Source organism: Grampus griseus (genome assembly GCF_964374135.1).
Source record: "Grampus griseus genome assembly, chromosome: 5".
Classification (NCBI taxonomy): Eukaryota; Metazoa; Chordata; class Mammalia; order Artiodactyla; family Delphinidae; genus Grampus; species Grampus griseus.
Window position 1 is genome coordinate 43,525,882 of NC_138998.1, and position 144,179 is coordinate 43,670,060.

Sequence of the window (144,179 nt, forward strand, 5' to 3'; positions counted from 1 at the left end):
GGTCCTCAAACACCATAGGCTAGTTCTTATCTCAAGGCTTCAACACATGCTGTTCCAGGCTCCTCTCAGGTTATTGCATATTGCCTCCTTCCTGCTACTTATTAGCTCAAACGTCATGTTCTTGTGATAGTTCCTCCTATAAGGAACTAGGTTCAGATCTAGGTTCCTGAAGCAAGGATAGGAAATAGATACCATGCCATCTTCATGTTCTCTGTCTCTTCATTGCTCATTAGTTCTTTTTACCCAACGGTTAGAGAACAAAACAGATTTGTATCAAGATTCCTGGTACTACCATCTTGCCATTTCAGAGTAAAATAGGGTGTTTTACAACACAAAAAGGAGCAAAACAATGGACACAACTTAAATTTTGATTAAGAGAAAAATGATTAGAAATATTATAGTCACTAAATAGAATTTTAATGACTAAAAATAAACATTATCATATTGCAAATAAAAAGACAGCATAATAGGATGTTTCCAGTGCTGTGTATAAGATGTCAAGAGAAATATCTATCTATTATCTATCTATCCATCTATCTATCATCTACGTACAATATGATTAAAAGAAAAATACATTAAAAGTTAATTGTGGTTATCTCTCTGGCTAAGAGAATTATAGATGTTCTTCATTTTTATTGTCCTTTTGCTCACTTTCTATTATAATAAACAGGTGATACATTTAATATAAAAATGCTAGGCTCCCAAAATATATTTCAACTCAAAATAATTTATATATCTCTGTCAATCTATTTAATAAACTTGCCTGTATATGTATACTTACTTAAGTTAACTATTTCATTTTGCATTCCAGAATTTATTCAGACATATGAAGTTTAATTTTTGTATACATAACACTTTGGATTTTTTTCCTACTTAAACTCTAAAGATCTTTAGATATCACTAATCTTTGTCTTTTAATATGGATAACTATTACTCAATATTCATGTTATTTGCTTCGTATTCTTATGATAAATTCTCAAGAGGGGTATAACTACATCAAATATAAGTTTAGTGGCTCTTCATAAACAAGTCTCAATTGGACATTTCTCTTTACCACATGGCTTGGTGCCCCCTCCAATTTCAATTTCTACCCAGCTTTGACTTATCATCATGATGATTGACATCTTTGCAATCTCTTCTTTACCACAACATTGTTTTGAGTGAAAACTCTCTCTTGCCTGGAAAATTCTAAAAGTGTCATTTCTTATTTGAGATGTAGTAAATGGTGGCCCCAAATTGTCATAAATGTCCTATTTTATGTAGGCTATAAATTATATTTTATTGACATGCATAGAATTCCTTTATAAAAATGGTTTCCTAGCTGATATTTTAATGTTCTTGATTTTATCCTCTATTTTGCCACCATCTTCAATTTATCTTCATTTGTGAATTGACATGGAAATGCATTAATTATTTTTATATTGCTTTCTAATGACTATTCAAAATCTCCTCTTTTGTTTTTTTTTGCTTTATATTTTTTCTTTCTTTTTATATAACTCAATATTTAAGATAGGAGAGTTCTATACTTGGTTCTTTCTTGTGTGTCTTTTCAAAAAAAATTTTTGCTAAAATTATCAGATTACTGTCACATATTAATTTACTCTCTTACTTGATATTTATTGAATCTCCATGTGCCATTTGTTGTGTTAGTTTTGACCTCATTTTAGTCTACATTCACGATTTGTTTCTACTTTACTTTTATACATTTGATCTGAACCTCAAGATTTCCTTGGAATTTTCTCTTCAGTTTCTTCCAGAATTCTCAGTCTTATCTCTCCTCTAGTTAGCAAATAATTATCTAACTCTCTGTTAATCTTCTTTTTTGTTTTCTTCTGTATTTGGTATACATAAACCATAATCAATGTACCTGAGAGTATCATACTCCTTGTTCTTTCACTCTATTTGTAAATATTTATAAATATTAACATTTTAGGACCATCACAAACAAGATGGATTTTTTTCCTGAAAATAACTGTTTTAAATTTATAGAAAGTGAAGAAGAATAGAACTTGTAAATGTTTATTAATGAGTTTATGAATTATCATTTTCAAGATAAATTTAAAGTCCATTTCCTTGGTAAGTGTACTCAATGTTATAGTTCCTTTTTATCATAATTTAGGTTGCACTAGGTCTATTCAACACATTCCTTTCTCAGAAGGTTTGGCTGGTAGCATAGAACTGAAGATTTGGGGAAATAGGGATATAGAGATGAATAAAGCCAAACTCTCTATATTGATGACCAGTTTCTAACCTCCTCAGTAGTCTCCTGCATCTAGTTTCAATGTATACATACAATGGAGAAGTAAAAGTAATCTTGTACACTTGTGCAGACATTCCATACAGAAGTCTGCAAGGTTGAACTTTCTTCATAGTTCATCTGTAAGTGACTTCATTAACACACATGCTCACGTACAGTACACACACACTAGCTTTCTGAATATAAAACTGTGTACAACTTTACGTGACTACAAAACAGAATAGCTGGAATTGATTGTTCCTGAAAATACTATTACACTATATAAAATAAAAATACATTAAAAATCATGTACATTCTGTTTTCAAGAACAAATGGTCATATTTGTCAAAATATTTGGAATATTTTTTATTTCCAAAATTCCAAAGCATGTTTCAGTTTGCTGGAGTACCTAAGCAATGTGATTCAATGATGTTAAGAAATATTTTACTAGGTAACAAAATTAAATTAAAAGCATGATTTTATAAAATGTTGTTAATACTTTTAAAACAAATTATTTATCTTTACACTAATTAATTAATTATTTTGAACTCCTAATTTCAAAAAACTAAGAGTATTATAATGGGAAACTATACTAGTCCTTCCTGATGTGTCTTGGTACTGATGTGGAGATATGCTCCTTAGAAAAAGGAGTGAGGGAGAGGAGAGAGAAAAAAGAAAAAACAAAAATCCATGTTTAAATTATCCTGGAAACAAACACACGTTAGAGGTATAAGATAATGTATTCAAGCCTCTCAGAAATCTTAAATTATAAAAAATGTTTAATCATATAAAATCCATTTTCTTCCTTTGCTGAAAAGAGAAGCAGTATTGAGGAATATACACATCTGACCCATGCATATGACCCTTCATATGTATCATACTGTAACAGATATTCAAAGAATCAGAGTAAAATTATTGTGTACATTTCCCAGAGAATCATTTGAGTAATAGATGGGAGACCTTTTCTAGTGTTGAATGATAATGAAGAAAAGTAGATTTTAATTCAAAATGTTCTAATTGTTTGTCATGTTACTCTCAGATGAGAAGCTTTAGTTTTCTACCCATAAAAAAGGAAAGTAGTAAATGCTTTTACTAAAATATTCTTATGATAATTTGGAATATGATATACTGAATCACAATGTAATTGTAGCTAAATGAGAAATATAATTATAAGGTTATTCAAATTCAACTATGCAAATAATCTGTGTAATCTAGGAAATAAAACTAGGAATTTCAGAAAATGGGTTACCTTGCCTCCCCAAATTGGTACAACCCAAATATAGGGAGAATAAGTAAATTTAAGAAGGAGACTATACCAATACTCTACTAATCATATTCTTTGGGACAATAATTCTACTGTATGTTGAAAAGTGTTATTATGGAAAATAAGTCTGATGGGCATATAAGTTTGAAAATTGGTATGTAAACTCATTTATATAGGTTTCAATATTTTAGCAGTTCACTGGATATTTCATATGATAATGAACAAGATGCTCCTTCCTTGTACATCAAAAAAAAGTTTTTTACCTTTAGCAAATCCCTGCTAAGTTATCTGTCCGTCAACTCCCCCTCTATCCTCTGGAATTTTCTCCCATTTCCCTACTTCAGTATCTCAGTATCTCAGTTAATGATACCACCATCTTCCAGTTATCAAGCCACTCAAGAAAATTACATAGGCATCTGCTGAACCAGCTCTTTTCCACTGCTGCTATTCCTTTTGATGCTCTACTCCTGGCAATCAATTGACTTTCTGCTGCAATTCTTTACACTACTGAAATTCTCATTTCTGCAAAGTAAAATGTAGAGCAACTATGTCAAAATGGTTTATAAAATTTCAAAACAGCCATATATTAGTAATCTCAGAGCTAACAGATTCTATTCTCAAGAACAATAATAAATTTATCTGATAGTTTACAGTGCTAAAATTTAAATGCACCTTTTTGAGCTCTCTAGTAAGAAGAAAGTTGGCCACTGTCCCCATGGTGATTCAGATAAATCAGTTTGTGGAGACACAAGTTAGTACTGCCTTACTGAACTAGCCATGCATCAGAACTTGCCCAGCAGTCTTGCAAACTCAGGAGAATGATTTTTTTTTTTTTTTTTTTTTTTTTTTTTTTTTTTTTTTTGCGGTACGCAGGCCTCTCACTGTCGTGGCCTCTCCCGTTGCAGAGCACAGGTTCCGGACGCGCAGGCTCAGCGGCCATAGCTTATGGGCCCAGCCGCTCCGAGGCATGTGGGATCTTCCCAGACCGGGGCATGAACCCGTGACACCTGCATCGGCACACGGACTCTCAACCACTGCGCCACCAGGGAAGCCCTGGGAAAATGACTTTTATAAAGTCACCAAGAGTGGATTCATTTTTCTCAAGACTGAAAAGTCAAAGTTATAGCCTTCTTTAAATAATTCAAAAAAACCTCTTGAAATTCAAGCCAGAAATGCAAATATAAATATTTGAAATGGGATGCCATAAAACCTTTCATTTGCATTCTTGGTTTGGACAATTCATGAATGACTTGGAAAGTCTATGGCATGGTAATTTGCAACTTTGCAAGGAAACAAATTTCAATCATACACCTTCTAGAAGTCTTAAATGTGGAAGGGAGACATTCACCAGGGAAGTGAGCCTAATTTACTACACAGCATCAAAAATTCAATGTAGTTTTCCTCTTTTCCACTTGTGTCTTTTCCCTCTATAAACTTAATTCAGGGCTGAAGGTTGTTACCTAAAGTTTTCATTGTTAATTTGTATTACGAAATTTAGAAATTCGAATCCTGGGAATGGGCTTACAAATTTTTGTTTCCTATTAAAGATTAGAATTAAATAAATCTCCTTTGAAAATAACACACACACACACACACACACACACACACACACACACAAAACATGTGCTAGGAAACCTGTAGCTTTACGTTCAGCAGAGGTCAAAATCAAAGTTATAGGGAAAGTGATTTTGTTTTCTTGTCCTAGAAGTAAGAGAATAAAATCTTATCTTTTCTGACACCTTCCTAATGACAATCTGAGCAGAACATTATAAAATGACAGTTTTGAACAAAACTGTAGTGTAGTAACCCCTATACTTACAAGTCTATATATTTTTCCAAGATAGTACTAGTTATAAAATGCATAAGAACAAAAAGGAGAATACAAAAGCTACTGAAGTTGTTATGCTTTGACACTAACAATGAAAATGAGGTGTTCTATAAGAAACAGTTTTTGGTGTCTCTCTGTACATATAAATATTGAGATCTCTAGAATAGCGGTCATCAAATGTAAATAATGTCATTTCTGGATGGTGTGATTTTGGGTGATTTAAAATGTCTTCTCTTTGTATTTTTCTGCTTTGTTCTATTAAAAACAATTTCAATACACTGTATTTCCTTAAATAATAGACAATTGAAAATAACAAAAATCCTTTCTAATACCTTTAAGTATTATATAAGCATTCTAAATTATTTGCTTTATTGTGTGCTTTTATCATTCACTAAATACAATAGAAAGCCCAGGTTTCAAGTCAATTGAGTTTAATATACAACAGTTTTTGATTGTTGTGGGATTAGCGAGAAAATGCTCTTCATGAATTATCTCTTTTAACATCCCTTTTCGAGATAAAGCTGGACTTACAATGTAATCACAAGTCTTGCTTCACATTTTATATATTTGCATTCAGCTCTCATTTATTGATACACAAAACATATCTAATAAGAAGATACTTATTTAAATTTATTATTTGTGATAGTAATTATTAATAATAACATTGACTTTAATATATCGATCTCAAATTGTGTCTGCCATGTGTTATCTCATAGATGAATGTGTCTACATTTTATAGCTAAAGAAAGAAGAGCTAGAGAATTAAGCAACTTAGCAAATGAATACAACTAGTAAGTGATGCTATAATTAAGAGTTAAATCCATGACCACCTAAGTTTTACATGTATTATTATTTTAATATTTTCTTCTGAAATTAAAATAATTGTTAAACTATATTACAATCTTTCTGTGTATCAGACTTTCCTTAAATTATTTCCAAGGATCATTTTCTTTAATCCATACAAATATACAAGGTAGATACTATTATTATCCCTTTTCACAGATGAAAATAATTACATAATGTGCCCAAAGTCATACACTTAATAGTCTCAATAATATTTGTTGATATTCAGAACCATACCTATCTTTCTAAACTCTTACCACAAGGGCATTAGGCCTGTAAACATTTCCCAGACTTTCTTGCCAAAGTGGTTCTGTTATTTATTTCCTGTCTTGTGCCCCCTTTCCATCTTCAAAGCCAAAAATGGCCGCTCACACAACCCTAACACTGATTCTTTTCTGCCTCCCTCCTCCACTTATAAGGATCCTTGTGATTACGTTGGGACTACTCAAATAATCCAGGATAGTTTTCCCATCTCAAGGTTAGTTGATTAGAAAACTTAATTTCTTCTACAACATTAATTTTCCTTTGCTGTGTGGTTTAATATATTCATGGGTTCTGAGTATAAGGACATGAACATCTTTGCATTAGGCATTTTTCTGCTTACCACAATTGGGTATAAAAATAGACCAAAGATAAGATTTCAGCTCACTAAACTTTAAGTGGATGACTATCTGGTTACTGTGATCTTGTTTGAGCAAATATACCAAGTTCCCCAGCCCCCACAAAATATATTTGCTATGATAATTGTCGTGACGATAGCTGTGGCAGTGTTTTGTGGGAATTTCATTATTATAAACATAGAATGTAGGATGCACTTTCTAAAGTTTTCATTTCATAGCATTGTTTCTAGCAAGGAAAAATTTGTTTCTTTTAAGGAAAAGTCTATTTTAAAAGTTAACAGTATCTGAAGAGATAAAACACATTTCTGAATCCTATTTTAAACCAATTTACACCTATTAGAATGTGTTGAATTGAAAAAAGAAGCATCCATATTTTCACTGTGTCAAATGCAAATGTTTTCTGTATTTTGATGTTTCAGGGGTGAGAGTGCTCCTCGGGTCAGCTAAATTTTACCACATACGTGTCTAATTAAATGCAGAAACACATCAGTGCCAAGGTAAATAATACTGATTTCTGTTTCCTTATAAAATACATCATTTAAAATAGAAACAGGGGGGCTTCCCTGGTGGTGCAGTGGTTGAGAGTCTGCCTGCCGATGCAGGGAACACCGGTTCGTGCCCCGCTCCGGGAGGATCCCACATGCCGCAGAGCGGCTGGGACTGTGAGCCATGACTGCTGAGCCTGCGCGTCCAGAGTCTGTGCTCCGCAACAGGAGAGGCCACAGCAGTGAGAGGCCCACGTACCGCAAAAAAAAAAAAAAAAAAAAAAAAAAAAAAAAAAAAAAGAAAGAAAGAAACAGGGGATGTCCATGTAAAGTAATAACCATTCTATTGGAGGAAACACTTTCTTTTCTGCTACTCTTTATTCATGCAAGTGCATGTGAGTGTGTCAAACCAGAATACCTTGCAGCCGAATAGCTGAGATTCTAACCCCAGCTCTACCAATTTCATGCTGCCTGACCTTAATAGTCAGCTTCCTCATTTTAAAAATAGAGATAATTATATAAATATTGTGTTGTTAGGATAGTTAAGATCAGTTAATTTCTCCAAAAATATTTATAGAGTGTCTATTCATTGGCAGGTGCTTTTCTAGGAGTTAGGCACGAGGCAATGAGCAAATAAGACAAAGTCATGCTCTCAAAGAACTCACATTCTGGGGACGGGAGACAGGGAATACACCAATAAATATTATAGCATGTTTTATGGTAATAAGTGCTAAAGATGAACCATGGAAGGGGGATAAGGAGTGCAGGGGTGTGGTCAGGGAGACCTCATTGAGCAGACAACGATTGTCAAAGACCTAAAGGAAGTGAAGGAGCCAGATGTGCTATTACCTGGAGAACAAGGAGTGTCCAAAGAGAAGAGTATGTTCAATTTCTCAAGTGGGAAGAAGCATAGTGTTTCTAGGAACACAAAGAAGGTAACTATAATTGAAGCAGGGAGAGTGAAGGATAGTGTGATACAAGGTAAGTATGGAGAACTACACCATTATCAGGAAGGCTCATGTGAAGGCTTTATTTCCACCCCAAGAGTAAAGGGAAGCCATTGGTGGGTAAGCATGAGGATAACGTAATTGTATTCTTGTTTTTATTAAATATGTTGACTTCTGTAAAGGGGATAGATAGGGAGAGGGAAAGAATTGAGGAAATTGAGGAAGATAGAGTAATTAATAAGCTATTGTGGTATTCCAGATGAGTCATAACAATGACTTGTACTATGTTGGTAGCTGGAGAGATAAAGAGCAGAAAGAAGAATTTAGGACCTAGAATCGACAGAATTTGGTGACACATTAGTTCTGGGGTGTAAAGGAGAAATCACTGTCAAAAATGATCCCCCCCAAAATTTTGGCATGAACTACTGGGTGAATGGTGGGGTCATATTCTGAGGAGAGAAGGAGTGGATGAAGAGTTAGCTTGGCAATTAAAGTGGAGTTGAGAAGGTGGGCAAGATCATGAGTTCAGTTTTGAAAAGTTCACATTTGAGGTGCTTGTAGATGTCCAAGAAACTACTGAAAAGGAGGGAGTTGAATATGCAGATGTGAAACCCATGGTAGAAACCTGGCCTGGAGTTTAAGATTGCTGAAGCTTGAAGTAATAAATAGCTAGAAAAGCAGTGCTATGGGGGAATCAGACAAATTTCAGCTAAGGACAACAAAATGTGCTGAGGGAACATTTGGAGAAGTTGAAGAACTGGGCATTAACTGACTGTGAAGGCGGAATGGTTCAGAGAATGAGAAAGAGGTAGAGAAGTAAAGACCTGTGAAGGGAAAAGGATGTAGTGAGCCTTTGGGCAATGTGGAATACCTCTAAGGTTAATTTACATATTTCTGCTCTGAACCATTGCATGTTGATTTCAGAGACATCTTACTTCCAAATTCTTAAGATTTACATTACCATAACTTCTGTGTATTGATAATAACTTTCACACTTATACTACCACATCAGATGAAGTTTAAGAGTAAATGTATGATAAATGCTATTTAATCTTATTGTACTTCTAGATAATTATTTTTCCCAAATCATGTATTGTGACTTTTTTGAATATTACATCATATTCATATATTTCAAGTATGGATTTCACCTAAGTGAGCTATAATATTTTCCCAAACTTACTGCTGAGAAATGAAATACTAGTTGATAATAAGTTACAAAGTCCAAAGTGATAAAGGGACTGAAAGTAATATGTGTATTTTGTTACCAGTTAACCTATTTTATTGCAATCTCATTTTAAAGTAAAATGATGTGTGGTCACTACATACAGTTAATATTCATGTAAAAAATGAACCAACATTCATATTCATAGTAAACAGAAAGTTATATCAAAGAGTTTTAAAATATTTACTAAAATGACGTTAAGAGACATGAATAACATATATCATAGGAGAAAAAGCTTAGTCAGCTATGGCAGTAACACACATCAGGAACAAAATGTGAAAGACCTGGGTAATTAAGGAAATAATTATTTGATCAAATGGCTGATAATTTCAAGTCCTACATGATATGTCAAATTTAAAAAGGAACAAACTTATATCCAGCTATTCAGAGAATAGCTGAAATACCTAAGAATGTAATAAGGAGCTATAAAAAAAGACAAGAAGCAGAAGAAAAAGAATTATAAAAGAACGCACTTCAAATAATTTCTCCAACTTTAATTGAGCTTGGAATAGAAAATACAACAATTTCATTAAAAGAAAATATAAGGAGAAGAATATTTAAATTTTGAGAAAAGATAAAAAGATATGTTTTGGAAGATATAAAAATTAAGAACATATTAACAAACAACTGCAAACTATAGTACTCAGTTTATGTATGTATATTATACATGCTCTTAAGAGAGATTATGAGATGATTTGTTTATTGAGTAGTTTGTCATTATGGTCAAACTCTGGAATCTAAGAGTTGTATCTTGAAAAGTAAAACATATGGGTTAATAAAATAATATTTCATTTCCCCTAATATTATGCAAATTGTATTAATTTTGAAACATGCATTCATAAAAAATTGTAATGACAAAAGATAAAAGCACCACAATCTCCTCTGCAGTCTTTCAACTGCTCAAAAGATGTTTCAACATTTTCCACCTAGTTAAACCAGAAGCTCTCCCAGGGAGAGAGTCCTCTGTGTGCAGTGTGCAGCTGCTCTCACACCTTTGATGTAAGTAAAAATATTAACTTCAGATAGACTAAGTTAAATATATTTTGTTCTTTGCAGAGAGCTTGGTACCAGTTAGCTTGTCCCTCCCTTATTCTTGGATTTCTCCTCACCTAGAATGACTTTCTCAATCCATACAAAAAAAAAAAAAAAAAAGCCATTTTTTTTAACTTATTAAAAATCCTATGTACTTTTTTCTAATTTATCACCCACCAACCACTATTTCTATTTATGTCAAATACAGACTTGCCATTTGAATGATCTAATATGCAGAGGAAACTACATTAGATATGATTTAATTTCATGTTGCATATGGGGAACAAATTTAGAGGAAAACAGAAATGTGCATGATATCTACATAGTTCAGACTTAATTTCCACATCATTATCATTTTTACTTTTATTGTTTTATGTTGTTCTAATCTTTTCAATGTCAAATCATTTAAGGGAATTTTTAATATAGAGTACAGATTATTTTTTTAATAATGGAAACTTGTGTAATACATATATAATAAGACAATTTCTTTAAACATAAATCCCAGTGAAATTAACACTGGGAAGTCAATGAAGATTTTCATTACCAGCAATGAGGTAAGCAACTGAAAGGAGAAGCAGGGAGAAAAGAATATAAAACTCACAGATCTGGTAGCTTGTCTAGAAAGATGCTGCCATCAATTTGCCAGGCCACCCTCTCCTCCTCCCCTCCCCCTCCCCCTCCCCCCTCCCTCTCCCTCCTTCTCCTTCTCCTTCTTCTTCTTCCTTATTCAGCACATTTATTAACACCTACTACTGTGTGCAGAGTTAGGTATTGGTCATTGGAAAAAAGCCAGCAATCAATCCCTGTATTTTGTCATCAAAAGGTCATAATCTAGTTGGATGGTATAAATAGCCAATTTCCATTGCAAGGTAATGTAATACAGGAGATACTATGGAAACTTGAAGGAAGAGAGAACTAATTTTGCTTTGAGGAGTTAGAAAATCTGCCCATTAATTTGTCAGTGAAGCATAGCTATAATATGATAACAAGAGTTTGTTGAAAGAATAAGAAAGAAACAACATTCTAGGTAATGAGGTGGGGAAGAAACAAAATGAGGGTGGGAGATTAGGTTAAAATTAAACCTCTTTATCAAAAATAAGGTATATCTGTCTAAAATATTTAGTAGGACTTTACAGTTTTTATTCCCCATTCAGTTATAGCCTTTTATTTGCTAGTAAGAGTTTGGGATTTTATTTGAGGGGAATCATTAAAGAAAATAAAATGATAAGATTTGTATCTTTTTTTGTAGTATGTAGATTTTTTTTGTAGTATGTAGATTTTTTTTGTAGTATGTTATAACTGGGAAAGATTGTAGGAGATGAGAGTGGAAGCAATAATAAATATTTAAGAGCGTCTAAAAAGTGTTTCCAGGTTAGAAACAACGGTGACCTGAGCAAAAGTAGAGAGGAGATAATAGACTGAAGAGGGGCTTAAAATATAAAATATATGACTTTTAAAGATATGGGCTATTTTATTTTGTATTACTGCAAATTCTCCTTGATGTAGTCATCACCGAGTTACTCTTCTTAACCCTTAAATCAGATTTGTAACATTGATTTTGTGAATCACTAGGGAAGATTGTGAATACCATGTATTTTCTACATCATATATATAACTTTGTGAACTGAAATGTGGCCACTAATCACTATGTATGGATAATGAGGATAGCTAAAATTATGCAGCACATTCTACATCACACTATTAAATGTTGGAACTAGAATTCAAACTCAAATCTGTTTGATGCCCGACTTTAGCTTATTGGGTAGCCAAGTGCATAAGTCACATATACCAGAGCTAACATGGGTAATGTGAGAATGGGCTAGGGGACTTGGCCTGCTAAATCTCTCTTTTCGTTTATTTGAAGAAACCTCTACAGAAATGTTAGGGTTCTTTAGGGGACAACACTTCTAAACCTCTAGTCTATACTATTCTCTCTTTTTTTTTTTTTTTTTGCGGTACGCGGGCCTCTCACTGTCGTGGTCTCTCCCGCTGCGGAGCACAGGTTCTGGATGTGCAGGCTCAGCGGCCACGGCTCACGGGCCCAGCCGCTCCGCTGCATGTGGGATCTTCCCGGACCGGGGCACGAACCCGCGTCCCCTGCATCGGCAGGCGGACTGTCAACCACTGCGCCACCAAGGAAGCCCCATATTCTCTCTTTTAAAAAAAAAAAATTATTTATTTATTTTAGAGAAACAGATGTAGAAAACAAATGTATGGACACCAAGGGGGAAAAGTGGCGGGGGTGGTGGTGGTGGTGGGATGAATTGGGAGGTTGGGATTGACATGTATACACTAATATGTATAAAATAGATAACTCATAAGAGCCTGCTGTCTAAAACGATAAATAAAATAAAATTCAAAAATTAAACAAACAAATAAAATAAAAAAAATAAAACAGAAAAAATTTTGTTTTTTAATAGATCTTTATTGGAGTATAATTGCTTCACAATACTGTGTTAGTCCCTGTCGTACAACAAAGTGAATCAGCCACATGCACACATACATCTCTACATCCCCTCCCCGCCGTGAAACTCCCTCCCACCCTCCCCATCCCACCTCTCCAGGTCATCACAAAGCACCGAGCTGATCTCCTGTGCTATGCTGCTGCTTCACGCTAGCTATTTTACATTTGGTAGTGTACAAATGTTGATGCTGCTCTCACTTCGCCCCAGCTTCCCCCTCCCACCCCGTGTACTCAAGTCTACTCTCTATGTCTATATCTTTATTCCTGCCCTGACACTAGGTTCCTCAGTACAATTTTTTTTTTTTAGATTCCATATATATGTGTTAGCATACGGTATTTGTTTCTCTCTTTCTGACTTACTTCACTCTGTATGACAGACTCTAGGTCTATCCACCTCATTACAAATAGCTCAATTTCGTTTCTTTTTATGGCTGAGTAATATTTCATTGTATATATGTGCCACATCTTCTTTATCCATTCATCCGATGACGGGCACTTAGGTTGTTTCCATCTCCGGGCTATTGTAAATAGAGCTGCAATGAACATTGTGGTACATGACTCTTTTTGAATTATGGTTTTCTCAGAGTATATGCCCAGTAGTGGAATTGCTGGGTCATAGGATAGTTCTATTTTTAGTTTTTAAGGAACCTCCATTCTCTAGCATACTGTATCACTGGCAAGAACATAAATCTCATAAAGTTATTTTGGGTAGATAAAGAATCATAATTTAAGCATATTACATATTTAGTGTAATAGTTTTTAATTGCAGAATACTTTTTTTATGAAAGTGTAATTGTTGTGCAAAGTGATATTAGTTTCATTTTTACAACACAGTGATTCAATATTTTTATAGATTGCACTTCTTTTAGAGTTATTTAAATATTGGCTATATTCCCTGTGGTGTACAATATATCTTTGTTATCTTACCTATTTTATACATAGCCGTTTGTACCTCTTAATCCCCTAACCCTATCTTGCCCCTCCCCCTATCCCTACTCCCACTGGTAACCAGTAGTTTGTTCTGTGGTACCTATGAATCTGTTTCTGTTTTGTTATATTTATTTATTTATTTTTATTTTTTAGATTTCACATATAAGTGATAACATCCAGTATTTTTCTTTCTCTGTCTGACTTATTTCACTAAGCATAATACCCTCCAGGTCCATCCCTGTTGTTGCAAATGGCAAAATTTCATTCTTTTTTATGGCTGAGTAATATTTCATTGTAAATATATATACATCTTTTTTATTCAGTCATCTGTTGATAGACATTTGCCTAATACTCATTTTGAACTTTTTTTTTTTTTTTTTTTAGTATTGCTAATATAGGTTGGTTTTTTATGGAATGAGGGACTGATTGTCAGTTCATGCTAATCTTTTGTCTTCACCTGAAATTTCGTTCCAAATGCCAATATGATGTCTTATACATCTTTGTGTGTAGTTAATACTCAGTAAATATTGTTAATTGATTATTATAGTGCTTGCCATGGTTTGTCAGGTACAGACATAATTGTCTTTGGTCTAGTGTTTTTAGAATCCTTGGTGGAGCCTTATTTCTGATAGTGAGTTATTTTATCTGTCTGATTGTGTTCTGTTTGGCACATGGGTAAGTTTGGGGATAGAACAGATAGAATTTAAGATGGCTTTCATAATCATCACCTCCTGCTGTTCATGCCTTTGTGTAATTTCTTCCCCTTGAGTGTGAATAGAACCTTTCAATTCCTTTAATAAATAGAATATGACAAGTTTGATGAGATGTAACTCCCATGATTATGTTATGTTATACAATACTCTATCTCGGCAGTCCCCAAATTTTTGGCACCAGGGACTGGTTTCATGGAAGGCAATTTTTCCATGCACGGGGTGGAGGGGGTGGGGTGGGGATGGTTCAGGTGGTAATGAGAGCAATGGGGAGTGGCAGGGGGGAGCAGCAGATGAAGCTTCACTGGCTCTCCCGCCGCTCACCTCCTGCTGTGCGGTCCGATTCCTACCAATCTGTGGCTCGGATGTTGGGGACCCTTGCTCTATTTTGTTAGCAGACTCACTCCAGAGATTCTTCTTGCTGCCTTGACTAAGTGCCATGTTAAGGAAACATACATGGCAAGGAACTATGGGTGGCCTCTAGGAGGTGAGGGCAATGTCTAGAAGTTGAGTGCAACCTGTAGCTGACAACCACCAAGAAGGCAGGTCCTCAGTCCTTCTAATGCAAGGAAATAAAGACTACCAACAATCTAAGAAAGTTTGGAAGTAAATTCTTCCCCAGTGTAGTCTCAAGATGATAACATAACTCAGTCAACTCTTTTTTTTTTTTTTTTTTTTTTGGTGGTACGCGGGCCTCTCACTGTTGTGGCCTCTCCCATTGTGGAGCACAGGCTCTGGACGCACAGGCTCAGCGGCCATGGCTCACGGGCACAGCCGCTCTGTGGCATGTGGGATCCTCCCAGACCGGGGCACGAACCCGTGTCCCCTGCATCGGCGGGCGGACTCTCAACCAATGTGCCACCAGGGAAGCCCAACCCAGTCAACTCTTGATTTCAGCCATTGAGACCCTGAGCAGAGCAGCCTGCTAAGCCATGACCCACCTCATAAATCTTGGAAACTGTGAAATAATGAATCTGAGTTGTTTTAAGCTGCTAAATTTGTAATAATTTTTTAACACAGCAATAGGATACTATTATAGGGGAAGTTGTTTTGATACCCTGAAGTTCCCTAAGGTAAGTCAGTTCTTCCTTGCCTGGAAAAGGCAAGGAAAAATTAGTGGGTCTATTAAGATATTATAAAGAGAAATAGTGGTGGCATAGAACAAAGGCATAGACATCCTCAGGTTGTTTAGGAGACAAAGTATAGAAATGTTATTTTTATATGGATAGCTGCAAGTAACTTATCATTCCCTTTTAAAATGTATACCTAGAAGGCTTCACACTCATATATAAAGTATGACATTGAAAACAAAATAACAATTGCTTTAGTAATAATTACATTGAACCAGTTAGGTGTATATTGAAAGCTGATATGTTTTTAACTAATATTTCATTATGAGGACCAAAATTTCTTTTTGCAAAGTGACTTAGGTCTCATATAGGATATTGTCATTAGGAGAACTACCAGGATAGACACTATCTCCACTTCTTTGATACCATAGTCAAAATTGATGCCTTTGTGTTAATTATTTTTTAAATTAATTTATTTTTCTGGAGGTGGAAGGAATGGAGTACGACTAAAGCTGCAATTGATTAAAAAAAGCAAGTCACTCATATTAACTTAGAGAAGCAGGTGTTCGTTTGGTATTTTGTGGTTTGGAGAGTCTTTCTATTGTTCTTTGTTCTCAAAATGTTTATGGAGTGGTCTTTTTATTGTCTTGTTCCATTGTGGTTACAGATGAACTTGTCTGATGTAAGTGTTCTGTGAAAAATACTTATTTTCACAGAAAAACACCACAGCATAATCTTTAGGACCAAGTTAACTCTAAACTGACAGCAGTCAATGATTTTTTTTTTCTTTTTCATCAATAAGAAGTGAGTATGCTTGTACATACGTCTTTTTGCACATCTGTGAGAATATCTCAAGGTGGAACCCTGGGTCAAAGGGAAAATACAAACAACTTTATTGAATACGAATGACATTATTGCCCTCCAAAAATGGCTGCACTCATTTATAATCTCATCTGTAATGACTGGATTCCTTCTCAGCATCTGGTTTTTTAATTTATAATTTGCTTGTCAATTCCCCTTAATTGTTATAATATTTCTTGGAAGTAAACTTCATTATTATTACTATTGTCATTATCGTTATTGTTTTTCCTGGTCTTCGTATTCTGAGTTACCATAACAATATTCTAATTTTATTTATTTATTTATTTTTTAATCTTTTGACTCTCTTTACCCATTTCTCCCATTCCCCAGCCCTGCTTCTGGCAACTACCAATCTGTTCTCTATATCAATGAGTTTTTTGTTTGCTTTTTGTTTGTTTTTGTTTTGGATTCCACATATAAGAGATATCATATGGTATTGTCTTTCTCTTTCTGACTTATTTCCCTTAGCATAATGCTTTCAAACTCCATCCATGTTGTCAAAAATGGCAACATTTCATTATTTTTTATAGCTGAATAATATCCATTGTATATATGTATCACACCTTCTTTATCCATTCACCCATTGATGAACACTTAGGTTGTTTCCATATCTTGCCTATTGTAAATAGTGCTGCAATAAATATTGGTGACACATATATTTTTCTGAGTTAGTGTTTTCATTTTCTTCAGTCAAATCCCCAGAAATGGAATTGCTGGATCATATGGTAGTTTTATTTTTAATTTTTTGAGGAAACTCAAAACTGTTTTCTATAGTGGTGGCATCAATGTACATTGCCACCAACAGTCCTCAAGGGTTCCCTTTTATCCATAACCTCACCAACACTCGTTTCTTGTGTTTTTGATTATAGCCATCATTATCATTTTATTTTTCCCTGGTCCTTGTATTCTGAGTTATGAATTGTCTTAAATATTTCATTATAACAATATTCTAATTAGGAAAGAATTATATCAAGTTACAGATATTAGTTGATTAAGTAAATTCAAAGCAACCTAAGTGTTAAAAAAATATCAACGATTACTATTTTAGGCCATGACCTCATCCTCCAACCTTAATGAATGAGCTAAGATGATTTATTCAACTAACTAAATAGAATAGATAGTAATATTTTTTTCTCCTATCCATAAAGCAAAGTTAGAAGAAGAAATTTGGACTTTGTTATGGACTGAAGTTTGTGTCCCCCTATCCCAAATTCATATGTTGAATATCTAATCACCAGTGTGATGGTATTTGGAGATGTGCCTTTGGTACATACACAGTCATGCATGTGGAGCCCTCATTAATGGAATTAGTGTCAGAAGAAGTGACATCAGAGAGCTTGCATCCTTTCTCTTTGTTTTGTGCCATGTGAGGACACAAGGAGAATTTGGCGGTCCGTAAAGCAGAAAGAGGGACCTCACCAGCCACCAAATCTGCAGGTACCCTGATCTCAAACTTCCCAGGCTCCACAACTGTGAGAAATATATATTTATTGTTTAAGCCATTCATTCTATGGTAAATTGTTATAGCAACCCAAACCAACACAATTTTCTTTTGGAAAATTTTTTAAAATGTACACTGTATGTACTTATATACATTTTATTTCCTCTTTTCTAATTAAATGTACACACTAAGAAATAATTAAATCTGATGACAATTATTGGTACATAACTCAAATCTACTAAACACTGAAGAAAATATATAAAATTACATAAAACTTTTGCTTAATTTAAAAATCACCTATTTTAATTATATCTTAATTACACACACATATATATTTAGTAACTAGTATACAGTTTTAGCTGATACTTAGCAAGAGTAACTAGAAAAATTAAATTCTTCTAAATAGTTAAAACATTGAATCAAAGCCACATTAATATTATAAAATCAGTATTAATATTGTACACTGTGCAATAACTTTAGATAGATGTTATGAAAATCACATTTTACACAATATAAGAAATAAATGAAGAGGGTAAATAATTAGGGTGAATAAGTAAATAAGTATGGTGAAACTTAAATCCAGATGTTAATTTCTCTTTGACAGCTGGGACTGATGGTGATCTTCATGACCAGTTGATTTCTATTGGTTCATCTAGAGTAACATTATTCTGTCTTAGATCAATGTTTAATATCTAAAAAAAAATAAAATGGTAATTAATTGCTTAACCAGAACGGTTTTTTTAACAAAAACTGATTCCATAAATAAATGCTCTATTAGTAAACAGGTATAGCTTGTTTTTCTTTTCCATTTTGATTAATTTTTTTTCCAGAGAATTCACAACCATTTCAGTAATAGTCTCACCCAACCCACCCATTATACAGATGATGAAAATAAGTCTCAGAGGGGGAGAATGGTTGTCAAAATACAACTAAAAACTGAGACTATTAACCAATTATCTTATTTCTACTACTTTACTCTTTCTCCATGACTCCTAAATATGCAGTTATTCATAACTGCACTACATAGATCTCTATGCATTCCGCCCTCAAATATTATCCAGTCATCTAGAGACAAAACTTAGACTTTAGAAATATGTTTTCTTTTACATCAATCTTAAAGGGCTTTAACATGCTGAATTTATTGCCAATGATTTCATTGTGCATGTTACTTTCTTTCACTGGAGAGAATCTCTGTCAGACCATATAGAGACTAAGTATGGAGGTGACCAATTAAGCCACTGTACTCAAACAATCATCTGTAATCTTTTTATAATATGTCGATTTCATTAGGTTTTTCCATTGCTCCAATAGACTCACATGACTCTCAGTGCCTTAGCTCAGAAAGTTGAATTCAGTCATCAAATATGCAAGAGAAGAAGAAAACCAACATTTCTTTACTGCTAAACAAATACCAAACACTCACTGGGGAATTTATAAAATTTATTCTTCACTAAAGCACAGCGTCTTAGGATTTATTTCCCATGCTTCATAATAGAAGAGTTTGAAAGGTAAATAATTTTTTTTAGTATCTATTAGGTTTGAAACTGATCCATCTTACACCAAAACCTAACTTAGTTCCTTTATATCAAAAGTGAAAAACAAGCAGTACCTCACATAGATTTTAATACCTGTACAGATGGCAACTAGGCATAATTGCTGCTAGGAAAGTGTTTTAAAAATTGTATTGACACAGACTTACTAGAGAATGGACTTGAGGCTATGGGGAGGGGGAAGGGTAAACGGTGGCAAAGCGATAAAGAGGCATGGACACATATACACTACCAAACGTAAGGTAGATAGCTAGTGGGAAGCAGCCGCATAGCACAGGGAGATCAGCTCGGTGCTTTGTGACCGCCTGGAGGGGTGGGATAGGGAGGGTGGGAGGGAGGGAGACGCAATCGGGAAGAGATATGGGAACATATGTGTATGTGTAACTGATTCATTTTGTTGTGAAGCTGAAGCTGGCATACCATTGTGAAGCAATTATACTCCAATAAAGATGTTTAAAAAAAAAAATGTTCCCATTTCAGTTTTAGGAGAAAGAGAAAAAAAAAATTGTATTGATAGAGCAATTAAATGTCCTTTGCATATAATTTCTACACTCATAGAAAGCGCAACCAAAATAGAGAAAGAATTTGACTACTCCCTCCTTTTCCCATATATCTATAAAAACTCAGAAAACAGTAGATGCTTATAAATATTTGTTTTATTTAAATACACTTAGAAGGGACTACTCCTTTGTTAGTAAAGTTAATATCTTCTTTTGGAATCATTGAGATAATGAACCACGTAAAAATTCATTCTTAATATTTAAAATTCTTTGTGAATGTGTTTGAAAGCAGTGGAATGAACTTTTCTTTATAAGTGGTGTTTTTTATGCCAAGAATTTGGTCGAAATTATCTTGAAATAATACTTGATATGTTAAAATATCTTATTTGACCTTGTTCAGCTAACTGTATTTAGTTTACTTTTATAGTAAAAATTGTGAGCTTTATTTTTCACCATTGTTGTAGTAAATAAGAACAAGAAAAAATGTAAGGAAAACCAGTGTTCTTCAATCTCATTGAACATTGGGCTGTTCAGAAAAACTGATTTCTAATTATGATTGATAATCATTGACTATTTATTCCTGAGGAATTAATTTTCCTTTTTAAAGATTCCGTTTCTTAGTTTGCCATATAAGACCACTGGACTAAATCATTGATTCCCTTACTTTGGAATTTTATAAACAGGTGAAATTTAAAAGAAGAAAAATGGGGGTGAGGTGGTGGGTTATCAACTTTTATTTTACCATGGAGGGGCATTAAATATATAAAACTCTAATTTTCCAACCTTGATAGAATTTAAAGAAATAGAAGTATTTTAATGCCAAAGTAGTAATTAAGAAATAGTTGCATATTAAAGGTGAAATTCTGATTGCCTACAGAACAGCAATAACAATAGGATAGATGCTAAATTTCAACTGGAAGAAATGGCTTCTCAGGTGCTGTTCAACTCTTACATCTTGTACAATTTATGAAAACCTAAAATTATGCCCAAGATACAGTTACTATTTTTTTAAGTTGTAGTCAGACAAACAACTAGCTATTTTGTAAGTTAAATTCATCCAAAGTGTTTAGTTGATAAAAAGCTAGTTGTTTTTATTCAACTTTAAACACAAACAGGTATGTGTACACACAGTCAAAGTTTTAGCAGTGCAGATGTAGCCCTAAACTTGGATCAAAGACTTTAAACAGTTAGCTGGCTTCTAGAATATATGTTCTTTGAAATCTACTTTCACAGAATTTAAGACTAGAAGGAGTTTAAGAGGTTGTTTACTTGCATATTCTTACTTAACTGTAAGGAAAAAGAAGTCCTGAAATTATTTATTCAACATAAAAAGCTCGTTACTAGCAGCAAAGGGATTTTAACATAAGAATCCTGACTCCTTTGTGTAAATCATATGCTCACACAGCTCTATGTCAAATTATTCATAGATGCTAATAGACAGTTCTATTAATTTTGCAAGGATTTTCAAGTATATTTTATTTAAGATATATTAAATGTTCAAATGTGAACATTTTGGTTTTGAAAGGTATTAGCTTTTTTTTTTTTTTTTTGCAGTACACTGGCCTCTCACTCTTGTGGCCTCTCCCGTTGCGGAGCACAGGCTCCGGACGCGCAGGCTCAGTGGCCATGGCTCAGGGGCCCAGCCGCCCCGCAGCATGTGGGATCCTCCAGGACCGAGGCACGAACCCCTGTCCCCTGCATCAGCAGGCGGACTCTCAACCACCATGCCACCAGGGAAGCCCCAAGTATTAGGTTTTGAGGGATGAAAATGATTTAAAGATTTAATGCAAATTTAACTTTGCTTTGATTATATCAGAACAATTATAAAATAGATGCCCTTAGGTTGATTTATATGTTACCAAGGATGATAATATGGAAATAGATATGGATGTTTAATGAAAATAAATAAATAAGGAAGCAATAGTTGACCCATAATTATGTTTCTTTAGGGCTAAGAAATACAAGACATTCATGTAGACGTTTTGAATAGCTCCATTTAAAAAGGAAACGTCTTCTTACATCACTTACCTCCAGGTCTGGGTTTTCAAAGTTAACAGACTCTTTATTTCCATTATATATGAGATTAACCTCACTAACGGGAGTCTTTTCTTTCCCCCATATATGGATGTATCCAAGCCGCATTTCATTTTTGCTTATGTAACCATTTTTCAGTATAGTGCTTGTTAAGATGGTCTATAAAGACAAAGAAAAAGAAATTAAACCCTTCATCTAGCAAAAGCAATTAAATCTTTAAAAAGCATATATCTGTTAACCAAAATGTATCTCATAGTATAGCAAATTGTTTATTCATATATTTGAAAAGAGGTATGTTATATAATATATATAAAATATGTAAATATAAAATACAGCATAAAACTTCAAATATTATTTAACACAATTGCAAATAAATGATCTGTAGTGACTACATACCTTGTTTAAATTAAATTGTACAAAGAAATATAGGTCTCTTTCATAGGTGTCTATAGAGAAAAAAAAAAAAGAGTAATGTATTTATATTTCCAAAGAAGAGCAATAGTAAATACTAGTACTGTATATTTTGCTTTTCTTTCACAGTAAAAGGGTACCAAATACCATCAATGTATATTTAATCTTCTCTAAGTTTATATATCTTATTTGAACACAGTCCAAGGAGCACTGAAATATGAAGGATGAGTCACCAGAGAGGGTACTAGATGGATGGGTAAGTTGGTGTGTGCCTGTTTGTATGTAGGAGAGTAACACTAACGCAGTGGCACATGTAAAATCACCTTCACACAGCTCTGGGAGGGTGGAAGAAGTGTAAGAATAAAGAGAATTGGGTGTGAGAGTCGTGGACACCTACTGGCCACCTCAGTGACTGACAATAAAATAATATTATAAAGAAAAGAGAACATGATGGTAACTTATCCTAGTGTCATTTGAGAAAAATATTCAATTGTGAGAGATTATTTCAGGTCAACTGAAATCAAACTGATAAAACACAGGCTTTATACCCAGCTCTTTAAATAAGATGTAATCTTGCCAAATTTAAAATCAGTTTAAAAAATAATCTTAGAACTAAAATTTATTATTTAGTATTTGTTATTCTAAGTACTTTATCACAATGCTGTAAGAGATATGTATTATTATTACATGTATTAAAATACATGTATTAAAATACATGGCCAAAAGTGAAACAACTAATTATTATCAAGTCTAGACTTATGTCCAGTTTTCTCTGACTTATATGATTGTGTCATATGTAAAACCAAACAAACGTGTAAGACAAAAAGGCAAAGGTAGAGTCAAATGCATGACTAAAACAAGTATTAGGATAACACTGAAAAAGCAACAAATTTTAATTCTCTTTTCCACTTATGCATGCCAGGATTATATTCATTAATTCTCGGGAAAAAATTGCTTAATTTGAGACTAATTGTGCCTATATTAAAATTAAATGATATTCTGCCCCAAACTTTCTCTGTATATATTAATGTATACATCGCTTATTTAATATACATTTTGAGGCAAAATTTTTAGTCTTAATTTTAAATATATAATTATAGCTTAAGTTTTTAAGAGCAATTTTAAAAGTACAAATCAATGAGATAAAAGAAAACAAAAGTGAAGCTATTAAGAGGATATGAACGGTTTAGCTGTTTTGCTGTTTTCAATGAATAAGAGAAAGATAGCACATATGAACTTAGTCCAGAGTAGACATATGTCTATTTCACTAAAATGAGTAGGACAAATTAATATTTTACTAAGCTACAATTTCATTAGGTAGAACAGTCAAAATTTACTTAATGTATACACATTTCAAAATAAGTTTATTTTGCTTTATTTTTTTTTGAGAAAAAAATATGTCTACAAATAATAGTGATTGGGACAGAGTAAAGGGAGCAAGTAGGTGATTAAATAGTTAATTCCAGTAGGTGATTGTAAGTAAAGGAAAAAAACCTGTAAGTTAGTGATCACTCAAGAGAGTAGGTTTGCTTAACCACAAAATCAAGCAGGCTTGCTTAGCAACAAAACCATACAGCATAAGCATGAGACATGCCCCAAAACAATAAAACAATGGTGGAATGAGACCCACATCCTGCCCAGTGAGGTCAGTAAGTTAATGATTCCTAGGACATGCTTTTCTGACCACACTAAAACAAAAATATAAGGAAAAGGTGACATTATACTGAAACCTGAGATGATTTACCATATTTTAGTATATGTTACCGCCTTTTTGCTCATTTCCATTGTGCCATGACAGTCCCGGTTTGACCATGTAGGGACCAGAAAACTTCCCAGCCCCATGAAGGAAGCTTGACATCTATTCAAGAATGAGGAAGAAGGTGGTCTTCTCCCCCTCCCCATTTTTCCTTTGATTATAAAACTGTAGCCCACTAAGTTCTCTGTGTGGCACCCTCTTGCCTGCCTGCTTGTAAACCTCACAAGCATCCTATTCTAATGAATCATTTCTTATCTATCACTTTGCCTCTCGTTTAATACTTTCTGTGCTGAGACATAAAGAACTGGAGCTCCTTGGAGCCCACCAAGACGTATTTCTAAGATTTCAATAGTATTCCGTAAATTTTAAATGTACTTAAAAAAGGAAATCATTTAGATATCATCTAGTTTATCGAGTAGATTGGCAAGCTTGCTGTGAGAGAAGACTTCTTTGGAGATTCTGATCTAATAAATCCAGAGACTCCAAGCATTTGTTATGTATTGTTTTTGCTGTTCACTCAAGGAATTTCAGGGGATTAGTTGAGATCTTTATACTTAATTATAACAAATATACTGAGATTGTGAAATAGAACCAAAAAAGTAGATGTAATGGGCCAGAACAATTTTGTATGCTTTCATGAAGAGAACAGAGAGAAATATATGAATTATGTTCAGTTACTTTCCAGTGATAAAACAAAAAATCTGCCATGAAACTTCCATAGGGTAAAGGTTATACCAAGTTCTTTCATCTGCTATCTTAGTTTGATAGAAAGAGCTGGAAAAAAAAAATTCTAAGAGAAGCTTTGTCCCCATTACTGTTAAAACGGATTAACTAATTTGTTAGAGAGTAAGATTCAAATATCCCAAGACAAGCATGCAAATTATGTATAACTCAACTTTGCATCCCTGGGAAATTGTAGGCAAATTCAAAGTGCCTCTTGCCGGGCCCAGTGAGGCAGAAAGGTTGCAAACTTTTTAGAACCTCCCTTAATGTATTAATGAAGTTCAGGGCTCTGAAAACATATGATTTTAACTAATAGCAGTTGAGTTCTTCACCTTCTAAATCACAAAATACTAGGAAGAGGTAATTTTGTTTTTGAGTCTTGCTTATTATCATATGATTCTTATATCACTTTCTGATATGCTTTACTCACTAATAAATTCCTATTTATTATGTTTGCAGAATATTAACTATGATTTACCTGAAAAGATGAAAGATGTCTTTGCTATTAATGAAAAATCTCTCATCTATGGATAATTTATTTAAATTGCAGTGAACTGCCCTATAGCTCCACACAGATGTTAGTTTTTAAAACAAAGATTTGTGTCAAGAGAATGCTCAGAAGTCCCATCTAGCAGAGCTGGCACTACTAATGGCAGTCAGTAAACCTAATCCTCTAACAGTGTTTATTTAACAGCATAATAATGACCTGGGGGCATTTTACTCAAAGGCAGATTCCTGGGCCTCTCCCCAGATTAATGGAATTTAGATGGGTCCCAGAATATGCATTCTTTACAAACTATCCCAGGTAGCAGAACACGCACTGCTAAAAGTTTAGTAGTTCAGTCTGATTTTGAGGAGTAGCCATGGAGTAAACAAAGATTTAAGTTTAAATCTTTAAGCTTTTCATGTAAAAAACTGCTGAATATTAAAACAAAAACAAAACAAAAGCTATAGCCATAAAGCACAGAGAACAAGTTTGAGTTTTGTTTCTGAACTCTCATGTTTTAGAGGCATCCTTTGTGCATCAATATGTGCGCATGGGAACATGGATTTTCAGCTCAGTTGACCTCACACAAACTGAGTGCCTATTATGTGAACAGCACTGGGCTAACTTCTGGGACTACAAAGATGATCAATATATCAGCCCTGCCCACACAAAACTCTTAGCCATCTAGACACTGATCACAGGGATTAAATATATTTAGGATAAGAAGAAAGTCTTTAAATATGTAGAAGTCTATTTTTTAAGTTGATTCAACTATTTATTAAACTCTTTTAGCTTTGAATAATATTATTGGCTTTTTATTCAGCTTCCAAAGTACAATAATAGGTAACAAAAAAGTAATGTGAGATAATATGTATGTTACCAGTTATATTTATCTCCTAAATGGAATACTTACCTATAGTCTCTCCATCATCCCAAAAGAGAGATCCTTGTGCCATCTGATTATCATCTGCAGCAACAATGAGCTTCATGTAATTTTTTCGACTATAAGAAAGAAATACAATTTTACCAAGGTTTATAGGGTAGCACATTTCTTGTTATGATATGACATCCATGTAAGTGTCCAAAGGAACACAGACTGTTTTAGGCAAAGAAAATAAAAGGATTTTCCTTTTTTAATGAGTTAATGGAAATTATATAAACCATAAAATCCTTCATATTTAATAGAAAATATCATGCATTTCTTTTTTTTTTTTTTGCGGTACGTGGGCCTCCCACTGCTGCGGCTTCTCCTGTCGCAGAGCACAGGCTCCGGACGCGCAGGCCCAGCGGCCATGGCTCATGGGCCCAGCCGCTCCGCGGCATGTGGGATCTTCCCAGACCGGGGCACGAACCCGCGTCCCCTGCATCGGCAGGCGGACCCTCAACCACTGCGCCACCAGGGAAGCCCGTATCATGCATTTCTTTGACATCAAGGATTCACCTACTGTAACAAATCAGAAGTGGCCTCATTTATAATTAAAACCATATTAAGTTTATTGATATATTTATTTATTCTTCTCTCTGATAATACTGTCATTGACCATTAAACATAAAGCTGTTTCAATAGCATGTTTTAATCTCATATGACTTATGCTTTCCTCACATTTACATATATAAATCACTTGATTATCATTGGCAATTGTTAATAAGAATGTGAAGAGTAGCCAGAATTGCAAGTCTTTTCCTTGGATTGGACAGTACTTCCGAAGCTTGTGCCTACCATAGGCCTATCTATGAACTAAATATCTGCTTCCATGCTCAGTATGCAAACTTGGTTTGACAGCCTCATATTGCTATGGAAGGATTTCTCAGACAAATTATGCTTAGCTATCTGCCTTTTCCAATCACAAGTGTTGAAGGTTATACTGCTATGGAAGTCTTCTAAAATATCCAGAATATCTAGAGTTCAAATCTCCACAGCAACTTTATATTTTCCATGTACAGATATTGGCATGTCTTAACATGCATGTATATATGCATTTCAATTCATAGTCACTGAGGTAAAAGATAAGTAGATCTTATTAGAAATATTAAAATCTGATTTAACGCACAATTTCCTAACGTACTTAAAATAAGATTAAAAGAGTTTCACAAATTTCATTCTACCTTGTATATACAGTTGACCAATGAACAATGTGTATCCAAGTATCCACAGTTCCTCTGCATCCACAGATTCGACCGACCAAGGACTGAGCAGTACTGTACTATTTACTATTGAAAAATATCCATGTAAAAGTGGACCCATGTGATTCAAACTCATGCTGTTCAAAGGTCCACGGTATACCTAAACCCAATATCCTATTTACTTTACCCACTTACACACACACACACACACACACACACACACACACACACACACACACAGAGAACACCCAGAATGGCCTCTCTACTTGGCTCTCATAACATAAGGATTCCTCAAGGCACAACTTATGAATGGTCTCCTCCATGAAACTCTCATTTCTCAGGTATAATCATTTTTCTCCTCTTCAACTGACATCAGGGTAAAATATTGATAGAAATGGATCTGGGTAGCTCCAGAAGCTAGAAAGAGTCTACTCATGCCAACTGGGGCTGTCAGCATGTAGATCACCACAAGAGTGAGTACAGCCTGAGATGAGAAGAGGAACAGAACTGAGTCCTCTAGAATCTGAATGTTTAAGCCAGGAATTTAGTCAGGGGAAATAGACTCTATGACTGGTCTCAGAAATTTGCTCTTACATCAGTCACAGGAGACAGAATGGACCCATGATCCATGGAAATAGGACATGTTGTTGACTGTGAAGGAGAGAATATCACATAAGGGGTCTTAGCAGATGATCAGTTATAGATGATAATGGATAGAAAATCTGAGTTACCTTTCATTGTTAAATGGGACAAGGTTGCTACAAATAGGTCTGGTTCTTCTGCAGACAGCAGAGGACTTAAATAGCGTGAAGGAGTAGTGATCTTGTCAATGGATATCTACATTTCATAGACTAAAGTGGGTCTGGGTATGTGTCACAGGACTGATGGAGGTAGAAAAGGGGGAGCGGAAAAGATGGAAGGAAAGAGAAGCCCTCTGAGCCATGTTTGCTTAAAGCTCACAGAAAAGTTCACTTAAAAAACATATTTTCATAAAGTAAATAATATTTCTTTCCAAATAGACTCAGAAAAAATGATGAGGTCTCACGTGAGACTGGCATTTAAAATACAAGACATCCGTTTATCAATACCTTTGCATGTTTACACAGAGGACATTAAGTTTCCACTGGTATTTTGGTTGGGGAAACATTCTATCATGTTGGAGGACAATTTTCCATGAGTTTCTCAAGTTTCTACATATTTTGCATACAGGAGCAATGACAGTTTTTCTGCCTTCAAAGCAAAGAATGGATGCTTTTGCTTACAGCCTATTATAAAAGATTGAGTTTCCAAAGTGTTGCCTTCCTTAGCTGTGACATAAGCCTCCTGAGTGGGCAGTATCCACCTAGGCCACTTGATGTCACCCATATGAGACTTGGGGGACAGGGGCAACTGGAGCAAACATGAAGCTCATATTTCTTGCTATGCCAAGAGTAAGAAAGACCTTTGTCTCAGACCCAGAATCCATGAAACTGTGGCAGGCTAACCTGTAAGCTTGGAAGTAGGATAAAATCTCAGACCTTTCCCGGTTCTTGACAATTCTAGCATGCTCTCTCTCAAAATCTAATCTGAGTTCTGTGAACACTTCACTTACCTGTAAAATGTGTTTTGAGCAGCCTCTTGACAAGGTAGAATATAACCACCACGGACATGTAGATTTATTTCATATAAAGGAGCTGCAAATGTATGAAATTTTTCTCTGACACCAATATCTTTGCCCTGGAAATGACAGCGTTGGACAAAAGAACAAAACAATAAGAAGCAGAATCACCAGCAATATTGGTACTTGAGGGGGCACATTTATAGAATCAAATAATATACTTTTTAATTTAAAAAATAATAAAACCACAAACATTTATTCAGGAGCTCATGTTGTTAAAGCATGTACTTATTCCTTAGTTTATTGATAGCTTTGAAAGTAATTTACCATCGCTTGTTTTTGTGGTGCTCACATGAAGAAAATATATGGTTCTTGATGGGTCACAAAAGTTATTTTTGATTTGTCATATACATTATTCTTTAAAGGACTGTATTACTTTTAATGATCTTTCTGCATACCTAATAAAGGGCAATGACCTTTTTGTGTATACTGTATAATTTCCACGTTTATTTGGTAAAATAAATCAATGACTACATAAGAAACTATGGCAGAATAAATTAACTCTTTCACTGTTGGTTAATTTGATTCTGATATAATTAGCAAGAAATATCTTGCACTTTTTAAGTGGAAAGGAAAACAAGTACGTTGTTAATAAAAAGGCTATAACTAAGTTGTTACCCATTTCTGTTTAGTCAATCCCCCAGAATTCCTTAACTACTTACTGTATGGTAATCAAACCACCGAGCATTAGGGACATAGCCTTCTACAGTGTCAGCGTACTAGAATTTAAAGATATAGTCATTAAAAACATATAAACCATGGAAAAATTATCTTGTGAACAAAAATATGTTGTAGGACTTACAGCTTCCAATACAGGGGTAACCATAAATGCTGGACCCCACAGGAACTGTTTGAATATATCCCAGGTTGGCTTTTCATTAAAGAACCTGGACAAAATATTTACAAAATTAAATCAAAGAAATTTATCTCTTCTGAATACCATAAAATAATTATTAAAATCACATTTTGCAGTATGGACTTTTGTGGATTGAAATGAAAATCAAAACATAAAAAATCAAAAACAATTTTATCACTTGGAATTCAGTGTGCAGTGTACAATACTTCATAAGTAAATCTAGACCATGAATAAACCTTCCAACAAAGCACAGAGTTGCCATGGATGTGTAAGACCGAGTGAGAAATCTCCTTTGAAGAGAACTCACATAAATTCAAATATTAACTTTGTCTAGTAGAAGATCAACAAACCAGGAAGCAAGAATTATAAACACTCTGGAAGAAAAGTGTGAGACAAATGTGTTTTAAGAATCTTAATTTGGTAACTTTAAAAAGAGTTTGCACATCCTATGTAAATTAAGCTAACTGAATAGTGAATTTATAAATCCTTAAATGTTCTTCCATTTGTTAATATTTTTCTGAGTTTGAGATATAAATGGCTGAAAAAACAAAATCTGCTTTTTATAGTTTGAGAATTGCAACTATTAAATGTCCACATTTTTTCTTTAATTGAAATGGAAGTATACATTTTTAATTTTTGTTCTTTTGTTTGTGTTTTGTTTTACTCTAAACTGAGATTAATGCTAAATTGGACTGCTGGGTTCTTCCTCTATGTACTTCCTATGGGAACAAAAACCCAGAAGTTCTCAGCAGGACAAGAGTCTGCATAGTTAATAATAATGTTTCTGGCTGGGGATTCAGACCAGTGCTGATACTCCAGCTCTTCTGGAAAGTTAACAGGGAGAAGACAAAGAGGAAAATTCTAGAAATAAAAGAGGAAAGAGTTTAATAAAATGTTACCAGAAATAAAGAAGGGATTACGGTAATAAATTACTAGAGGATAATTTGAACCTAGGAAGTATTTTTTTTCCCTTTTTTTTGGAAAGTTGGATATTTTATTATTAGAACAGAAGGCATATTGATCTACTTATTCTTTTGGTAATTTTATCTTGGCTACTACTGTTTAATTTGAGTAAATATTCGCTGTTTATTTTTTACTGATTTATCAATGGTGAAATCTAACAAATCACCCCAATCAATTACTCTGGTAATATAGGGCACACAAGAAGCTAAGTATATCATGATTATTTCAAGGGTTTTTTTGTATTTATGGTTGAATGTGTGTGGGTTTTTTTTTGTAACATCCATAAGAAATTGCTTGTATTTGCCTTAAAAATAGAACAGGCTAAAATTTTTGCAACTATACTCCATAGAATAGAATTTCAATATTTGGTCATATATCAGTTTGAGCTTCAAGGAGTAAATCCAAAACAATTGTCACAGAGAATGGTAGAACTGTTCTAGGGTACCCAATTAGAACACCTCTAGGAGGAGTTGGATGGTCTTCTTAGTCAGGCATTTGTATATGGTGGATTTACTTAACTGCTGTAAACTTCAATTAAGTCAACCATAATTTAGAGATATTACTTATTTCCAAGACCTTTTGTAAACACTCAATGTAATAAGGTATGTAAATTCTCTCAAACAATACCTGGTATACAATAGTTATTCCTAAGAATTATTACTTTTTAAAAACTGATTGTGTTTCATTTTTAATGGCATATATTAGTCTGTTTATTAGTAGATTTATTTATGTAAATGCTTATTAACCCAAAATGTACACTTAAATAACAATGAAAAAGTTTTCAATTTAAAATGTTTTATATGGCAGTATAACTGATTACTAAGTAAATTAAATGAAAGCTATCTCTCTCTGTGATAGGAAAAAAAAATTGTGCTTACTCATGCAAAAGGGGTCTGATAACAGTGCCACCATGAGCATGAATTTCATGCATCTGTGTATAGAAATAGGGCAATAAAGTGTATCTAATATTTAGAATATTCCTTGACATTTCAGAAAAAGTTGCATTCCAGGAAGCAGGATGTTTTCTCTGAAACAAAGCAAAATGAAAGTGTCATAAGCTGTTGTCCTTGTTTAAATCATAATTTTCAAATACATATTTGAAGAATAAAAAATAAGGCATAATTTAATTCACTGTCATGTGCTACATCACAAAAACCTTATGGAATAGTTATTTCTATCTCATACAGTGGAAAGAGAAAGCATAACTAATATTTTAATAAGAAAATGCAAATTAAGTCCATGGCTTGATTTCATTTAGGTGAACATATGTAAAGAGCAGTTCACATTTGAATAGGTGACAAACACATTGTCAACTGTGGTGATGCTCAGTGTAGGGTGAAAAGTCTAGGAGAGAAACAGAATGCTATATATAAGTGCATTGAAATAAACAGACATGCAGAGCCCATCATGGTGACCCTGCACATTGTGTGTTCTCATGAGAAATGAATAAGTTATGGTACTAAAGAATTAATAGTATAGGAGGAAGAGGGGATCTAATTAATGTTGGATAAAAAAGAACATGCCCATGTCTGCTCTGGAATATACTCCCCAGGTAAAAAGACTAAAATTGACACTGGAAAGATAAAAGCTTCTAAAAAATGTTATTGCACTTAGTGGCTAAAAAAATAATAAGTAGAGTGATTAGTATTTTACATTCTAATTTATACCAAGGGAAAAAACAAGGCTGCTACATAACTCCAGGGGGCAACACTTGCAATGTTTTCTTGTTGTTATCAATAGGAGCAGAGCCCCTAAGAGTGGTATCATATCTATGAAGATTCCAACTTTTCTAGATTTAAGTAGTAAGAACGTTTGAATGATGACCCATTGCTATCACTGGTACATGTAGTGTTAGAATAGGCAAAACCTTGAAAGTGCAATGGTCCAAGAAATATTAAGCAATATATCAATATGATCCTACTGTTACTAGCTTCAAAGTCAAGTTAGAAAAGGCAAAGATCATATCTGTTGCATACTGACTTTGTTGATGTTATTTCAGTTTTAACATGATAAAACACAAGCATTTAATTCTAAACCATGCATTTCTAAATTCAATTATATTACCTCATAATTAAACTTAAGTTGAGTTCTGTAGATTTTTATTCAGAAGTACTTCGTCAGTCTTTCCCTCTCCCATTTCATCTTCTCAAAAGCTCCAGCCACATTCACATCTTGGAGTCTTTCACCTGTTCCCCAGAACTGGAATTCTCCCCCATATATATAAATTTGTTGCTTTCCTCAACTCAAGTCTCTGCTCTAATGCTAATGTCGCTTCATCCAAGAGGACCACCTTGAGAATCCCTTCTAAAACAGAACACCCACAAATCTCTATCATTTTAGCTTACTCTAGTTTTCCCTCATACGATTTATTTGTACCTGCTGTTTTATATATATATATATATACATATATATATATATATATATATAATTGTCTATTATCTGTTATCTCTATCATTCCTGCATTATATAAAGTATTAGGGCAGGGATTTTGTAAATATTAAATAATAGATTTTCAATGAATTCTTGTTGAATGAATCCCTGTTCAGGATTTTATTGATTCATGCCTTACTCTCCCAACAATACAGCTTTCTGAATTTCATTACTGACATAAAGTTTTCCTGCTAAAATATTCCTATGCCATCAAGTTGTCTCTATTGCCCAACTTTCAAATTTTTCCAAAATGTGGTCTCATACTGCCTTCTAACTTTGTATAGATTTTCATTTTTATTTTTCATTTTCTAATATAAATTCTCCCTTCTATTCTGACAAAAAATTTCTCAGGGTGACATGAAGAATTCAAAACTCATGATGAGCTCTACCATTCGGTTACTATGGCTAGAACCCATCCTTAAAAGACCAGCTCTGTCTACAATTCTTCCATGAGGTGCATTTTGATAATTTATCTTTCTTCTATATGTCTTCACTGAAAGTATAACAAAATTTAGCACTTACTTATATATTGCTTGCAATTGTTTATACTTTTTCATAATTTTTATTATTGTCTCCAAAAGTTCTTCCAGTTTAGTAAAGTATATAGTAAAGTAAACAGTGTCACCACTCAGAAATTAGTTTCCATGATTCTCTTTTCCTTTTATTTTTTTCTGTTTCTCAACTCATTTTTAAAACATTTGCTTTTTAAATCTGCCCATTTCGGGCATTGATTTTAAATGGCTTTTCTAATTATTTAGTTTGAAACTGATTTTTTTTTATCGTTCTGTCCAGGTTTGGAATAATTTCCAGAAGGAATTTTTTTTCTGGCTAATTCAAAATTATATAGAACAGCAGTAAGTATGCCAGCTAACCAAGTCCTGAAACCCAAAGTATAAAGAAAACCCAAGTCAGAAACTTCTCAGAGTGATGGGCTCAGATGCCGTCAGTAAATGTAAAGAGATTCAAAACATTCATCTGGAAATCAGCCAGGAAGGGTGAATTCTATTCAAAAACGTTTAAGGTTAGTGGGGCAAAGGAATGAGAGTAAATGCAGTAATTACATACTCCAGTAAATGCAGTGTTGTGATTTCTTGCATTTGGATAAAATGCTCCAAGTTGCATCCAGCGGGCACAGAGCTGATATTCCGAATTGTTGAAGAAACCACAGATATCTGCTCCAGTCTAAAATACAGTTATATTTAATTAATTTTAATAGTTTGTTTCTTAATATTAACAAGTGATGAAGATAAAAGGAATAGAGCTACTTACATATGACATTCCAAACAAACTAAATTCCATCATACCTAAAAAAATTAGGAAAAAAATTATAGAAGGCCACTATTTCATATATTTTGACATTTTTTTTTTCTATTTATGAAGATGTTCTATTTCTAATACTGACCTCTAATTCAATGAAACATTTTTCAGGTTATTGATATACTTTTCTTTCATTTCTTCCCATGAAATTTATGTATTTTTTTACTTTATAATGTTAATGACATTTATAAAAATAAGACACTCTAATAATGCCTCCTTGACACTTTCAAGATGACACATTTAGATCACAAAACTGTTACGAACACATTATAGTATGAGAAGAAAGCGTTAGTGATTCCTTTCTTAAAAAAATAAATTTATTTATTTATTTATTTTTTATTTATGGCTGCATTGGGTCTTCGTTGCTGCGTGCAGGCTTTCTCTAGCTGCGGCGAGCAGGGGCTACTGTTCCTTGTGGTGTGTGGGCTTCTCATTGCAATGGCTTCTCTTGTTGCGGAGCACGGGTTCTAGGCACTCGGGCTTCAGTAGTTTGAGGCTCGTGGGCTCTAGAGTGCAGGCTCAGTAGTTATGGAGCACAGGCTTAGTTGCTCCGTGTCATCTGGGATCTTCCCGGGCCAGGGCTCAAACCCGTGTCCCCTGCATTGGCAGACGGATTCTTAACCACTGCACCACCAGGGAAGTCTTCCTTGGTTTTATTTTTAAAATAAAATGCTGTCTTTGTAATTATTTAACCATAGGTCTCATTATATGAAACAAATTGAATTATCCTTATTAGCTAAAAATCTCCTGAGGAATGATCATTTTAATAAAATAGAAAGCATGTGAATTCCCAGCTCTTTTTTTTTTTTTTTTTTTTTTTTTTTGCGCAGCGCAGGCTCTGGACGCGCAGGTCGGCGGCCATGGCTCACGGGCCCAGCTGCTCCACAGCATGTGGGATCTTCCTGTACTGGGGCACGAACCCGTGCCCCCTGCATCGGCAGGCAGACTCTCAACCACTGTGCCACCAGGGAAGCCCCCTCCCAGCTCTTCTTTTAAAGGAATATTTCTAAACATTGATTGTTTTCCTTGAATCCTAATATAAATAGTAAAGAATTTTTATGTTTAGATATGAAACAGAAAAATATTCTCTTTAAAATAATATTTCATTTACTCTTTATCCAACTATTGTCAGAAAACTTCCAAAATTTGGTTTGAGATGTTTCATACTTTAGCATCTATGAGTGATTCTTATTCCCTAGAATCTAGAATTTCTAAGCATTTCTATTCTTAGCTCTATATGTTATCCTTCCCATATCTTGCCCTTTCATAAAAGGAAACTGAGACCAAAAGGGATGAAATTATTTTCTCAAAATAAACTAGATCCTGCTTTCTGGCCCATTGCCTTTTCATTATGCTGTTTGTCATAAAATATGATGCCAAAAGTACATTTCAGAGAAGGACTTACAAAGTACATGAACTAGCAAAAGTGAATACCTAATAGAAGATTTAAAAGAATAATGATAAAGATGGTGACTCTCACATACCAATGATAGATTTGTCCAAATTGTCCCATTTTGCATAGCTGTCTCCAAGCCAGTGTCCTACCCATCTTCCAGCCGTAGGATATGTAGAACGAGAAATAACAATTCCTCTTTTGCCAGTTGCCTTCTGCAATGAACTAATATAGATGGAGAGGATCTATGAGTTTTTATATGAGGTATTTTCTTTGGATATTTCTACTTAGGACCACTTCATTAAAGAAAAAAACTATCCGATTTATGGTGTCTATGCTGTCTCTTATTACGACTAGCTCTTTATAAGTGAATCTTTGCTCATTATACTATAAAATCCTTACAAGCATAAAGGACATCTTTTTTCCTTCCAACATTTTCCAGAGTGACATGTCTAAGTGGCCCTTTATTTATTGGTTCAGTGAATACAAGTCAACTATTGATATTATCAAATCAACTAATTATATTGAAAGTTTTTGAATGAACACATTTTATTCTACTTAAATGTGTTCTCTTATAAAGATTTAGGCTCCATTAATTGCTCCAACCCTTCTTATTTATAATTTGTCAACATTTAATCTTCATATTACTCTGCAGAGAATATTTGCTATAATACTCCCTGTTTTAGGGAGTATTCATATATATATATATTAATTGGAAAGAAAATGTTTATTTTTATATTACTTAAAATAATTTGTATATGAACAAGGACTAGAGAACTATATCAGGAGGAAATATTTCAAATACTTAATTAGGCAGATTTGTAACCCATTACCATGTTATAAACTGTATCTAATCATTTCCTTGTTAAAGATGGACCACAGTAATTGTACTGATTTGTTTATACATAAAGCTTCTTAAATGACACCTTGAGATTCTTGAGGTTAAGGACTGACTTAATCTTCTTTATATTCTTTACACCTAATACATATAATAGTAGCTTAAGAAACTTTTGAATTCATGAATATCTCAAAATTACAGGAAACTGAAAATATTTTAAACAGATATATGATGATATATTGAACCATCTGTTGATAATAGAAACAATATTGTATTTGCTAACTTAAAATTTCCTACTTGTATGTCTCTCTTAAAAAAATCATATAAGAAAACGATCTTCACTGCTTCATTTTTTATAACAAATATAAAGGATCTAGTCAATTGAGAATCAGTAATATATTTAACATTTGTCACACGTATTTGGAGACATTTAACAAGAAATGAATGTATATATAGGGAATGGAAGAACTGATGATCAGTTTAGGAATCTTCATGGAAACTTGTATCTTAAGTTTAGTTAATTGGTAAAGAAAATTCATTTTATTTAATTGATATAAAAATTATTTACAAGGATAGAGTTGTCCCAAATCTTTAATGTTTCCACACAGGAGAAATACATATTCTTGAAGGTTCTTTTCTTCTGCCTTATGTCTTACTTTTGCAAAAAGTCTTTACTGAGGCTTTAAGTTAATAACCAAATATATGCCTTTTTAGATTTCTGATTGAGAAGAATTCTGCATAAAATATTTTCATAACAATTTTCTCTTATGGGAAATGTAACCTCTTGCATTAGAAAAATCTCCTTTGTAACCCTTCACAGAATATTTCTTATTTGGTAAATCACTTGCCACCACTAAAACTATAATTTAAAATTACATAGCTATAAATATTTTGTAGACATTTCCATCATGCTCCAACTTTACAGATGGTTAATCACAATGAACTTAATTTAATTTTAAGAAACACTTTTCAACCATAATACAGTTTGTTCTCTGTTACAAGTTGATTTGGAAAATTTAGCTTATAAAAAGAATTTCAATATTGTGTTACAGAAACATTTTTATTATATGTTTATAATTGTCTACATGAGCAGTTTTTTAAAAGTATTAGAAAAGTTATAAAAATATCTTATGTTATTGGGAAAAAAAAGTCCTTCTAAAGGAAAACAATGATTTTTAGAAAACTGTACATGTAGATTACAAATGTGGGTTATGTGAAAGGAGAATATTGAACTGAAAAAAAATTAAATAGTTTAAAGCCCTAACAATAAATAAATATCTTTATTTTTGTCATGGTTTCTAAAGATAATAATTTCAAAATGATTAAGTTGACTACTGTTTTTAATTACTGATGAAATCAATTGGTAAATATACCCCCAATACTGCTGTCTCTGACTGGGTGATATTAAATTATTTTAGAATACTGACCGTAATGCTCAGAAAAGAGAAAGTTATACAGGATTGTTTCTCTCAATGTTTATTTAAAAAATCTCTTTGAAAACTAAAGACTTTTTTTGAATTATATTTTTAGAAAGCAAAAAATTTAGTATTATATATTTACTATCCATTAGAAATAGTAACTTGCCAGTTTCACAACTCAAAGAGACTCACCATTAGATCAGAAAATGTAATTTCAGTTTTAGAGTTGGATAACAAGTTTTTGTAAGTTGAAATACTTCCATTGTTTCTGAGTGTATAAGTAAAACTTAAATTTGAGATTTCTTTAGTGAGAAGAATGTGAAAGTCTAAACCATGGAAATGGTTTTATGGATTCAGATCTCAATCTTTTTTAAACATTGATACCAGCTATATCAATGTTCAACTCAGCCATATTAATCAGAAAGTAATATCTAAGAGACACGTATTCCATATTTTTTCAAGTTACTAACAGTTAATTAAGAGAAAGTTACAGCTATAACCAAGAAAACTTCCAAATTATATATGACCTGTATAGTGTTTTTCTTTTTTTAATCTATACCGGTCTTATTTTTTGTTAAAAAAATTGCAAGAAGAGGTCACTTCCTATAGTACACAATTCTCCCAAAAAAAAAAGCCCCTCTTATTTTTCAGGTTAGATTCACTAAACATCGAAAAGCAACATAATTTTCCAAGTTGCTAAATAACCCAGTCTCTAGGAATATCTGAGAAAAGAACTTATATTTATTAACATTTTTATTTCATTCTAAATTAAGATTACAAAAATCTTGGGCATTTACTTAAAAATTGTGTACTTAACACAACCTGAACTTCCAAAGGGAGTCAAAGATTTTGATTTTTCTATGTTCTTTCTAATGAAAAATATGTAGTACTCTCAAAAGTCATTCAAGGTATTGTTGAAGATGAAAGTACGGAATATATAGCTGTATAATCCTTGGATAATTATCTGAGATTTAAACACACAATTTGAAATTTTAAAAATATATTTCTCCCTATATCTGAAGCATAGGCTTTATTTCAGTACAATATTGAATTTTAAATAAGACAAAGATCAATTGAAGACTGAAAACTTTTTGTATGGGATTTATACATGAAACTTCTTCATTTGCCACTGATCTCCAAGGTTTTTTCTATGAAACTGTTTGCAGTCTTTCAATCTGATTATTTACCTCCTATTTCTGCATCCACTCATTCTGTTCTTTCCTTGTTTCAGTTGTTTGTTTCATGTTAAGTGAAGAGCACAATAACAAGAACTAGGTGAATGTCAAATGTGTGCGAATTTTGAAAACAGAAAATGAGTCACAGAAAGGAACAATAAAATGGTACAGTCTGAGTAACTTAAGAAATAAATTACACTCTTAATCCTTTCAGTTTTCTCAAATGATAAAAAGTCTTTACTCTCCATTATTTGCTTAAACATAATTTATTTATAGCATCCTTTTACATTTGTCAAGGTCTTAAATGTATAATGACTATATTTAATCTCTAAAATATCTGAAGGAGAGTTCAACAATTTTTTATCTCATATAACTGAAAAAAATAAATAGTAAGAAAGTATTTAAAAGATATAAAAAGTCTATAGCTATGCATAAATTGGGCTTTTTAACTCAACATTTAAAATTTATTAATCTGTTTAACTTAAACAACAAACGTGGTTAAATTTTACTGAAAAATTTTATGGACAGGAGCAAAATTAACATTATTAAAGGGATGTTCTTTGGAAGATTGTACTGATATCTTCTTCATAATGTTATTTAAGAGTTAAAAATGGGTCTTAAACATCTCTAAACACCTTTGTATATCAACTATTTAGAAATTTACCTACTTTTGCCTTGAATTTATTTATATAATTTTGATAGTTGTGGTGAGATAAAAATTGATTCACTTACATTTACTAAACATCCTACAGTGTGTCAGGAACCATGCTAGATTCTGTAATGTGCTCCAGAAGTTCAATTTACTGCCCTCTATGAAAAAAAATATTTTCTTCCAATTTTCCTTAAAGTACATACTTTCATCTCAAGATGCATAAGTTTTGCCAAAGAGTTCATCACTCACTTCTCAATATTTTTGTTATGTTTAATATCTATAGCTTTATGGTAAAGTGAGGTTAGCTGAGGATAATTGTGTTCCAATATTATGCTCCAGCAGGGTTAACTAAAGAAGCATTTGTCCCAATAAAAAGGTATTATTGAAGACCAGTTTGTTTACTCTTTTTTTTAATATTACAAAATACTTATTATGAATTTTTTCAAGTTGACATTGTTAGTGTTTCTCCAAAGTAGTTTCTCTTTATACACAACTTTGAATTACTGCATAATAGAATTTATAATCTTGAAGAGCCTCTATTTTGATGTTATTGTCAAACAACACAAAATTCTAGCACAAGACAAGGAAATTCATCCTCACCTCAGATCCTTATTTCCCAGGAACCAGCATTGTTTTATTTCCACTTAGCCAAATATATTTTAATTGATTATTATTCTTCTCTCCATGGAGATTTAAAATTCATTGGCATTGTCTAGTAACATACTGACACATTCATTAAATCCTAGAAGTGTGCCAACCATATCCTTGTCACAGATCGACAAAGAGCAAATCCATGATTCTTATCCAGAGATCCCAATTGTAGAAGCTATAATGCACTTATTATGGTTTAGGTGGCCATAGATATCCTAGAAATAGCTTATGACAAATTTCATTTACTTTCTTTGCCTTGGTGAAATGTAGTTTCCTTCCTTTACTCCCTAGCATATTTCTTTTTTTTCTTCAAGATCAGTTCAAATGATAACTTTTCTTTTGATGTCACTTCTATTTTCCTGATAGAGTTAGCTGAGCACTCTCCTTGTTTCTCATAACACTATTGTAGTATCTATCACATTACACAGATTTTGCTTTTTTGTCAGTTTACTCTTTTTTTTTTTAACATCTTTTTTGGAGTAAAATTGCTTTACAATGTTGTGTTAGTTTCCACTGTATAACAAAGTGAATCAGCTATATGCATACATATATCCCCATATCCCCTCCCCCTTGTGTCTCCTTCCCACCCTCTGTATCCCACCCCTTTAGGCAGTCACAAAGAACCAAGCTGATCTCCCTGTGCTATGCAGCTGCTTCCAACTAGCTATCTATTGTACATTTGGTAGTGCATATATGTCAATGCTACTCTCTCACTTTGTTCCAGCTTGCCCTTCCCTTTCCCTGTGTCCTCTAGTCCATTCTCTGCATCTTTATTCCTGTCCTGCTGACGTTCCTTAGTCTTTCTGTATGTTCTTAGTGCCCTTACATTGGGATTTGGTCAACAAATCTGTAGTCATTCATTCACGTAATAATATCTTAAATAATTCACATATTCTAGGTTGAAAAAGAATTTGGTGCTAGAAATAAGATAAGCATGCTTCACTAAGTGAGGAAATATTACCCATACCCTTTACTCCAAAATGCTTTTCATTCTTTTTCCAACTTCCGTCATATATTAGAACCATGGTTTTCAAACCTGGATACTCATTAGAACCACCTGGGGGATTTTTAAAAATTCAGATGCTTATGCTATAGTTCAGATTAATTAAATCAGCATTTATTAAAAAATCTTCAGTTTGAACTATATTTAAAATAGATAACCAACAAGGACCTGCTGTATAGCACAGGTAACTCTACTCAATATTCTGTAACAAGCTAAATGGAAAAAGAATATATATATGTATACATATAACTGAATCACTTTGCTCTACACCTGAAACTAACACAACATTGTAAATCAAATATACTCCAATATAAAATAAAAATTAAAAAAAATAATCTCCAGTTGATTACAGTGTGTAGTTAAGAACCAGTGATCTAGAGCTGCACTGTGTAATATAGTGACCACTAGCCATGTGGGGCTATTTAATTTACATTTATGAAAATTAAATAAAATTTTAAATTCTATTCCTGAGTCACACTAGCCACATTGCTCAACAACCATATATGGCTAGTGGCTACCATATTGGACAATAGAATTATAGAACATTTCTATCATTGCAGAACATTTTATTGCACAGTGATAATAAAGACTTGATACTCAAAGAATGGCCTGTATTCCATCATCATTAGCCTCATATAAGATTTTGTTTAATATGGATATTAACGTTTAAGAAGCTTAAGGTCATTGACATTTATTGTTATTTGCTAATAATGGATTTAAATAGTAGATTTAGTCAGATTTCATGTTTTAATTAGTGACATCAAACTATATATTATTTACTCAATTATTCATTAAAAATTATTCTTTGAGCACCGACTATTTGTTAGGCATTTTGCTACTATAAGCTGGGTGCATACTGGGGAACAAAATAAAATGGTTCAGGGTTCTTTTGGGAATTGGATAAAAATTTAAAACAAAGATACAGAGAGAGAGACAATTATTCTAAGTGCCATGAAGGACCAAGTAAGATAAGGTCAGCAGGGAAGGACTCAAAAGAGGTAACATTAAATTTAATATCTAAAAAATAAGAGTCAGAAACGATGATTATGAAGATTGCTTACTCATAAGTAAGTTTCGCTTGTGACCATCCATATAGATTGTGAACATCATAATGCAAAACGGATGATCCATCACTAAGAATCTGCTCAGTTTCCATACACATGGTTCTGAAATGTAATCCATCAGTTCTTTTTGTGAGTTCTGGGGAGAATTAATAAAAAAAAATTAATATGTTATAAAGTAACTTATATTGAAATATGTAAATTGTAACTATAAATTATTTTGGCAAAACATTAATCATTGTTTGAAAATATTACTGATTTTTCAACCATTTGTGCACTTTGTTTATGCTAATTATAAATGAAAAAATGGTCTGCAATGTGATTGCAATTACAGTTGTGACTGGAAAATATGTGCACAATTTTACTATATTCAATAATAAAAATGTTACTAATTAACATGAACTCATAAAAACCTGAAAAGTAAGTGTACTCCGAAAAGTCTACTATATTTTATGCATTTAGATGAGAAATACTGATTAAATAGATTAAAAAAAAAAATCCATTTGCTAACATAAAGCCCTGGCATATTTTCTCAGTTTCAGATGCAAATTTTCAGAGCTTTGCCATCACTTTAGATGTAACTGTTTATGCAGTTTACTGCCTACATAAGAGCATGAGGATGAATGTTGAAAGACCGTACTTTTCCCTCCTAGGTCAGGGACAACCAAAGAAGTGTTGTTAGCATTGTTTCACTTTTTTCCTAATAAAGAAAAACTTTTAAAAATCTTTATAAAAGATTTTAATTTTTTATCTTAAAGAATATTTAGAATTCTCACATCTGGGAAGATTCTTAAGAAAATCAAAGTAACAACTTCAAATTTAGAAATCTATTCATATAGATAAAACATGTTTCTTGAGTTTTCTTCTCGAAGTAATGTTAGATGATTTAGATGATATTGGTAACAGGTTGAGATGTGGTCCAGTGTGTAGATGGGTAGTGAGTACTGGAAATGTGCATCCTGTTCTCTATGTCATAAGGTATATAAACCTGATTAATAAATAATAATATCATGATAACAGCCAAGGCACAGCAGCAATATTGTACCTGGGAAATAAGGTGGATAATTTAGCTCTGTATTTCTGCATTGATTAGTAGTTGTTCCATTTACAAAGCTTGATGGTTCATTCATATCCTTAAAAAGAGAAAGAAAAGTAAACAAAAAACAAATTTAGGGCATATCTTCTTAAAAGAACTAATTCAGAGACCCAGTAAATTAAAGTAGGATATTTGAATAATAGTACTTTACTATTCTAAAAAGCAAAAGTATAAGGCATCTCAACAATACTAAAGCATTTAGTTTAGCTCAGTCTTTCTTAACATTTTACAATTCACATCTCCTTTTGAAAACCATAAAATGTCCTATTTTTCTCTGTAGATAAAATCTATATAAAAGTGAATTGTTTTCTATGTTTCTAGACATTAAATTATAATAGTGTATATTCCCCCATGTCTTTCCCTCCATTTCTGCCCTGGAGCCTTGTATCAATTTTTTTAAAACAATGGTTTGTGGTTTTTAAAACCACAAGATAATAGTTTCCAAATACAGAAAATTTCAAAGAGTATCTCTATTGAGTACACATTTCAGAATTTTAGTACCATATATAAACGGACCATCATATAAATATATAAATTAGTTGTCATTTAAAGGTGATTCCTCCATCATAAAAAGGTTATCTTTTCTGGATCAAGATATAATTATTGGGGATATATTTAATGGAATCCCTTATAGTACATAACTTTATATAATTAAAAAAAACTATCTTTATACAACTTTACATCCTCAAGGCTTGTACATAACAGCACCCCTATAAGTTTCTTTAATTAAAAAAGTAAGTAAATTAATGCATACGTATTGAAAAATCAGCAGAGTAGAAATGTCACCTCCAAAAATCTAGGTAATTATTATGTAAATAACTCCTGTATTAAATATTTACTTGTGATAAAGTAAATTCTTTTTATGTTATCTCAAAATTATATTAAAAATCTTATTGCCAGAATTTTAAAGTTAAAATTAGGATATTATTTAGAAGATGATTTTGCTACATCTGTAAGAGTTTATGACTTCTTATACCAAAGACTGACAGCCGAGTGTGAGACATATCTATATTGAATGAAAATAAAATAAATATTTATAAGCATTTATATATCATTATATAAAGAGACTATTTCGGTCTCTTGGTCAAGTTGAATATATTCAACTTTAATATTCAGGAAAAAGCAACTAAATACTTAAACTGAATTGTTAAAACTGAATTTTAACAGTCTTTTGCATAAGAAAGTTCTATGGAAAAAATGAGTGAGCTAATTTCATAAAGAATACTTTGTTAACATTATTAAAATCTAGTAAGAATTTTGCATAATCAATACACAATAAATAACTTAAAATATAAATTTCTTGAAGTTTACTTACAATCCACAAGCCATCAAACTTCATCTGGTTATTGTAGAAATCTATAATTTCCCTTGTCCACCACTCTGCTGTGGAGTTCCTGAAGAAATCTGGAAAAGCTACATGAGCTCTGGAACCCTGTAAAAACAAAATTTAGACCCACATATAGAAAGTCATAAGAGAGACCAGTCAGTCACACATTTATCTGTCAGATTCACAAGTGATAGTGAAGGCAGCTTGATCTCAACTTTAATGAATGTGTATGATTTTCCTCCAGCCACTCAAGCCTATGTGTGTCCTTAAATCTAAACTGAGTTTCTTATAGACAGCATATACAAAATTTACAAACTGTTAGCTAGACTAAGAAAAAAAGAGATGAGAATTACAGCTGATGTCACAGAAATAGAAAGGATCATAAGAGGCCATGATAAATAATTATACAACAGACTGGATAACCTAGAAGAAATGGACGCATTTCTAGTTTCAGACAACCTAACAATATCTGAGGAGTAGAAATGCAAACATCCTCAACCAAAATATTAGCAATCACATTCAACAGCACATTAAAAGGCTCATACACCATGAATAAGTGGGATTTTTCCCTGTGAGGCAAGGATTATTTAACATACAAAAATCAATCATTGTGATTCAGCACATCAACAGAATGAATGATAAAAATCACATGGTCAGGGCTTCCCTGGTGGCGCAGTGGTTGAGAGTCCGCCTGCCGATGCAGGGGACACGGGTTCGTGCCCCGGTCTGGGAAGATCCCACATGGCGCAGAGCGGCTAGGCCCGTCAGCCACGGCCGCTGAGCCTGCGCATCCGGAGCCTGTGCTCCGCAACGGGAGAGGCCACAACAGTGAGAGGCCCGTGTACCGCAAAAAAAAAAAAAAAAAAAAAAAAAAAAAAAAAAATCACACGGTCATACCAATAAGCAATGCAGAAACTCTATTTGATAAAATTCAACACTCTTTCATGATAAAAACTCTCAACAAACTAGGAATAGAAAGAAATTACCTCAACATGATAAAGGCTCTATAATAAATGCCCACAGCTAATATACTCATTTAGAAAAAAACTTTCAGAGTTTTAGTTCATATCAGAAACAAGGCAAGGATGCTCACTCTTGCCGCTTCTATTTAACATAGTCCTGGCAATCCTAGCCCAAATAACTAGATATGAATAAGGGGGGGAAAAAAAGCATCCTAATCAGAAAGGAAGAAGTGAAAGTGTCCCTGTTTATAGATGATGTAATCTTATATGTAGAAATCTCTAAAGAATACACACACACACACACACACGCACACACACACACAACTATTAGAACTAACAAATACATTCAGGAAAGTTGCAGGATACAAAATCAACATGCAAAAATCAGTTACATCTCTATAGACTAAAATAAACTGTTTGAAAGGAAATAATCTCATTTACAGTAGCAACAAACAACGACAAAATACTTAGGAATAAACTTGACTAAGGAGTTGAAATATTTGTACACTGAAAACTACAAAACATTACTGAAAGATATTGAAGAAGAAACAGAAAAATAGATAATCCATGCTCATGAACTGAAATAATTAATATTGTTAAAATGTCCATAGTATTGAAAGCAATCTGTAGATTCAATGCAACCCCTGTCAAAATCCCAATGGCATCTTTTACAGAAATATAAAAAACAATCCTACAATGTATTTGGAACCATAAAGTCCTTGAATAGGCAAAATAATCTTGAGTAAGTAGAACAAAGCTGAAGGCATCACATTTCCTGATTTCAAAATATATTCCAAAGCTACAGTAATTAAAAGTATGGTCTTGGCATAAAAATAAACACATAGGCCAATGGCACAGAATAAAGAGCCCAGAAATCAATCCACACGTGTATAGTCAACTGACCTTTGACAAGGGTGCCAAAAATATACAATGAGGAAAGTATAGTCTATTTAACGAATGGTGCTGGAAAAACTGGATATTCACATGTGGAAGAATGAAATCAGATCCTTATCTTATACCGTAGGCAAAAATCAAACCACAATGGACTAAAGACCTAAACGTAACACCTGAAACTGCGAAACTTCTAGGAAAAAACATAAGGGAAAAGCTTCATGACAATGGTCTTGGCAAAGATTTTATGGATATGATACCAAAAGCACAGGCAAAAAACCAAAAATAGACCAGTGAGACTACATCAAACTAAAAAGTTTTTGCACAGAATAAGAAACAATCAACAAAGTGAAAAGGTAACCTACAACCCAATAGAGAAAACACTATAACCCACTTAGAAAATGGGCAAAGATTTGAATAGACATTTCTCTAAAGTACACGTACAAATGGCCAACAGATAGATGAAAAGATGTTCAACATCACTAGTCATCAGGGAAATGCAAATCAAAACCACAGTGAGATGTCACGTCACACCTGTTGGGATGTCTATTATCCAAAAAACAGGGAAAACAAGTGTTGGTGAAGATGTGGAGAAACTGGATGCCTGTACACTGTTTGTGGGAATGAAAAATGGTGCAGCCACTGAGAAAAACAGTATTAAAATTCTTCCAAAAATTAAAAATAGAACTACCATATGATCCAGCACTCCCATTTGAGGACATTTATCCAAAAAGACCTAAAATCAGGATCTCGAAGAGGTATCTGAACTCCTATATTTATTGCTGCATTATTTACAAGAGTGAAGATATTGAAATAAATTAAATGTCCGTTGATGGATGAATTGATAAAGAAAATGTGGTATATACAATGGAATTCTATTCAGTCTTCAAAAAGAAGGAGATTCTCCAATACAGGGCAACATGAATAAACCTTAAGGACACTATGCTGAGTAAAATCATCCATTTATAGAAAGACAAATACTGCACAATTCCACTTATATGAGGTATCTAAAATAGTCAAACTCATAGAATCTGAGAGTTGAATGGTAGTTGCCAGGGTCTGGGGTTCCAGGGGTAATTGGGAGTTGCTATTCAATAGTCATAAAGTGTCAATTACACGAGCTGAATAAGTTCTAGTGATCTGCTGTACAACACTGTCCTTAGGGTGAAGGATGCTATATCTTAAACTTAAAATTTTAAGAGTATCATGTTAAGCATTCTTACTACAAAAAAAAATTAAATAAAAAAAAAAGAATTGTTCCTTGGATTAAATACAATAAAATGTAAAATTGCTTCATAGAGTGACTGAAACACGTTGGTATTTAAAAAAATAAATAAATCTGATTTAATATGGTCTGATATAGAGAATTAGAAAATAAGCCATCACATTTTTTTTTTTTTTTTTTTTTTTTTTGCAGTACGTGGGCCTCTCACTGTTGTGACCTCTCCCACTGCAGAGCACAGGCTCCAGACGTGCACGCTCAGCGGCCATGGCTCACGGGCCCAGCCGCTCTGCGGCATGTGGGATCCTCCCGGACCAGGGCACGAACCCGTGTCCCCTGCATCGGCAGGCGGACTCTCAACCACTGTGCCACCAGGGAAGCCCCAGCCATCAATTTTTTAAGGAAAGTATTAAAATTGAATTATTGGTCAAAGTCGTCATTAAATCCCAGTGCTGAATTTCTTTCAGTTAAATAGTTAATCAATATGAAACTTACATTAACAGCTTCATCTATTAGACTTTCATCTTTTGTTACATTTGGCAAATCTGGCCAAACCTACAAAGAGAGAAGAAATGGGAAACCGGTTCAAAATAAATTCAGTGTGGTATGACTGTTGTAAACAAAGTGTAATAGAGTTTTAGAAGCATATTACAGACTCAAGATCCCCAGATCAGTAATTCCTTCAATTATTTTTTTCAGTTTGTGTTCTGGTATATGTATCATTTGCAAACTATTCCCATTTTCCATATTAATCTCCTCTTTAGTAGGGCAAATAAGGAAAAGAATACCATCCTTTGTGGTCAGTAGTGATTTTGCAAGCAATGCATGTAACCAAAAGGTCTGGTCAAGAATTAATATGAAAAGCATATTCTAAATTTAATTTAATGTGGTATATTAAAACTCTTTCTATAATTACTCCAGGATTAAAATCTAAAAACGAAAAGTATATTTTTATATGAAAGGAATTGAAGATCTGAGTTGGATGATGCCATGCTGAGGCAAATATCTTCTTGGTTTTTGCAGTTAGTACTAAATCCTCCTCTTTCCCACACACCTACTCCAGCCCCTGCCCGCGCCTACCAACATTTTCTTCTACCGCAACCACAAACACAGAACAGAGCCCAAATTCAATCAGGCCAAAAGCTCTGGGATTTAAATCTATGTTGTAGAAATTAGAAAGTCCCATATAAAAATGTAAATAATCCACAGAGTTGTAATTACATACAAGGAATTAATTGCTGATAGAGAATAGTGCTTGAAAGGTAGAAATCTGAGAAAATGTATAGAATGAGAAAATATAAAATGAGGAAAAAGTAAGAAGAAAAAAAATCCCTTTCTGTAGTCAGTACTGTATACCTGTAATGTTTCTTAAAACATGATTTTTCACTGTTTATCACATAAGTTTTTCTATTTTACTTTTACCTTTTTATTCTGAAATATTTTCAGACTTATATAAACATCACAAACATTATACCTAGTGTTTTTCTATACACTTCACTGTTCTTCCCCTAATATTAACATATTTATAACCACTGTACAATTATCAAAACCAAGAAATTAACATTAGTAGAATATTATTAACTAATCTACAGTCCATGTTCGAATTTCACCACTTTTATCACTAACATTCTATTTTTGGTCCAAGATCCAAAAAGGCTCCCATATTTCATTTAATTACATCTCCCATTATGGGATTTTTTTCATTCTAGTTATGACTAGTGGATTTTTTCTTTACTCTTTATATATAAGCCAAATCAGGATGCTTTCTATAATGTGCTAATATACACAGGTTGGGATATTATTGCTTAAATGAAATACAATGAATTATATTCCCTGTTCAATTCAGGAATACTATAAGTATAGCTTTTACAAACATTGTTTCTTTTATCAATGAGATGTTTTTAAGAGAAGTACAAACATTTAAATGACCCATGTAGTATAGAATAGTGAATAACCATATTATTAATGTCAGTTTTATAATAAAACACAAGAGGTACCAAGAAATACAATAAAAGGCAATTTAAAGATGAAACAAATAGTATTTGGACATAGGACATATAAACTATTTCTTTGTTTCTAATAATTTGGATTGAACTCAAAGAGTATTATTTTATTTATTACCTATTAAGTCATTACATCTCTCCGTCTGAATATGTTTTTAACTGTGGCTTAATTAAATAGAAACTTTCCAATAGTATTTTTACACTTATTTTCTTTCAAGATATCAATTCAGTACCTTTGCCCAACAAATATCATTGGTGTTAGGCCATTTGACAAAGACATCTTTCTCTTGTCCTCTTTCAAAGGCAGGGTAAGGCTTCGTTTCATTTCCTGAAATTGCTGGATCCTAAAATTAAAATGAAATACAATCCAGGTAACTATGGTATAAAAGTATAGCCACTTGAGTAGCTGTAATAAAATGTTACAATTTTCCATTATTAGATTATCATTATATTGTATTCTTACATAGACTGACAAAGGGACTGATGGCATAAACTTTTTTGTTCTAGTTAGATTGTCTTCTAAATTCCCTAGAAGGAAAATTTAAGAACTTTTGAAAATGTATTAGCTATGATTTCAAGCAAGATTACAGGTGTTTTTTGCTTTGGTTTTATATATCCATGGGATTTCTGGCTACCTATCTTGCTTTCTGTAACATATTGATGAAATATTCTTCCCACTGAATCACTAACTTTTAAAAATAGATTTATTTATTTATTTATTTATGGCTGTGTTGGGTCTTCGTTGCTGCACACAGGCTTTCCCTACTTGTGGCAAGCGGGGGCTACTCTTTGTTGCGGTGCATGGGCTTCTCAGTGTGATGGCTTCTATTGTTGCGGAGCACAGGCTCTAGGCACGCGGGCTTCAGTAGTTGTGGCACATACGCTCAGTGTAGTTGTGGCTTGTGGGCTCTAGAGCACAGGCTCAGTAGTTGTGGCGCACAGGCTTAGTTGCTCCGTGGCATGCGGGGTCTTCCCGGATCAGGGCTCAAATCCGTGTCCCCTGCATTAGCAGGAGGATTCTTAACCACTGTGCCACCAGGGAAGCCGCTGAATCACTAATTTGAAGGAAAACTTTTAAACATGACAAGCATAAGAAGCAGTCCCAGAGAATAAGTTAAGAATTGTATAGGAATAGAAAATCCATCATCACTTTGTGATAGTTTCTGTAAATTGAGACCAGTCTGTAGCTTGGGTGATTACTAGAAAACAAACTGCCTTTGATTCCCAGCTTTATTTAGTCTTAAATCTCTAAGGATACACCTAAGAATGAAGGTAGCCTGTGGCAGCCATGTAAATGAAATGAAGTGTTAAAGGAAGAAAGATTTAGATTTGGGAGTACAATCCAAAATTATATACTTCATATTTTGAAACACCTTTTCCTTCCTCGTTCAGGAGAGAAATCTTAACAAAACTAAGATAATAAGGCTCAGATAGAATATAAAATATAAACACTGACCAGGACAATAATGTATCTCATCCCCTCACTTCTTATTTTGTCAACAAACTGAGGAAGGTCACGGAATTCTTCATCAATCGTAAAGTCTAGTTGCCTTTCCATGTAATCAATGTCTGTGTATTGAACATCCTGAAAGGTATAAGAATTTTAGTGGCGTAAGATTCAATAGAGGGAGTTTGTCACATTCTGTTATACTTATGAAAATAATAGCAATATGAAAGTTTCAATTCCTAAGAGAATGAATCAAGTAATGTAATGTTCAAGAAATAAAAGTAGCATGTATAGATGCAAAATATTCTAAGAGCAAGTTCGTGTTAGTGCTCTGTTTTGTTAACAGTTCATTAAATAGTAATTTTGATTTAGAAGTACAAATTCTTTCAAATCAGTATCTTTTGTTATATAATTTCCAAAGGAAATAGGAAGACACAGGAGTAAAGGACTTATGAGGTTATGAAATTATATTAAATGGCAATTTGGAATTTTGTACAATATATAGAAATAGGTATTGCTCTATTTCTGGAAACACAAAGCAAATATGGGATAATTTCAAATAATTCTAATATTGCCAAAGGGGAAGAAAGAATTATTAGTAAATCCATCAATAATTATAAAATTATTCTTTTATTATCCACCAAAGTCACTTTTGAAATAACAGCCCAAGCTTAAATAAGCAAAATATTGTTTACAAGTAGGTATTTACAAATATATTTAAAGAAATAAATGCTTTATGAAATCTTTAATTTAGGTCTAAATAACATTTTAAAACATTATTTTCTGTTAATAGACAATTTCTTCTTCTAGGTGTTATAAAAATATGGCTAGCATAGTAGACCTAATAATGAAAAAATCTCCTTTTTTAAAAGATTTTTTTCACTTGCGTATTGCTACATCATCAACCTAAACAACTAGTTTCCCTATAATAATGTATTCAGGAACCATATATTGGATTCTACTATAGGTACTGATGACTTATAAATAAGGTCCTTCTTACTCTTCTTAGAATGAGTTCTTATAGACAAAGCATTCTAGATTTCAATGTTTAGATGTTACCAGGAGGATCCCTGAGATTCCTTACTCTTCCTAAAAAGTAAAAATCACAGGAAGTGATTATTTCTGGATACTTAAGAATATTTAGTTTCCCAAACACTGAGGGAAGAAGATATTCTGCAAGCCCACTAATTCTGTATTCTAATATGACAACTATTGTCTATTCCATGGCAAAAATAATTGTTTCACCTCGAATTCTTTTTCTGTAATTTGTCACATTAGTTGATGAAATAGGTTCCTATGGACTCTTACTCTCATTTAATGAGAAGAGAAGAAATGTGTTTGACTACGTACGAGACCCAAAGCTTCTGAGAGAAAAGCAAGTGCACAGTGACTTGTTCAGTACAACACACAGTCATGGAACAGGTGAGAAAGAAGGAAAAGGAATGGTATTATCCCTTTATGTTATCCATCTGATAAAGACTACTAATAAAATCTCATATCCAATTCATTTGGTGCTACTAACAAGCACTGATTTTTGCCAAATGCTTAAAATAATTTTAAAGTATATGTGCTTATTTCATTCTGATTTTATAGATGACATATTTAACACCGTTTTAAAAATTGATATACATACATAGGGGATCTGAGCAGCCACCATGTCATTATATACTTCTTCAACTTGTGAAGTATTTCTGTACCCATAAAGACATAACTGGAATCCCAAAGCCCAATAAGGTGGCATGACTGGTTGGCCGATTACCTTTGAAAAAAAAATTATTTGTGAACAAAGAGAATGACTTTATATTATTAAAAAACTTTATATTTTTTTAAAATGTGCAATCATACTCTATGGTATTGCTTTGTTGCGACTTCTGGAGATGGGCCCAAAAACATATAAAAGTCCAAGATTCCTCCAGTTATGCGATATGTTAGAGCAGGAGTTGGTTGAAATGTAACATCTGGAAGTCCAAAATATGATTACATTTTAATCTGTTATTATTTTATTAAAGTCACATAAAATATGTTAAACTAAAAAAAATTGTTTTACCCATTGCATTGCTGTTAAGTAAGAGAACTCCATGAGCATGGCTCTCATCTTCCAGAGCCATGTAATAGGGATGAAATCCATAGGAATTAAGTTTATACTAAAATTAAAAAAAACACATAATATATATTTAAATAATAATAGAATGTGAATTTTGTAAATGTAATATTTAAATTCACTCTATGATTGAACCTAGGAATTTAAATGTTCCTTCATTGCACACACAAACTATGATTGAATTAAACACATTTTTTTTAGAAAATAATTTATTATTTGAAGCATTACTGCATTAGAGAATGTGAATGAATATACAAATGTGTAACACTCACAAATACTGCCACATTAACTTATGTAAAAAACCATTGGTTTTAGAATAGTTGGGTTTCTTTTCACAGGTTATGTGTCTTAATTTATTTATAAATTTGTACTTCTTTTTTAATAATAGAATGTTCTATAAATGATTAAACTGATCAAAGTACTCAAACTCCTTAAGTACTTAATGTGATAATATTTAAGTTTATATAATATTTTGATAACATTTTAAACAATAATATGTTGTTTATATACAAAGCATTTAATTTCATTTTCAGCTAGATCTTTTCATTTTTCAGAATAGAAAATCTATACTCAGGGTCATGAAATATCTTGTCAAGGTTACAAAGCTTACAAGTTGATGATCCCTAATCAAATTGATATCATTGACACACACTGAATCTCAGTAACTGATTAGTATGTGAAAGAAAATTTATATATTGAGAATCAAGGTTATATTAACCTAATAATGCCAATACTAATGTTGAAGGGTTTTTTTTGGTTTTTTTTTTTTTTGGCCCCACCACAGGGCATGTGGGATCTTACTTCCCAGACCAGGGACTGAACCCATGTCCTTTAGTAGGAGCGTGGAGTCTTAACCACTGGGCTGCCAGGGAAGTCCCTGAAGGATTTTAAAGAGGTAAATTTTGGAAGAACATATTCTTTCAAGTGGAATAAATGAAAAACAGCCTTTATAAGTCTGAACTATTGTGATACAAATAAAAGTTGTATGAGCACCTAACAATAAAAAGCAGTTATGACATTATACACATTTATAATCTCATACTGAATATATCCTTTAAGTTCACATCACATGTGAAAATGGAAATGAGCTAGTATTTTTATTAAAATGTATTTTCCATTATATGTTTAGAATAATTATAGTTTATATCAATCGTGCAATGTATTAAATAGTCATGAAATGTACACCATTAATAAGACAAAACATTGGAAAAGTGATATGAACATATAAAAACATTTTCTAAAACTGTAACTTGCAATATAACCTCATAAAAATGCACAACTGCAGCTTAGGGTAACAAAGGAAAAAGCATCAAATCTTTATCTAAGGAGTAGAAAAAAATTTCAAGGAGAAGCCAGTTATTTTCTAAAAGTTGAAAGTAAACATGTATTTGACAGGGAATTCTGAATCTGAATGTTCTTTCTATGCAGTTGAGAGGGTAAGGAATTGGGTCACAACCTCACTTCTCACTGTAGTCAATGATGTTATCCATTCGATCCTCTACTTTCACCTGTAATTTATGGTGACTTTTCATTTGTTTTTCAGAAAATCACTCTAGCAGCTCTTGGGATCTCTAGCCCCCTTTCATTGCTTCAATATTTAAGTACAGGCCTACAAAGAAGTGGCTGGGATCTGAATCATGGTCTTAGTTGCCACTTGGGGTGGTCAAATATTGGTACCTACACCAGGTGGTTGGTCTCTTGTGAACATTCCCCAAGTATGCCAGTTCAGATCTCGCTTAAATGCTGTGTGCTCCGTTTCCCCAAAACCATATATATATTCTGATGGTAGGCGTGTAGATATTTGAATGAACTGGTTGTTAAAAGCAAATCCAGGAAGGCGAGAATCCCAACTGAAAACAAAAGAAAACAATTTTATTCCTGTATACACATACAAATAGTATCACAAATAATAATGGTAATTCTTTCTTAGGTGTTATAAAAATCAATTGTATTTTTCTCTATAGGCCTATCATACCCAGATACAAATGGAAATAGATAATTTTTCCAATACATTTTTTTGGCTAAGTTAAGGAATATCTAAAATATGTTTCATATATTCATAATCATATTATGGCTACATGTTTGTCTTTAGACATATATTGCTTTTTAAAATAAAATTAATATAAAGTTATCAGTAATATATGACCTAGAAATAATATATGTCCTAGGAATTGAGAGTCCTTTATTGTCCCGTTCCCTTGAGATAATCAGTAAATTTTTACTACGTATAGAATAAAAAGAAATCAATATCAAAATAAACTATAAGGTATAATGGATATTTTAATTCTAAACTCTATTATTATTTCCAATCATTTTCTTCTTCTTTTGTTTTGTATTTATAAAACCATGTGTTTATGAAGAAATCCAGAAGAAATGTGTTACAGAGAATGTCATTTGCAAGAAGAAGATAAAAGAAGAAGAAGAGAAAGTTGGCAGAGAAAGGAAACATAAGTATTAAAAAGAATTTGAGACATATTCAAATTTTTATATTAATGATTTTGGAAAAGTATTTACTAAAGAATAATGCTTCCTGAAAAACAATAAATAATGCCTCTGCATCAGGAATTTTCTACAAAATCATTTTGCTTCTTATCCTTTGGAACAAAACTATTATCATAACAACAAAATTTTAAAACAATATAAACATAATTTTCTTCATTATTTGTATCCATACTGACAATACCTGAACACATCGTGACAGTATCTTGTAAAGGATAGCAGGGCAAGCTTAAATTACATAGAAGTATCTTTTAATACACTGTAGTTTGTAGAGCTTTTTACCAAAAAAAGGTAATATTTTAAAATTTATATTTATTCATTAGACATAAAAACATATCTATATGTGTATATCTTAATTTCCTTTCATCAATTCCTGACAAACATAGTATTAACTTTATCAGATTCCAGGACCAAAAAACTCCAATTTCAATAGTTCTAATAAAATATTTACATAACACATTTCCAACTACTTATTTTGACAACACTCATCGTGCTTTTCAATAGGAGTCTTGGTTCTCAACTTGATTAGAAGAGTGGGTCTGATATTTAATAATGAAATTCATCACATCCAAAGTGTAAATAAAATTTTACACCAACTGTTAATGATTTGCTGACTTTAGTTTTTAAATGTTAATATAAGCCAAATTATTTAATACATACACCTAAAACCACTTTTGGTGTGATGACATGCTAGCACAGTGAAAATACCCTTCATATCAAATAATTGAATCACTTACATAATTCTTCCTGTGCTTCTCCTTCGAATCTGGATGCCAAAAGGATTTTCCTTGATTTCAACATCATAAAGTCTATTTTCATAAGTACTTGTCGGTGTAGCTGGAATGTTTAATGGTACTGGAACTTCATATCTCTTATTTTGGGGGTCATAAATCTATTACAGAGAGATAATGAAAACAGATATGTTTAGTTCTTATTGCCAACATATTAGGTACATATAATTAACTAATTTAAATAATGGTTCAAACAAGAATATTTAGAATTCTTATCATAATTCCTAATTTTGTATCTATGGCCCATATATCTATATAGAATTCCATACACATATATAGATATGTAATGGACTCAAATTATGTACTGTATTTTACCTGTTTTAATGTTTTATAATTCATTTTTCCATACAATGAGAAATCTTCAGAAAGAGAACTTTAAAGCTAAATATTCATTTATATGCATACACAAAATTATTTATCACTTCATGGTTAGACAAAGTTGTTTCAATATTTTTGCCTTATATATGATCTTACAATGAATATTAATGCTAATTTATCTTCATTCATGTCTTTATTTCCTCAGTACATTACTTATAAGTGATAATATTAGGTCAGAGTATTCTAACATTTGTAGGATCCTTGATAAACTATTGGTAAACTGTTTTCCAGAATTAGTGTACTAATTAATATTCTCACTAAGAGGTGTACTCTAATACTGTTATATGTTAAACTAAAAAGCATTTATTTCTCAAACAGTCATTTATTTCCTTGCTGATGAGGATAAACCATTTTCTACACAATTATTCAAATTTAGCTTTCCGATTCTTTGTATTTGCCTTTAGTTCCTTTTATTTTTAATGAGTATAATTACTTTAATATTTTAGTCCAAATTTTATTTCTTCTTCTGTTAAATGTCTGCTTGTGAGGTCTTAATATTTTTCTTGATTGTATGAGTTGAAATTGCTTTCCATTTGTCATATATGAGTCCATACTATTTCTAATAGTTTTCTTAATGGATTCCCTTGGAGCTCTTAAGTAAAAAATAATTGCTAAGTGTAACTATTGAAAGAAATTATCTCTTTTGTATTTCTTATTGCATTGGCCAGAAAATTCAGATCACTGTTTAAAAAGAAATAATGGAAACAGTAAGCATCTTATTGTGTTTATTTTTTTCTGTTTTGTTTATTTTAATGGGACAACCAACATAGTCCAATTCTAAGTGATTTATCAATTTATCAAGAATTTAAATAACTAAAAAATCACGACCATATGTTTAATTATTCACAAAGCTAGCAAAAACAAAAAATTTTATTTACTGTTCATCTAGCTATGAGCTCTGTAGGAAAAAAAAGTTTTACTTTATAGAATTAAAATGTCATCAACCCAGTTAATAATCCTTAGTATTACATGAAAAATCCAAGCACCAAATCTATTTAAAATCTGTCTTGAGAGATGAATCATGCATTGAGATAGTTTATATTAAACATACCTTAAACTGCAGCATATCATCTTTATGATATTTCACCTCCACATGAAGAGTTGGGATGGGATCAGAAGGTAGCTTTATTCGAGCTTTTACAGTATTCAGCTGGAGGTCAGCTGTTATACCCACTGATGAGTAATGAGTTGACTGGACTAAGTAAGAGTTGTCTTCTTTAGGAAAGTAACACTCAGGTGCTTTGGATCCTAAAGGAGCCTAAAAACAAGACAAGTTCATTGTCAGAAATTGTAAGCATTGTAATATTAAAAAAAATAATAAGGTAGACATGTTAATCACATGTTGTATGATTTACAAATGTTATTGTTTAATACTAGAATGAAATTGCAGTCATAGCACAAAATATCTATTAGGCAACATGACACACCATGTACTAAAATGTTTAGAATATTTATATTTTGACTCTAAAGATAGACAGGTAGAGCAGAACAATCAAATGTCATAGTTTTTCAATTCAGAATATAGATGATTGTATTGTCTCTGAACATAATTAAGTATATTACTCATAACTTTTGATCCCAAGCTTGTTTTTACACTTCTTATTGATTACTGCCTTTTTTTGTGTGTAAAATGACTCTACAATAATCCTCAGAGTGGCATGAATATAAAGTTCTTTTCTTTTACTTATAATCAAAGTATATTGTTCTTTATTTCATGACTGGTCTTTCTATTGGTTAATTACATCCTTACCAGTATTATAATAGCAACTGCAGCCAAAGATCAGGGCTAATTGGTCTTTCTTATTAAATTAATATATTGTTGGAAGAAGCAATGTGCCCATCTATATTTCCCAGTCTCTTTTGAGGAAGTTGTATGTGACACCCCCCTGCCAAATCTCCTTAAAAGAAAAGGATATAAGCTGATTAAATTAGGATAGCCTTTGCTCTTCCACCTTCCAGGCCTGGAATGCTGCATACGTAATTGTATAATAAAACTTTGTGGATGAAAGACAAATGATAAATAGGGAACATTGACAACATTTAGATACCAGAATATTAGGCCTGGGATTTTTTCTGTAATAGAAAAATAAATCCTGTCTTGTTTAACCAAATCAGATTTTAGGTCTCTGATACTTTCAGCTTCAGGCAATCCTTAACTGATAGGAATACTTCAGTATTCATTCCAAAGGCATGGAATCGAGTGCCAATGGAACCAGGAAAATGATCAACTTTAGAAAGTCTGTATATGTCTGCTTCATAGCTATCTTTCTGCCCAGTATCACTTTCCCTTTATCATTTTATGTTTTCTCATTTATCTTTCTTGGTAGTTTATCAGCATTGTTATTTTTTGTAGTTAGGATGAAAATAATCTTGTGATTTAATTTATGGAAACTGTATAAATCCCATCTAAACCACCCCTTTTCATATAATCTCAATCCCTATGTCCCTCACTTGCTTTCTTACACTCAGTTGCAAAACAACAATGCTGGGAAAAAAACCTATCCTCTACATTCTCAGTGCCTACAACTGTGTGTCTGAATGGCTTGAAAAATGCACACAATCTTGTAGACTGCTCTCCCTTTATATAATCATAAAAGTTAGAGTGGGTCCAAAAGATCAATCATACTATATTTGCCTAGTTCACTATCACACTGCCCTGAAAAACATTTTCCTTTTTTCTCCCATCACAAAAACCCTCCCTATTCTCATCATCTCCTAATGATTTTCGTTAGTATTTTAGTATGGAAAGGAAAGCAATTGGGAGAAAAATCAGAACAAAACACCACAACTACCCACCCACCTCTTTACCTCCTGTTACAGAATATGTATGGTCTACACCTCTATCTAAGGTGAACCATTTCATTCGTGTACCCAATCCCACGCCTCCTTGCCAATGAAGACATTTCTCCTGCAATTCTCAATTCTCTGTCCTGCATCACTAATATTCTACTTATTATTGGTTATTCTCAATGGCATAAACCAATTTGATTTTTCCCATCTTAAAAGAAACTGTCACCTCACTCATTTCTCTAATTACTGCTCTATTTTTTTATGCTTTCCTTAGAGCAAAATATAAAAGGTTTGCCATATTCACTATCTCTAATTTGTCTCTTCATTCTTACTGGAATCTCATTCTCACTCTGACCAGGCTTTAACTCCCAGCACTCCATCAGTATTTCTCTTGTAATAGTTACCAAAGACTTCCATGCTGCCAAATCCATACTTCAGTTTCTAGTTCTTATTTTACTGATTTATAAGTATAATTTGCACAGTTGATAATCTTCTCTGTCTTGAAATGCCTTGTTCACTTGGCTGACAGGAAGCAACATTTTCTTTGTTTTCAACCTACTTCTTTTACAATTTGTTCTCAGTCTCTTTTCTGGTTCCTTATCACTTCCCTGAGTCTAAATGTTGGATGATTCAGGGTTTAGTTTTTGACTTTTCCCTTTTCTATTCAAGCTCATTCCTTTGATGATGTCCTCTCATCACATGATTTTAAACACTGTATATATGCTGACTCTAAATTTTAGATCTTACCAATGATATAAAATTTTCAGTTTCATTAGTTTACATCTCACAGTTGGAAAACTGCACTTGGATTTGTACTGAGTACCTCAACCTTAATTTGTCTAAATCTTAACTCTTTCCCTCCATGTTCGTTTCCGCACAGTTTTGTCAATCTTTGTTACTATCAACTTTCTTTTTTCCAGCTGTTTAAACCAAAAACTTGAAGTCATTTTTACTCTTCTCTCATATTCTATATCCAATCAAGGAACAACACATTTTGGCTTTATCTTAAAAATATGCAGAAAAGTCAAACACTTATTACTAATTCTACCATTACCACTGTGGCTCAATCTACCAATATTTTATTTTGATTACTGTAACAGCCTCTTTCCTGGTCTCCCTGCCTTATTCTTCTAACAGTCTGTTCTCAACACAGAAGCCATTATGGTCTTATTAAGATGGAAATTTAATTTTCTCATTCATCTTTTCAAAACTCTCCAGAAGTATTCTATCTCAGAGTAAAAATCTTAATCCTAAAAATGGTCTAAGTAATTGATCTACATTATTTGTTCCCATATGTCTATAATTTCATCTTCTGCTGTTCTTCCATTCACTCATTCTGTTTCAGACACGATGGCCTCCTTGCTGTTTGTGGACTATACCAGGTACATTCTTACTTCAGATGTACTTCAGGTTGATGTATTTTCTTTATGGAATATTATTCCTTCCTTTCTTTCTTTCAACTCTTTTAACAAATGCCACCTTCTCAAAGAAACCTTCTGTGTACAATCATTAAAGTAACACCACTGTCATTCTCCGTCCCCCTTCTCCTTTTCTGCTTTATTGTTCTCCATAATACTTATCTAACATAAAACATAATTTTTTAGGTTATCTATTTGTTTTCCCACACTAGAATATAAACTCTATCAGGGAAGAGGGTTTTGTTTATTTTCTTCGTCTAGAACAGTGCCTAGAACAAAGTAGTTCTCAAGAATTTGTTAAATGGATCAATGAATAAACAGGATGGTCTAAAGAAACATAAATTTTCTAAATCATCATATTTAATGGACTTCTAATGTTAAAGCTTCACTTGTTTGACTTAAAAATCTATAAGGTGTTGAATAGTAATAGTAATGGGAAAAATAAAGTTTTCACATTTTCTTATTAGAAGTTATTGGAGCTTTAGTACCCATCATTTATATTCATTTTTTTAACTTTTATATTGGAGTATAGTTGATTAACAAGGTTGTGTTAGTTTCAGTTGATAATGAGAGGAAGTGACCACGCACTGAATGCAATGGAGAATGGGTATGGATTTGAATGAAGAGTTGGAATTTAAAAAGAAGATTTTGGAGGCATATTGGAAAGATACTTCACTATTTGGCTTTTATTGATTTCATTATCATTTCTCCTCCTCACTTCTTTTCTTCAATTCTTCCATAAACTTTCCTAATGGTAAAGATTATGTTACTTCATCAAGCAATGGAGAGGAATGAGGGCCATTTCTCTGGTGGCAGAGATTCTATATATTCCCTCATATAAGTGCAGACATTTCTGGGAAGTTGCTGGCAGATGTGTCTAGACTCTTCTCAGTGTTATAACACATGCATTTAATTTATTGATTATATGAAATAATTTCTTTTTTTGCTGACAAAACCCAATGATGTAACCAAAAGTTCAGAATTTAAAAAATAAAATGAGTGTAGCAAGAGGGGACTTTTCCCATATCCCTTTCTGTAAAAATGTCTACTATCAATGACCATCATTGTTGTTGAAAATATTTTTCTTTTAATTAATTTATTTTATTTATTTATTTTTGGCTGCATTGGATCTTTGTTGCTGTGTCTGGGCTTTCTCTAGTTGCGGTGAGCGGGGGCTACTCTTCCTTGTGGTGCACAGGCCTCTAATTGTGGTGGCCTCTCGTTGAGAGAACAGGATCTAGGTGTGCAGGCCCCAGTAGTTGTGGCATGCAGACTCAGTAGTTGTGGCTCACAGACTCTAGAGCGCAGGATCAGCAGTTGTGGCACACGGGCCTAGCTACTCCACGGCACGTGGGATCTTCCGGGGCCAGAGCTTGAACCCGTGTGCCCTGCATTGGCAGGCGGATTCCTAACCACTGCACCACCAGGGAAGCCCTGTTCTTGAAAGTTTGACCAAAATTACTGGCAGAAATTGTCACCTCTTAGTGGAACAGATACAGCCCATCAATCAATTTCAGAAATTTTAATAACTTGAGACAATGCTTTTGAAACACTACTCCCTACTGGCATAATACCTTGCTCAATTAAGCTAGTCAGCCACAACTAACATCTAACAAAGTGCAACAAATAGAGTTCTAGTTTATTAAATAAAGTAATACTATCCAAAATGCCTGGAAAGCAACTTACACATCCATTTAGTCTGGCTTTTACTAAATTATGTCTTTGGAGAATTAAGATAAAGATAAATTATCTATTAGAAGTCCTAATTTCAAATTCCAAATGCTTCTCTAGATGAATTTAGTTTATATGCTGTAGAATTAAAATTATAATATATACAGTTTACTTTGAAATGTTTATGTGAAAGCCTTATCTTGAATAATTAAAATTCTTATTACCGTTTCCCATAAGCAGCCACGTTCTTCACAGCGTTGTTTAGTTGCAATGTCTGCATCTGGATAACAAGTAAACTTTTCAGCTTCCAAGAAAGTTTGATCCCATTGAACAGTAAAGTTTCTTCCAAGGTTAAACATGAGATTGTAAATTAGTAGATTCTTTGAAGAGAAAGAAAACATTAAAATATTTCTGACCACTGGACAATTTAAAAATACTTAACATTTTTAAAATGCAGCAACCCCACAGCAATTCTTCAAATCAAATCATTAATAATTTTAATATAATACTAAAAGAAAGAATAGAAAAGAAAAAACATGGCATGCCACTGAAATAGCTAGAATCTCAAGAGTTCTCAAAACTATGAGAAATTATAGAATACTAATAAAAAACATTATCTTTAAATCCAGATGTGTTCAATTCTCAGTTCTGATACTTAATGCTCATGAATCTGGGGAAATTATCTACTCTGTTTTATCTTCAATTTCCTCCTCCTGTAAAATGGAGATAATGAATAAATGATCTGTGAAATTTAAAACACCTGGCATTATGCTTGGGGCATACCAGGTATGAAATAAATAGTAGTCCCCTCAATGAAGAAAAAGGGAAGAAAATGTTGACCACTTTGATTGATTTGGAGGCTCCCAGAGTCAGAGGAGGGGAATATTATTTATTTATTTTCCTAATTTTATCCACTGCTTATAATATTTGAGGGACAAGTTAGAGAGGAGATAACATGGTATTATGCAAAAAGAAAAAAAAGTGAAAGGATAGTGTCCAAGAACAGGAGAATTAGAAAGATGTATCTATAAGTGTCTTTGTAAATCTTTACATTAGCATAAAAATAGAAACAGATATAAACTGGGATTGTAAAAACATATAATAAAACAATTTTGTATTATGCCCACTTGATAATCTTTGTTAGAGTCATAAAGTTCTCAATAAGCCTGTATTATTTATTGATTAGTTCTTATAGTCCTAGGAATATATACATTATAGTATACTTACTAATAAAAAATAATTAACCAATACATATCTTTATGGAAATTCCTAAGTGAAAAACTGGGCCAGAGGACTTAGAAGCTAGACAAAAATACTCTAAAAATTGTCCTACATCTCAATTTAGAATTTATGCTAACATTACTAATATTTAGGAATATAGGAATGGTAGAAAAGTAAATGCCAATAAATATCACTTCCATGTTTTAAATTATTTTTGTCTAACATTTTAAATAATTAATTTTTTACCTGAAGCAACATTATGATTAAATATGACATTTTACATATGAGGAAGCTGAGATAATGAGAGATTAATTTACTGTGTTTAAATGCACAGACTGCAGGGCTGCAATTTGAGCCCAATTCTATTACTCCTTTTCCCCCTCTAGTACACTTGTTAAACAAGGCAAGAACGAGGATAAGAAAGGGACTACTTGAAGGGGAGACTGTAAACAAAAATTTGAAAGAGAAGTACAAGATATATTGAGGACAAAGGGAGTTCATGAAAGAAGTAGAGAGAATTGAAGAAATGGATTCAATCATTACCTTAAGAAGTCTTAAATGAGAAGGTAAAACTTTTAGATTCTTTATCGTATGCAGTAGGTAAGAGTTCAGGATAGGAGAATGGTATCAAAAAATATATTAGAAAGGCATACATAAGTGATACACAAGATAAAATTAAATAGAGAGGGAGAAGTAGTATCAGTTCACCTTAAGGTTGATATCTCAACATAAATTGAGATAACCTAAAATGGAATATTGCCAGCAAAAGGAAAAGAAAAGAAAGATATGTAATGAAGAACAAAAAAAAATCACAAAACCAAGAGCCTGAATGGTTATATAATGTTAAATATGAGAGTATGTGATAACTAAAATATTTTAAGATTGTATTTACCTGGTTGGAAATATCATAAGTGAAATTGTAGTGAGCTCTCATTGGTTGATTATCTTCCATCACTGAAACTTCTGTAACAGTGTCTATCAACCCAAGGATTTTTATAGTCTCAAATGCTAAAGTGGTTCCTTCCTGGTATGACGAATGTGTGCATATAACATCTAATTTGTTCTGAAAAATGTATATAATATTATATATCAAGTAGAAGGTCATTGGATACAAATTAGAAATGAAAAGTGTATTTATACTGATTAAATCTTACAGTTCTAAAAATGTATAAACTATAGTTTTTACTAAATAAAAATAATTAACCAATACATACTTTAATGAAAATTGCTAAGTGAAAAACTTTAGACAAGAGAGCTTAGGAATTAGCCAAAATTCTAAGAAAATGTTCTACATCTCACATAATTTAGAATTTATTTATGCTGATAATACTAATAAATTAGTATTATTTAGTATTAAATTATAGCATTATTTGGTATTTAATAATATAGTATAATAAGAAAAGAACCAATCATCTATCCCTCCATTCCCAACAGCTCTTCACATCAAAGTACCCTATATAAATACACTTATTAGTAACTCTTTAAAATTGTCTTTTATACATGCTCTAAAATTATTTTCAGAGATAAATTATGCATGACGCAAATCATGTATATTCCTTCTCATTCTCTTCATTGGTGAAGAATAAATTATCTTTGGCAAAAAAGAATATATGAAGAAATCTAACTTCTACAAAAAGCATTGCTACTAATTATTCAAAATTTAATCTTGTGCATAGCTTTTTCATTTTCACCCCAAATCCATGACAGTCACTGCTGTGATTGGTATATTAAAACATTTTCAAATATGTTGAGATTATTTTCCCAGGACATAGTGCTTAAACCAGACATAGTGCTACAAGAAGTCTGAAGATTTCTGTGCATCAATTTCATCAACAGAAACTCATCTATTACATTGAAATATAAAAATTTAAGGTAATTCATATATAATTTAATAATTTAAATTGAACAATTTATTTTGTTTCTTTCCACTGATTTCTGGAGAGAAATGTAACATCATTCCAAAAGGCACAATCTAGACATTAACAAGGTATTATATTTAGCTATGTGTTCAAGGAGAATGCTTACATTAGAAACTGAAAATGTATATAAAATGTAGTTGCCATTTTGGATGGTATCTGAAATGGTGAAAAAAAAAGTTATCAGATCAAAATGTAATGTTAAATTCTGTTTTATTTTTACAGTTAGACAACACAGGGAATTTTTTTAAATAGATATTATTTATTAATGAAGCAAATTAAACAGATTATTCTTTTAAATTAAGGTTCTTAATTATCTTTAAATGAAACTATTTTGGTAGTTTATTTTCCCAGGAAGTAAAGGTAGTGAATGCATCTTTGCCCAGTTTGATTTTTCAAGGACTGCTAAAATAGTTCTGGAAATTCAGAGAGCACAAAACTTGTAGTAAAATATATATAATTATAACTATTTTTTGAATGATATTTTATCTCTTTTTAGTAAACTGTGGAACATTCAGTTTATTTTGGGAAGCCATGGCACACCACAATTTTGGTTCGCATCTTTCAGTGTGTTTTTTCATTATTTGAAGAATGAGTGAATGTGGAGACATTAAAGTTTCAAATAAACTTTAATGAGAAAAATTGAAGAAAGCAATTATTTTCTGCATGATATATGTAACAATGTAACATAACTTTTTATCAACATGTTTCTTTAACAGGGAACTAAAGATTATAACTAAAATAATTAGGAAGAAAGAGTGGAAAAAATAAAGGGAATACTAGGATTTATATACAATACTTTGAATAACATTAATTTACTTAAAATTTTAATCCTAGGAAATAAAAATAGAGTCAGAACCCAAACTGAAGGTCATTTTATTGTCTTGTGTTTGATTGATTATTCAGAAAATTTTGATTTTAACTTTTTAACACACTTCAGTATATAGATATCATATTAAATGTCTGATTAAATCATAACTCCATATTTTTAACCATTTTATATGAAGTAAATTATCAATATAATTTTTTGCAAGTAGAAAACAGGAATGAATTTGGAAATATTTATATAATCTGAGAAATGAGAATAACCTTAAAATCAGGTTCCACATGCTACCAATAGAGGTATTATCTCAACAACATTCTTTACCTGATGATTACAAAACAATTTACTTCTGCTGCAATCCTCTCTTACAGAATTTCTATGTAGTAAATGCTTTGAATCTATTCTCAGGGCAGAGCTCACCCTAGTGTGTTTGACTCTAAGGTATTTGAGAAAGAGGGAGAAGGCTGGTGTGCTGGCGTATAATGAGAAATGGAGAATGGTAGAGCACAGTGTGTGTGCATGAGTGTGTGTGCGTGTGTGTGTAAAATGTGCAGGACATAGTGAATGCCCTAGGTCTTGGTAAAGACTGTGGCTCTTAATTGAGTAAAATGGAGAATTGATACAGGGTTTTGAGCAGAAGTGTAATGATTTGAATCATCTTTTAAAGGGATCACTCTATCTGCTGGTTGGTAAATAGAATGTAAAAAAGGGGGATTGACAAGAGCTATTGACCTAAAGACCAGTTAGGGAGCTATTGCAGTAATTAAAATGAAAAGTAGTGATGATAATGGTGGAGTTTATGAGAGAAGCAAGATCAAGGTGGAACCAAGAGAAATTCCTAGGTTGTGACAGACAAGAGTGAACTCTAAAGTTTTTGGCATCTTGCAGAGATGAAATTACCATCAACTGACAAGGGGAAGACAATATATCTGGCGGAGCAGATATATTGTGGTAATCTACATATTCATAGGAGATAAGACTTAAAAAAGAACAGAATTTTTTTCATAGATTCCATATTTTCAAAATTGTAAGAGAGCACACCAATACATAGGCTATTTCTTGGAGTTAATTTAGAGATATTTGGATGTTTCATATACTATAGACAAAGGCATATAGGGCATTCTTTAATATATCTGAAAAGTAGTGAGCTATAATAGAAGGTAAACTATAATTTTTTATACGTACATATATAAAACACATACCTAAAAATATATATATATACTTTTTCAGATTCTTGTCCATTATAGTTCATTAAAAGATATTGAATATAGTTCCCTGTGCTATATATTAGGTCCTTGTTGTTTATCTATTTATATATACAGTATTGTGTATTTGTTAACCCCAAACTCCCAATTTATCCCTCCCCAGCTACATTAATTAACTAAAGCCTTAATATTGGTTTTCTTTTACAGTAATAAAACTTTAGTTTTAACCACTATAATCATATAAGATAGTTGAAAATAGGATGCAAGTTATACATCTGTGAATTTATTAACTATTTTAATTTTTATACAGTAATCTAATAAGATATTTATATTTGTCAAAGACTTTTTATGATAAACCAAAAGATAAAAATATTGTAATTAAATATATATAATTTAAATACCAATGTTAAATTTCATAAAGTAACCTAAAATCTTAAGATAGATATAAAACAGCAATTAAAAATTAAAACTTGTGATATTTTTGTTTAATTTTATAATAAAGGCAAAACTTCCCATCATTAAAATGAACATTTAAAAGCATATCACTTTGAAACTTACCTTTAGTTTCTCCATCATCCCAGAAAAAGTCTCCTTTTGCTTTGTTATCTTCATCTAAAGCAACTATAAGTCCTAGAGGGTTATTTCGGCTGTTAAGTAAGTTTGGGTGCATATATGATTAAAAATAAATGTATAGCGAAATATCTTATAAATAAATCCATTTCAACATAAGGGACTTGGAGGAGTTCTGCATTCACATGAGAACACTGATATTAATAAAATTCATGTCTATACTTATTAGTAATTTATCAATGAGAAAAATAATTCATATGCTTAGAAAATAAATGAAAGGAATAAATACAATACGAAGGGCTTCCCTGGTGGCACAGTGGTTAAGAATCTGCTTGCCAATGCAGAGGACACAGTTTCGAGGCCTGGTCTGGGAAGATCCCACATTCCGGGAGGCAACAAAGCCCGTGTACCACAAATACTGAGTCTGCTCTCTAGAGCCTGTGAGCCACACTACTGAGCCCACATGCCACAACTACTGAAGCATGTGTGCATACAGCCTGTGCTCCAAAACAAGAGAAGCCACTGCAATGAGAAGCCCATGCACCACAATGAAGAGTAGCCCCCACCCACGCTTGCTGCAACTAGAGAAAGCCCACGCACAGCAACTGAAGACCCAATGCAGCCAAAAATAAATTACTTAATTAAATTAATTTAAAAATGTACAATATGGAATTTCTTGGGGGCCAAGACACCATCAAAATTGAAACGGTATAAAAATATTTCAATTCAAACAACAAAATTAAATATATCTTATAATTGCTCAATTCAACATGTATTTGCCACATACACATTAACCCTAAATTGCAGTGTACCCAGGTTACAAAACAATGAAAAGCACTATAAAATAAAATTTTAAATGCTAAGTGGAATCTCTAATAGTCTTACAAATGAAGCTAATTCTATCATGTGAAATGAAACATGATGAATATTTTTTTAGTTATATATTGCTATAGGTTTTTAAACTTAAAATGAGGCTATACAGTCCAGGTAACTGCTCTATACATAATACATTCCTTCCAACATGCACTCATCCAAGTGTATGTTTCTCTTGTTCAATACAGCTCTAGAGTATAACCAATTATTTTGAGAACATCGTCACGAAACAGTTACAATATGAAAGTGATCAATTCTAGAAAACAAAAATAATTAAGTTACTAACACACATCCATTCACTTATTAATTTGTTCCTTCAACAAATATTTAGAGAAAATCAGGAGCCTATTCCATAATAGGCTGACACTACTATTGGTTTGGGGACTAAAGCAGTGAAAAGTCAAGTCTCTGCCTTCATGGAGTTTATAGTCTGGGGGAGTAGAAACACTACATATAAGAAAAAGTAAAAATATAATTCCAGATATTCTTAATGTTATGAAGAAAATACAGCAGAGTAAGGAATAGATATCTATTGGGGTGTTGTAGACTATGGGGAAATGCATAGATTCAATATGACACATTCTGTCCATGTACCCAGAATGAATGTTGCAAGATAAAGCACCAGAATTTTCAAGTTTCTGCTTTTTTTCTAAATAGTTCTCAAATTTATTCTTACTGAACAACTTAGTTTCTATCTTGTTCTTTACTTAACAAAAATATCTACCTCATTTATTAACTTAAAACGTTTTAGCTGAAAGAAAAACATTGTGACATTTACGTATTGAAAATCCAAATATGTAACAACTGACACTTTAATCAATTATATAACTTAATACTTCATTTTTTATTAAGAATCAGCAATTAACTTTAATTATACATATTCTTTAGAGAATGTCAGTACATTTTGGCATAGGAAATAAATTTCTAATCTATGCTTATTTTTTAAATCAAGAAGTTTGTAGTAATATATATAATTTGATTCTTCTTTTTATAACCATGATGGTTATATGTAGGAAGTCCTTACGTATATCAAATATCTTCTGGTGAAAAAGCTAAATATCAATATTTGATTCTTAATAAAAATGTGAAACATTAAAACTTGAATTATATTTCAGATTTCAGTTAATGCCTTTTCATTTTACCTTGCTGTTGTAGTTACAGCAGGTTGTTGAATGGGGATAATGTAACCTCCTCTAAGATGTAATCCTATTTTGTCTGCTGGAAGATACATATCAACACGTTGTCCTTTCCATGGTCTTTTTGCACCCTAATATTTGGAAGATAAAAATATTTTTTTCATTATTGTAAAGAATTTAAACCCCATTTTACAAGAATTACACATAGAAATAATTCTTACTATGAGAAATTCGTGTCATCTTAGTGAATATTAACATGTCATTTTCTAACTTTTAAAGAAAACTCTTTTTCAGTTTACTGATGAAAGCTGGGTAAAAATAAGTTTGGTTTCACAAAAAAAAATCAACATAGAGCAATCCATTTCCCTTCTACAATAATTAACAATATTCTTAATTAGCACTAATTTTTATTCTTTGTTTTGGTTTAAAGTTAACCATGCCTCTAGAAAGAATTTTTTAAAAATCATTTCTTATAAAAATAAAGGGTTTGGGCTTCCCTGGTGGTGCAGTGGTTGAGAGTCCGCCTGCCGATGCAGGGGACACAGGTTAGTGCCCTGGTCCGGGAAGATCCCACATGCCGCGGAGCGGCTGGGCCCGTGAGCCATGGCCGCTGAGCCTGCGCATCCGGAGCCTGTGCTCCGCAACGGGAGAGGCCACAACGGTGAGAGGCCCGCGTACCACAAAAAAATAAAAAAATAAAAATAAAGGGTCTGCTTAGCAAATATAAGTGCATTACAAAATACTTTCCTTTAAAATAAATATTCTCAGAAGGTCTTGGTCAATTAAAAAAAATAGGTCGTGTGTATGAATACTGCTACGCTGCCTTTTCAAGATTGAGATGAAAATCTTTCCCAAACATTACAATATACATTATAAAAACAAATGTTTAAGATTAGCTTAATACTCAGTTTTCTGGCCATAAGATGAATATGTAAAATAGGGAAATTATTAAAATAAGTTACTACTCCTTAAAATTACTCTTGACCTTTTATTTCCACAATTTAAAATGGATAACTCTACACTAAAGAATATAACTTCGTATTAATCACGTGCAACAAAATATATACTTTCTCACATGCAACAAAATATACACCCGCACAGACTTCCACATTATTAAAATTTGGAATTATTAATTTTTGTAATAATAACAGAACTACTGAAAAAAAGATATGCTGTGTGTTTGGAGTTGTTTCCATGTACAGATGTTGAACAATATGTACTTGTGATCTATTATTATATTAAGGTTACTTACAGTTTCAAAATCATACCAAGTCGCATTAGGGATGTATGCACTCACTGTATCTGCTCCCTAAAATAAACAAGATAATTTATATATAGATATATAGAGATATATATATATTACTTCAATATGTAATGGAAGAGAATCACATCAAATGTTAAGTTGGATTTTCATAGTGAAGCGAAAAGAAACTTCCTTTGTATTGTTATATTCCAATATTTTCTATATATAGTAATCAAAAGGCTATTTTACTAGCTTTAGATATTATAATGTAAAATATTCCTAAAGCAAAGATGAAATGAATTTAAGTGGCAACTAAAATAATGGATACATGCATTTGTATTTGTATTGCTATAATCTACATGGTAATTGTGAGTATGAACACATTCATTTCCGTATATTTCCACTTTTAAATAACAGATAAAAAACATATAACTCATTCAACTATTTTTCAGCATTTTCATATGATCCACTGGTTTTCAAGTTCACCTTTATTTACAATATAGCAAAATTTCAATGTCTATATCTACTTGAATGAGAATTCCTTGTTATACTATAAGATTTGATTTGATGTCATAAATAAATCTTTCCTTTTCAGAAGAATACTAATTTTATACAACTTTTTTCTCCCCAGTACATATTATATATTTGAACAGCATAAATCTACTTAATATATTTATAATTTTTCACAATTTCTTCTGCATTTAGAATTCAATTTAACACTTATCAGGTTGAAGCAGTCTATTGAGTAACATTTATTACCCAGATGTTTTGTAATTTAGTGTGGATTTGATTACACAAAGTTTCCATTAAAATATAAATTTATTAAAATTGTATCCTACCTGTTTCAAGACAGGGGTAATAAGTAATGAGGGGCCCCATAAGAATTGAGTGTCCTCAATCCAGCTATTAGTATCCTCATAAAACCTAAGAACAATGACAATATTTACAATACAAAGATAAAAAATAAGTTTATTCAAATTCTTCATTTGGTTTATGTTTTAAGTTTCTCCCTGGGAATAATTATTGTCTTTAATTTTACTTATTTGATATGTCATTTTGAATCTATAGTTATTACATCCTCATGGTTCATCTGACACTCAAAAAAAGAAGGTAGAAAGGAAGGGAGAGAGGGGAGAAAAGAGGGAGAGAGGGAGAGAGGAAATTCGTTCATTTGGGACTCAAAAAAATCCATCATATATGATAAGGCTCCTTTTTATCTGTAATAAACAACTATTCTGTTTAATTCATTTTTCTCCTGTAAGATAGGTCCATAAAGTACCAGAAATATTTCATATTCTACTTTCCTCCTTTTACACTTTTTTCTTTATAAACTCCCATTTTGACTTGGATTTGAAAGGATCTTTAGTCATTTCTTGAGGAAAGTCCCTGCCTTGGTCAAGAAGTACAAAGACAAGCACAATTCATTGTTTTGTAGCTATACTATACACTATCTATAATTAGTTGATTTTCACAATATATACATGATTATGTTTTCAGTATTCTATATTTAATATTGCTTATTGATATAATTTCTCAAATTATTCCACATATCTTTTTCCTTTTAAGTTCTATGCAGTTCTCACATTTCTAGATTAATCTTGTCCAATTCACCAAATTAATTATATTTATTACTATCATTCCACAGTTAATCAACTTATTTACATAAGTGTAAGAAAAAGCAGTAGAATCTACTTGACATCTTGATTTACCCCTATTAATTTTTCATATGTCTGAATATAATTTGAAAGACACTGAAATTCTTGAACACAGTACTCACTCATGAAGAACTGGCCTTGCTACTGTTTCTCCAAACATATGGGCTTTATAAAATAGAGTATAGAGGAAAGGTAACAAGGTATAGCGAATATTCAAATAGTGCCTTGATGAATTAACCAAAAGAGAATTCGGTCCAAAAAATGCTGGATCCTGATGCTGTGGCATAAATAGAGGAATTGAAATAAGAAAGTTAAAACATGAATGAAAATTAAAATAGAAGCATTAAATATATTTTTGAAAACCAAAATGTATACATTTTACCTTGTTTGTAAAAAGTTGAGATTACTCCTATTTCATTATCAAAGGATATGAATTTCTAACTTTTATGTTTTCATTTGGATATATATATATATATAAATTAAACTTTATTTTAAAGTGGACATTTCCCTTTTAAATATACATACTTAGAGAAGATGGAAACTATTTTAACAAAGCATTCTTCTCTTCTATTATTTGTGATAGATTGAATTATTGGTCCCAATTTTCATGCCTCCTTGTACCCTCAACTTTTGCTATGTGACTTTGCACCTACCTCTAGCAGTGGATTGTACTTCCCCACCACTTGGCTTTGTGCTCAGCTATATGACATACTCTGGCCAATGGAGTCTTACTACATGTGACACCTTCAAGTAAGGGCTGGAAATGTGCTTGCCTGAGGACTTGCTGCCTTGTGCCTTGCCATTGCTATTAGGACAATAAGCCCAAATGGCCTGCTAGCCAAGGGATACAGGGAACAGAGCTGCCTGGCCAGCCTATAGGCTTGCAACTTGAAGGACAGCCTCCTTGCTGAGCCCAAGCTAGATTAGCTGACTCTCTCAGCCAAGGTTTAATGATGTGAGCAAACCTGCTTAGATTTCCTGCTATGGGTAACAAAATTAACTGAGCGAACCAGCTACTGCTTCCCTAGATTCATCATCATATTTACCGCAAAGTCACATTTCCATTTGGCTGCTCCCAGGAAATCAATGAGCAAGGTGGGACTACTATTCAGGCCCATTCCAGGGAGATACAGGGGTCTCCCAGCGGTCAACTTTACCTTGAGGACTCCCTACTGGACTGTAATTTCCTTAGAACTGGGCTGTAGTATATAACTCTCCCTATCAAACCTTCTTTGCCTTCATCTTCACCTGGTTCAGACCCGAATTGTGATCTGAAGGCTCTCTCCACTTTCTCCTGCTTCCTCTCCTTTATCTACCACAAGTGCTTCACCAATAAATCTCTAACATCTCTAATTGTCTCTTGGCATCTGCTTTTTGGAGGACAGAGATAAACACAAATTATAATGTAATTCATATCAGGATCTCCCATGAACGCAAATTTCTTGAAGCATCACTTAGGTAGATTAGGAAGTGACGAATATCCAATTTATATCTTTTACTTCTGTACTATCACACTTCCTTCCAGGCTGAGCTCTGAGTAGTTGACCCTCTTCTCAAAGAGAATTAAGCCCCAGTGTGCGCACCGTGAATAATTTTTAACCAACATGTACTTAATTGACTTAATGCTTTCACCTAATTTCCTCATTCCCTTTGAGAAATATACCTATGAGAGCTCACTGCATACTGAATGCTCAGTTCAGATGCATGTTTTAAAAGCGTTAGTTTTATTTTTTCCCCACCTGTCATTACAGTTTTACCTATTACAGAAAGACTATGGCCTCAAACTGCTTTGCAAGTATCTTTAATTTCTTGTGTATCTTTAATGAAAGAAAAACTGGAAATCCTTAATAGTATATTATATTTTTATGAAAGTTACCTGAACTTATATTGTTAGAATGTAAGAATCCAGACTCAAAAAGCTTTGTCCTTAACTTAAAATATTGTGATTTAACACATGTGTATATGCTTTAGGCTTAAATAAAATATTTATGCTATGACTATGTCTCATGATTTCCTTATTTGATCATATTTATATATACAAAATATTTATAGACCTTGAGAAGAGGACTTCCAACTCTTCTTTATGAATTATACTACAAACTTTCAGACCAGATCTTCTATAGATATAAATTTAAGTTTAAAATTATGTTTTATTTTGAAACATGGAGAACAAGAGGCATTTACCTCATATCCATCAGCATTATGGTTTCTGGAAAATGGATAAAAAGCCCCAAGTTGCATCCACCTTCTGCAAAGCTCTTCTGTGGTCTCAGCCACAAATCCACAGATATCTGCTCCAACCTAAATAACATATATATCTATTATTTACAGTGTAAGGATTCTCAGATTTGCCCAGAGCATCACATTTTATGCCTCAGCTGATTAATTTGCACTAACAATCTTTTTGTTTTACTGTCTTCATATACTCTTCCTTGGCCAAGTTTATTTTCCATTTTTGCCACATTACTTGCCACTAATTGAATGTATAAAGCTAAAATTGTATTATTAAAATGTGTTGCTTCTTTTTTTTTTTTTTTTTTTTTTTTTGTGGTACGTGGGCCTCTCACTGTTGCGGCCTCTCCCGTTGCAGAGCACAGGCTCCGAACGCGCAGGCTCAGCGGCCATGGCTCACGGACCCAGCTGCTCCACGGCATGGGGGATCTTCCCGGACAAGGGCACGAACCTGTGTCCCCTGCATCGGCAGGCGGACTCTCAACCACTGCGCCACCAGGGAAGCCCAATGTGTTGCTTCTTAATTGAAAACTCACCACCTATGATTTGACTTTTCCTATTTATAATATATTACTGTAGGAGTAAAATAGTATTAAAAAAATTGCCAGATGTATGCTCATATATAATTGCATTCCTCATCATTCAAGGACCCTCCAGAGGGGGGAAAATAACAAAACAAAACAAAAAAAAAACTATTATCCTTAACTTACTATCAATATTTACTGTTTACAAGCATTTCTTTATTTTTCTAAATAGTATATATGTATCTATAAACAATATATAACATTGTTTTGCATTGCTTATTAACTTTGTATAGATGGCATGTTGTATGCATTACACTGTATTTCACTTTTTTCTGTGTTACTTTTGTGAGATTAAGTTATGTTAATATGGCTGTAGTTCTCTATTGTATGAGATCCCATCACTATAAAACATGCTTCTATGAAGTGTCTATATAGATTTCTTTGTGAATATGTAAAATGTAGTCTTATTCTGTAATATATATATGTATATATATATATATATATATATAGGATTATTTTCCTGATTTATTGGAAATGTACATTGTTTAATCAAAACTGGTTGTTACCATTTATAAGCACAGTCACAGTACATAAAAGCTGCCATTGCTCCATTTTCTTGCCAATTTCTGATATTTTCAGACTTTTAATTTTTATCACCTATATATATTAAATGTATCTTACCAAAGTTTTTACTTGCATTTCTCTGATTACTAGGAAAGTTGAGAATTTTTTTCATATTTTTATTGAATCCATATGGATTTCTCGCTGTATAGAATTGCTTGTATATATCCTTTGCTAATTTTTCTACTGTTTTTACCTTCTACAGATTTATAGTAGGTTCTTCAAATTAAATACTAATCATTTGTTGGTTATACGAATTGAAAATATAATTTTCCAGTAGTAGAAATGTTTTATTTCTAACTTTTTAAAACAGACTTTTGATGAACAGAAGTTTTCATTTTGTTGTAACCAAATTAATGTATCTTTATTATTTGTGCCTTCTGTGTTCTGTTTATGAAATTCTTCTCTTAACATAATGTCATAAAGTTACCCACTTATATTTTCTTCTAAGATGTTTAAAGTTTAATTTTCACACATCGATTGGGTATGAGGTGAGACAGAAAGCCATTTTACTTTATTTTTTAAATGGATAATCAATTGTCCATATGAATGGTTGATACTTTCCTCACTGATCTACAGTGATAGTGCTACCATTAAACAAATTTCCATTAATGTATGGGCCCATGTCCTATTTTGCAATATTAATCTATTTGAATATTCACAGTTAAGTATCATTGTGTTATTATTTTATCTGGTAAGGCAAATACTTGTGCTCTTTTCTACTTCTTTAAATTGTATTGTCTTCCATATGAAGTTTAGAATAATCTTTTATATTCTTCAAATTCCCTGTATAGTTTAAATTGGAATATCACTGAATTTGGATAATAGTTTGGGGAGAATGCATATTTCTAGTATATTGAGACTTCTTTTCCATGAAAACGGTATATCTTTAATTTACTAAGTTATTAAAATTTCTCTTAAAAAGTCCTACACTTAGTTTGAATATTTACTCCTGGTTATTGTGTATTAATTAGTTGCTATACTGTATAGTATAAGATGAAATACATCTTAACATTGCTTATTTTTTTCTTCTTTTTCTGCACAAAACTTGCCATGTATTGGTCTATTTTATTCAAACTTTCAGAGTCACCTTTGTACTTTGTTAACTTTTCTCTAGAAACATTGCTTTCATTGCATCCATTTCTTCTCTTATTTTCATTACCTACATCTTTAGGTTTATTCTGCTTTTCTTTTTCCATTTTCTTTATTTATGCCCTTCATTAATTAATATTCAACTCTTTGTTTATAATCTAAACATTTAAGGTCAAAATTTTTCTTCTAAATACCAATTTAGCTGGTATCCCACAGTTCTGATATGAAGTACAATTGTTAGCTTTCAGTTTTAAGGTTTTCCTCTCATTTCCATTCAGTTTATTTTGGTGAATCATTTGGTAATGTGTTTTTTTTTACTTTCCAAATTCAATATGCTATGTGTGTGTGTGTGTGTGTGTGTTAGTTTTTTTGGTGGTTTGCTTTTGGTTTTCATTTGGTTCAATGAATATGAAAGAATAAATGAACAACTATAATTTTCTAAATGTTTTACATTTATTTTGTTATGTAATGACACTCTTTAGTGTTGAATATGAACATTACATAGTTCTTGGTTTTGCTTGATATAGAGGCTTACCAAATTTCTTATGTTTAGAATTGCATATAGAAGTTTTCTCTGCTTTAAAAATTTGAAAATTTTCTGTCATTATTTTTTATCTTTTAAATAGAGGAAAGAGCTTTATTTTTTTAACCTAAACTGACAGTCTAGTATTTTAAATATATCTAGACTTTTGATATTTACTTTTATTACAATCCCAAATTTGGATTTTTCTCTACCATTTTCTCTGGTGCTTTATATTTATTATATAAGCTTTTCTATACTTTGTTTATACTGACATTTGTTTCATGAATTAGTTTGATTTGATTGAATTTTCTTCATTCTGTTTTTCTATTCTAATGGCTTGAGTGTTATAGACATCATCAACAATCTTATTTTCCTCATAAATTCCCTAGGAATAAAGACTTAAATTTTCTGTCACATACCTTCAATCATTTTACTGAAAATCATTGATGATAATACTACAAAATTAATTGTAATTACAGTGTTTATAAATAACATGGTATAACACCACTTACCAAAGGTATTCCAAACAAACCAAACTCCAGCATTCCTGTAATAGACCATTCCATTTGTTCCCAAGAAGCAGTATTGTCTCCTAACCAATGTGCAGCATAGCTTCCAGATCCAGCAAAAGTTGACCGGGAGAGAATAAAGCTTCTTTTATTTGGAAAAACTTTTTGTACAGCTCTAAAACAAAATCAAATTAATAAATAACATTTACTTTAAAATAATATTGATTTTATAAATTCTAAAATCTTAATTTCAATGCATGGATTACAGCTCCTAGAGCCAAGCCATAATATTTGCAACTATTTTATCAATATTTTATATTAATTTTGTATTTAGCTATAAATATTTACTTAGTTAAATGCATTCTGATCAAACACAGAGAAAACAAATCTTCTAGAAAAGACTTAAACTTTGAATAATATTCTTTACCAAATTAAGCATGTGTTTTTTTGTATCCACTCAATATTTGTTTTTGAAATGTATGATTTAAACCCATTGAAATCTCTTTGCACTACAAAATATTTTTACAACACAAAATACAGTAATCTGAATTTGAACACAATACACATTTTTGTGGTTCAATGATGTTAATTACACCTTAATATCTGCATTTTCAAATATTATCAAGCAATGTTGAAATAAAACTAATATATTTGACAGGCATTTTATTTTGTTCTTAGAAGTTCCTCATCCACCAATATTGGCATTATTGATCTCACCACTATTGGTACCTCAATGTTGTTGACAAATTTTTTCCATAATTGGAAAATAATCAGAAAAAAGATACAAAAGTTTAATTCAGTATCTAAAGTTATCGACTACCATAGTAAAAGTATAATAGTATTCTCATGTGCTTTTTTGATAATATTACTTATATATGAACTATAGTGCTCTTTTTTCTTTCTAGAATTTATTTACTTATACTCCATGACATATAATGCTCTGTTAAGTAAACAAACACTATGAAGATACTGTATAAAATTCTGATATCATGGTATGATCTGGGACCAAATATTGTTTTGAATTAAAATTTGAATACAGTTAATTATGAGAAAATTTTAAATTTATAGACACAGAATCTGGTTTTTATTAACTATAGCATTATAGATCCTTATACTATGCTTGGAAAAGAATAGGCAATCAATATATGATTGTCCCCTTCCTTTGTTTTGTATCATGCTCCTTTTTTATATACAAGCAACACATTCCATTAGAGAATTAATTTGTGAGATAATACATAGAAACCTATACATTAATCGAAACTCTTGTCATTTTTTTTGTTATTTATTTATTTTTAACATTTTTATTGGAGTATAATTGCTTTAAAGTGGTTAGTTTCTGCTGTATAACAAAGTGAATCAACTATACGTATACATATATCACCATATCACCTCCCTCTTGCCTGTCACTCATACCCCCCGATCCCACACCTCCAGCTGGTCACAAAGCACCAAGCTGATCTGCCTGTGCTGTGCATCTGCTTCCCACTAGCTATCTATTTTACATTTCATAATGTATATATGTCAATGCCACTCTCTCACTTCATCCCAGCTTACACTTCCCCCTCCCTGTGTCCTCGAGTCCATTCTCTACATCTGTGTCTTTATTCCTGTCCTGCCCTTAGGTTCTTTAGAACGATTTTTTTCTTCTTAGATTCCATATATATGTGTTAGAATACGGTATTTGTTTTTCTCTTTCTGACTTACTTCACTCTGTATGACAGACTCTAGGTCTACCTACCTCACTACAAATAACTCAAGTTCATTTCTTTTTATGGCTGAGTAATATTCCATTGTATATATGTGCCACATCTTATTTATCCATTCATCTGTCGATGGACACTCAGGTTGCTTCCATGTCCTGGCTATTGTACATAGAGCTGCAATGAACATTATGGTACATGACTCTTTTTGAATTCTAATTTTCTCAGGATATATGCAGAGTAGAGGGATTGCTGGGTCGTATGGTAGTTCTATTTCTAGTTTTTTAAGGAACCTCCATGCTGTTCTCCATAGTGGCTGTATAAATTTACATCCCCACCAACAGTGCAAGAGGGTTCCCTTTTCTCCACACCCTCTCCAGCATTTATTGTTTGTAGATTTTTTGATGATGGACATTCTGACTGGTGTAAGGTGATACCTCACTGTAGTTTTGATTTGCATTTCTCTAATGATTAGTGATGTTGAGCATCCTTTATGTGTTTGTTAGCAATCTGTGTATCTTTTTCGGGAGAAATGTCTATTTAGGTCTTCTGCCCATTTTTGGATCAGGTGGTTTGTTTTCTTAATATTGAGTTGCATGAGCTGCTTGTACACTTTGGAGATTAATCCTTTGTCAGTTGCTTCATTTGCAAATATTTTCTCCCATTCTGAGTGTTGTCTTTTGGTCTTGTTTATGGTTTCCTTTGCTGTGCAAAAGTTTTAAGTTTCATTACGTTCCACTTGTTTACATTTCCATTTCTCCAGGTGGGTCAAAAAGGATCTCGCTATGATTTACGTCACAGAGTCTTCTGCCTATGTTTTCCTCTAAGAGTTTTATAGTGTCTGACCTTACATTTAGGTCTTTAATCTATTTTGAGTTTACTTTTGTATATGGTGTTAGGGAGTGTTCTAATTTCATTCTTTTACCTGTAGGTCTCCAGTTTTCCCAGCACCACTTATTGAAGAGGCTGTCTTTTCTCCAACATATATTCTTGCCTCCTTTATCAAAAATAAGGTAACCAAATGCGCGTGGGTTTATCTCTGGGCTTTCCATCCTGTTCCATTGACCTATATTTCTGTTTTCGTGCCAGTACCATACTCTCTTGATTACTGTACCTTTGTAATATAGTCTGAAGTCCGGGAGCCTGATTCCTCCAGCTTCCTTTTTCTTTCTCAAGATTTCTTTGGCTCTTCAGGGTCTTTTGTTTTTCCATACAAATTGTGAAATTTTTTGTTGTAGTTCTTTGAAAAATCCCATTGGTAGTTTGATAAGAATTGTAGTGAATCCATAGATTGCCTTGGGTAGTATAGTCATTTTCACAATGTTGATTCTTCCAACCCAAGAACATGGTATATCTCTCCATCTGTTTGTATCATCTTTAGTATATTTCATCAGTGTCCTATAGTTTTCTGCATACAGGTCTTTTGTCTCCCTAGGTAGGTTTATTCCTAGATATTTTATTCTTTTTTTTGCAATGGTAAATGGGAGTGTTTTCTTAATTTCTCTTTAAGATTTTTCATCATTAATGTATAGAAATGCAAGAGATTTCTGTGCATTAATTTTGTATCCTGCTACTTTACTGAATTCATTGATTAGCTGTATTAGTTTTCTGGTAGCATCCTTAGCATTCTGTATGTATAATATCATGTCTTCTGCAAAGAGTGACCTTTACTTCTTCTTTTCTGATTTGGATTCCTTTTATTTCTTTTTCTTCTCTGTTTGCTGTAGGTAAAACTTCCAAAACTGTGTTGAATAATAGTGGTGAGAGTGGAAAACCTTGCCTTGTTCCTGATCTTAGAGGCAATGGTTTCAATTTTTCACCACTGAGAATGATGTTGGCTGTGGGTTTGTCATATATGGCCTTTATTATGTTGAGGTAGGTTCCCTCTATGCCTACTTTCTGGAGGGTTTTTATCATAAGTGGGTTTTGAATTTTGTCAAAAGTTTTTCTGCATCTATTGAGATGATCATATGGTTTTTCTCCTTCAATTTATCACATTGATTAATTTGCGTATATTGAAGAATCCTTGCTTTCCTGGGATAATCCCCACTTGATCATGGTGTATGATCCTTTTAATGTGTTCTTGGATTCTGTTTGCCAGTATTTTTTGAGGATTTTTGCATCTATGTTCATCAGTGATGTTGGTCTGTAGTTTTCTTTCTCCGTGACATCTTTGTCTACTTTTGGTTTCAGGGTGATGGTGGCCTAATAGAATGAGTTTGGGAGTGTTCCTCCCTCTGCTATATTTTGGAGGAGTTTGTGAAGGATAGGTGTTAGCACTTCTCTATAGTTTTTATGGAATTCGCCTGTGAAGCCATCTTGTTCTGGGCTTTTGTTTGTTGGAAGATTTTTAATCACAGTCTCAATTTCAGTGCTTGTGATTCATCTCTTTATATTTTTTATTTCTTCCTGGTTCAATCTTGAAGGTTGTGCTTTTCTAATAATTTGTCCATTTCTTCCAGGTTGTCCAGTTTATTGGCATATAGTTTCTTGTAGTAATCTCTCATGATCCTTCATATTTCTGCCGTGTCAGTGTTACTTCTCCTTTTTCATTTCTAATTCTATTGATTTGAGTTTTTTCCTTTTCTTGATGACTCTGGCTAAAGGTTTATCAATTTTGTTTATCTTGTCAAAGAACCACCTTTTAGTTCTATTGATCTTTGCTATCTTTCCTTATTTCTTTTTCATTTATTTCTGATCTAATCTTTATGATTTCTTTCCTTCTTCCAACTTTGTAGGGTTTTTTGTTGTTGTTGTTGTTCTTTCCCTAATTGCTTTAGGTGTAAGGTTAGACTGTTTATTTGAGATATTTCTTCTTTTTGGAGGTAGATTTCTCTTGCTATAAATTTCCCTGTTAGAACTGCTTTTGCTACATCCCATACGTTTTGGGTCATCATGTTTTCATTGTCATGTGTTTCTCGGTATTTTTTGATTTCTTCTTTGATTTCTTCAGTGATCTTTTGGATATTTAGTAGTGTATTGTTTCACTTCCATGTGTTTTTTTTGTTTTGTTTTGTTTTTTTGTTTTTACAGTTTTTGTTGTCTAATTGATATCTAATCTTGTAGCACTGTGGTCAGAAAAGATACTTAATATGATTTCAATTTTCTTAAATTGACCAAGGCTTGATCTCTGATCCAGGATATGATCTATCCTGGAGAATGTTCCATGAGTTCTTGAGAAGAAAGTGTATTCTGTTGTTTTTTGGATGGAATGTCCTATAAATATCGATTAAGTCCATGTTGTTTAATGTATCATTTAAAGCTTGTGTTTCCTTATTTATTTTCATTTTGGATGATCTGTCCATTGATGAAAACGGAGTTTTAAAGTCCCCAATTATGATTGTGTTACTGTCGATTTCCCTTTTCATGGCTGTTAGTATTTGCCTTATGTATAAAGGTGCTCCTATGTTGGGGGCATAAATATTTACAATTGTTATATCTTCTACTTGGATAGATCCCTTGACTATTATGTTGTTACCTTCTCTGCCCCTTGTAATAGTCTTTATTTTTATATCTATTTTGTCTGATATGAGAATTGCTACTCCAGATTTCTTTTGATTTCCTTTTGCATGGTATATCTTTTTCCATCCCCTCACTTTCAGTCTTTATGTGTCTGAACAGTGTCTCTTGTAGAAAGCATATATACAGGTCTTGTTTTTTGTATCCATTCAGCTGGTCTATGTCTTATGGGTGGAACATTTAATCCATTTACTTTTATGGTAGTTATTTATGTATATGTTGCTATTACCATTTTCTCAATTGTTTTGGTTTTGTTATTGTAAGTATTTTCCTTCTCTGTGTTTCCTGTCTAGAGAAGTGTCTTTAGCATTTTTTGTAAAGCTGGTTTAGTGGTACTGAATTCTCTTAAGTTTTGCTTCCCTGTAAATGTTTTAATTTCTCTGTCAAATCTGAATGAGATCCTTGCTGGATAGAGTAACCTTGGTTGTAGGTTTTTCCTTTTCATCACTTTAAATATGTCCTGCCACTCCCTTCTGGCTTTCATAGTTTCTGCTGAAAGATCAGCTGTTAACCTTATGGGGATTCCTTTGCAGGTTATTTGTTGTTTTTCCCTTGCTGCTTTTAGCATTTTTTCTTTTCTATTTAATTTTTGATAGCTTGATTATTATGTGTCTTGATGTATTTCTCCTTGGATATATACTGTATGGGACTCTCTGTGCTTCCTTGCACTTGATTGACTATTTCCTTTCCCATATTAGGGAAGTTTTCAACTATAATCTCTTCATATATTTTCTCAGTCCCGTTCTTTTTATCTTCTTCTTCTGAGGCTCCTATAATTCGAATGTTGGTGTGTTTAATGTTGTCCCAGAGGTCTCTGAGACTCTCTTCAATTATTTTCATTCGTTTTTCTTTATACTGTTCTGAGGTAGTTATTTCTACTATTTTATCTTCCAGGTCACTTATCCGTTCTTCTTCCTCAGTTATTCTGCTCTTCATTCCTTCCAGAGAATTTTTAATTTCATTTATTGTGTTGTTCATCATTGTTTGTTTGCTCTTCTGTTCTTCTAGGTCCTTGTTAAACTTTTTTCTTCTTTCTCCATTCTATTTCCAGGATTTTGGATCATCTTTACTATGATTACTCTTAATTCTTTTTCAGGTAGACTGCCTATTTCCTCTTCATTTGTTTGGTCTGGTGGGTTTTTGCCTTGCTCCTTCATCTGCTGTGTGTTTCTCTGTCTTCTCAATTTGCTTAACTTACTATGCTTGCAGTCTCCTTTTCGCAGGCTGCAGTTTCGTAGTTCCCATTTTTTTTGGTGTCTGCTTCCAGTGGCTAAGTTTGGTTCATTGGGTTGTGTATGCTTCCTGCTGGAGGGCACTAGTGCCTGTGTTCTGCTGCGTTAGGCTGGTACTTGTCTTTCTGGTGGGCAGTACCACGTCCAGTTGTGTGTTTGGGGGTGTCTGTGACCTTATTATGATTTTAGGCAGCCTCTCTGCTAATGGCTGGGGTTGTGTTCCTGTCTTGCTAGTTGTTTGGCATGGGTTGTCTAGCACTGAAACTTGCTGGCCATTGGGTGGAGCTTGGTCTTCGTTTTGAGATGGAGATCTCTGGGAGAGCTCTCACCATTTGATATTATGTGGGGCTGGGAGGTCTCTGGTGGTCCTGTGTCCTGAGCTCAGCTCTCTCACCTCAGAGGCTCAAGCCTGACAGCAGGCTGGAGCACCAAGACCCTGGTCTTCAACTTGCTGAGCGATGCTAGAGATTTTGGACTTGCCAGCCTCCATAACTGTGTGAGCCAAGTTCAGACACTGGATCAGCAGGCACCTTGATCTTGGATTTCCTGGTCTCAAGAACTTTTTCTTTTCCTTTGTGCTTAAGCCTAGTTTCACTTGTTCACAGGGGGCTCAATGCTGAGGCCTCACACCTGGCCCTTCAGACCAGAGTTCCTCCTATGAAACAACTGTGTTGACACCTCAGCTTAGGGTCCCATGTGCAGAAGCCTGAAACTCTTGTTTTTTAAAAATAAAGACTTGTTTTAGAAGCATCATTCTCTCAGGCCAATTGTGAATTTCATGCTTAGAGCACATATTCAGAGATACCAAACTGAATCAAAATTTGGAAGGAAAATTTCAATTTATGAATTAAAAAAGAATCAGTTTTATTCATATATCATGTAGTTCTTGATAACTAAGTTTCAAATTTATGAAGATTAGTAAAAGAGGCGATGCTTTTAATGTCCTAATTTTTCACCATGAAAATATTTTTTGTTGCTTTCCTACTCTTGTTATTTTCCACTATATGTAAATTACCAAATATGTTTCTAGGCAATAAATATTAAAGGGTTTTCTGAGTGAAATTGCACTTACTTCTCTGTGGCTATAGCCATACTGTATCCATAGAGGCTGTGAACATCATACTGTTTCCCCCAGTGTTGCACAGCATCCATGCAAATTGTTTTGGAATACAGGATTTTGTCAAGAATATCTTAGAAAAAAATATAAGAAATAAATTCTTAAGGAATATTTTGCCATTTTAAACTTTATAATCCTTATGTGATGTGCTATGTAATACCATATTTAGTTAAAAAGTAATGAATAACAACAATTTATGCTAAGTTCCAGTTGGGTCTTCACCCTTTTAACAATTACATTTGCACTTACAATTATGAATACCCTGTTTCGTAACTTCAGTAATAAATAAATCCATGGAGAAAATAGACTTTAATATGCATATATAAATATATATATTTATTATAAATCATATAACTATAGACCCATTTGAAAGCTTTATAATTTATTTAAATATAACCTAATTCCACACATGTAGACCTGTTACACAATAACAAATCATTTAAATCTCTGTTTTTCAGTTTTTATTGTGCTTTAATTTGCAGGCTTATATTGTACTGTGATAATTATTGTTATCTTTATTCAGATGTCCTTATAATAATCTACTCCCCTCAGAGCACTTCTTTTTCTTTGGTGAAATTTTTTTTACCGATTTTAATGATGAAAATGTGCTTTTTGGAACAAGTGAGATGTAACTATTCACATCAGGTACATCTAATAACTGCAGAGACTTAAAGCAAAGTGCTCAAGGAAAAATTCTGATCACTTAAATTATGATTTCAAACAAATTTTGTTTCTTTTCATTAATCATTTAATCATGGGCAGTTCATCAGAGGTAAAGACAAATCAATAATCTACACCAAAATTTAAAAACATGCTTCTTCTCTTAGACATAAATATTTTGGCCAGAAATAAAACAAAAAAGTAAACAAAATACCACAGTTATTTCAGGGTCTCAAAATTATATCAAAGTTTGTGATTTAGAAATATATGCTACAATTTAGCAGTAAATAAAGATAATTGTTCTCAATTAATGATAAGGAGATAGTTAAATGAAATTTACCAGGAGTAAAAGCTGGGTAATTCAGTTTGTTGTCACTGCATCCTTTCTTTGAACCATGAATAAAGCTGGAGACTTCATTCATGTCCTGAATGGATATAAGATAAAGAACAGAAGATTTTAAGTAATTCTAAATCATATAAGCAGAAACTCTCTACTTGTTTGTAAATATTTTATCTTAGAAGACATATATAAGCTACCAACCTACAAACAAACTTGCTTAACTGTTCTCACTACTTGATTCCAAAATACTTCCAGCATGAACAAGTCATTATAGCGAGAAAAGTAATATTATTTGTTTTTTCATAAATGTATATACCAGATAACAAAGGGTATCTTAGGTGGGATTAAAGGATTTTTACAACCAAAATGTATGTGATTTACCTAGTTTTAATTATACATATAAAGCATTAATTATATTACACTACATTAAAAGTATTAAGCAACTGTCTTTTCTAAATAGTTGTATCAGTCTTCTCACTGTGAGCCTATCATTGTACATATTTCCAGCACATTCATTTATTCAACATAGTTTATTAATTTCAGCTGGCATTTATCTATTTTCTATGATGTGCCTTGCTAGCAGCTAGACACAACACTTTTTGCCTAGCACACAGCTCCTACACTTTCATGAGAGAATGAAAGTGAAAAAAGTCAAAGAGCATTTTAGTATTCTAATGAAAATGGTTATGAGCTTATTGAATCCTTGGAAGAGTCTCAGGGAATCCTAGCACTCCTGGGCCACATTATGAGAACCAGTGACCTAAACATCTCTTGGAGTCAGAGTTGTGGGGTATTGTGTTTATGGATTTTCTTGCCTTGTAAACTGAGGCCCCCGTATTGTCTTGCTGTTTACTAGTTCTAGTCCATAACCAGTTAAGTAAAATCTTTGGACTAAAAAAGTTTATTCATATAAAATCATATATTACACTACACATGCTCAAGAAATGTGTATGTCTTTCTCCAACTCTGTTAATGGCACCAAAGAATTTTTGAGCCTTATTTCCCACATCTCTATAATATGTTCTCTCTGCTCTCACAAAGACATCACACTCATTCAAGTCCCTCGTTAATTTTGTTTTCCTCAGAAGTATATTCTCTTTATCACTCTTCCCTTCTCCCATCAAAATGATGCCCAGATGGAATTAATGTGAGAAATGAAGGCTGCTCAAGGGAGAAAAGAATAAATTTCTCATTGTGAAACAGATTTTTGTTTTCTTAATAGCCACAAAGGACAATTATGTAGTTATTCTAAAGTACATATTGGGGTTATTTTACTAAAATGACCTGATATATTATATTCAATTTTGTTGTCCTATGTTCAATAAAATTAATACAAAGAGATACTATAGTTGTACAGCCAATAATTTTAGATGAACCTAAGTATTTTTTCTTCATGAATCTACCAACTGAATTAAATTCAAAAACAGCTTCAACTACTGAAACTCATAAATGGAACTAAGTTGCATTATTTTAAGTTTTAAGAGTCTTTTTCTAAACCATTTTATTACCTCTTGTATATAATATTCACCAAGGAAGTGCAAGGGCAAAACATTTAACTCTAAAATTAATGTTATTTTATTTGAACTAAGTATTTGCAAACTTGAAATAAAATTCACAAGCTCTTATAGCACTCACTCAAAATAGGCTTTATTTTATGTAATTTAAGAATAAATAAAATAATTTAATAAATGTAATATAATAATAAAATAACTTAAAATAAAATTTAATCACTTTTACATGATTTTAACCATATTTAAAACAAATAAAGCATTTAATATTTGATTATTTTTTATTAAAATGTCTATTTGACAAGATTATATTATTAATACGTTAAACTTACTACTCATAATTTAATAGAATTTATTTGTATCTCTTTTAATGTATTTTGTATTTTTGCTTCTTTCAAAATTCTGAAAATATTTTTCTCTAACCTATTCAAGGATTTAAGTGACGTTATGTTTATTTAATGTCATGTGAAAGTGAATTTGATTAGTATTGTCAATATTACAGCCAGTAGATTCAAGCATTGTAAGTCATGAGACAAAGGACTCAGTGGATTGATAGTAATAAGTACTCCTACAGTATCATTAAAATCATCTCAAGTCTAGTAATGACCATTTCTAGGAATTGTCAATACCATTTTTAGGAATATTTCTTTCTATTGAAAACTGTATAAAAATCTGGTGGTATTTCATAACTTCACTTTTAAACTAAATCTAAATAAAAATAACCCTATTTTCAAAGAAATTTTTAAATAACTGATTTTTTTCCTAAGAATCCTATAAAATGTACAGATAATATATCCAATTAAGCCCCCAGTTATTTGGATATATGAATGTGTTTGGATATATCTTCTCAATGAATTTTAAGTTTCCCAAAACTATATGTTAAATTATTCGACTTCTTTATGGAAGAATTCTGCTTGTTAGATTTTAAAGAATAAAATCATAGTAACAACATGATCACAAAAATATGCTTACTTTTTCAGAAAAATGAAAATATTCTTTGAATTTTAAAAATACTAGTGTTCTTATTTTGAAATCACAGCATTAGTCTTAATTATACCAAATACAGTAGGCTCTTATTTTTCAAATATTAGGAGATTATCTTAAGAATGACACAAAAAAAGAGAATTCAACCATAATGTGTGTTTATAAGCAAAAATCTATTTTTCAATTACAATTAAGCTCATATCATTTCCCAAAATTACTGTAATATTTAAACTTAAAATTTAAAAGCATTAGCATTGAATCTAAATTAAAAATCTAGAAAATTAAAAAACTAAAAATTTGACATGAAAATAAAATTTCATCAGTTAAATAACGCTGCTTTACTATATATTCATTCTGTCAGAAAAAATAATCTGAAGAAAGAAAAAGAATTTGAGAAACAACCTAGCAGTAGGGTTTGACAATTATTCAGGTAAGAGCTAGAAGCAGAATATTCACTGCTTATACATAGCATATATTAATTCAGTGATATTTAGTGAGCTTTGAGATCATACTGGTTATCATAAGCATTAGTCAAAATGCTTCTGTATTAGTATCATAACTACTCTGTTTTTCTCAGATGCTCCTCTTCTTCCCATCCCCCCTTTCTTTGGAGATGAATCGTGTATTTCAGTCTTCAATGGATGTAGGAAATGAAGTATATTCTCTCTATATAGCACAATCAGATTCTTTTTCACTATCCCTAAATGTCATTTATACTTGTAACTCTGCTCTAATGGATTCAAATTTTTCCTATACAAGAAAAAGAAAGAAAGAAATGAAAGAAAAATAAAGGAAAGAATGTACTTTTAATTTAAATTAAATAATATAATTGAAATTGGAGCTAGAATTAAAAACAAAACACAAGAGCAGATTGCAATTTTTTTTGTTATTTCTACCAGCAGCTAGGTATCATCACTGCAATCTCACTGATTTTGTGTCAAATAACAAAGCCTCTCCATCTTCATTCTATTACCTTCATAGGAATTCTGACGGCTATGCTAACCTTCTACTCAACTCCACGTTTTCATGATGATGCAAAATAAACACTTGTAATTGATTGAATAAATAAATAAATAATTTAAATAATGACTGAATTAATAATGAGAACTTTAGGAAAGTAGAGATACTGTGATCTAAACAATCAAAAAATTTAACTATTCCCAGATATCCATTATCTCTCCTTCCAAAATTCCATACAGTTGTAATACCTTTGAAAAACATCCCTCATGTTCTCTCTGTGCTCAAGATTATTACATATTTTCTTCTGAAATATAGAATTCTGGGATCACCAAGTACTTTCATTCCCCAAATATTGTTACAGTTTCCTTAACAAAAGACACTAAATCATTGACTATCATCAGTATTATTCTACATTATAAACCTTATTTTATTTATTTATTTATTTTTTTGCGGTATGGATGCGCAGGCTCAGTGGCCATGGCTCAAGAGCCTAGCCGCTCCGCGGCATGTGGGATCTTCCTGGACCGGGGCACGAACCCGTGTCCCCTGAATCGGCAGGTGGACTCTCAACCACTGCGCCACCAGGGAAGCCCTAAATTATAAACCTATCAGCAGGCATCAATAGCTACAGATATAAAACTTCATCCAAAGAAACTTTTAACAATTAGTGTGTTGGGCTTCCCTGGTGGTGCAGTGGTTCAGAGTCTGCCTGACGATGCAAGGGACACGGGTTCGTGTCCTGGTCCAGGAAGATCCCACATGCCGCGGAGCAGCTGGGCCCATGAGCCATGGCTGCTGAGCCTGTGCGTCTGGAGCCTGTGCTCCAGAACGGGAGAGGCCACAACAGTGAGAGGCCTGCGTACCGCAAAAAAAAAAAAAAAAAAAAAAAAAAAAAATAGTGTTTTCCTTTAATAACTTTACCAGTAATCTAGGATATTATTTGTTGTTGTTGTTTACCTTGAGATAAAACACTTAATCTATTGCCAATTTTGATTTGTTCCACTTAATAACTTACTAAAAAGAAAGTTTCTAAAGGCTGAGAGCTTATTTAAGTTCATGTTGCTGCAATTGCTTGACTACTGCAGACTTTAGTAAAAGTTTTTGAAGTTGCACTACTATAGGCTAATCTCCAAATTTTGTTAACTCTTTTCAACATAAATTATTAGTCATAAAGGTACCACACCTTAGTGACAGAAATGAACTTTATCCTATAAAATATATTACTGGATAAGAAAAATCTCAATTTACAGTTTTTGGTTTGTATTCTTTTTCTGACCCATGAACATGACAGGTATGATATTTATACATTCTAGAAAAATATAAGAACATTATTTTTATGTTCAATATGTTATAAAATATTTTTGTCAACTTAATAATCATTTTTATGGAAAAATAATTCTGTGCTCATTGTCCAAAATCACAAGTCTAAAGTAACCACTTACAATCCAAAGTCCATCATAATTCACTTGTTGATGGAAAATACTGCATTCATTTGCCCACCATTCTATGCAGTTTGGATTAGTGAAATCAGGGTATACTGTTAATCCTGGCCATACCTGGAAGAATAGATCATTCACATATATACATAAATAAAAGGAAACATAAATAAATGAAAATTCAAAAATTAATGAAAAATCAAATTGAGTGAAGAAGAGTAAAAAATTATTGAAGTTATGACATTGTACTTCTTTATGTATATGTGATCCATGCACCATCTATATTTACAATAATCTCAGGTCTACTTTAAAGTTCATTTAAGGGAAAGTATTGATAGTTAAAACAAAGAGAGAGAGAGAACATGAAGAATTTAAGTTGGGAAAAATATAAGAATATGGGATGCAGCTGCTATTCTGACTTCACTAATTTAGTTTTTAGCATCTAGTGGGTTAAGTTAAAAAACAAACAAAAACTATAATATATTCATTGTCTGATAAAAGAAATTACATTAGTTAATTTCCAAAGACATTTGTTTCCAAGAAATTCAAGCAAAAGTATTCCTTGTGTATTTATTTTTATTTAACAAGTGTGAATATAACTTTTATTGTGTGCTGGGGACTGTTTCAAGTGCTTTTAGTTATTAATTCATTAAATCTTCATTAGAACTTTAGGAGATAGGTACTAATTTTATCATCACTTTACAGCTGAGGTAAGTAGTATAATTAAACCCATTTTACAGATGGGAGAAGTGATGAACAGAGATGTTTTTCAAGGTCACACCGCTATTAAGTGGTGCAGAAGGAATTCAAATCTAGGCAATCTCATATCTGATTCCATGCTATTAAACACTACATGTACTATGTTACCTCTTTATGATTTATGCTTCTTCAAATTATTTTACTTACTATTTAAAATAATGACATTCAACAAGAGGAATTCAATTTCAGATATATTGGGATAAATAATATTGTTTTATATCCAAATTATGCATATTGGCTATCTGATCTGTCCATATTCAATAGAACAGGTCATAACAAAATGTATTCTGTGAGATATTAATGGGCATTATGGGGAGGAATATTGTGTTTTGTTTCCTGATGCAGCTCATAATTATTTGAAGAAAACTTTCAGTAGTAATTTTAACTTTGATGAATGTGATGGTCAGGATATTCTTTATTATTGTAAATAATATAATAATAATATTATTATTATTGTAAATAATAAAATGTTTTTATAAATTGGTATTTTCTCCTGTTTTATTTCCTTTGATTAAATAACAGAAGTGGAATTATCAAGTCAATGTATCCAGAATTACGTTTTTTTTTGTTCCTTTGTTTTATTATTCAAGCAGAAAGTCACAAAAATTATAATCATCCTCATCAGTTCACTCAGTCCCATGTAATTAATTTTTTTATCTTGATCTTTTGTTCGCACTTTTATGAATTCATCAGGTTTCCATTAGAGTTCTGAAAATGCTTATTCATTCAGTTCAGCAGTATAGTCAGTTACCAGAAACCTGTACTTGTCAGAGTCTTATCCATGAATTCCTTGAAGATGAAACCCTTTCATAGGAACACTTTTGCAAAAGCAACAGAGTACACCCAGAACTATTTCTAAATGACAAAAGACTTAAAAATGACCACAGTTAAAAATTTGAAGAAAGTTCATAATAATGCAATTGACAAGGAAATTTAGTTATTTCTGACATATACATTTTAAGGTAATAACTAGAATTATGACTTATAACATTATACCAGAACATATAAGATTTTTAGGAATTTCATGTAATATCTGAAACATTTATATTAACATATTTCCATACAAATAAACCAAGGAAAGTTTAGTTCTTTTTTTAATTTAATTTTATTTATTTTTTTATACAGCAGGTTCTTATTAGTCGTCAATTTTATACACATCAGTGTATACATGTCAATACCAAGCGCTCAATTCAGCACACCACCATCCCCACACTCCTGCAGCTTTTCCCCCTTGGCATCCATACGTTTGTTCTCTACATCTGTGTCTCAACTTCTGCCCTGCAAACCAGTTCATCTGCACCATTTTTCTAGGTTCCACATACATGCGTTAATATACAATATTTGTTTTTCTCTTTCTGACTTACTTCACTCTGTCTGACAGTCTGTAGATCCAACCACGTCTCAACAAATGACTCAATTTCATTCCTTTTTATGGCTGAGTAATATTCCATTGTATATAGGTACCACATCTTCTTTATCCATTCATCTGTTGATGAGCATTGAGGTTGCTTCCATGACCTGGCTATTGTAAATAGTGCTGCAATGAACATTGGGGTGCATGTGTCTTTTTGAATTATGGTTTTCTCTGGGTATATGCCCAGTAGTGGGATTGCTGAATCATATGGTAATTCTATTTTTAGTTTTTTAAGGAACCTCCATACTGTTCTCCATAGTGGCTGTATCAATTTACATTCCCACCAAGAGTGCAAGAGGGTTCCATTTTCTCCACACCCTCTCCAGCATTTGTTGTTTGTGGATTTTCTGATGATGCCCATTCTAACTGGTGTGAGGTGATACCTCATTGTAGTTTTGATTTGCATTTCTCTAATAATTAGTGATGTTGAGCAGGTTTTCATGTGCTTCTTGGCCATCTGTATGTATTCTTTGGAGAAAAGTCCATTTAGGTCTTCTGCCCATTTTTGGATTGGGTTGTTTGTTTTTTTAATATTGAGCTGCATGAGCTGTTTATATATTTTGGAGATTAATCTTCTGTCTGTTGATTCATTTGCAAATATTTTCTCCCATTCTGAGGGTTGTCTTTTCATCTTGTTTATGGTTTCCTTTGCTGTGCAAAACTTTTAAGTTTAGTTTCCTTAGGTCCAATTTGTATATTTTTGTTTTTATTTCCATTACTCTAGGAGGTGGGTCAAAAAAGATCTTGCTGTGATTTATGTCAAAGAGTGTTCTTCCTATGTTTTCCTCTAAGAGTTTTATAGTGTCTGGTCTTACATTTAGGTCTCAAATCCATTTTGAGTTTATTTTTGTGTATGGTGTCAGGGACTGTTCTAATTTCATTCTTTTACTGTAGCTGTCTTTTATGTAGCTGTCCAGTTTTCCCAGCACCACTTATTGATATTGAAAAGACTATCTTTTCTCCATTGTATATCTTTGCCTCCTTGTCATAGATTAGTTGACCATAGGTGTGTGGGTTTATCTCTGGGCTTCCTATCTTGTTCCATTGATCTATGTTTCTGTTTTTGTGCCAGTATCATATTGTCTTGATTACTGTAGTTTTGCAGTGTAGTCTGAATTCACGGAGTCTGATTCCTCCAGCTCCGTTTTTTCCCTCAAGACCGCTCTGGCTATTCGGGGTCTTTTGTGTCTCCATACATATTTTAAGATTTTTTGTTCTAGTTCTGTAAAACATGCCATTGGTAATTTGATAGGGATTGCATTGAATCTGTAGATTGTTTTGGGTAGTATAGTTATTTTCAAAATATTGATTCTTCCAATCCAAGAACATGGTATATCTCTCCATCTGTTGGTATCATCTTTAATTTCTTTCATCAGTGTCTTATAGTTTTCTGCATACAGGTCTTTTGTCTCCCTAGGTAGCTTTATTCCTAGGTATTATTTTCCTTTTGTTGCAATGGTAAATGGGAGTGTTTCCTTAATTTCTCTTTCAGATTTTGCATGAATAGTGTAGAGGAATGCAAGAAATTTCTGTGTAATAATTTTGTATCCTGCAACTTTACCAAATTCATTGATAAGCTCTAGTAGTTTTATGGTGGCAATTTTAGGATTCTTTATGTATAATATCATGTCATCTGCAAACAGTGACAGTTTTACTTCTTTTCCAATTTTTATTCCTTTTATTTCTTTTTCTTCTCTGTTGCCATGGTAGGACTTCCAAAACCATGTTGAATAATAGTGGTGAGAGTGGGCAACCTTGTCTTGTTCCTGATCTTAGAGGAAATGCTTTCAGTTTTTCACCATTGAGAATAATATTTGCTGTGGGTTTGTCATATATTGCCTTTATTGTGTTGAGGTAGGTTCCCTCTATGATCACTTTCTGGAGAGTTTTTATCATAACTTGGTGTTGAGTTCTGTCAAAAGCTTCTTCTGCATCTATTGAGATGATCATATGGTTTTTATTCTTCAATTTGTTAATGTGGTGTATCACATTGATTGATTTGCGTATATTGAAGAATCCTTGCATCCCTAGGATAAATCCCACTTGATCATGGTGTATGATCCTTTTAATGTGTTGTTGGATTCAGTTTGCTAGTATTCTGTTGAGGATTTTTGTATCTATATTCATCAGTGATATTGGTCTGTAATTTTCTTTTTCTAGTATCTTTGTCTGGTTTTGGTATCAGGGTGATGGTAACCACATAGAATGAGTTTGGGAGAGTTCCTTCCTCCATAATTTTTTGGAAGAGTTTAGAAAGATGGGTGTTAGCTCTTCTCTAAATGTTTGATAGAATTCACCTGTGAAGCCATCTAGTCCTGGACTTTTGTTTGTTGGAAGATTTTTAATCACAGGTTCAATTTCATTACTTGTGATTGGTCTGTTGACATTTTTTATTTCTTCCTGGTTCAGTCTTAGAAGGTTATACCTTTCTAAGAACTTGTCCATTTCTTCCTGGTTGTCCATTTTGTTGGCATAGAGTTGCTTGTAGTGTTCTCTTAGTAAGCTTTGTATTTCTGCGGTGTCTGTTGTTACTTCACCTTTTTCATTTTATTGATTTGAGTCCCCTCCCTCTTTTTCTTGATGATTCTGGCTAATGGTTTATCAATTTTGTTTTTCTTCTCAAAGAACCAGCTTTTCATTTTATTGATCTTTGCTATTGTTTTCTTAGTTTCTCTTTCATTTATTTTTGTTCTGATCTTTATGATTTCTTTCCTTCTGCTAACTTTGGGTTTTGTTCGTTCTTTTTTCTCTAGTTCCTTTTGTGTAAGGTTAGATTGTTTATTTGAGATTTTTCTTGTTTCTTGAGGTAGGCTTGTATAGCTATAAACTTCCCTCTTTGAACTGCTTTTGCTGCATCTCATGGGTTTTGGATCATCGTGTTTTCATTGTCATTTGTCTCTAGGTATTTTTTGATTTCCTCTTTGATTTCTCCAGTAATCTCTTGCTTATTTAGTAACGTATTGTTTAGCCTCCATGTGTTTGTGTTTTTTACATTTTTTTCCCTGTAATTGATTTCAGGGAAATCAGCGTTGTGGTCAGAAAAGATCCTTAGTTTGATTTCAATTTTCTTAAATTTACTTAGGCTTGATTTGTGACCCAAGATGTGATCTATCCTGGAGAATGTTCCATGTGCCCTTGAGGAGAAAGTGTAATCTGCTGCTTTGTGATGGAATGTCCTATAAATATCAATTAAATCTATCTGGTCTATTGTGTCATTTAAAGCTTCTGTTTCCTTGTTTATTTTCGTTTTGGATGATCTGTCCATTCGTGTAAGTGAGGTGTTAAAGTCCCCCACTATTATTGTGTTACTGTCGATTTCTTGTTTTATAGCTGTTAGCAGTTGCCTTATTTATTGAGGTGCTCCTATGTTGGGTGCATATATATTTATAATTGTTGTATCTTCTTGGATTGATCCCTTGATCATTATGTAGTGTCCTTCCTTGTCTCTTGTAACATTCTTTATTTTAAAGTCTATTTTATCTGATATGAGTTTTTGATATGTCTTATAAAGTTGTCTCCAAAAGAATATTTGTTCTGGTTAAAAATTATGCCTTTTGGAGCTAGGCTGTTTCCTGACACTGCTCCTTATTAATTCTCTGACATGAGGAAAGTTACCTTACCTCTCTCAAATTCACTTTTTTCCACATGTAAAGTAATAATTTTAATCGTAGCTATCTTATGATTTCATTGTGAAGATGTACACTATAAATCTTATTACCCAGCATTTAAGTACTCAGTTTATACATACAATTATTTTACATCAAATGATCAGAATTTTACAATAATCCAAATAATTTATCATATTTTTTACCATTAGTTTTGTTTATGTCACTGAAAATTATCTTTCTACAAAAACTGTTTTAGAGATAATTGAAATATTTCCTCTAAAATTTCTCTATGCAGCTAAATATCAAATCCAGATTTGAAAGGAAATAAAATCACACACACACACACACAAACTCACACACACACACACACTCAGAAACACTTTGATGTTGCACAACAGAAAATCTGAGCAACACAAACTTAATGAATATCATGCTTTACCTCTCCAATAATTGCTGTAGTCCCATCTGACTCATTTACCCACACATTTTGTGCAGTTCCCCTTTCATAGGTTTCATATGCTGCTCCATTGGCACGTTTCTCTATGGAAATTGCAGGGTCCTAATAATTGAGAAAAGAAACTATAGAAAACCAATTAATTTACAAAAGTGTAAATAGTAAAAATTAATATATATAATCAGTTATTACCAAGATGATGACATATTTCTGCCCATGGTCATGCAAATCTTGAACAAATTCAGGGAGGCCATTAAATGCAACTTGATCATAAGTAAAGTCTTTCTTGTCTTCCATATAGTCAATATCAGTGATCTGTGTATCCTGAAAATTAGCAGAGTATATTTCAATAAACAGTACTGAAAGAAGCCTCTAATCACCTCAACCTTTAAGTCCAAAGAATTTATATTATAAATATAATGATTAAAAAGTAAATGAACTTAGGGCTTCCCTGGTGGAGCAGTGGTTGAGAGTCCGCCTGCCGATGCAGGGGACACGGGTTCATGCCCCGGTCTGGGAAGACCCCACATGCCGTGGAGCAGCTAGGCCCGTGAGCCATGGCCACTGAGCCTGCACGTCCGGAGCCTGTGCTCCACAACGGGAGAGGCCACAACAGTGAGAGGCCCGCGTACCGCAAAAAAAAAAAAAAAAAAATGTAAATGAACTTAGATATCTTTTATTTCACTAAAGACACAATGATATTGCTTATAAAACTAGTTTTTCTAATTCTAAAGTACAAAAGCATTAAATGATTATTCACATTTGTTTCAGTTATGATCACTGGGTATGTATTAGGTCAATATATATACATTTATATATATATGTATATGTACATATATGGGTTCTTTGTATAAAAAACAAAACTGCAAAAAAAAACTGCACATTACATAAAATACATTAAAATTTTATTACATTAAAAAGTATATAAGCTCTAAAAATAAAGTATATTTAAAAAACTGACTATAATTTTGTTCACACTTCAACATGTGTTCTAGTGTAGTATAACTCATAATCAGTTCTCAACATTCAGGTAGGCCTATACATTGCATATGGACATAATGTGTACTTTATCATTAAAAAAGCAGCTTAATAATTTATATTTATATCTACATCTATATGGTATATATGATAATCCTGACAATTTCCTACACTTATTATTATATGACAACATTTAACTTGAAATATATTCCCACAAACCCTTCATCCTACTTACAAATGGTATGCCAGCTTCCCGATTTCTTCGTACCACTTCTTTCACTACATCAAGTGACTTATAATTCCAGCGACTAAGTTGGAATCCAAGACTCCAATATGCTGGCATTGTTGGTCGTCCAATGAGCTTGAAGTAAATGGATATTTAATTAGTCTCAATAACAAATATTAGAAACAAATATTAATATGCTTCTTATTGTTACATCTCTAATATTGATTTGAGTTTAACTATATATTTTAAACAAAGATTTTGTGTCTGCATTCTAAATGTGTCCTGGATATTCTCTTAGAATTTTGTTATGAAACACTTAGCAAGTTTATGTTCTGTCACTCATCTTTTGTTAATTTTGTGTTAAAAAATCAGAAAGGTAGCACTTAAAAAAGTAGCATCTACAAAAGTATATTTTGCCCTGCGTGGAAAGTTAAAAAAGAATAAAATAATAGCATTAAAGAGATTTGAGAAAAAGAAAATTGTCCCACCACACTCCCACTTCTTGTACCAACAAAATGAATGAATGAATGAATGATCATCACATAAGAAAAAAATGATGTTTAAAAGTATACAATTTCTATTCCCTTGCATTTTGGCACTTATTTCTCTCTGAGTTTGCAAAAATATTAATAAAATATATTTCTACAAGGATCCCAGGCAGTTATTTCATAAGGTACTTATATTCCCATGTAGGACATTGGTTTCTTCCCTCCACCAAGGACCAAATGGGCCCTTCTCCTCCCACTCTCTGGTGGCCCAAGCAGGTTCACTGCAAACTCACAACAGAGCACCAGTGTCTCATCACAACAGAGCACAGGATTTTGCACATGGAAAGATGAGTGCAACTGATATTAAGTTTTTTCACCAAAAACTAAATATTAGGTTACATTAAGACAAATATCTTATTTGGCATGATGGGTTTTCTTTGGTTTAGGTATTTATATATATATGTTTATATATATGTATCTTTATGTAATATACATTTTTTTGGATCCATGATTTCTTCATCATATATGTCTAAAAAGTGCTACGGGCAAGATGGGAATAAAGACGCAGACCTACTAGGGAATGAACTTGAGGCTATGGGGAGGGGGAAGGGTAAGCTGGGACAAAGTGAGAGAGTGGCATGGACATATATACACTACCAAATGTAAAATAGATAGCTAGGGGGAAGCAACTGCATAGCACAGGGAGATCAGTTTGGTGCTTTGTGACCACCTAGAGAGGTGGGATAGTGAGGGTGGGAGGGAGGGAGACGCAAGAGGGAAGAGATATGGGGATATATGTGTATGTATAACTGATTCACTTTGTTATAAAGCAGAAACTAACACACTATTGTAAAGCAATTATACTCCAATAAAGATGTTAAAAAAAAAGTGCTATGTAAAAATAAAAAAAAATACTCAGGTTATTGTATTCTATTCAATTTAAGCATTAAATTAATTTTTAATAACTTGGTATCAAATAAAAATACCCCAAAACTCAGTATGTTTAAACTCTATTCATAAACACCTTATGTTCCATTGAACTTCTTTAAAGATTTGGACATGTGATTGAAATTTCTGTGTGTGTGTATGTATTATATGTATCACATAATTTATTTTCATAGAAGTGTATAAAACATATTTTATTATATATTATATTAATTTATGTACTATTCATCTTATACCTTATATGTATATATTATCTTTAAAATTTATGAAACGATCTAGTCATTCAAATGCATTATGTTTTAAATTTTGACATACTGGGACCACTAATGTATTAATTTATACAGAGAGGATAATTTGTTTTTCTTCAAAAAGAAGTAGTCTCTTTTGCTTCTCTCTACATAATTTGAGCCCCATTGAAATGCAGCAGTGATTAATAGTGCTATATTCTATACAAGTCATTTATCTTATTCATTAAATTCAAGCTTCTACAAGTCTGCCCATAAAATGATGTATGCAAGTGGACTGCTATATCACATGAATGCTGCATTCTCATGTCAAACATGACTCAAACTCAACTACTGCTGACCACAGACTTTACCCAGCATGTAATAGACAACTATCCCAACTAATACTTCACAAATAAAATATCAAATTCTTACAAAAATGTGCTGTCCCCTCTTTTGATGGTGTGATAACTGTATATAATAACCATGATTTCATATTATAGAGACTGTAAATCTTGTTGCCTTTCTGAAATTCACATTTATGAACAGCAATTTGGGAATTGCTAGACATTGTAAATTATTCAATTGTGTAAAACTCTACCTACACTTATTTCAGGTTTTTAGATTCTAACTAAAGTTTTTGATAGTAATTGCTTCTCTTTTGAGATCATTTTGAAAATGGGACTTATATGTCAAGAGATTTATCAATAAAACAAGATGTTATAAATAGGCACTATTCTTAAATCTTGTATCTATAAAAATGATTTTTCATAACACCAGAAATTATATACACTAACAGTCACAGGAGAACAATTTACATGGGAGAAACATCTAGAATTAGGCTCAAAATAAGCCTTGGATTCCTCAACTTTCTAAGGTCCATCTTGGGCTCAGGTACACTAAGATGCTATTTAACAGGTAAATGAGAGTTGTTTAGACATAACCTCAAGAAGTTAAGACTTCAGACTATGTTTCAATATCTGTCCTTCTAAGCCTGAGTGTCAGAGCCAATTTTCCTGGAATTTACCTATGGTACATTGACAGCAAGTTTCACTAGCCTTCCTCATAACTCACTTGCCTCTAAGATTCTTATCAAAGGGATGTATGACCTATATGTCCATTACGTATCCTCAGACTTGAAGATAAGATACTTCCTTTTGTTTTATCCCACCAAAGAAGGTCATGAATAAGTAAAGATTTAATATGCAACATCTCAAAGGAATCCAACTACTGAACTCACCTACCTAGAAGCAAGAAACAACTTGATATCTGAAATGTAGGCATCTAAATATACCTAGGTGTCTCACTGTATAAGAAAAACAAAAATAAAAACCACTTTCTCATATCTGAAAAATGGTACGGTTTAAAAATATATTTAGCTAAGAGGCCTCAAATATCTTAGCTAAAATCATTTTAATATGTAGACATGTTTGAAAGTATGGTAGAAAAAAATTTATAAAATAAACCTGAAACACACCTCTTGGTACTGTTGAACTACTTGTTCTGGAGTATCTCCTAGAAAAATGTAAAAGTCCAGAATGCCACCTGTAACTCTGTAAGTTACTATTGGAGTAGGCTGGATGAAAATCTCTACAAAACAAAAATTGGAGAAGCATATGTAAATAGTAAACATGTACATGTGATAAAATAATTGCAATGTCTATTTAAAGTACTTTGTATTAATCACATAGTTTTACAGTTTTTTTAAATGATTAAGATAAGGTATTGAAGATAAGAATATAGGAGAAAAGTGGAATGCCACCATACATGAGGTTTAAGATAGGATATTCCAGAGCTGCCTTTTACAGATGTTGGCAAAAGCTCCTCTAGAAACTGCTTAGCAGGGGATAGAGGATCCATCTTTTTACAACAAAAAGATTTCTTTTCAAAATTGCATTTCAATTAGTTATTTTAATTGAAGATTCTGTGAAAGATCATATTATCACATGTTGATTTCTAAGAAAAAAACTACATAGGTTTTTAATTTGTCTATATGCAAGACATAGTAATTGTCTGTATAACCATATGGTATACAGCTCTTGCTTGAATTTTTGTAGTTTTTACTATCACTGATTCACCTATCCAATTGAGGTATTGCATTATTCACAACATTAAAAAACAAAAGGTTCTACACTACTTGAATTATGATAAACTTAAAAAAAATCATTCTTCCTTCTTTTTATCCCCATATAGACCTGTCTCTTTTTTATCTGGAGTGACATATTAACTTATCTTAACAAATGAGGCTATGTGAATGGGAATATTCATTTGTATGGGTGTGTTCAGTGTTCCTCTGCAGGGAAAATGAAGTGCCCGAATATCACAATACAGCATACTTTCCCCCAGATAGAAGCACAGATATGCAAAAATCCATGTCTCACTAACCACAAAACATGCTTATAATAATTTCACCTTCTAAATCAGTAACAACAAAGTTTACTCTGGTATACAATACCTATGATTGGAATAAAGAAAGCAGTTAAAACATTTCAAGTCTCATTTAAATATATTATCAGATAAATTACTCTTACCCATTGCATTGCTGTTCATTAAGAAAACACCAAATGACTTTCCAGAAGTATCTTCAATGCACATGAAGAATGTTTGATGGCCATATAAATTATTATTATTCTATAAGGCATAAATTTATTTAAAATAAAAAGATTATACACTGACAATGGACTTTATGGATTCCAATTTATTCTTGTAATTTACTCTTCATATTTAACTTACTCCCATACTCCTATAACAATTTTCTCTATATAAGTACCATATGAAATATTGTAGCACAAAAAACATTGAACCTATTTTAATTATTAATACATTAAGATATAAATATATAACTATATATTATACTATTAATAGTTTACTTCCCTTTATGTTTTACTATGATTAAATGAGTTTTAATAAGATATTAATCAACTATACTTCAATTAAAAAAAAAGCTGTCTGTGATAGGGTAATAGCATGCTTATCCATTATGTCTCATGTGTGCCCAAGGTATTGCAGGGAATTCCAAAATGATGTCCACCCTCATAGAACTTTTGCAGTACAGTGGTTGAGAGCTGTTGAGTAGATGAAGTGGTGGAGGAAAATTGGAAATGAACTTAAAAAGTGAAAGAAGAAAGGCTTCTTGACTGATTGGGTATGGAAGTTCAAAGGAAAGATGTATGAAAATAGCTATGAGGTATTTATTAGCCTGGTGTTTATTATAGACAGTGATGCTGTAAACAAAGATTGGCAAAATTTATTAATATTTTTGTACAAAATGAGGGTCTTTAAAACAATAACTCACATTCATTTTGAGGAATGAAAGAGCATCAGCATTTTAAAAATCATTAACATTTGACTCAAAGCAATCATGAATGAATAAAAAAAGAGTTTTTTTAATGGCATGGTCTTTGTCCCAAAGAGTCACATATTCTAGAAGTACAGACAAATGTATATACAAATAATACACTGTGATGGTTATCATATTAAAATACGAATAAAGGGTTAGAAAGTAAAGATTAATTCTGCATGGAGGAGTTTGGGAAAAGTTATTATGAGGTGAAACCAACCGAACTATCAATGAATTGTATAAATGATAAAGAACTTCAAGGTTTAGCACGTACAAAGAGAACCAACCTCTTGTGAAAATATGTGAACTTAAGAAAGATGATCATATGTTATGGTAAAGGAAAAAGTGGGTATAGATGCAGGACATGATGTTCAATAGATAGGCAGACACTATATCATACGAAGCCATGTAGAACAAGGTGTTTGGAATTATTCTTGTGCAATAACTAACCCTGGATAGGTTTAAGTACAAGAGTGGAATGATAAAATATAAAAGTGAAAATCAAAAGAAAACATTCATAAATTGGAAATATCTTTTTAAATATTCATGAAATCAGTTGGTCACTTATTTATTTTAGGACTTTGATATCAATCCTCACCCCTAAAGTAAACAAGCTTCTGGAATGTGTATCACTGACATCAAATAAATGATGGTTTCAAATAGGCTAAAATTATCCTCAAATATACCTATTTTATCTATAACAAGAAAGAGAGTGGCTTACATCACCAGGAAGTTGATCCCGAGTAAAAATTGGCCATGTTTTCCAATATAAATCATGACGAAATCTCTTATGAATATGTTCCCCAATACCATAAATATATTCACTGGAAAGTCTGGCTGAGATCTGTAAATACTGGTCAGAGTATACCAGTGGACCAATGCTGGTGTCAAACCTGTAGTATGAAATAAATAAATAAATGAGTTAGAAACATATAAAATGTTCTACTAAATACAAGTCTATATTATCATCCAGAATATTTCATTTTAAATATGTCAGTCTTTAGCTGTGATCAATTCTTAGTAACACATGAATTTTATACCATAACCAGAACTTGTTAATTCCATCAACACAATTTGTTTCATCATCATCAATATGATTCTTCACATGCATTCTCTCCTTTTATCTTCACCAAAATCCTAAAGCATAACTACCATTATAAATTTCATTTCACAAACGACACAAATTGGACAAATTTATTCATGTTTTCAAGGTTAGGCAGCAGAGCCAAATTTCAGACATAGTTCTGCTTTGCTACAGAGACAGAGTTTTAAAATACAGTACTATACTGGTTTCTGCACCTCTAATATACATATTAAAATTAAGTTCAAAATTATTTTTCCAAAAATAGAAAGGTTACATGTTTTATGCATATCAAATATATACTATGAGAAATGTTAAACAGCATTTCTTTTCTGATTTAACATAAACTCAATCACAAGTTACTAAAATATATTTACAGAAAATAATTGCTGAGATTCAGTCTTGACAATTGTTTAGTTAACCTTTCTTGGAGATTCAAGAGCTATAATCTTGAAAGTTATTAAATTCTTTGCAACAAGTATCCCTCAAAATACATTTATAATGAAGGCATTCAGGTAATATTTAAATTAATATATGTATAGTAATTTAAATTTATTATATGTTAATATATACTCAATTTAATTTCATACATATATATGAAAAATCCTCTAATTGTACTATGGAAATTCATCACTCTCTGCTTAGTAACTATTTGACGCTACAAATTGACAACAGAATATGATAAATACTGGGGAAAAGACACAACAGGAGTTTTAAGTATGCAAAAATATAAACAAGGCTTAGATTGTATCAGTGATGCTCTTCACCTTCAACTTTGGTTGGCCCCATTTCTATACTTTCATTCATGTTCTTGTTCCTTTCTTCCATGAGAAATTAAAATCCCTTTAACATTATAATCTTTAAAACATGTACACCCACCCTCTTTTGGAAGGAAATTTAATCTTTCTGAAAATGCCCTAAAATTAAGACTTTCATAATTCTATGATAATATAATAAAAGTGATCAATTATTTAATCTTTTATTAATATAAAATAATTACTTACAAAAGTCTATCATTGCTTTTTCTATAAACTTTAATGCTAAATGGATTGTCTATAACCTTCACATCATACAATGTATCAGAAGCTGCAGTTCCACTAAATTCTTTTACAAACTGATGAGGAACTTCATATCTTCTATTATTTGGATCAGTAATCTGCAAAGATTTCGAAAAATTAGCATTATTTGATTCAAAACTGTTATTTAATTTTTCAATTCTGAACTAAGTATTAAATGCGAGTTCTAAACACGAAATAATAAATTTAATAATTTTATAGATGAGCTATTAATCTAGTCATAAACTTAACTTTAATATTGCTGAATGGATATGTACAGAATAAATTGTAAAAGAATTAATAGAATTACTTGGTCATAATGGTACTAAATCAAATAAAAATTTTTATTGACCAATATAAAAAAATGATAGTATTACTACATATTGATTCTTGAATACTGGGATTTTGTAATTTAGTTATCCTTGTTACATTTCAGTGATCACCTGCTTAAAACTCCTGCAAGAATTTTGAATTTTGTTTAAAATAAAATCTTAATTTTTGTGAAATTGTGGCTAAAAGGTAATGTACAAAGGATATAGTGTTTTCACTGCCAAATCCAAAAGACGATACTAATAAACTACTTGGTAAAATAATAGCAGAAATTAATTTCTTTACAATCATGACTACAGCACTCCCTCTTGTGAGAACACTGGAATCACAACTAATTAATGAATAGTCATCAGCAGGAAGACATTGGAACTCACCAAAAAAATACCTGACATCCAAAGACAAAGGAGAAGCCTCAGTGAGATGGAAAGAGGGGTACAATTACAATAAAAATCATATCCCATAAGCACTGGGTGGGTGACTCACAAACTGGAGAACAATTATACCACAGAAGTCTACCCACTAGAGTGAAGGTTCTGAGCCCCACATCAGGCTCCTGAGCCTAGGGGTCTGGCAATGTGATGAGGAATTCCCAGAGAATCAGACTTTGAAGGCTAGTGGGATTTGATTGCAGAACTTCAACAGGACTGAGGGAAACAGAGACTCTACTCTTGGAGGGCACAAACAAAGTAGTGTGCATATAAGGACCCAGGAGAAAGGAGCAGTGACTCCTTTCAGCAGAGACTGAACCAGACCTACCTGCTGGTTTGGAGGGTCTCCTGCAGAGGCGGGGGGTGGCTGTAGCTCACCATGGGGACAAGGACACTGGCAGCAGAAGTTCTGGGAAGCACTCCTTGGCATGAGCCCTCCCAGAGTCTGCCATTAGCCCCACCAAAGAGCCTGTAGCCTCCAGTGCTCAGTCACCTCAGGCCAAACAACCAACAGGGAGGTAACTCAGCCCCACCTACCAGCAGACAAGTGGATTAAAGTTTTACTGAACTCTGCTGACCAGAGTAAAACCTAGCTCTACCCACCACCAGTCCCTCCCATCAGGAAGCTTGCACAAGCCTCTTAGATGACCTTATCCACCAGAAGGCAGACAGAAGAAACAAAAAGAACTACAATCCTGCCACCTGTGGAAGGAAAACCACATTCACAGAAAGAGAAACAAAATGAAAAGGCAGAGTACTATGTACCAGATGAAGGAACAAGATAAAAACCAGAAAAACGCTAAATAAAGTGGAGATAAGCAACCTTCCAGAAAAAGAATTCAGAATAGTGATAGGGAAGATGATCCAGGACCTTGGAAAAAGAATGGAGGCAAAGATTGAGAAGGTGCAAGAAATGTTTAACAAAGACCTAGAGGAATTAAAGAACAAACAGACATAGATGAACAATACAATAACTGAAATGAAAAATACACTAGAAGGAATCAATAGCAGAATAACTGAGGCAGAAGAACGGATAAGTTACCTGGAAGGCAGAATGGTAGGCTTCACTGCCATGGAACAGAATAGAGATAAAAGAATGAAAAGAAATGAAGAGAGCCTAAGAGACATCTGAGACAATATAAAATGCACCAACACTTGCAATATAGGGGTCCCAGAAGGAGAAGAGAGAAAGGACCCGAGAAAATATTTGAAGAGATTATTGTCAAAAACTTCCCTAACGTGGGAAAGGAAATGGCCACCCAAGTCCAGGAAGTGCAGAGTGTCCCAGGCAGGATAAACCCAAGGAGAAACCAGCCGAGACACATGGCAATCAAATTGACAAAAATTAAAGGAAAAGAAAAACTATTAAAAGCAACAAGGGAAAAATGACAAGATACAAGGGAAATTCCATAAGGTTAACAGCTAATTTCTTAGCAGAAACTCTACAAGCCAGAAGGGAGTGGCATGATATATTTTAATGATGAAAAGAAAGAAAAACTATTTTCTTTCTAAAGGAAAGAACCTGCAACCAAGATTACTCTACCCGGCAAGGATCTCATTCAGATTCGATGGAGATATCAAAGCTTTACAGACAAGCAAAAGCTAAGAGAATTCGGCACCACCAAACCAGCTCTACAACAAATGTTAAAGGAACTTTTCTAACTGCGAAACACAAGAGAAGAAAAGGACCTACAAAACAAACCCAAAACCATTAAGAAAATGGTAACAGGGACATACATATTGATAATTACCTTAAAAGATATGGATTAAATGCTCTAACCAAAAGACACAGATTCACTGAAAGGATACAAAAAGAAGACAAAGAAGATATGCTGTCTACAAGAGACCCACTTCAGACCTAGGGACACATACAGACTGAAAGTGAGGGGTTGGAAAAATATTCCATGCAAACGGAAATCAAAAGGAGTAGAAATATTATATCAGATAAAATAGACTTTAAAATAGAGAATGTTAGACGAGACAAGGAAGGACACTACATAATGATCAAGGGTTCAATCCAAGAAGAAGACGTAACTATTATAAATACATATGCACCCAACATAGCAGCACCTCAATAAATAACAGCTATAAAAGAGGGAATTGGCAGTAACACAAAAATAGTGGGGGACTTTAACACCTCACTTACACCAATGGACAGATCATCCAGACAGAAAATTAATAAGGAAACACAAGCTTTAAATGACACAATAGACCAGATAGATTTAATTGATATTTATAGGACATTCCATCCAAAATCAGAAGATTGCACTTTCTTCTCAAGTGCACATGGAACATTCTCCAGGATAGATCACATCTTGGGTCACAAATCAAGCCTCAGTAAATTTAAGAAAATTGAAATTATATCAAGCATGTTTTCTGACAACAACGCTATGGGATTAGAAATCAATTACAGGGACTAAAACGTAAAAAACACAAACACATGGAGGCTAAACAATATGTGGCTAAATAACCAAGAGATCACTGGAGAAACCAAAGAGGAAATCAAAATATATCTAGAGACAAATGACAATGAAAAAACGATGATCCAAAACCCATGGGATGCAGCAAAAGCAGTTCTAAGAGGGAAGTATATAGCAATACAATCCTACCTCAAAAAACAAGAAAAATCTCAAACAGTCTAACCTAAATCTAAAGGGACTAGAGAAGGAAGACCAAACAATACCCAAAGTTAGTAGAAGGAAAGAAATCATAAATATCAGAGCAGAAATAAATGAAATAGAAACAAAGAAAACAATAGCAAAAATCAATACAACTAAAAGCTGGTTCTTTGAGATGATAAACAAAATTGATAAACCTTTAGCCAGACTCATCAAGAAAAAGAGGGAGAGGACCCAAATCAATAAAATTAGAAATGAAAAGGAAAAGTTACAATGGACACCGCAGAAATACAAACATCATAAGAGACGACTACAAGCAAATTTATGCCAATAAAATGGACAACCTGGAAGAAAAGGACAAATTCTTAGACAGCTATAAGCTTCCAAGACTGAACCAGGAAGAAATAGAAAATATGAGCAGACCAATCACAAGCACTGAAATTTGAACTGTGATTAAAATCTTCCAACAAACAAAAGTCCAGGACCAGATGGTTAAAGTGAATTCTATCAAACATTTAGAGAAGAGCTAACACCCATCGTTCTCAAGCTCTTCCAAAAAATTGCAGAGGAAGGAACACTCCCGAACTCATTCTACGAGGCCACCATCACCCTGATACCAAAACCAGACAAAGATACTACACAGAAAGAAAATGACACGCCAATATCACTGATGAATATAAATGCAAAAATACTCAGCAAAATACTAGCAAACAGAATACAACAACTCCTTAAAAGTGTCATACACCACATCAAGTGGGATTTTTCCCAAGGATGAAAGGATTCTTCAATATACACAAATCAATCAATGTGATACACCATATTAACAAACTGAAGAATAAAAAACATATGATCATCCCAGTAGATGCAGAGAAAGCTTTCGACAAAATTCAACACCCATTTATGATAAAAACCCTCCAGAAAGTGGGCATAGAGGGAATCTAACTCAACATAATAAAGGCCATATATGACAAATCCACAGCAAACATCATTCTCAATGGTGAAAAACTGAAAGCATTTCCCCTAAGATCAGGAACAAGACAAGGATGTCCATTTTCACCACTATTATTCAACATAGTTTTGGAAGTCCTAGCCATGGCATTCAGAGAAGAAAAAGAAACAAAAGGAATAAAAATTGGAAAAGAAGTAAAACTGTCACTGTTTGCAGATGACATGATACTATACATAGATAATCCTAAAGATGCCACCAGAAAACTGCTAGAGCTGATCAATGAATTTTATAAAGTTGCAAGATACAAAATTAATTCACAGAAATCTCTTGCATTCCTCTACACTAATGATGCAAAATCTGAAAGAGAAATTAAGGAAACACTTCCATTTATCATTGCAACAAAATGAGTAAAATACCTAGGAATAAACCTACCTAAGGAAGTTAAAGACCTGAACTCAGAAAACTATTAGACACTGATGAAAGAAATCAAAGATGACACAAACAGATGGAGAGATATACCATGTTCTTGGATAGGAAGAATCAATATTGTGAAAATGACTATTCTACCTAAAGCAATCTACAGATTCAGTGCAATCCCTATCAAATTACCAAAAGCATTTTTTACAGATCTAGAAAAAGAAAATTTTAAAATTTGTATGGACACAAAAGACCCTAAATAGTCAAAGCAATCTTGAGGGGAAAAACAGACCTAGAGGAGTCAGACTCGCTGACTTCAGACTATACCACAAATCTATGGTAATCAAGACAATATGGTACTGGCACAAAAACAGATCAATGGAAAAGGATAGAAAGCCCAGAGATAAACCCACGCACCTATTGTCAACTAATCTACGACAACGGAGGCAAGGATATACAATGGCAAAAAGACAGTCTCTTCAATAAGTGGTGCTGAGAAGACTGGACAGCTACATGTAAAATAATGAAATTAGAACACTCCCTAACACCATCCACAAAAATAAACTCCTAATGGATTAAAGACGTAAATGTAACACCGGACACTATAAAACTCTTAGAGGAAAACATAGGAAGAACACTCTTTGACATAAATCATAGCAAGATCCTTTTCGATCCAACTCCTAGAGTAGTGGAAATAAAAACCAAAATAAACAAATGGGACCTCATGAAACTTAAAAGCTTTTGCACAGCAAAGGAAACTATAAACAAAATATAATGACAACCCTCAGAATGGGAGATAACTTTTGCAAATGAATCAACAAAAAAGGATTAATCTCCAAAACACATAGACAATTCATTCAGCTCAATAAAAATAAAAAACAATTTAATCAAAAAATGGGCAGAAGATCTAAACAGACTTTCTCCAAAGAAGACATGCAGACGGCCAAGAGGCACATGAAAAGCTGCTCAACATCACCAATTATTAGAGAAATGCAAATCAAAACAACAATGAGGTATCACCTCACACCGCTTAGAATGGGCATCATCAGAAAATCTATAAACAACAAATGCTGGAGAGGGTGTGGAGAAAAGGGAACCCTCTTGCACTCTTGGTGGGAATGTAAATTGATACAGCCACTATGGAGAACAGTATGGAGGTTCCTTAAAAAACTAAAAATAGAACTACCATATGACCCAGCAATCCCACTACTGGGCATATACCCAGAGAAAACCATAATTCAAAAAGACACATGCACCCCAATATTCATTGCAGCACTATTTACAATAGCCAGGTCATGGAAGTAACCTAAATGCCCATCGACAGACAAATGGATAAAGAAGATATGGTACATATATACAATGGGATATTACTCTCATAAAAAGGAATGAAATTGGGTCATTTGTAGAGATGTGGATGGACCTAGAGACTGTCATACAGAGTAAAATAAGTCAGAAAGAGAAAAAGAAATACTGTATATGAACGCATATATGTGTAATCTAGCAAAACGGTACAGATGAACCGGTGTGCAAGTCAGAAATAGAGACACAGATGTAGAGAACAAATGTATGGACACCAAGGGGGGAAAGTGGGGGTGGAGGGTTGTTGTGGTGGGATGAATTGGGAGATTTGGATTGACATATATGCCCTAATATGTATAAAATAGATAACTAATAAGAACCTGATGTATAAAAAAAATAAAATTCAAAAAGAAATCATGACTAGAAGTGATATCAGTAAAAAGAACTAGAGAGTGTGTCACATTGATATAGAACAATTAACATCTTTCTCAAATTAAATTTTAAACTAATGTTTTATCACAGTCTTTAGTTGAATAACAAAAATTACTAAAGTTTTTTGAGTGTTTATTCTCAGGACACTGTACCAGATATTTTACATTGACTATATTATTAAATTCTCCAAAAACTACTGCCAGAGAAAAACTTCTTATGTTATATTTGAGTAGACAGTCTCAGAGAAGTGGAGTAAAGAGTCTAAACTAGTTCTTTGCTTTGGAATAAATATTTATTAAGAGGGAAATGTCTTGTTGGGGTGGAAAGTCTATTCATAATGTGTTTTATTAATAACTTTTCTTTAGAAATCTCAAAGACCAAACCTTGAACCGGAAACGCTTGGGTGTCTGACTTTGAGTTGTGAGAAGAACAGTGTTAATGTCATTTCCAAATAGTGTTGGTGAAGGTATCCTGTTTAATTTGGCTTCAAGTCCTTAAAGAAAGAAAAAATGTTTGCATGAATTATGACTTTATTTACAAAGATTAATAAGTATTAAATGTTTTCACATTTTCTAATTTTCTTTCCTGTCACATATAATGACTTTGTTTTTTCATTTGGAAGATACAATCATGCAAAAAATGTCCTTAATATACCAAATTGAACATTTTTGTGTACATATTTCCCATTTGATTTTATTTAAGATATCTTTCCAAAGAAAATTTTTAAATGTACTTTTTTCATTCAACTTAAAATATGTTGGATCATCATGATAGAACACTTCTCACCAGTATTTGTTGATGTTGTTCCCTCAGCATTATAGCCATGGTTATCTACGAAGAAGCACCAAGGAATAACAGAATTATTCCATGGCCTCCAGCAGCAACCTCGAGCTGCGCAAAGTGTCTGATAAAACATTTATTAAAGGAATCATGGGGTTAGTATTGATATCATATGGGTCAATCTCTACTTTTTAAACATAAACTCATTCCAATAAATGTCTGAGTGAATGTTTAAAAAAATCTTATTTCTTCAAATATATAATGTGCTAAAATATCATTTATCCTTTTGTTCCTTTCACTTGGAAGAAATATAAATATTTGATGAATTGAATTAATTACACCCAATCAGAGACTGATGTTCTGAGTTGTGATTTATCAAATTTACATAGCAATACACATTATTGTAAGCTTATGTTATTTTAAAGGTTCCTGCCCTCTGGATAATTACAGTCTATTCTGTTGTCATGTAGTCAATGCAGAAGAACTAAAATATTTATTGTGTACCAATGATGTATCAAGTTGCAAGTGAGGCTATAAAGATGAAGATATGGCCCTAAACTTAAGTCTACATAAAATGTTTAAGGTAGTTATTTCCAGAAAATTAGTAGTTCAATATGATTTAAACTAGTTTGTGCCAGTTGTTGCAACATCCAATGAATAAAGTAAAATACTAAATTCTCAGTAATTTTATGATCTATGTGGAAAGTTTATATGAAGTGGAAGAAAAATTATATATGTTTATAGTAAAAGTTGAGTCACATGGTGCTGCTGTGTGTTAACATTGGTATAATCAAAAATCTATTTAATATTTAAATTTATTAGTGTGACATGTTTTCATAATTTGAATGCTTGTGAGCTTTTTCTTCTTGGCTATTTGTCTTGAAAAAAATGTTAAAAGCCTCCACTTTCACCAGCTGACGGTATACATGTTAACTTCTCTCCTATTTTTAACATCAAATTAAAATGGCATCAGGTACACATACACACACGCATTCACCCATACACATGCAAATATGTATATTGCAAATGAGAGCAAATAGGAGCTGAGCATTTTGGAGGGTCATTACCTAACAGAATCTAAAGTATGTGTGACTTTTGATATAGACATTGCAAAATGGGAATACACACACACACACACACACACACACACACACACACACACACACACACACACACACAAATTCACTCATTGACATTTTAATCCCATGCAAGTTATGAAGACCAAGGGAGAGTCAAGGTTATGTGAATCCATTCAGTTACACTTAATTTTCTCCATTTGAGCCCCTTCTCCCCAATTACCAAATAATAAAAATAAATAATTTTTAAAAATTAGAAGAATCAACGTTACTTTGTTTTCCACAGGTTATTCTTAATGTTATCATCACAAATACTTTAATAAAATGTAGATATCTTTCTCAAATGTTCTATATTGTCAAAGGTTATACATTTTTTTTAAGAAGTAGATTGGAGAGGATAGAATTTCATGAAGATTTATATTTTAACAATAGCTTGTTAAGCATGGGAAAATATTAACTTGTTAATTTGAATTGAAAGGAAGTACAGAAAAGCAAGCTCAGTAATTTCCATTATCTCTCATCTGTTCATACATAAATACAATAAAAAGAAATGCAGCCTAATTAATGGCTAGAGTTTTAAAAATATGGAATTGATCCAATATTAAATAATTATCTTAATATAATTATCTTACTATAATTATCATACTATATATCTATTCATAAAAATATTAAAGACTTTTGTTGCAGACCTGTGTTGGAAATTGTTCTGGAATGCAGTTTATTCTCTCATTGATGAGATCATTTAGCACACTTGGACATTTTCCTGAACCAGGATACACAGTGGTTGTGTGAATGGTAGCAGGGGTTGAAGTAGAACCACTGACTTCTGGGAAAGAAAAAGGTCAATAAAAGAAAACATCATTTTAAATTAATTTTTCAAGTAACAAATACATTGAAAGTATTCAAAAATGTATATATAATGAAAATTAACATAAACTTTGCATTTAAATAAACCCCACAAATTCAAGTCCTAGTCACCAAAAGGGAAAGATCCAAATGATATTTAAAACTGTCAAAGCCCTGTTGACTGTTCCTTCAGAGAATCAAAATACATTCACAGGAGGTCCTGAGGTAGATTCAAAAGGAAACAAAATGTATATTCCCACTGTGCTTAAAAATTGTGTTTTAGAGATGAAGAAAGAAGGTGGAGAAACATGGATAGAAATATTCAGAAAAAAAAAAGATAAACGTTTCAAGCCTGTTTCATTCCTGCTACCTGTTTTTCTCACACAACGTCTCTCTTCTTAATAAAAAATTAAGCCTATGACAAAGAGATTATCCCCCTAAATTTCTCCCCCGCCTCCCTGCAGGTGTCTGAAACCCAGAGCAAAACCCCACTAATGAGATTTCCTACTAGTTAGAAGAACCTCACTGGTAACTATAGATGATTATTCCACTGTTCATTAACATCCTGATCCTTTTGCCTCTTTGCTATTTCTTAAGGAACACAATATGGGGAAGGCTATTAATATCAAAGCACATAGATTCCTTAATTAAATGATGCTTCATTGAAAAACCTGCAATATAATGGATAGAAAAAGTTGGAGTAATTGTGTAACGTACCTGAGACCTTTCTTCATGCATTTCATCTCATATAGGTTACTTTTCAAAATCCACAATTATTATGTAGTAAACTTTATCTCAACCTCACTATAATAAGTATTTTCAATATTATTTACCTTCAACAGCAGGTGTCTTAGTTGCTAAAACAGCAATTAGGGCAATAGCTATTATTGTAACTATAGCAAAGAGGACAATCAGAGAGATTTCTAATCCAGTAAATTTCTTCCTTGCCATCTAAAGAAAGAAAAGGAATATATGTTTGAAATGTAGAATATACAACTACAATAAGTGACCATTATTAATATAAAATTATACATATTTGGTTTTTTTGTCTACTAAGCATAACACAAGCAGAGCCACAGACAGCTCTATCAGTTTATAATCTAAAATAATACACATTGGCAAAAGTGTAAACAAAACATGCAGTTTTAAGTAAAAAGAATGAATTAGTGATGCACATTATAGTAGTACACTAAAATGAAAATACAAAAGGAAAAAGGTCTCCAAGTAGGTGCATCTTGCTCTCTCATTTTAGAACATTTTTTCAAGTCAAAGAAAGCTTATGCTTGCCTTATGTTCCTTAATTCCACAACAATTGTATGAAGGAGATGCTGTTATTCATATTTTACTCATTAGGAACTTTAGGCTTAGAGAAAATATTATATTTTTCAAAATCAAGAAATCCAGTTCTTCGTACTATAACTATTGCGCTCCAATTCCAACAGTGCTTTCTTATAAGGATATTGTGGAAAAGAATATAAATATAAATATGTGGTAAAGAAAATAAATATAATTATATAAAAGAATACAATACAAAATGTTGTAAAATATATATACACCACACACACACACACACAGAGATATATATATACACACATACATATGGTATATATTTAGAAGTTGTTTCTTAAAAAAATAAAAAAATTAAACTACATGCTCTCCAAGTTCCACCCTTAAATAGCAAATAAAATATACCAAACTCTCATATCAAAAATATATATTCATTTCAGATAACATTATGCATCTGAGTTAGCATCCAGAGGTGCCTAAATGTAGGTAGGGAAGAGCTATTCTCTAGTAATTATCTTAAAACTTATTTGTTTAACTTAGTTTTGACCATACATCTCTTATCTCTCCTAGTCTTTAAGTTTCCATGGCTTTTCTGTATTTTATGTTTTTATATGTTTTAATTCAATGGCATATACCTAGATAGAAATTCAGAATTTTCACAGTAATTGCTCTTATAGATTGGATTGCTGGTTTTAAAATAAAATTTTTTGCCCTCTCATACCAGTCCCTCCTCCTGTAGCTATTTATGTCAGCTCACATACTCAGTTGTTCCAACCTAAAAACTTCTTTTCCCTCTTTCATATCTTTCTACCTCATTAAATTATTCAACAAGTCCTGTTGATTCTACCTCCAGAATATTTTCAGAATTATACCCTTATCTTATCCCCACCAATGAAATATCTTTTTTTTTGAATAACATGTCTTCTTAGTAAACACTGTTTAATCTTTCTTCAATTCTTCCACATTTGCTCTTCTGGGTTAGTTCCAATTTATGCCCAGTTCAAGTGCCATGTCATCTGTGAATGTTTTCCTACTTTCAGAAGCAGAGTTTATCTATCCTTTTCCCATTTTACAATAGCACATAGTATATCTATTGCAATTATTTAAACATGTGTTAATTTCCTCCACTGGATTGTTATATTCCTAAGAGCAAGAATCATGAAAGTAGTTCAGAGTCTGACATCGAATAAGTACAAGCTCAATTTTTAAAATATACCTTATGATTGAATGTTTAAAGATTAGCATTCAATTTTAGCATATGATTTCCTGTTATAGATATGTAAACTGTTTATTACATCAGGAATCTTCAGAGAACCTGAATGAATGTAAGCTAAATTTAAATAAAGCTACATGATCTAAGCAGCTGTTTAGAAAATGAAACCCAGTTGCTCAATGTTATGTGAGAAAGAACACAGTTGCATTTAATGTTTCACTTTAAATAAGTTTAACTATCACTCAAAGTAATTTCACTTTGAGATCAAAAAGCCAATAAAAAGGATTATGCATTTCTTTTAAGGGAAATCTAAGAAAAAGTGCACATTGTCCTGAAGCTAACCCTCTTTAAGCTAAAATAATCAGAATAAAATTAATGTACCAAAATTAAATTATTCATATGAGTACTTATAAATGATCAGTACTAAAGCTGTTCATATGCTGTAGGTGGTAATTACAGTGATCGTATTTTGGATCACAGTAATTTTAAGCAAAATATTTTTGGGGAAATTATATACTGATGTCCTTTCTCTGTATATTTATTTTCAAAATGAGTAATACTTTATTAGATGCTAACTTGACTGATCTTTAAAAGATCAGATACAAAAGATTAAATGCTTTATAAATGTAGCATTCTATTCTGCATATATATTTTTCTTAAATAAAATATATTTAATCATACATAGAGTATTTCTTTACATTTCAAAATATTTTTGATCTTTATTTTCATCTATATAGAGCAATTCAACTAAACTTGCTATGATTCTACTTGAGTCTGACAAAAATTTTAATGAAGAGCTGGGCAAAGAAAATATTCTCTTTAAAGAAATTTAGAAATGTTTTTTCCTGTTTTAGTACAAGGGGCTATATATTTAAAATGGCAAATGAAAATATGTTATAGTTGCTATTTTAAACAAGTGCAGATAGACAGGAATATTGCTAACATGAATTAAAGGAACACACAATTACTTGGAAACACGAAAGTAACGAAGACATATGATTGGTAAACTTACCTTATTTCCTAGTCTGGTCTTTTTGCTCTGCTGTACCAGAGTTGGGCAAGGCTGCCAAAGTAATGATCAGGGAAAACTGCTCAGCTATAAATTGAGCTACTCATAATGTTTTATTGCACTCTCACCAGCCTATCAGTATTTAATAAACTTCTGCTAACGTGCAATCTAAAAAAACCTTAACCCTGAAAACAGCTTGTGTAAATATATCTCTCTGGGAATCTAGTTAATTAATAATTGTGCTCTCAGATGCTCTTTGATTTCTGGAAGCTATGAGCTAGCTTAAGAACATAAAAGTACTTATTTATATTGTTTTTTTCTCTTTTCAAAATTGTATTTCTTCTACTATTTGGATGTTGCTTTAATTACTATTTTATCTCATTGTGTGAAATTTAAACTCTCACTGGAAAGTGGAAACATATTTGTAAGCTAGGGTTTGAAAAACATTTGCAGAAACTAACAATTAGCAGATAATATTTCATAAAAGGCAATTATTAAATAAGTTATCTCCTGTGTCTTATTATTAATCTTAAGGCTGAAGAACTGACAAAATCCGTAAGAATGAAAGGTAAAAGTAGAGCTATATAAATAAGTAATACAGAAATAAAATCAACATTTTATTTATCTATTTATTAGTTATAGCACTAATTTTATTATCAAAAATTATAGTGTATACAATTTCATACACAAAAAAATGTGCTATCAATTATACTGCTGGTTTAAGCTAGAATAATGTTTAAGAGCAAAGGGTTTGATGTAAGAGACTTGGGTACAAATACCAGCTGTACCACATATACCTGAGAAACTCTGGGCACATTTGCTAATTTTTTCAAGCCTCAGTCTCTTTATCTACAAATTAGAAATAAAAATACTTATTCATAGGTTCACTGTGAGAATTATATATGCTTACATAGTCTATTACCATTATTACAGCTCTGCTACCACAAAGAGTACAATTTGACTCTGAAACAGTTAGTACTTGAATGCTGCATATAATCTGGGCACTACCTTTTCAAAGGAATATATATTTAAAATAATGTGGTCACATAGAGTAGATTGACTTGTTTTTTGAGGTATCCTGAATATGAGTTTAAAGAGAAACAGTAAAAGAAGCAGATGTATGGAGTACTGTTAAGCGCTGGGGAGATATAAAGGAGAACTTCCAGTATAGAAAGAGCAGTGATATGGAAATAAGATAAGAATCATTCTAGAATAGTCTCAACAGGCAGAACTAAATCCAATGTAATAGAAATTTTAAGTGATTTCCTCTCTATTCACAAAGCACATAATTATACAAGTGGAAAATCTCATTAAATCTATCCAAATCTTCTAGAACAAAGATGTGAATGTAGCCAAGTCACAGCATATAAAGTCAATGTACAAAAGTCAATCATCTTCCTACATAAAAGCAAAGAATGACTGGAAACTGAAACTAAAATATAGATAGACAGATAGGTAGATAGAAAGAATAGATATAGCTATAAATATTGGTTGGCCAAAAAGTGCGTTCGGGTTTTTCATGTTATGGAAAAACCCGAGCAAACTTTTTGGCCAGCCCAATATTTAGAGAGATATAAGTAAATAGATAATTTATGATAGTATGAAAAATAAGTACTTGGGTATAAATCTAACAAAATATATGTAGAATCTCTATTCTGAAAACAGCAAAATGTTGATGAAAGAAGTCGAAGATCTAAATAAATGGAGAGATAAACCATATTTATGGATTAGAAAACTCAATATTGTTAAGTTCTTATTCTTAATAATTAGATCTATATATTCAATATAATTTCAGTAAAAATCCCAGCAAATAGATATAAACAAGTTGACTGTAAATGTTTGGCATCTGTGTTTATAGCAACTTTATAATTTCCCCAAACTGGAAATACCTCAGGTATCTGTCAACACCTGGCATATGTATACAATGACATACTAATCAGCAGTAAAGAGTTATGAATATTGAATCATGCAACAACATGGATCAACCTTAAAATTCAAGGTAGTTGTTTTCCCTGCAATTTCAGTTTTCTGACTGTTTCAAAACAAAGTAAGTAATTAGCAGTTTGTCCACCTTTTTTCCCCTTTTTTAGGAGTAAGAGCAAATACTCTTTCCAGTTTCCGACATCTCTGAATTGAAACTAAATCTGTGTCAAGTTTTAATTAGTCATCTTTTAGATTTTCTTTTATGTGTAGACATATTTTAAGTAACAGTTTTTGTGCTATTTAAAAAGCTTCATGTGATTTAAAATTTTTATATCTTCAATTTTGTGTCCAGATTTCCCTCTCTGGTACTATGAGCTGGGCTTTGCTTTGATTAGTTCCTTTTGCTCCCTCTGTTCCATACATCCCCCCACCCTAGATCTGGTTCTATTCATTAACCTCACCAATAGGGAAGCAATGTGTTCATGAATTGCTTAGAAGGAAAATTTAGACAAAACCCCAATATAAGGGTACTCAATTATAGATATAGGGAAATTATATACAGCAATGAAAGAAGGCATTTTAACTTAAAATATATTGTTTTTCTTTAAAAGCAATTATAAGTTTAAAAATTTTACTTTTTAATATACAAATTGTACAAACAGTTAAAACTTAATGAAGTAAAATAACAGAAAAATTGAGTTGGGTAGGCAATAGGCAAAAATAGTTGTAAAAACCAAGAGTGAAATTAAACCATACCTGGTGATTGACACTTTTAGTAATCAGAACATTTAAGTACTCTCTCCATGGACTTTGCTGTATGTATTTCAGTATAACTTATGTATATCAAACATACACTTTAGGTTAAAAGTTATATGATTTAATATGTTAGTTTCATGTATTGCTGGCCAGCAGAATGCAACAGAAGAGAAAAATCTGATTTTCACAGTGATGATGCAGAGGTACTAAAAAAACCTGAATTACCAAAAATGTCCTATTTCTTTCAGAGGCCTATGAAAACTCTAGAAGGAAAATGGCCACATGGGGAGAGGAGAAGGAATGTAAGCAGGTTCTAGGAATTGTTAAATTTGTTTGAGTTGTTACCTCTAGAAGCCGGAAGTAGGTAGAGTAGATACAAATACAAAGAGAGAAGCCAAGGTTCCTGCTTTAAGACACATATGAAACATTGAATGCAAAGGAATTTAGAGGACAATGTAAGGAGCTAGAAGCCAGCACCATTAGAGAGACCATGATCAGTGCTGGTATCCCAGTCTAATCACTCACTGATAAATTGCACAGCTGGCTCTCCAGTTTTTTTAGCTCTAGATATGGCTATTCCTCTAATTTTTAGACCCAAGTTTCCAGATAACTCATCTTCAGCAGATCTAAATCAGAACTCATTACTGTTTCCATCAAGAGCATTGTTTATCTCTCTGTCTTAATATCTCCACTTTTCTCCAAGTCATGAAAGCTCAAAATTTCAGCTCCTTTTTGTTTGGCATCATATGTAGACATTTAATTCTGCAAGTGCTTCTCTCTCAACATCTTATATGCAATCCTTTCTTTACTGCTGCTGCTGTAATTTATAACTTCAAACCTACATTACTATAATTCTTTCTTAACTTGTCTTCCAGACTCCAGATATTCTAATTCTCTCTTTTCGCTAAAGTATCCACCTACCTCTTCCCAACAAAATAATGCAACTTGTTTTAATCTCAAGGCAGTATTCCAGTATCACATATTGCCTGGAGATAAAGATCTAAACTTCTTAATCTTATATTTAAAACTCTAAATTTGGTGTCTACCATTTCATTTTACATCCTCAATCAACCCACACTCCTGCCATATCTATCTACTACGCTCTTCTATTTTCTTACTCACATCTGTGCTTATTTGGTCCAGAAGCTAGATTGCCCTTCTTCAATATAAATTTAACCTATCTTTCTAGTGTCAGTTTACATCACTCTTCTTCCAAAGGGACTATTCAAATTTTTCTACTTGCCCTTAAGAGCATTAATTAATATCTCCCCATTCCCCTCCATAACAGTGTATTTTATAGTTGTGTTACAGTACTGTCTTAGTTTATCTCATATTACAGGTATCCATGCTTGCTTATATTGCCCACATGAGACTGAGAACATTTAGAGAGCAAGGACAATGTCTTCCTCCCCTTTACTTAATTCACAATAGTACACACAACATTTTATGAAGCAAGATATAGCAGTGACTACCAATTGTATACCTATATCGATTCTCCCTTGTCAAAGCCAACCAGCCAAAGACCACCAGCAACATGACTGAATTCAAACAAGGAAGGGAAAGGTGTCTCAGACAAAGTTGGGAGGGGTTTATTATAGGATTTGGACTTATGCTAAGTGACTACAAAGAGAAATTAGAGAAGGGGGAGGGACTAGGTCTGGATTGGATAATGTCCAGAAGTGAGGGCAATTCAACAATTAAATATCCTAATCCTTGTTCAGGAGGTGGGAAGACAAAATGGAGCTGGGGAACATCACTGGTAATACACTCAAAAGTCAGTTTTTGCAACAACAATATGGTTTACTTAAAAACATTGTTTATCAGTATCACCAGCAACAGAGCAATCTTTCATTTTCTCTGTGTTCTCTCTTTTCTTCTTTTAGTGGCAGAGAATCCCCTAAATTTATTAAGGTAAATGCATATCTACAGACTACATTTTCCAATCTCTCAGATGTTGATTTTGATGATGTAAGTAAATTCTAGTCAGTGAGATGAAACCAGAATTCATGCATGCAACTTCCACCTTACATTTTCAAGAAGAAACTGCTTGCCCTCCACATCCTCTATTTAATTCTTTCTATGAGCATGTGGTTCTGTAAGCCAGCTTTGACCAACTATCCCCAGTGGAGTACAAAGTTAGAAGAGGTTTAAATTCCTGGATCATCTTGTGAACCAGAGGAACCTATCCACCCTATCATTAACTTTCCTCTGAAATGTTAAATGAGAGAGAAGTAATCTATCTGCTTTGAACCAGTGAAGGTTTGACCGTCTTTATTAGAGCACTTAATACACATCCAATACAGATGGTAAGAATAGAAATTGGCTATTGAATTATGAATTCTAATGATAAAATGTTAGGAGTGTCCACTATAAATCAATAGGTTGTTAGTTGGACTATATGTATTACCTATTACCTCCTCTGGCTTTCAGTTGTGTAGATTGCCAAGTATTTTTACAAATCAGGAAACGATATGCATACATATTCTGCATAAACATCTAGGACTAATAAAAAATAATAAAATCTTAAAAGGACTAATAGAATCACTATAAATTGATTGCCAAAGGAAATAAAATTCATTGTTACTTTATTATTCATGCTTTGCTATTTTGGGGGGAAAGGTTTTGTTTTTGTCAAATTTGTATTCTTGAAATGTGAACAGTGACTTGGATGGGAAGGGCTGGTTCATTTCAAATATAAGTTCTCAAAGAACTCCTAGTAAGTTAGTTTTCAAAATCTGTCATTTAATCATCACTGGAAAAAGTCGACAAGATAGACTGCTATTATTAACTTTCAATCATATGATAGTAAAAAAATATTTTGTCTGTGTAATATCAGTCTATGCAGTTCACATAAAATGGAACAATAAAAATGAATGCCTGAAAATAATCTTTCTGATTATTATTGTTTGTATTGCAAATATCATTGAAATGATATAAATATCAAAATGATATTTAGTTTATGAAAACAGTCCTAAAATTTCCAACTTATTAATAATTTTCTTGACCCTATTTCCATATTTTGATTCTAGGGAATTTATTGTAGGAAAAACCACTTTTTGATGATGGAATATTCATTCACATATTGGAAATAGCTAATAATAAAAAAGACTAAGTAATGAATTCAAAGTAAACAGACCATGATTTCTTTTGAATGGCTACTTAATGTATATATTCCTTCAGTAGTAGTTCCATGAATAACAATAAAGAAAAATAGAATTAAAGTGACTAGAGGATGCTCTAAAATTAATCTGATTCCCTTAGCACTGTGAGATTTACCTACTTTAAATAAATATTTACTAGAGAATTAAAGCCATTTTTCTTTGGCAAATAATATAAGAACACTGAAGCCAGATTAGAAACTTAACTTTCTAAATCCTTCTGAGGTAATTACTATACTGTTAAGAATAATTAGTAAAAATTGCATAGAACTCTGTGTTCAATAAATTTCCAATTCTAATTCTATAAAGGCTTCAACAATGACAGTAGTTTCTCAGTGAAACATGGACTAAACATTTCAGTTTCTCATTTCTTCACTCATAATGTAATTCACAAAATATTTATTAGTTGGCAATTACTAAAAGTGAATTTTAAATCAATTTAAATACAAATTATTTGAAGGTAATGAAGTACCCCAATGAGTGAGCATCTCCAAGATGTAATCTTTCTAAATTTTCAATTAAAATTATATCAGGTATTTTCCAATATTCATTTTATTATTCACCTCTATCAGAAATAGTTTCATAAAATATAAGTTTTTAGGAGGAAAATATAGACTCAAAGCTCATTTAACTCATAAGTTTTCCAAGCTAATGAGCAACCATTAAACTAAGAAATTCTGCCCAACTCTAATATTCATATTCATTACATTTTGAGAATTTTATGACGTTCTTTTTTTTAAACATCTTTATTGGAGTATAATTGCTTTACAATGGTGTGTTAGTTTCTGCTTTATAACAAAGTGAATCAGCTATACATATACATATATCCCCATATCTCTTTCCTCTTGTGTCTCCCTCCCTCTCACCCTCCCTATGACCATTCTAACCAATTGATATGTTACTAAATGCCAACTTTGCATTAAGGAGGATAAAGTGATGAATGGTACTCCCATTTCTACAATCACTGCCTCATAAAGTATGTGAGACTTTGCACTGGGTACAAAAGGCTTAAGTTATGAAACTCTTTATGACACAATAGGAAAATTGTCAAATTAAAATGAGAAAACAGACCAAAGAGATAACATTTTATATTATTAGCAAACTTCTCTGATGTTTTCACAATATACAAAACAAAGTTTACAATACTAATATTGTAATTATTTCTTCCAGAATGTCTGAGACTCTATACCTACAATATAAAGTAAAACTAATAGTTGGGGTTAATTTTAGGTGTGGACTACATTATTTGAATTACATTAAAAGAAATTCTAATCCAGGAAAAGTCCATGTGTTGCATGTCACCTATAATACACATATCCAATTAACTGCTCTGCTCTTTCCCAAGTAACAGAGGAAAACAACTCAGAAAACATGTAATGCTTTTGATAGCCACAAGGTTGCTAGCACGAAACTGAAAACTCCTTGCACCAAGACATATTTCATCAGCTTTGTCCATTAACACTGAGTTGCTAAGAATTTCTACTTTATGATAGGTCAATTTTAGCAACACAATTTCTTAAAAAGAGGTTTGTTTTGCTTACACTTCAAAATGTGGAGATTCTTACTTCTGCCTGGAATAAGGAAATCTGGAAAGATCATAATGCTACCACTTTTTAAACAACAAAAAAGTTGACTACTCTGAAAAACCACAACTTTTCTTGAATTCGCTGGACAGTTGTTGGTTACAGGTAAGTTTACTAACTTGAATCTAAGTTAGAGGAATGCAAGGAGACACAGGACCCAACTTTTGCTTACCTAGATTACATGGACACCAATGCCATACAAACCAGTAAGGAGAATTCAGCTAAAATTTGTAATGAATTGTTAGATGCTGCATGTGGCTATCATGAGAATAACCCTGGGAGCCAAAGACACAAGGGAAATTTGTACCTATTCACAGGCTCTTTTCGAACATAGGACTGGGGACTAGATGGAGAGTCTTGGGAAATCCTCCCTGGTGAGGCAGGCATAGTGGAAGGGGATGGCTGCCACAGCAAGAAAGGCATAATATTCCACCTTCTTCCATAACTCCCCTATAGAGCAAAGGCCTTAAGACCCTAGAAAAAGGCAATAAACCCTGACATCTTTGGAGCACAGGTAAAGAAGGCCTGTTGAATCTGGGGAAAGAGGCAAGAATATGTCTTGGACCCAGACCATTAGAAATGTCTTCCTAAATCTGAGAATGGGGCAGAATCACTGAGAAAGCCAGGCCTGAGACTCAGGGACACAGTAACTGCCCAAAATAGAGGGTGAACAAGAACAACAGAGAATATTCCCTGCCACCAACCTAGCTAAAGGCCACTGAGATACAGGAAACAGAATTCTGCAGTTAGTTGAAGATATCAAGAGCATGGAGACAGCTTACCTTCTCTCAGGCACAGAGGAAAAGGCAAAACCTAAAGCTGAGGGTGGAGCAAGCACTGAGAACATACACTGTAATCCAATACTTCCCCTCCCTTCTTTTGAAGTAAGGACAATTCAAAAGTAAGGTGACTCTAAAGACATGTGAAGCTTGTGATACAATTAGGGTGCCCTTAGAACAACAAAATCCAAACTCACTTTAGCTCCTGCCTTGATTGACACAACATTCCACAATAAAAGCCAAGCAAGGGTCAAGATGTACCCATTTTCAAGCTGAAATATTGTTTATCTTGGTCCCTACTATACAACAAATATCCCAGTTTACCTTAGTATTAGATTTACATTTAATTGTCCAAATAATGCTTAATAATATACTTCTGTTAGATCATATATAGTGTATTATCTCTTTTAATTACCTTATTTAATAAATTTATCATTAATAAAATATTTACTAATTAAAATTTTATAGTGAAGAAAAAATTTTAGTGATGCAATTAGCGATATGTACATTCTACTAAGTTTGAATTCCAAGATGTATTTTACAGGAAAAATGTTAACTCATGCCTATATGTATAGAAGGAATTAAAATTTTGCATAAATTATTTTTAATCAAGATAATGAGGAAAAAGTGAACGTTTATCTAAAAGAAAAATTAAAACTGAAGCAATATGATTCATAAGAAGCCTGTTGGAAAAATAAAACCTTTATATAACATGCGCCAATCATAAAGATTGCCTTCAGTGGAGACCTAATATTTGTCTTGACTAATTTCTGACTAAAACATTTTTTTAAAACATTAAGAAAAAGGATAAGTATTCCCACCCAACGATATTAAGAACTTAACCTAAATTATTATCAGGATTCAGGTTATATAAGGCCAAATTGTCTTGAGAAACAACTTTCTTCATTTGATATAATAGTCTCTAGGTCCACCCATGTTGCAGCAAATGGCATTATTTCATTCTTTTTTATGGCTGAGTATTATTCCATTGTGTTTGTGCATTATTCCATTGTGTTTGTGTATATACATTATTCCATTGTGCTTGTATATATTCCATTGTGTTTGTTTATATACACAAATATATATATATATATTCCACATGTTTTTTATCCATTCATCTGTCAGTAGACATTTACATTGCTTCCATGACTTGGCTATTGTAAATACTGCTGCTATGAACATTGCAGTGCATGTATCTTTTCTAAATAGAGTTTTTGTTCTGGATATATCCAGGATTGGGATTACTGGATCACATGGTAGCTCTATTTTTATTTTTTTAAGGAATTTCCATACAGTTTTCCATAGTGGCTGAACAAATTTACATTCCCACTGACAGAGTAGGAGGGTTCCCTTTTCTCCACACCCTCTCCAGCATTTATTATTTGTAGGTATTTTGATGATGGCCATTCTGACAGGTGTGATGTGATATCTCATTGTTGTTTTGATTTGCATTTCTCTAGTAGTTAGTGATGTTAATCTCTTTTCATGCATCTGTTAGCTATCTGTATGTCTTCTTTGGAAAAATGTCTATTCATGTCTTCTGACCATTTTATGATTAAGTTACTTGCTTTTTGATATTTAGTTGTATGAGCTGTTATATATTTTGGATATTAACCCCTTGTAAGTCACATCATTTGCAAACATTTTTGTACTTTCTGTAGGTTGTTTTTTCCTTTTGTTGATGATTTCCTTTTCTGTGCAAAAGCTTTTATGTTTAATGTTTTATGTTTAATGTTTAATTTGTTTATTTTTGCTTTTGTTTCTTTTTTCCCCACACACTGGCCTGTATTTAACTTTTAAAATATTTGCTTTTGTTTCTTTTAACTTAGAAGACAGATCCAAAAATTATTGCTACAATTTATATCAAAGAGTGTTCTGCCTATGTTCTCTTCTAGGGTTTTTACTGGGTTCAGGTCTTATATTTGGTCTTTAATCTATTTTGAGTTTATTTTTGTATGGTGTGAGGAAATGTTCTAATCTCATTGTTTAACATGCAGCTGTTCAGTTTTCACAACACCACTTAATGAAGAAACTGTCTATTCTACATTGTACATGCTTACCTACTTTGCCATATGTTAATTGACCATAAGTATGCGGTTTTAATTCTGGGCTCTCTATTCTGTTCCATTGATCTATGTGTCTGTTTTTGTTCCAGTACTATGCTATTTTGATTACTGTAGCTTTGTAGGCTGAAGTCTGGGAGGGTGATACCTGAAGCTTTGTTCATTTTTCTCAAGATTACTTTGTAAATTTGGGGTCTTTTGTAGTTCCATATGAATTTTAGGATTATTTGTTCTAGTTCTTTGAGAAATGTCATGGGTATTTTTATAGAGATTTCATTAAATCTGTAGATTGCTTTGGGTAGTATGGACATTTTAACAATATTAATTCTTCCAATTCAAGAGCATGGGATATCATTCCATTTCTTTGTATCATCTTCAATTTCCTTTATCAATGTTTTATAGTATTCAGAGTACAGGTATTTCACCTCCTTGGTTAATTATATTCCTAAGTACTTAATTATTTTTGATGCAATTTCAAATCAGATTATTTTTTAGTTTCTCTTTCTGATAGTTTACAATTAGTGTACAGAAAAGCAACACATTTTTGTATATTAATCTTGTATCCTGCTACTTTGCTGAATTCATTTATTAGTTCTAATATTTTTGGGGTGGAGATTTTAGAGTTTTCTATATAAAGTATAATGTCATCTGAAAATAGTGACAGTTTTACTTCTTTCCTTCCAATGAACTTTTATTCATTTTCTTATCTGACTGCTGTGGCTAGGACTTCCAATAATATGTTAAGTAGAAGTGGTGAGAGTGGGCATCCTTGCCTGTTCCTAAATTTAGAGGAAAGGCTTTCAGCTTTTCACCATTGAGTATGATGTTAGCTGTGGGTTTGTCATAAATGGCCTTTCTTATGTTGAGATACGTTCTCTTTATCATAAGGGTTTCTATCATAAGGGTTGAATTTCATCAAACACTTTTTCTGCATCTCTTGAGATGATCATGTGGTTTTTGTCTTTTCTTTTGTTGACATGGTGTATCACATTGATTGATCTGCATATGTTGAACCATCCTTGTGATCCTGGGATGAATCCAACTTGGTCGTGGTGTATGATGTTTTTTATGTGTTGTTGGATTCGGTTTGCTAGTATTTTATTGAGAATTTTTGCATCTATATTCATCAAAGGTTTTGGATTGTAATGTTCTTTTTTGGTAGTTTCTTTGTCTGTTTTTTTGTTTGGTATCAGGGAGATGGTGGCTTCATAAAATGTCTTTGGAAGTGTTCCTTCCTCTTCAATCTTTTGTAAGAATTTGAGAAGGATCGGTATGAGTTCTTCTTTGTATATTTGGTTGAATTCACCTGTGAAGCCATCTGGTCCTGGACTTTTGTTTGTAGGGAATTTTTTTTTTTTTTTTTTACAGATTCTATTTCACTTCTAGTGATCAGTCTGTTCAAGTTATCTATTTCTTCTTAATCCAGTTTTGCTGAGCTGTATGTTTCTAGAAACTTGTCCATTTCTTCTAGGTTGTCGAATTGCTGATGTATAATTGTTCATAGTATTCTCTTTCAGTTTTTTGTATTTCTGTAGCATCAGTTGTGATTTCTTCCCTTTCATTTCTTATTTTGTTTACTTGGGTCTTCTCTCTTTTCTCCTTGGTGAGCCTGGCCAGAGATTTGTCAATTTTTTTTACCCTTTCAAAGAACTGGCTCTTGGTTTTATTGATTTTTTTCTATTGTTTTTTTAATCTCTATTTTATTTATTTCCTCTCTGATCTTTATTATTTCCTTCCTTCTGCTGACTTTAGGTTTTATTTATTCTTCTTTTTCTAATTCTTCTGGTGGTGGGTTAGGTTGCTTATTTGAGATTTTTCTTGTTTCTTGAAGAAGGCCTGTATCACTATGAACTTCCCTCTAAGAACTGCTTTTGCTGCATCTCATAGATTTTGTATGGTGTGTTTTCATTGTCATTTGCTTCAACATATTTTTTAATTTCTTCTTTGATTTCATTGTTTACCCATTGGATTTTTTAGTAGCATGTTGTTTAGTCTCCATGGATTTGTTTTTCTCTCATTTCTTTTTTTTTTTTTTTCTAGTTTCATGCCATTATGGTCAGAAAAGGTGCTTGAAATAATTTCTATTCTCTTACATTTATTGAGGCTTATTTAATGCCCTAGTATGTGGTCAGTCCTAGAGAATGTTCCATGTGCACTTGAAAAGAATGTGTATTCTGTTTTTTGAATGCAATGTCCTGAAAATATCAATTAAGTCTAATTGTTCTATTGTATCATTTAGGATCTCTGTTGCCTTATTTATTTTCTGTCTTGAAGCAATGTCATTGATGTGAGTAGGGTGTTAAAGTCTCCTGCTATTATTGTATTCCCAAAATTTTCTCCCTTTTTGTCTGTTAATATTTTTTTTTGCATTTGGGTGCTCCTATATTGGGTGCATATATGTTGACAAATGTAATATCCTCTTCTTGTATTGATCCTTTTATCATTATATTGTGTCCTTCTTTATCTTTCTTTCTACCCTTTGTTTTGAAGACTATTTTGTCTGATATGAGTATTTTGACCTCCGCTTTCTTGCTTTTTCTGTTTGCATGAAATATCTTTTTACATCCCCTTACTTTCAGTCTGTGTGTGTCTTTAGCCCTGAAGTGAGTCTCTTATAGGGAGCATATTGTAGGATTTTTTTTTTTTTTTTCTTAAATCCAATATGCCACACCATGTCTTTTGATTGGAGCATTTAGACCACTGACATTTAAGGTAATTATTGATGGATATGTATTTGTTGCCATTTTAAACCTTTTTTTCCCATTGATTTTATATTTCTTATTTGTCCCTTTCTTTTTCTTTTTCCTTTTGTGGTTCGATCATTTTCTTTTGTATTATTCTTGTGTTCTCTTCTTTTTGGTTTTTGTGAATCTATTGTATGTTTTTGATTTGTGGTTACCCTGTTTTTCAACTATGTTAACCCCTTCCTATATCTATATCTGCTTTAGACTGGTAATCATATAGACTGAAACACATTGTGGGGAAAAAAATCTATATTTTGTTACTCTTATGTCCAATATTTTATGATTTTGATGTCTTCTTTTACATCTTCATGTTCATCCTTTTGCTGTTCATTGTGGTTATCATCACTTTCATAGAAATTTTTTTGATTCTTTTTTAATCTGTGTACTGGTTTATTTAAGTGATTTACTTTCCAATTGTGACTTCCTCTTTCCTATAGATTCCTGCTTCTTTTTTATTTAGAGAAGACCTTTAATATTTCCTTTAGGATAGATTTAGTATTGCTGTAATCTTTTTAGTTTTTGCTTGTCTGAGAAATTCTTTATCTCTCCTTCTATTCTAAATGATAATCTTGTGGGTAGAGTATTCTAGGTTGCAGTATTTTCCCTTTCAGGACTTTAATAAATCTTGCCACTCCCTTCTGGCCTGTTATGTTTCTGCAAAGAAATCGCCTTATGGGGGTTCCCTTTTAATTAACTCTTTGTTTTTCTCCTGCTGCCTTTAGAATCCTCTCTTTATCTTTAACTTTTGCCATTTTGTTTTGGTGTAGGTCTGTTTGGATTCATCTTATTTGGGACCTTCTGTGCTTCCTGTACCTGGATATGTTTCTTTCTTTAGGTTTAGGAAGTTTTCATCCATAATTTCTTCAAATACATTTTCAATCCCCTTTTCTCTTTCTTCTCCTTCTGGGATCCCTATTATGTATAGGTTAGCATACTTTATATTACACCATAGGTCTCTTATGTTGCTTTCTTTTTTTTTTTTTTTTTAATTTGGTTTTCTGTCTGCTGTCCCGATTGGGTGATTTCCATTATTCTGTCTTCCAGATGACTTATTTGTTCTTCTGCATTATTCATTCTGCTATTCATTGCCTTTAGCTCATCTTTCACATTGGCAAATGTGATTTTTAATACTTGTTGGTTCCTCTTTATAGTTTCTAGTTCCTTTTTACAGTAACTTTCATTTCTATCAATAGCCCTTCTTAATTCCTTCAGTATTTTCATTATCTCCTTTTCAAACTCGGTGTCTACTAGACTAAAGAGGTCTGTTTCATTGTTTGTTCTTTCAGGGGAATTCTTTTGACCTTTTAATTGGGAGTGGTCCCTTTGCTTTTTCATTTGATTTATATTTGTCTTACTTCGTGAGTTTAGGATAAACAGTTATTTACTGTGGTCTCGGAGGGCTATTTTTATGTGGGAATGTCCTTGTGTGGCCTGTGTGGGTTTAATATTTTTGGTGCAAGTGCTGTTTTTAGTATGGATGCCTACCATCTCTTTCCTCAGTGTGTGCCAGCTATTATCCCCTTGATAGGGGGTGTGACTGGTGTCGTGGTGACCAGAGCCTGCACTGGCTATTGAGTGGGGTCTCTTCTTTGTTCTGTGGTTGTCACTACCCTGTCAGGGGCAAGGTCTGCTCCCTAGTTGTTAGAGTAGAAGCCCTTAGATCTGTTTCTGGGCTACAGTGTGAGATAGGTGGGACTGGATCGCTCCCACTGGGAGAGGAGCCTCTGAGTATTCCTTTGCCAGAGTTGTCCACTGGGGAGTGTGCTCCATGGTGTTGCCTGTGTGTGCTCACAAAGTACACTACTGTTGGCACTGCCACTGTCTCCGCCTCCACTGTTGGAATGCAGGTAATCTGCCCTGGTTTCCCTCAGGTGCTGTGTTCACAAAGCTTCCAGCAGAGATCCTTAGGCACTGATCCACTGAAGAAGTCAGGTACCAGGAGCAGAGTACCTGGACCTGCTGTGGGAGCTATGGAAGCAGCCTAGACCCTTGCCCTTCCTCTGTGTGTACACTCCCACAAAGCCCACAGATGCTAAGGCTGGACCTCTCCCAGCCATGGGAGTATGTATTTTCCTGCTCCCAGAGCTCACAGAGGCAGCACTGAGAAAGAGGCTGCCATGGCAGGTCCAGCCCTTCCCTCACTTGTGCATTAACAGTGGGATTTCAATGGCCATGCACGTCTTCCATGAGCACTCCGAAAGTGAGGCTGCTATGGTAGGCCCTGACCCTCCCATCTTGTGCTCCTTAGCGATGGTTCACTTCTATGGCAGGGCCAGGCTTCCTCTATGTACACCTCTGGTTGCGGACTGTACCACACTCCAGCCCCATCAGGCTGTCTCTGTGTAGCCAACCCCAGTCTTCTCCTGAGGTCTGTCCTCTAAAGCCCAAGGTTCCACACCCAGCCCCTGCATGTACCAGCAGATGTGTGTCTTGGTCTGGGGATTGCAGCAAGGTAGCAAGGATCCTCTGTGCCAGTCTCTCTCTGTTCTGCCTGACACCAACTGGCCATTGCACTCTCCTCCAAGCCTTTGAAGCTCCCTTTCTGTCCCAGCTGATCTCCCCACTAGTGAACGGGCTTCCTGGGGTGCAGGAACCTTTCCTCTTTTTCAGCCCCCTCCCAGGGGTACAGGTCCTGGCCCAATTCTTGTTTTCTTTTTTTCTTTTGTCCTACCTGGTTACATGGAGATCTTTCTTGCACTTCTGAGTGTCTGATATCTTTTGCCAGCATTCAGTAAGTTCTCCTGTGAGAATTGTTCCACATGTAGATGTATTTTTGATGTATTTGTGGGAAGAGGTGAGTTATACATTATTCTATTCTGCCATGTTGATTCCTCCCCTAAAGTAATTATTGATAATATGTACTTATTGCAATTTTGTTACTTGTTGTTTTGGTAGTTCTTTTCTGATCATTACTTTTGCTTTTTATTTCTTCCCTTGTGGTTTGATGATTTTCTTTCGTAGCATGCTTGTGTTCCTTTCTTTTTAGTTTTTGTGTAACTATTGTAGGTTTTCACTTGTGGTTACCTTGAGGTTCATACATGTTGACCTACAACTATATATCTACTTATTTTAAATTGGTAGTCATTTAAGGTCACACACTTTCTAAACGTTCTATATTTTTTACTCTGTTCCCCTAGATTTTGTGTTTTTCATGCCATATTTTACAACTTCATGCTTATCCCTTATCCCTTATTTTAGTTATAGTTGCTTTTACAATTTGTGTGTGTGTGTTTTTAATCTTTGTACTGGCTTAAGTGTTTGATCTTCAGTCCTTACTATATATTTGTCTTTCCAAGTGGGATTTTCCCTTTCCTATAGGTTCTTACTTCTTTCCACTTAGGACACTTAACCATTTCTTTTAGAATAGGTTTAGAGTTGATGAATTCTTTTAGTTTTTGCTTGTCAAGTTTTTGCTTGTCTTTATCTCTTTTATTCTAAATGATAATCTTGCTGGATAGGTTATTCTAGGTTACAGGTTTTTCCCTTTCAGCCCTTTGACTATGTCATGCTACTCCCTTCTGGTCTTCACAGTTTCTGCAGAGAAATCAGCTGATAGCCTTATGGGGATTCCCTTGTAATTAATTGTTTTTCTTGTGCTGCCTTTAGAATAATCTCTTTATCTTTAACTTTTGTTGTTCTAATTATATGCCTTGGAGTGAGGGTCTATTTGGGTTCATCCTGTTCATCACAGAACCCTCTGTGCTTCATTTACCTTGATATTTGTTTCTTTCTTCAGGTTTGGGAAATTTTCAGCCATAATTTCCTCAAACCCATTTTTTTTTTTTTTTTTTGCGGTACGTGGGCCTCTCACTGTTGTGGCCTCTCCCGTTGTGGAGCACAGGCTCCAGACGCACAGGCTCAGTGGCCATGGCTTATGGGCCTAGCCGCTCCGTGGCATGTGGGATCTTCCCAGACCAGGGCACGAACCCATGTCCCCTGCATCAGCAGGCGGACTCTCAACCACTGTGCCACCAGGGAAGCCCCCTCGAACACATTTTTGATCACCTCTCTCTTCTCCTTCTACAGAAAATATGCAAGTGTTTGTACACTTAATGTTATCACAGAGACCTCTTAAATTGTTTTCATTTTTTAAAATTTGTGTTTCTTTTTGCTGTTCTGATTGGGTCATTTTGATTATTCTATCTTCCAGGCCACTTATGCATTTTTCTGTATCATTTAGTCTGCTATTCATTCCTTCTAGTGTGTTTTTTTATTTCAGCTATTGCATTCCTCATTTCTTATTGGGTCTTTTTATATTCTCTAGTTCCTTGTTAAAGTATTCACTGTGTAAATCAATTTTCCCCCCTTAATTCATTTAACATTTTTATTACCTATGCTTTCAATATTTTATCTGGTAAATTGTTTACTTCTGTTTCATGATTTATTTTTTCAGGGTTTTTCTTCTGTTCCTTCAATTGAGAGTAGTTCCTCTGCTTTTCCATTTTGCTTACCTTTCTCTGCCTCTACGAATTTAGGTGAAACACTTACCTATTGTGGTCTTAAAAAGTTGATTTTATGTGGGGACCTCCCTATGCAGACTGAGTGTGCCCAACGCCTTTGCTGGGAGAGCTGGGTATGATTTGGATGCAAGTAAAATCCTTCCTCAGGGTGTGCTGGCAGCTATCAACTTGATAGGAGGTGGAGCAGGAGATGAAAGGGATGGAGCTGGAGCTGGGTATGAGGTGGGACTTCCCCTCTGCTCAGTGGCCATTACCACTGTATCAGGGGTGGGGTCTCATCCCAAGTTGCTGCAGCAGAAGCCCTGAGGATTGGACCCAAGCTGGTTCTGTTCCCTTTAACTATGTGTTTTTTACTCTCCCTGTACCAGAACTTTGCCCCACAGGGGGTGAGTGAAGAAACAAGTGAGACCTGTGTGGGCTCTCAGCTTGTGTAGGCCACAGAGGTCCAATGAGCTGCCTATGCAGCCACCCACTGCTCTGCTCGCAGTCTTGGGTGCAAGTCCCCTTTGTTTCTCACAGTCAATCACTGCCCCCAACCTCTGCTTCCCTCAGCCTGTTGTGGAATTTTTCCACAGGCCAGATGGGGCCCACATGGCCTCTGGCCATGTATCAGGGATAAGCTGTGGTGAAGTGGTCACTGTGAGAGCTCTGGGCTGCTTCTGATACGTTGCTTGAGTAAGTATCAACAATGGCCTCTGCTGCTCCACCCAGTCTTTGTTCCAGGACTGGGTCATCTCTGCGTCCCACTCTTGAGTCTTTTCCCAGTCATGGCCATCCCATATCTAGTGCTATGCTGTGATGTGGAGTGAGCAGGGCCTGAGCATTCGCTTGGCTTTGGCTAAGGTGTGTGATTGGGCAGTCATGGGAAACCAGACAGCTGCTAGAGCAGACCTCTCTCCACCCTGCCTCAGGTGCGAGTGTGCATATGCTCTTCATGAGTGGAGTCCAGGATTCTCACTGGCCTTCTATTAGTCTCAATGGTCCTCCAACCAGAGAAGAGTGCTTGTCTCCTCCACTTAGGACCCCAGGACTGGGGTGCCCAATCTGTGGCTCGAGCTGCTCACTCCCCAAGGTGGGTGTCAACCTGTGTAATCTCCCTTTTCCTCTGAGTCCCTTCCCAGGGGCACAGATCCTGACCCGATCATTTTTCTCCCCTTCTTACCTGATTATGTGTGTATCTTTCTTACAGCTGTGGTTGTACAGGAGTCCTTCTGCCACTTTCCACTTAGTTTTAGGAAGTAAGTGATTAGTAGTGTCCATGAGAATATCTAATAGTTCAACTGAAATAGGGAAGTACAAATCAAACCCCTCAAACTTTCCTAGAAATAGGATCAATCAATTGGAAGAAAGGAAAAAAAAAAAAAAAAACCAATGAAGAAAGCATAGACAATAATTATTTTCCTTATACTTCCAAACTTTCCATGAATGTAGATTTTGAAAAACACATTTAAGACAGAAACATTTATAAAAGAGGAAAAACTTTCATCTTTGGCCAAAGATAAAGGACAGGCAATAGAAGAAAGAAGAAAGTATGTAAGTGGCCTTTGATATTTATTCCAGGTTATGTAAGAGTTTTGTCATAGTAGGCACTCAATAAATGTCTCTTGAATGAGAACAAATTATTGGTTAATTAATGGGATATTAAATGCTTTCTTCATGTCATAACATTTCAAGAATAGTGAGGTTCATTTTGTTGTTGTTGTTACTTTTCCAAGTGTTTACTTCTAAAACTGGCATAAAGGTGGGATAATTAATATCACCCTACCTCATACTCATGGCAACTTGCTCTCCTGTACAGCTAACTGAATGTTGGACTGGGAGATATCTCTTGCTGAACTATGGAATACTTAAATTTGAGACTAAGCAAGTCATTTCACATTCCCTTCAATTTTCTCATCTATAAAATAAGTTTCATTTTAATTAAAGATCTATCAGATTTAATTTTTTCATCTCAGACAAACTGTTTTTCAACCCTTCCTGTCCTTGCTTCCAGAATAAAATACCAGGACTAAAATTAGGAAATTCTTATTTGTATGTATTTCTATTTGCATACATTTCTTGAATAGTCATAAAAATAATGTTTTTGCATCTACCTGTCTGAAGTAGATAAAATAATTTCAGATACTTGAACTTCTCTTCCTTCTTTCCTAGATTCTTGTTTCTATATAGCTGTCCTTTATAAGGGTGCTAATATCAGTTCTGGCTCACTAACCCCTTTCCTTTCCCTCAATCCTATCACCCCACTGATAGTATGCCCACTGATGTCTACTAACAATTATGTTAAGTTTTGCAGTTATGGTGACTGGGGTGTACAAAAGGGAGCAGACATTGAATAAGATGATTACTATTGTTTGAGCACTTTATAGATTAGAAACACCACAGATATCATCAGTCAGATGTGACTGGGATAATATCAGAAACAAGGGTTGTACATTCAGATTATAATGAGTAGAGACATCAACAGTCAAATCTCTTGATATGGACCAAATAATAAGAGAATTGTAATCATACAGAACTACCTCTTGTCCTTAAAGTATAACTCCAGAAATCAAGAATGGAAACCTATTTCAAAAAAATACTATATTCATTTATTAAATCATCATTTTCTTGGTTTCAAGATCAGCTGTAGGACACAAATAAATGCAAGAAAAGAAGCAAAACAATAAAGCTGGATGTAGGGAGGTATAAATTTAAATAAACCTCATTCTACATGCATTTTGTTGTGGTACCTAACATCTAAATTTATTTCCTACATTAAGCAAGAAATAAGAGTGTGCAATTAAATCAGATTAAATTCATTTTGAGTATTCTGTTGGTCACTTTGTGCAATAAAGGGGGGGAGTACATGCTATTTCTTTGGAGAAAATCTGTCCTACTATTGCAACAACATCAACACTCAAGTTAATGCCAACAAGACCAAATGAATTGCTTTTAAAATGTCATGAGCCGGAGGAGTTTCAAGATGGCGGAGGAGTAAGACACGGAGATCACCTTCCTCCCCACAAATACATCAGAAATACATCTACGTGTGGAACAATCCCTACAGAACACCTACTGAACACTGGCAGAAGACCTCAGACCTCCTGAAAGTCAAGAAAGTCCCCACGTACCTGGGTAGGGCAGGGGTGCAGAGGGCAAAGCGGGGAGATTCCCACACAGAGGATCGGTGCAGACCGGCACTCACCAGCCCGAGAGGCTTGTCTATTCACCTGCCGGGTCGGGCGCGGCTGGAAGCTGAGGCTCAGGCTTCGGTTGGATCGCAGGGAGAGGACTGGCGGCGTGAAGGGGTTAATGCACCACGGCTAGCCGGGAGGGAATCCGGGAAAAGTCTGGACCTGCCGAAGAGACAAGAGACTTTTTCTTCCCTCTTTGTTTCCTGGTGCGCAAGGAGAGGGGATTAAGAGCGCTGCTTAAAGGAGCTCCAGAGATGGGTGCGAGCCACGGCTAAAAGCGCAGACCCCAGAGACGCGCATGAGACGCTAAGGCTGCTGCTACAGCCACCAAGAGGCCTGTGTGCAAGCACAGGTCACTATCCACCCCCTCCCGGCAGTCTGTGCAGCCCGCCACTGCCAGGGTCACGTGATCCAAGGACAACTTCCCCGGGAGAATGCACAGCGCGCCTCAGACTGGTGCAACGTCATGCTGGCCTCTGCTGTCGCAGGCTCGCCCTGCACTCCGTGCCCCTCCCTCCCCCCTGGCCTGAGTGAGCCAGAGCCCCCGAATCAGCGGCTCCTTTAACCCCGTCCTGTCTGAGCGAAGAACAGACGCCCTCAGGCAACCTACACGCAGAGGCGTGGCCAAATCCAAAGCTGAACCCCGGGAGGTGTGCAATCAAAGAAGAGAAAGGGAAATTTCTCCCAGCAGCCTCAGAAGAAGCGGATTAAAGCTCCACAATCAACTTGATGTACCTGCATCTGTGGAATACCTGAATAGACAACGAATCATCCCAAATTGAGGAGGTGGACTTTGAGAGCAATGATATATATATATATATTTCCCCCTTTTTCTCTTTTTGTGAGTATGTGTATGCTTCTGTGTCTGGATTTGTCTGTATAGTTTTGCTTTTACCATTTGTCCTAGGGTTCCATCTGTCCGTTTTTTTGTTTTTAAGTATAGTTTTTAGGGCTTGTTATCATTGGTGGATTTGTTCTTTTGGTTGGTTGCTCTCTTCTTTTATTTCTTACTTAAAAAAATTTAATAATTTTTTTTTTAGTTTTTATTTTAATAACTTCATTTTATTTTATTTTATTTTATTTATCTTCCTCTTTCTTTTTTTTTCCTCCCTTTTATTCTGAGCCGAGTGGATGACAGGCTTTTGGTGCTCCAGCCAGGCATCAGGGCTGTGCCTCTGATGTGGGAGAGCTAAGTTCAGGACATTGGTCCACAAGAGACCTCCCAGCTCCACATAATATCAAACGGCAAAAGTCTCCCAGAGATCTCCATCTCAATGCCAAGACCCAGCTCCTCAATGACCAGCAAGCAACAGTGCTGGACACCCTATGCCAAACAACTAGCAAGACAGGAACACAACCCCACCCATTAGCAGAGAGGCTGCCTAAAATCATAATAGGGCCACAGACACCCCAAAACACACCACCAGACGTGGACCTGCCCACCAGAAAGACAAGATCCAGCCTCATCCACCAGAACACAGGCACTAGTCCCCTCCATGAGGAAGCCTACACAACCCACTGAAACAACCTGAGCCATTGCAGGCAGACACCAAAAACAATGTGAACTACGAACCAGCAGCCTGCAAAAAGGAGACCCCAAACACGGTAAGTTAAGCAAAATGAGAAGACACAGAAACATACAGCAGGTGAAGGAGCAAGGTAAAAACCCACCAGACCTAGCAAATGAAGAGGAAATAGGCAGTCTACCTGAAAAAGAATTCAGAATAATGATAGTAAAGATGAGCCATAATCTTGGAAATAAAATGGAGAAAATACAAGAAACATTTAACAAGGACCTAGAAGAACTAAAGAACAAACAAATAATGATGAACAACACAATAAATGAAATTAAAAATTCTCTAGAAGGGATCAATAGCAGATTAACTGAGGCAAAGAATGAATAAGTGACCTGGAAGATAAAATAGTGGAAATAACTACTGCACAGCAGAATAAATAAAACAGAATGAAAAGAATTGAGGACAGTCTCAGAGACCTCTGGGACAACATTAAACACACCAACATTCGAATTATAGGGGTCCCAGAAGAAGAAGAGCAAAAGGGACTGAGAAAATATATGAAGAGATTATAGTTGAAAACTTCCCTAATATGGGAAAGGAAATAGTTAATCACGTCCAGGAAGCACAGAGAGTCCCATACAGGATAAATCCAAGGAGAAAACATGCCAAGACACATATTAATCAAACTATCAAAATTAAATACAAAGAAAAAAATCAGAAGCAGCAAAGGAAAAACAACAAATAGCACACAAGGGAATCCCCATAAGGTTAACAGCTGATCTTTCAGCAGAAACTCTGCAAGCCAGAAGGGAGTGGCAGGACATATTTAAAGTGATGAAAGGGAAAAACCTACAACTAAGATTGCTCTACACAGAAAGGACCTCATTCAGATTTGACAGAGAAAATAAAACCTTTACAGACAAGCAAAAGCTAAGAGAATTCAGCACCACCAAACCAGCTTTACAACAAATGCTAAAGGAACTTCTCTAGACAGGAAAAACAGGAGAAGGAAAAGACCTACAATAAAAAACCCAAAACAATTAAGAAAATGGTAATAGGAAAATACATATTGATAATTATCTTAAATGTAAATTGATTAAATGGTCCAACCAAAAGACATAGACTTGCTGAATGGATACAAAAACAAGACCCGTATATATGTTGTCTACAAGAGACCCACTTCAGACCTAGGGACACATACAGCAGCAATATAGATCAATGGAACAGGATAGAAAGCCCAGAGATAAACCCACGCACATGGTCACCTTATCTTTGATAAAGGAGGCAAGAATATACTGTGAAGAAGAGACAGCCTCTTCAATAAGTGGTGCTGGGAAAACTGGACAGCTACATGTAAAAGAATGAAATTAGAACACTCCCTAACACCATACACAAAATAAACTCAAAATGGACTAAAGACCTAAATGTAAGGCCAGACACTATCAAACTCTTAGAGGAAAATATAGGCAGAACACTCTATGACATAAATCACAACAAGATTCTTTTTGACGCACCTCCTAGAGAAATGGAAATAAAAACAAAAGTAAATAAATGGGACCTAATGAAACTTAAAAGCTTTTGCACAGCAAAGGAAACCATAAACAAGATGAAAAGACAGCC

At 33.2% G+C, this 144,179-nt stretch overlaps 1 protein-coding gene across 1 annotated transcript; it reads right to left on the reverse strand.

The window, feature by feature from the left end:
• Positions 1 to 18,120: 18,120 nt before the first annotated feature.
• SI (sucrase-isomaltase) lies at positions 18,121 to 117,845 on the reverse strand (the record flags this gene model as incomplete). Its single annotated transcript, XM_082654363.1, has 47 exons — positions 18,121 to 18,645; positions 22,032 to 22,196; positions 22,434 to 22,483; positions 26,328 to 26,416; positions 29,130 to 29,254; positions 29,858 to 29,914; positions 29,998 to 30,082; positions 31,893 to 32,041; positions 34,510 to 34,626; positions 34,714 to 34,748; positions 36,246 to 36,379; positions 42,953 to 43,091; positions 43,998 to 44,085; positions 45,364 to 45,480; positions 48,946 to 49,005; positions 50,687 to 50,797; positions 51,910 to 52,038; positions 53,534 to 53,659; positions 53,746 to 53,858; positions 53,948 to 54,044; positions 55,683 to 55,851; positions 57,238 to 57,392; positions 58,721 to 58,927; positions 63,773 to 63,928; positions 65,662 to 65,832; positions 66,795 to 66,844; positions 69,272 to 69,360; positions 71,299 to 71,423; positions 72,545 to 72,601; positions 73,375 to 73,459; positions 74,313 to 74,467; positions 76,375 to 76,491; positions 79,695 to 79,866; positions 87,215 to 87,332; positions 88,260 to 88,344; positions 93,154 to 93,267; positions 99,368 to 99,487; positions 99,575 to 99,706; positions 100,596 to 100,721; positions 103,721 to 103,833; positions 104,775 to 104,874; positions 106,305 to 106,476; positions 107,669 to 107,820; positions 114,576 to 114,685; positions 114,979 to 115,096; positions 116,738 to 116,874; positions 117,728 to 117,845. 47 exons carry the CDS (start codon positions 117,843 to 117,845, stop codon positions 18,577 to 18,579), a joined length of 5,478 nt encoding a protein of 1,825 aa, XP_082510489.1. The 3' UTR covers positions 18,121 to 18,576.
• Positions 117,846 to 144,179: the final 26,334 nt, after the last annotated feature.